Source organism: Corvus kubaryi, unplaced genomic scaffold (assembly GCF_017639235.1).
Source record: "Corvus kubaryi isolate FWS band 111438036 unplaced genomic scaffold, C.kubaryi_AGA036_p1.0 74, whole genome shotgun sequence".
NCBI lineage: Eukaryota > Metazoa > Chordata > Aves > Passeriformes > Corvidae > Corvus > Corvus kubaryi.
In genome coordinates this window covers 5791865-5934984 of record NW_024582061.1, presented here as the reverse complement: position 1 = coordinate 5934984, position 143120 = coordinate 5791865, and the positions used below count along the sequence as shown (strand labels likewise).

Here is a 143120-nt window from a genome sequence, read left to right as displayed (position 1 = left end):
CCCAGCGGACCCTTTCCTCTTCGTCCTCCCGCTGTGGCCATCCTCCTGGACCTTCCAGCGTCCCACCAGTGCTCCTGGGGCAGGTTGAAGCCCTTACAGCCTGCGGCACAGGCGGGCACGGCGTGCGAGCTGCTGCCCTCACTCGCCCCTTGGCCACTGCCCCCGACCGCGCTGCCCGCGCCGCACAAACCTCACGGAGATGCGGGGGACCCGAGAGAGGCTGCCCTCCACACCCCGCGGCCGAAACGCCGCCGCCCCTCCGGGAGGGAGCGCTGAGAGCTGCCCACAGAGCCCCGGCGACCGCACGGAGCCGGCCCGGCACTGCCGGGGTCCCGCTGCCGCCCCGGCAGCACGGCCGCCCCGAGCCGCGCCTCCCCCGTGCGGAAACACCCCTTTCCCCGAGCGGGACGCGGGGGCCGAGCCACCCAGCCCTGGCCCAGCCGAGCCCCGCATCTCCCCGCGGCCCCGGGCTCACCTCGGCCGAGAGCGCGGCTCCATCCCGCAGCCCCGGCGCCGCCCCCACCTCCGGACAGGACCGAGATGCCCCTCCCGGGGCCACCCCTCAAGTCGGGTCGGGTCGGGGAGACCCCTTGGGAGGGAATCGTCCCCTCCCCGAGCCCCGGCGGCGCCCCCCAGAACGGCCCCACCGCCGGCACTGCCGCTTTCGGCCGGGCGCTCTGGGGATTTTAATTCTCACTGTACCACTTGAAATTGCCCAAAGGATTTTTATCCCCCCCCATCTCGCTCTCTCCTTCCCGCTTCCAGAAGTTTGTGCTCTACCCCGCGGCCGGGTAACCCGAACCGTCCCAGTGCAGTTGTACCTCTCTGGTCTCGCTCGAGTGGCGATGCGCGACAGAAGTAACCCACCCTGCCCAGAGACATCCCGACCTCAGGGGCCGCTAAGCACGGACAGGAGGAGGAGCAGGGGAGGGCCGAAATTTCCCACACCTGTTGACGCCAAGAGAGATCATTTACAAAGCGGACGCGAGTCACTAAAGATGCGAAACTGAAAATTTCAGTTAAAAAAACCAAACCCAAACAATTAGAAGAGGAAGAAGAAGAAAAAAAATAGGCAGCCCGTACCTGAGCTGCTGACGTGTTGCAAAGCAAGTTTCCAACCTATCCTCAAGCAGGAGGAATTTTTTTGCTAAATGATTCCTGGCAATGATTGCTTAACAAGTTCTTAATGAGTATGAACAAAGAAAGGAAATTTGGGCTTTCAAGAAAAGCACCGTTGACTGCTGTGCTGTAGGGTAGAGTAAATTGCATTGGAAGATCACCAGAGATTTTGGGAAGCAGGTTAGGTGATAATCAAGAATGGTTTCGAGATAATCCTACCTGGAACAAGAGTTGAACACGAGTTCTTTAGAGATGCCTTCCAGCCCCATGTTTTGTTTGCCACGATATTTATGTGTTACTGATGTGTTACAAATGTTGTACCTGTGACAAACCTTTCCACCACAGAAAGACTGACACTGCTTTAAATAAAAAGCACGCTTTCCCTGCAATCAAATAATCTGAAATTGCCTCTCCCCACTAATAATGTGTTATTTCTTTTATCAGAACAGGTCTTAATCAACTTTTAAGTTAAAGGAGATTTCAAGATATTTTTATCTGTGCAGCTGATCAGAATTTAAATTAATGAGAGAGTTGCTGCTGCTGAAGGTGTCAATGCTCATTCTCCTTGGAGCATCCTGCTTGGATGCCATTCCTTGCCTGGTCCCTGGGTGAAAGCAGCCCTCGGATGCAGCGGGAGGCAGGAAGGGGTTTGTGAAGCCCATGGGAGCATTCAGGAGCCAGCAGCTGGACCGTGGGGGGCTCGTAGGGCAAGCGCAGTCCCTGCAGCACTGCCACATGCAGACACCCCGTGGGGCGGTGACAAAGTGGGGAAGGAGGGTCTGGAGCCCAGAGATCTCCCCAGAAGAGTGCCAGAGCCAGCATTTATGTATGGAGCTACTACAGCAGGGATGGTAAAATCTTAGTCTCTGGACATGGAGATGCATCCAGCTAGCAGAATTCGGATCACACGTGTGCCTCCGGGCTGTTTTACCATCAGTTCCTGAAGATTGAAGGGGGGCAGTACTCCAAGGTTGCCAGCCAGCCCCACTCACAGGTCAGGGCTGGGGTATACGGGGTCTCAGGGAGCCAAGTCGGCGTGTGGGAAGCAAATCATCTACCCCGAGTCTCAGTGGGGAGCATAACAAGGTGTAAATCACCCTCCAAAGCACCCGGCAGAGCAGCAGCATCATCACCTCTGAGCTCGTTTGACAGCTGCAAATCACCCGAATAAAAGAGTTTTCAAGGTTTTGCTCCGGTTTTGGTTTGATGAGCAGTTTCCTATGTCATGTGTCAGCCGGTGAGGCGACTCCGGTGCCACCTGGGAGGGGAGAGCCCCTGGGGAGGGGTTGCTGTGACAATACGGGTGGCTCGTCCTCGTCCCTGCTTCAAATAAGCCAGCGAGCTGCTGGCCGGAGCTGAGCCCTGCGGCTGGAAAGGGCTCAAACAGAGTTTATTCCTGTGAAAGCAGCGTAGCCACAGCACCGGTCTCCCAGCCCGGCACAAGTGAAGGGCTCAGGGAAGGCGGGAAGGGAGAAGGGCGCGGCGTGGCTGGCACCCAGCGATTAGATTGCACCGTCAGGAGCGAGGGCTGAGGCCACGGCAGGGGAGGGAGGAAGGTCACTAAGCCCTCGCAGGATCAGTCTCCCACATGTTTTACGTACCATTTCCTTTGGAGAACAGGTTCAGCCCAGATGTTCACGGAGCTGCAAGGCCCAGCGTGGTAAATGGGTGTAACCACGGGCACGATCTTGCCCTCGGGGCTGTTTGTTCCTGCCTGAGGGCAGTCTCCTGCAGGCACGGGAGGTCTGGTGCAGCACTGCTCCTGCCTTTCCATCCAGCAGCTCTTCATGGGGTCACATCAGGGAGCGGCTCCTCCTGGGGTGCTGCAGGTGGTGACTCTGGCTGGGCTGAAGGACACTCACATCTGCTCTCCTCCCTCCTGCTTTTCAGCTTCAGCTGTTGTCTTGCTGTCTCTTCTGACTTTGGTTTTAGCCAAACAGGAGTTTTCTCTCCCTTTGGAAAAGCAGATCAAACCCTCTTGTGATGCAGCCAGCATCCCTTGTCTGGTTTCTCCTGCCAGGAGCCAGACTGCAGACTGAGACCCTTAAAACACTTGCCTTTTTTGTGCTGTGGTATTCCCGATCAGCCACAATGGGATTGACCCAAGAGCATGTTCCCACTCCCAGATTTTCTTGATTAAGTTTCTGTGAGAGGAAAGAAGAAGAATAAAACCGGTGAGTGGCTTTGCTGGCAGACACTCACACTTTGGAATGAAGTTCCTGAGCCTCTACCAAGACCTTTTTTTTTAAAAAAAGATGAAGTTGGCAGAAACAGATAAATCCTTTTAGAGGCATTAGGACATTACAATATTTATTGATGAGCTTGCACCAACCCTCATTTATGCACTCTGATACATTTTTCCAGTTGAGTCAAGCGTGATAATAAACACCATGTCCAGCAAGTGGATTAATAATGGAGATGTGATGTGAGGGAAATTGGAACATTGAGAGAAATTGGAACAGCGTGGTACCTTCAGAGAGAAGGCAGGATGGCTGTTACATAATTTAAACCCAAAGTGAGGTGTTCTACCACAGATAAAAGGCCAGCAGCCCCCTGCTCTGCTACAATAATGGCCAAGCAGGTCTCTGCTTCACCTTTCCGCCCATTCCAAAAATCCCGAAGGGCAGCTCCCCTGTAACTGCAGCTGGCAGCAGGGAGACCCGGAAACATTTGAGTACATGGAAATCAAGTACTTGTTTGTCCTTTTCTGTAGGAGCCTGAGATTGCAAAAGCTTTCCCTGGCCAAAGCCCAAAGTTAAAGAGTATTGAATTAATCATCACCACCAATTTGGGTTGGATCATATTGTAAAGTCATGCTGATTGTATCAAAAAGTTTTAATTTCTATCACACTTAAATAGCTTGAACCATATTCAAAACTCAAATGCTGTTTCAAAAGGAGTATTTTTTGTGAGTTGGAGGGAAAATGTTGCTTAGAAAATGTCAAATTTGTAAAATATTTTTGTATTTTTAATTCACCTCACCACATTTCCTTTTAGTTTCAATACTCATCAAAAGTCACTCCTTCCTGCCAGAAACCCAGTTTGAAAGAAATGCCAGAAAGCCCCAAACCACTGGAAAGTCCCATACTAACTCCACCAGTCACAGCAATGATTTTCTAGGACAAATTTCATAGCTACTAATAAGGACCCAGACCTGTAACGCCGAGGTAAGTAAGAGTTGCCAGTTCCCATAAATCAAGTGGTTCTGATTTGGGTACCGAGATCAAGTTACAAATGCCCAGTGTTTGACTGCCCCCACCCCTGTGTTTACATTTATTTGTAAACATTTGTTTCTTGTCAGGCTCATGTCACCATTCACAGCCATAAAGCGGAGTTTTGCTGAAGGGAGGGAAGCAGCTGCAGCATTTCCCAGCTCTGATGCAGCTTGAGACAATAATGCTCTGTGTTTCACACTTGACCCACCGTGGGGTGTGGAGGTAAATAAGGCAGGGAGGACACCCTAAACCCAACTGACTACTGTGTTTCTACACAAATAAAGGTCATTGTAAGTCTTTTGTTCCTCCCTTGGTCCTTAAGGATATTTGCTGTATTACAGCACTTCATTAATCTTCAGATGGGAGTTACTCTTTACTCAGAGACTATTTGGAAGTAAAATATAGTTAAGACTATAAACATAGATACAAAAGTCCATTTTCAAGAATCCTGCCTGGCTCAATATTGATGCAGGGCTGGTCCTCCAAGGTGCTAATGCAAGAAAGAAAATTGTCTAGCTTGAGTGCTGGAGCTTTGGGGAGTTGGCCATTTTTATTTAAATGTTCCCTCTTGAAGGAGATGAACCATTTTGATACGAAACTTGTACCAGTTTGAAAGCAGCGTGTGGCTGTCTGAGATCTCTGAGCCACCAAAACTAACTTGTGAAACAGGCAAAAATCCTCAGCTAGAGGAATAGGCAATGGGCACATTGCATGCTCATCAGCCAGATCACAAAAATATCGTTTAACAGACATTCTTTTCCTACTTTGTGTGTTGCAAGGGGTTTCATGTTTGGGTGAATTCCAGCAGACCTGTTTGGTTTTCCTGTTGGTGACATCCCTCCTTAGTCCTACGTCGGTCCGCGCTGGTCTGGCTGGGCAGAGCTCCAGACACCTGAGCCAGAGGCCAGAGCCCAAGTCTCAAGGATTAGCAGATGCTTAAGCACTGACCTTGCCAGGTGCTAGAGGTGCTGTATGAGCCAAAAATCCCACAACACTTACGCAAAGCAGAAACTACTCATCCCCAGGGAAATTTATTCCGCTCTGGGATGGGACATGAGAGCAGGATCAACAAACCCACCAAAACACCAGGGAAAAACACGTCCACGGAAGATTTTCACTCCCCCTGAGACAACCAATGCCAGCACACAACACTTACCAAGTTTAGAGTGGATATTTAACTGGTGAAATAGAGTCCTTTTGTTCGCACACAGAACTGCCGATGTTTACTGAGGTTTTCCAGGTTTCCAGCAGGCTGTGGGTGGCTGAGTTAATTACGGAACATTTTCTGCAGCTCATCCTCTCCTTAAAGCTAATGGTCTTTCAACAGCCCCAACGTCCTTCCTGGGCACTGTGTCAGGTTTAATTTTGTTTGATTTCCATTTGAAAAGCAGAATTGGTAGCACAGGGGTAATATTTGTCGTTACCTCTAATCATTCATCCTTAGCCACCCCATGACTGATAAGGAAGGAGGAGCGGGCAGGAAAACCGGGGCGGTTTTCCGTAGTAGCCATGGAGTCGGTAAACACAGCAGGACTGTGGGGCTCTTAGTGCTGACTAGTGGGTAAGGTGTGTGTTCACCTGCTAGCTGGCCGGGCTGCCTTAAGCCCAGAGGAGGAGAAAAAATATCCTTGCCTACAGGAGCAGGTTAGGATTAGGGATTAATCACACCGCCGTGACGGGGAAGTGCAGGCAGGGAAGCGAGGCACTCTGCTTTCCCGGATTGAGAGCCTGGAGCAGGTGCAACCTTGGGGCTGGCAGAGGAGACTCGTGCTGAGGGGACTCGTGGCCGTGCCCTGCCCTGTGACACTGCAGTGACCACGCTTTCCCTGAAGCTGCTCAGGGCTCGCCCACCGCAGGCGGCTCTGCCGAGAGCTGCGGCAGTCGGGAGCCTTCATCAGCGCTGCACAGTTTTGCTTTCCCTGGCTCCAGAGTGAAAATAACAGCCAATCTGGAGTAGGTTAACCAAAATAAAATGAACCTAAAATTAAGTGAAACTAAAAGCAGCAGAGCTGTGCACAGTGGTAGTGGTGTTTTGGGGATGGTCAGTGGGAGAGGCCACTCTCGTGAGTGTGAAAAACGAGGTTCAGTCTCCTGTGAGAATTTAAAGGGTTTAATATAAAGACAATAAGAGACACATAAAATAAAGCAAAGAGGTAATGGCTGGGTGCCTTGGCGCTCTGCCAAGAGCATCCCTGATGCTCGAGGTGAGTCCTTTTTATACCATTTTTACTGTCTGTTCTCTATTCATATTAAAACTTTTCTAGGAATTGATCTGCATGGCCACTCCTTGGTTCCTCCTTTTTAGAGCATGCGTAGTCTTCTGCCTTGTGGTTTTATTTCTTTTGATTCTTGGGGTTGGGCCCGCTAGGTAAGAGTTGATGGTAGGGTGGATCTCTTAATTCTCCAGACAGTCAGGGCTGATTGCAGCTTTGGGCCTCTTCGTCTCTCCAGGCAGAGCGGTGATAGCGGCTCTTGGGCTCTCCTGGCCGCCCGTTCTCCGGGCGGAGCAGCCTTTGGGCCCTTTTGTTCCCTGGACAAAGTGTTGATTAGCAGCTTCTCGGGCCTCATCCTCTGCTCTCTTGGAGGTTATCTTACTTGCTCACACTTGCTAACATTCTTGCTAAAAAGAGAGAAAACTACATCCACACAGCAAAAAGCATTTCTAACATTATATAATATCTACCTTTATACTTGCGAGAAGCCAATATTATAATATATGTTTATAACATGAGTATTGTGAACAGGTGAAGTCCAAAGGATCTTTCCCAAGCTGTGGTTTCCATTTCCAAGGGAAGCACAGAAACTCATACCCTCCCCAGGTTTTCATCAAATGAGTCTAAGGAGGCAAATGCCAGAATGAGCAGGGGTCACAGCTCTGATTTTGTCTCTGATGCAACACCTGGCCCTGGGAGCAGCGACAGTGGGGACTTCCCTGCAGTGCATCAGCACTGACAGCCAAGAGCTACCCCCTGGAGCCATCTCTTGCTGAGGGCAGAGCTCCTGTGACAGGCTTTTTCCAGCCCTTGTGCCCTATGAGTAAAGGCACAGGACCTAAAAAAGGCAGCTCCAGCTCCTTCCAGAGTGGCTGGGCTGGGAATACTCCCGGTGTGGATAGCAGGCAGCTGCAGCGTGGCCAGCCTGGTCGCTCCTAGCGCATCCTCCCCTGCCCTCCCTGCACCCTAAACACTTCCAGGGCCGCTATTTTCCAACCAGAAATGCCGCAGGCACTGGGCAAAGCCTCTCCTGTGTTTTGCAGCTCTTCTGCTCTGTCTAGCTCCAGGGCCAGCACTGTGGCCAGGCACTGCTTGCTGTCCAGGGCTGGTGCTCCTGCCCAGGGTACAGACACCCCAATGCTCCCACAGCTGGAAATGGCCCTGCCAGCACCCCTGGGGTGGGAGAACCATCCCAAAACCACCGTGCTGCTGCTCCACAAGAGCACCAGGATAAACAATGGCACAGAGACCCGCAGGGAAGTGAGGCTTTGCCGAGGGCAGGGCGCAGGGTCCAGGAGCTGCCCCCAGCAGGTGCCCTCACACACAGGTTACCTGCTGCCAGCCCCTTCTGTTCACCCTGTGGGGAGCCGCAGACTACTGGGAAGCAGCTCCCAAAAAAGCAGGGAATTAAAGCAAACAGGATCTGACCTGGGGCAGCCTCTCAGCATGCCAGGCTGTGAACCATGACAGCTCCAAAGGGGCTTCCCAGTGCTCTCCCTGGAGTGGCTGCCAGCATGTCAGGAGCAGGAGCCAGTGCTCTCAGCTGTCACAGTCACTGAGCCCAGAGATGCCCTTACATGCTCCACTATTCTGTAACAATAACAGTGGAGACCCCTCCTGCCCTCCTGGGGCCTTGAGGATGCCTGCAACATCTTTGGTTCCCAGCTGTTAGCTTCCGAATTTTGGACACTAGGGATTTCTCTTAGGTGCCAATAGCTCAGCACCGGATGCAGGTTTGTGTCCTGGCTGGAGGTCTAGAGGTGTGATCTCAGCCCCCCAGAGGCATTTACTTGTTTCCCTCTAGTGGCTCACCTTCTGTTTCCCTCCCCCTCCCCAGTAAATCAATAGGATTACTGCAGTACAAAAGAATATGTGCTTGGATTTGCACATATTTGGATAATCTGGCCAGGGTTTGGCCTGTGTGCCCTGAGTTCCTGTGGTCAGCACAAAGCTGCTGCACACGTGCATGATGCACCTGGCTAATTCTGCTTGTTCTTTTCCACTCCAGAACCCAGCTCTCCTCACTGCTCCGACAGGGTTCTGTGGGGTAGCACCAGCCATAGGAGTTGGCTCAGGGAGTTGATTCGGTTGCTCCGTACCCCACTGATCCCTGCAAGAGCACCTCCTTAGCATCCCTGTGTGTCCAGAGGGTATCCCAGGTGCAGGGACAGGACATCTCCTTGCACACATCTTGGTCCTGCACAGGACGCTGCCCCTCAGCCCTTCCTGCAGCTCCCAGCTCTGCAGCTCCAGCTGTCACCTCTGTCCCACCCCGCAGGAATGTCACGGGGCTCCTGGGGAAGGCAGCCAGGAGTTCCATGGCACATTCCAGGTGATCCTGCCTGTCCTGCCACAGGAGGCAGATCACTTCATCTGCATGACTTAATGGCAGCTAATGATGGCATGGTCCACTGGCTGCCTGGTCAGGCTGCCCCTTCCAAGGGCCTTGGAAAAACACAGGGCTTTTGGAATGGCAGTGGTGACTTCAAATGCCTGCCTTGCAGAGCTCTTTGTGGAGAAGCAAGTGTGAGAAGTTTAAAAAACCCAGACACAACCCCAACATAATCAGGAACAGCAGCAAAGCTTTCAGTTTCTTAATCCTGAAATCCCTCCCCCACTGCTAAGAAAAAGCATTTTTTCCAAAGAAAAATGAAGGAAAGGCTGAGGGGCAAAAGGCAGAAAAGAAAAGTCACTGAGTCCTGTATGCCTGAGAGTTGTTTTGCAGGATGTGGATTTTGAGTGGTACTGGGTCTCAGCCTGGGAATCACAACAAAACGCAAGGAATTGGCTCTTCTGCATTGTCCTGAAAGCAGGAATTATTTTAAGGTCATTGCACAATGATGTGTGGGCTTGCAGATCCCATTTTCTTCCCTCTCCTAATGATGCCAGGGGATCACCTCACCCAGGAACATGAGACCATCTGGAAAATATCATCCAGTGCACTATTCCCTGTGCCAGAGGGATATTTATAGATAAAGTAAATCATGTTGTCACAATCCAAACAAATAAGGAGAGGCTGCAAGGCAGTGGAGTGTCTCTTGCCCCGCCTCTGTGCTTTGGCCCCAGGAGGGGCCACTGGGATCTTTAAAGTCCCTTCCAACCCAAACCATTCTGTGATTCCATGATCCTTCCAAATTAAGCCAGTTTTGGGGGCAGCACTCAAACCAGTCCCTCACAGGACCAGGCTCCTGCTAAGTCCCTTGCCCAAATATGCTCCAGAAAACCATATAAGGCTCACAAGGGTGTATATTTTTGACACAAAATAGGGTCATTTCAAAAAAGTTTCTCACAAGAAGTGAAACCCTTCCCCTCAGCTGAGCAGTTCAGGTTATTATTCACTGTTTGGATCTAACCCACTGAACAAAATACTGCCTTTGCCTTTGGAAAGGAACAATCCATTGAGCGAGTTCAGGCCAGCTCTCGTTACAGGCTTCCTAAATTTGTTCATGGAAAATTAAACATTCTCTTCAGATAGGGAGATATGTACATATCTGTGTCTCCAAAGCGGTTTCAGGCTCTCTATTTGTAAACTAATGGATACCATTCGCTTTGCAGCACTACCTAGAGTGGCTCCAGGGTGTGATGTTATTATGGTCATGGAAACTAAACGAAGAGCACGTGGCTGACCTTTCTCAGCTCAGGTCTGTCTTCCCAAAGGAAGTGTGTAGAATAGGGGTTGTGTGTAGAATACCCACCGTCTGGTTTATCCTCTGTTTCCTTCCCATTGGAGCTTTACCTCATCATTCCCGGGAGCATAGGAAATCCTGTTGCAACACAGCCTCTTCTTGTCCACTGGATCCATACTGGAATCCCAGAATAGAATATTCCCAGCTGGAAGGGACTCGCATGGATCATCAAGTCCAATGGAGGGAGGGCAGTATTGGGTTTGGGGTCCTTGGGATCTGGCACTTTGCAGATGACAGAGAAACAGTGATGAACCCCATGCTGGGGGACATAAAGCAGGTAGCAGAGAGGAGAGGTGGGAGAAATGTTCCCCGACAGTTTTGAAGTTTAACCAGGCAGCAGAGTTCTGTAATATGGATGTCCTCATGTTTGTGTTTTGGTTTGGGTTTTCCTGTCCTCTGTATTTTGTACTGCTCGTCCAGAGTATTTTCCAGTACCTTCAACTGAAGAATAACAAAACAGTCGTCATCATCTTCTAAAACCAGGCCTGCATCTCTTTCATATGCTTCGGACTGACTGTTCAGATGCAGCCCTTTGTGGACTGAAAGAAGGAGGATGTTGGAATTGAGAAGAAAGGATTTACTCCGTGGTGTTCAGTTGTCTACAGTTAGGAAGAGGAGAAGTGATTACAAGCAATTCCAGTGCCCAAAGCCCATCCATCTCCCTGGGATCCATGTTCTGTTCTGCTGACCTGTAGTTAGGTGTCAGATTTGAGCAGCTGGAGTCTTTGTTCTTTCTGGCAAAACACTGCACTTTCCATAGGAACATCCAGCACTTTGTATTTCTGCTGGGTGACGAAATGACAGAAGAGTCTTTCTGCAGGATCTTGTATGAAGTTCCACCTTCTCTTTTTCTGCAAATGAACTTGGTCCAGGCTCAATGTACAGCTGGATGCAGGAAGATGCAGGGGGGCAGGGAAGAGTTGTCACTGAGTGTGTCCAGTGCTTCTCCTGCTGTGCTCTTTCAAAAGAGAGCCTCCTTGGATCTTACTTCATTTTAGTCTTTAATTGCAGCTAATTTTTCTTTTAAAACAAACAAACAAACAAACAAACAAACTAAAAGCAGGCAAAACTGCATCTCCTTGTGGGGCATATTTAGAATGTATGTGTTATCAGAGTTATGGGTGTGTGTCAGTTTCTACAGAAGAAAAGATCCATCTTTTGCCTCCAGATCACACGGATTTACTTGAATGGTGCAGAGTAAATTTTCTTTTGGAATCTCTCTCTCTCAAAAAAAAAAAAAAAAAAAGAGAAATGCTGTCATGTGAAGCTGGGTTACTCAGGATGGCCATGATGTACAGGAATCACCAAGGTATGTTTCACAGGTGGAGAGGCCTGCATCTTTATCTTTCCTTCTTTCTTCCTCTCCTTGTTCCTTTGCCCTGCACCGTGACTGTATTTCTTTGTCCCTCTCACTGTCCTTTTGCCTGTACCTGTCTGGATCTGCTGCTCAGTCCCTCTCCCTCACTGCACTCTTCTCTTTATAACCCTCTGTCCTGCTGCCCGTCCCTCTCTTTCTCCATCCCTCTGCTGTGCCTTGCCCATCTTCCCCCCACACCCACCTGCCGTGGTCATTTCCTCTCTCTGTCCTTGTTTCCCTCTTTTGTGTCCCTCTGTCCTTCCTGTGTGATTACCACTCTGTCTTTATCTGTCCTTCTCCATGCCTCACCCGTGTTGCTTTTTATTCTCTGTTGCTCTGTCCTGCTCTCTGTTCCATCGTTTCTCACTGGATCCTTCTGTCCCGTTCCCTGTCCCTATTCCTTTTTAATCCCTCTCTGTCGTGCTGCCCCTCCCAGGTTGTTTCTTTTTATCTCCATCCTGCACCCCGTTCTTCCTTCTCTTCCTGTGTCCCCTCTGCTGCCACTCCCTCTTTCTGCCTCTCCTGGTCTTTCCCTGGTGCTCCCATCGCACCGCTGGATGGGTCCGTGAGCGCAGGTTGGGATCCCGGCGCTCCAGCCTCCCAGGGGCAGCAGCGGCGCCGTAGGGAAGGGATGAGACAGCCCCTGGCAGTGCCCCGAGCGCAGGAGCGGAGCGGAGCCCGAGCGGGACCCGCGGCACCATCCCGGGACACGCTGCCCCGTGCCGTGGGGCGGCCGCCAGCCTGTGACACCGGAACAGGACTTGAAGGTCCCTTCCAGCCCAGGCCATTCTATGATCTATGGAAACACTGCAATGTCTCCATGTGAATGGAGCGAAGTTCACAAATATAGGGATGTTTTGATAACATTTGAGTTTTGTTGACATTTCTGTTAACGGTTGTTAAATGTGGGGAGATACCAGGACAGATAGGAAAATGGAGTTTGTCCCCACAGTTATTTTTATTTATTTATTATTTATTTTTATGTACGTGCTTATCACGTTTCTGTAGATATGTGTGTTGTTATACCTATCTTTATGGGTGAGACACACAATCTTTATGAAGCTGCCAGGCTCTGGGGAGCTTTACTTCCTCAGAAAATGATAATTCAAATGCATATTGTGGTAGGCATTGGTGTAGTGTGGGGTGTTACTGAATATTGCCTAAACAGTGCTTAAAGTGAGATCCCTGCTCTTACACCTTGTTAAAAGAGGGCCTAATTCTAGGAAATAAAACTCTTTGTGTGTCCCACATGAGTTACAAATTTCTCCAGTGGTGTAGTGTTGTCCTTTGGTTTAATAGGAGTGAGTTTTCTTGTAGTACTGACTTAAATAAAACAACTGATTTAGCTCCACAGCCTTTCAGAGTTGTCATTTTTGATGTGGTGTCATTGTCTCAAAGCAAATTTCATAACAATTACAGTAGCTGTTTTTACAGTATTGAACACTTTTTTCTAGATTCCTGTCACAGTAACTTCTCTCCCCCTGTACCATCCCATGTGACATTTTAGGTGGGGGTTTTTTAAAAGAAAATACTTATGGCCATTTATGTCCACAGTGTTTCTGCCTTTTACTAACGTTTTCCAAGTAATTAAACCTTTATGTGGTATATACATAATTCTTTTTTTTTTCTATGCATAATTATCTGTTATCTGAAAATTGTTTTTCATGTTCAACCCTTCTTGCTCCTCATAATTATCATACGTCTTTCACCTTCAGCCCATAATCTTTTGGTGCTTTATTTTTATTTATTTTGATCTACTATTTTACTTGCCTTGTTTCTTTTCATATCAATACAATCTTGCTAAATCTGTCCAGAATCTCCTGTATTATTGTGCTTATGAAATTCTTCTGTGGGTAGTGATGGGACTCATTGTGTCAGTAAATCCTTATTCCTGTAGAAAGCATTTGGCACTGGCTACAAACGCAAAAGCTCAGCACCGCATCAAGAAGTGCTTTTCGTTGCCCAGCTCTCTGCCTTTCCCCACGTGTCAGTGATTGCAAAGAACACCAGTAGATGGGGCTGAAACGCTGCACGGTGGGAAGCGCTCCAGCACGCAGTGAAAATCGAGAGGTGGGAAATGTGGCTGGGACTGAGCCCCAGGTGAACTGCTGCTGTCTGGTGCATTTTTTAGAAGAGGGCGCAGTGCTGCAGGAGGAGCCGGGCGGCAGAGAAGAGGCAGCACAAGTTGTTGATCCGCAGCAGCTGGTGCCCGTGGGGGGTGTGTACCACATCGATGCTCTGCAGCTGCCACCTCAGGCCCAGGACGTCAGGGACTGGAGCATGGTGGAGGTGAGTGAGGAGGGGATCGGCCCCTCACGCCCTGGCAGCCCGAGGAGCTGCTCCTGAGGTTTGTCACCGCTGTCACCTGCACTGGACACGACGTCCTGAGCAGCAAAGGAGCGAGGCAAGGTTTGCAAATCGTCCCTTTTTCCTCTGGGAAAGGTGAAAGCAGAGTGGTAACAAAAATCCCTGCCGGTCCAGCTCCAGGCTCTTCAGGGTGGCTGAGGACTGCAGTCCCTGTGCTCTGGTGTCCTCTGCAGTGCTGACCTACCCCACAGCTGGCACTGCGGAGCTGGAAACCTTTAATGAGCAAAATTCCCAGCCACACTCAGCAAGCAGGACTGTGGGCAGGCCAGGAGGGATGAGCTCTTCATTCCCAGCCACCTGTGGCCTCTCCTTCCCTCTGACACTCTGCAGCCAGAGGGGAATTACACCTCTTTTGCCTCCCAGGTGCTCCTGGTTTTCTGAGGCTGTGGATCTGTGGAAAAATGGCTGTGCCCACTGTGTGGCACTGCCTTGAGGGTGCCTTCAGCAGCACAGGAAGGGTTCCAAGGCCCCGTGGTAGCTGCTCTTCTACTGCCTTCAAAGCTGTAGTTGGAAATGTGCAATATTAGCAAACCCGTTTAAATGGTGTACTAAAAAACTTTGCAGTGGCTGGATGAGCTCAAAGAAAAACACCTGTATTTTCTGATAAACCCCTTATCTGTCCTTTTCTCTCTCTTTCCAAAGTTGCTGGATGTTGGATTGGAGGTGTATCCATATTCCCCAGGAGAGGCTGAAGATGGCACACAGGCAGCAGTACAGATAACCCTCAGGCTCCCTGACAATGTGATTTATTTTGAAGCGCCCGTGGTAGCCCGATGGGATCCTGCAGGTATGAACTCAGGACATCAAATTTAAAATAAATTCAATAGTGGAATTTATGCCTGAGTTGGACTATTGTCACAATGCAGCTGTAAAGATAAGGGCCAGGTTGGAGCCCAGAAGTAAGTGGGAGACTTCAATGTTAATTGATTTGGGGATTTTTTATTTGTTTTTTATTATTATTTTTTGGTTTTATTTTACTTCTGCATTACTGCCAGAAGCCTTCCACATGCCTCTTTGTATTTTTGCATCCTTTTTGTCCAGGCCAGCAGTGGAGAACTGATGGCATCACCAACATAACCTATGAAGCACAGGAAAGGAGCATCACCCTTTGGGATGGGTGCCTTTTATACAGTAGCCCTTCTCCAGGATGCTCACCTGAACCTGCCCTATCAGGCCTGGGAATTGCAGCCTACTGGTGTGGATGAAGGGCTCTTCACAGTCACTGCAGTCTTTGCCACTATTCAGATACAAATTAAGGTACTGTAAATATTTTTTTTATCAGCCATTTGCAATTAAAACCCCCCATAATTATTACAGTGTCCCTGATTAGGAAGTTGGGATGCTTCCACAAGAGCAGTTTGAATCGCTGTCTTTTCCTTTCCAAGCACTGTACTGGTTATTTAATTTCAGTTATTTTCTATGAGACAGCATCTGTGCATTCGCTCTGAAAAGTTCCAGTCAGTGTTTTGCTGTTGGTGGTGCCTTGCTGCATTCAAGCCTGTTCCACCTGTTAGACTTGAAAATTGTTCCTCTCCCTTCCCAGTTTTAATAAGAGACATTAAAGCATTCCTAGCACCCTGCTACTAATGCTCCTTGTTTCTTCTAAAAGTTCAAGCTACACGTGACTATCCATCTGCTCACTGCTGTATAAATCAGTACACCAGTGTCATTTCTGAATTCCTACACAAAGCTGGCTCCTTCAGGATCTGTAAATGAAAGGTCAAAGCCCAGAGCAGCAGATGATGTAGGTGACAGCCAGCATAGCAAAGGTATTTGAAGCCTAAAGCAGAAAAGGGCTTCCATGACCGTAAGTTGCTTTCACTGCTTTGTACAACAGGATAATCAGTGTATGTTGTCTTCAGTAGTGGTGGAAGAGGAGGAGGTGCTTTCCCACATCACAGGACAATGGATGAGTCCTTTTGCCCTCAGAGAAGCTTTGAAAAGAGCTGGAGTGAACATTTTCCCAGCAGAGCACTCTCACAAGTATGTCCCTGTGCCCAAGAAGGTGAGTGCCAGAGAGTTTCCTGTTGGCTTTTCCCCGTTTTTCACTCAGGTCACCCTTTCCTGCACTGGGGCCCTGCTGTGCTGCCAGCTGAGCCAGGGGACTGAGTAAAGCATTGCTGTAACCCAGGGAAAGAGAGTGAGATCTACTTTGTCTAACTTGTCCTTCTGCTCTGCAGGCTGCCCTGGCAGAAGGGAAGGCCTATGAACAGATGGCTCTGCTTGCAGCTGCTTTTGCTTTTGCTCACAGCAAGTGGAATGGAGAAGCAGGGCCAGGGCAAGTCGTGTTCAAGGTTTGTGGAGTCAGACCAAACCTCCAGAGCAGACCAGCACTGACCCCTCCCCAGTTAGACAGAAACAATTAACTCAGCCATGTTGGCTTCAGCCCCTGCCTCAGTTCAGTGTCACAGACTGCACTTGAGACAGCTCTCAGGGGACACAAGTCTCAGCAACGGAGACACTTGCTAAGGTGGCAGGAAATGGAACTGGTAAGTCACCAAGGGAGGCTTTAGCCAGAGCTGGGATGACAGAGCTTCATGCTCTTCAGAGGCCCCTTGGGAGTCAGCAATCTGCTCTGCCAGCTTTTTAGAGAACAGCTGGAAATCTCTTCCTGCCTGTAGGGTTTCTTTTGCTCCCTACTGCAAAGGAGGGACTAAGCAGCCTCAGAGCTGATTTGTCTCCAGCTGTGAACTTAAACACACGGTTAAAACTTCTCCCAGCCAGCCAAACACTCCCAGGTGTGGCTGGAGATAGGTAACACCACGCTGCTGAAAGCTGGAGCAGCTTTCTCACTCTCAGGTTCAATGCATGTGCCACAAATATTACAATTTGTGCTCTGTCAATGGCACAGGCTTCACCTCACAGTGCATTGTCTCCTGCCCTAGGTAAGTGAGCATCTGAAAGCAGATTCTGCCAAAGACAACCACTGGTCTCTTTATATGTTTAATGGTGAGAAAGTACAAACCCTCGAGCTCACTGAAACCAGTGAAGCTTTTTCAGAAGAGCTGGAAGAAGAGTCTGAATTTCACTCCACACTCTACCATATGCTCAAGGATCTTGCCAGCAAGGAAGCCATGGATAAAGTGGAAAGAGCTGGCAGCCTGTTTATTGATTCTGTGTATCAGCTGCTCCTTGCTACCAGAGTTTTAGCATTCTCTTAGATACTGTATGCTTTCCTTTAAAACTTTATTATCAAAAGCTTTCAATAAAGTTACATTTCATCCTTTTCTATTCAAATCATTGAAACAGGTTCTAAAATGCAAACATTTTATCTTTGTTCAAGCAAAATAAATTCTTTATTCTCTTGTGGTTAGACCACCTAGACATGTTTATTGTTAGCTATGTTCAAAACTGCTGTTCTGTTGTAAACCTCAACAGAACTGAGGCCCTTTTAGCTACTTTTAAAGATGACTTTTGTCAGAATGGGGAAAAAAAATATATATTTTTTTCATTTCAAGTCATGCTTTAAAGAAAAAAAGTTCATTTCCCCCCCAAAAACTACCCCCAACCCAACAAAACGAATCGAAACGTGTAACCTTAAATAAATCTCAGCTTCAGCTCCTGTCCTGCAGCGGCGGCAGCGCAGCTCCAGCAGGGGAGCCGGGGTTATACCGGGGGAGGGCCGTTGTGTTGCAGTCCCGTGTAGGGCCACAGCAGCTGCTGCAGCGACGTCCAGGAGTCCCCGGTGCCTACGGGGGCTGCATCTGCCGGTCTCTGCAGGGACAGCCCCGTGAGGAAGCTCGTGAGAGCAGCCAGCAGGACCAGGATGGACACGGACACCCAGAGGGTTTTGTTCGCGTTGGAAAAGGAAGCCTTGAAGTGGGATGCCCACGCTGCCACCAAATTGTACCTGGGCAGGACAGGAAAGCACAGAACCCTTCAGTGTTTCTTCAAAATGTGCAGCTCTTCCCACCCCACCCCAAAAAGCCTTAAAACAAACGAGATCCCACAAACAAACATCCTCACAAGTGACAGGTTGTTACTGTTCTGGGAGCTGTGCAGGGGGAGCTTCGGTTCTGGCTTTAAGACATGGTCAAGGAAGCAAATCCTTGATAAGCTGACCCAGCTCAGCAGTCCACCCCCGCTCCCTGTACCTCACACTGCTTCTGAAGAGGATTCACAAAAGCTGCCTTCCAAGAGCAGCAAGAAATCTTGCTTGTAGAAAGCACTGAAAGTCCTGGCCTTTAGTTTGAACCCTCTTCCCCCATGCACCTACCAAACACGGCTTTAACTTGTGAAAAACACTTACACTGACTCCAAGGTCCATTTGGATGGGTATTTTCCTTTTTCAGAGACACTTTCCTTCCTGGTTGGTTGTTCCTGTACTTCAGCAGGCAATTCTGACTGCTCATTTCTGTGAACAACAATCAACAGTTCCAAAGCTTTGCCAAATTCACAACAGCTTGGCTTTAGAGCCCTGACCAGGTGGTGAATTAAAAGCTCCTTAAAAAACAAAGCAGCACATCTGGGAGGAGGCTGCTGCTGAACTTACTTGGTTTCAAAATGCTCCTCTTCATACTCTGCCCAGGAATAGGTGCTGAGGAACCTCTGCAGCGAAGGACGCTTCTCATTCTGCTTCACCCCTAGTCTGCCCCTGCCATATGTTAAAATAGTTTGTTTAAATTTCCTCAGCAGATAGAGAGCAGGAAATGAGAAATTTAGCAGCAGCCTACTCATTTGGTTGAGCTCAGACAAATAACTTTCAAATTTAATTGCTTGAAATTAGGAGTATTAAAAAAAAAAAAAAACCAAACAAAACTACAGATTCATCAATGGCACATACTTAGATTTCACATTCTAGTTCTAAAGCAAGAAAGTTGAGGGGATTTTTTTTTTTTAAAGCTCTCAATGCTCAATAAATAAAATAGGAGAGCTCATGAGCCTCATTTACCTATTATAGCACATAAAACTAATGTGAAAGGTGTAGCCTAAACATCATTATACCTCAAGATGCTCCATCAACTACTTAATACAGGCACAGTTAGAGTTGAAAAATATTTCCCCCTGTTCAAAGACAAGCCCAGGTGACTTTACCAACTGCTTGATCTCCTGCTGAATCTGTCAGTCCGTTCGTCTCCATCAGGCTCGTGGAACTGGGCCTGGAGGAGAAATTTGCCACATTTACTGCACTGCCATTCTGATGCTTCATCCCAGCTAGTTTTGGGGAGGTGAAGCACCTCAGCATCCCTCCAGCAGCCCCTACTTACCAGTGGCACCCCAATCCCTGCATTCCCAGCACTCCTGGGCACTGTTGCAATGCTAACTCTCCGCAGGGCTGACGAGGGCTATACAAATAAGAGGCATTACTGGCTCTTAGCAGGGCACAACTGGGTTACCCACTGACCACACAAAGTACCATCTGTTTTACACAAGCTATGTTAAAAAAAGAGATGTTGATGCTTAGCTTGAGATGACACACAAAGAATCCAATCTCAAGTGCAGATGAAATAATATTTTGAAAGCAGCATCTTTCCACACCAAGTGCTTTCTGCCCACCTGAGTGAAGCTGGCTGCACACAGCTTCCAGCAAAATACCAAAATTCAATGTCTCTAAATTCCCCTAATCTTGCTCACAGGAATTCCTACACTCAGTTTGAACTACTCCCATCTATTTTTCTCATATTTCTGTGCTAAGCCCTCCTTTAACCCCAAGAGAATCCCACATGAACAGTTTTTCTTAACCAGTGAGTGAGAGCTCGACCATTTCAGCTTCATCTTCTAAGGGGGACCACTTAGAAAGTTAGTGGGGTGACTGAAAAGTAAACCTTCATGTTTGATTACATCAGCCCATATTTGTGACAGAAAAGCACCACATCAAGCATGCAGCAGAGCACCAGCACATGACAAAGCAAAGAAAAACACACACACACTTTAAAAAATTTTGAAATTTCATATAAGGGCCATTACCTTAAAGTTAAAAGGACTTGGTAGTTTTTTATTCGTAGATTCATCTGCAAAGATATCAAACATCAGAGCATTACAGGAGGAGTTTGCTGCTTACAGGAGCGCAGTGAGTTTAATTTGCAGCTTAAGGTCTGACTTTCTGCAGTGTTTAAGCAAAGAGCACTTTCAGAAAGCAGAAATGAGACCTCAGTGAAAAGCTTCCTGACATTCATAGCATTCACACATTACCCATCCTCTGCAAGCATCTACTTCTGTCACTATCATCAAATGTATTCTATTATTGAGGCAATGTCCTGTTACAAGTCTTTCACAGTCAGGACTGTGATTCAAAAGGCTCCTGCAAGGATTTTACTGGTGTGCAAGACTTTCTTTTTGGTTTTTACAGGACACGTCCTCCTATTTTTCAGAAGAATTTAATACTTCTCTGGCAAAACCACAAGTGCACAGCATTGTCTGCAAACCTGGCTGCTTAGAGGGGGAAATAGACACCCCCTGCACTTGAGGGGTTTGTAATTCCCATTTTGAAAAGGGCAGGGTGCATCTGTAGAGAGCAGCCAAAGCTCAGCTACCTAGAAATAGCTACTGTGAATACTCCAGCACAAACAAGAACCCAAATTTACTGCTCACAAGGAATAAGATTATCACCAACACATGCCATGCACTTTTCTGAGAGCCAGAACATTCCTGTGTACTTGCAATGGTCCCCCCCACACACTCTCAGATCCCTGACAGTTTAGGTACAAGTTCAATTTCAGAGAGCTGCTTTTAATACTGTTAATAAATTACAATTTCCCCCCATTTTTAGAAGAGGGGATAAAACAACCATATAATCCCACCACCTAAGATGTGAAGGGATTATATAATTATTCTGTAGCTGTAAGGGGCTGGCTGGCAGGTGCTAGCAAGGAGAAAAAGAGGCTTTTCCTGATTACCTCTGTCTCCAAGGGAGCTGAAGGACCTCTCGTTCTGGAGCAGGACCTGCTTGAGCTCCTCGAGCTCCGCGTGTTCTTTGGCGTACATGCGCTTCAGGTTCTCCACGTGCTGGATCATCACCTCCACGGCCTTGCTCACCCGGCTCTCCTGAGGGAGCAGGGAAAGGAGCAGCTCTCAGGAACTGCCTCATGTTTGGAGATTTCCCCCTCAAGCATCTGCTCTCCTCTGGTATCACCATGGTACAAGAGCCTCTCACTTCTGTCCTCCCTTTCAAAGCTTCACTACAACCCACAACCCAATACACACACAGGTTTCTTTTCTCCAGGGATCACTCTTGTTGTAAAATAAATAAATTAGTCTTCAGTTTTCCAAGCCCTTACAACTCATCATCATCCTCATCTCCTCTGATCTACAGTCTCAGCTGCCACCATGCGTTTGCCGGTATTGCCAAGTCACATTTTCATGCTGCTCTGGGATATTATACACAACTACACCTAACATTTGAGCAGGGCTTTGTAATTTTCCATAGATTTAGCTGATTACTGCCCTTTCCATAAGGCACAGAACAACCTTTGCAGCATCAAGGCAATTGTTACCAACTGCTTGCTATTTTGTACATCCCACTTGCCAAATCTTTTGTTTTTTTTCAACCAGAACCTTATTTCTACTGTGGGTTTTTGCACAATTCTAGTGCAGCATAGCTGCTCTCAGTGCCTGGGATTCCTTATAATAACACAGAGTGAGAAGAGTACACAACCTACATCAGATTCCCAAATCCAATCCTGGAACCAGAAGCCCAGAAAGCAAGATGTGGCTATCCCTTTACATCTGGAAGATTTTAGTTTTGTACAAAGTACTTTTAGATGGAAAGTGTTACCTGATTAATAGCTCCCAACATCTCTGCTCTGCTGGCGACTCGGGCTGCATATTGGCTAAGGAACTGCAGGCTTTTCTGCAGCTTCTTAATGATCTCCTGTGCTTGGTTATCTTCTTCACACAAAGGAGCTAATGCCTAAGAGCACACAGTGGTAAGAAAACTGGTATGAGTTACTAACAGAGAATGAAGGGTTGAGCTGATGGCACTGAGGAGTTGTGTTCAGGCCCACATCAACATCCTCAATCAGTGTAACTGGGATAGAGAGCTCCAGTGGGCAGAGTCTGGAGCATTAAATCAGCTGAAGCAGGGGTCAAATGTTTGTGCAAGAGAAAAATTCCCTGCTGCCTGAGCGGGGTATGTATTTGGATCAAGGTTATCCCTCAATCTCTCATATTTCAACTGCATTGCTCCCGAACTTCATTCAGATTTGCTGGTCGTGTATCCCATGCACACACACCCCCTTTAAAGAGCTGTTTCAAGAGAGACACTCACATCTACTTATCCCATCCACCCTACCAGCCCTGACCAATACTGACCTCTAACATCTTCACAGCATTTGTGATCTCCTTTTTCAAATTTTCTTCAGCCAAGTCTCGGGACCTCTCTTCGAGCTTCACTCTCTTGTCCAAGGTAAACAAGTCACACTTAAAACCTAAAGACAGCCTCAGAAATTCAGCCTGTTGTGGGAGAGGAAAAGATTTGTGGGTAATCCAAATGATGCAGAAGTTTAAGTAGATTTGGACACTGACATGACATTTGGGACTATACCCTAGGAACAAAGTTTAGGGGAGATGCAGAAGAGTAAGTGAACATGACCCACTTCCTCAAAGAAGGTCTTCCCATCTGTAGTGATGGGGGGAATGTTCTGCAGCCAGAAGAGGTGACATCCTGGCAGCACACTGTGCCATCTGTGCCTTTTGACAAAACTGTCTTAAATCAGCACATTCTGCCTGGGAGGAGGTCACAGCTATGCTCCTTGAAGCTTGCAAACAAATGTCACAGTAGTGACAAGTCTTTGTTCAGTTTTACAGATTTCCACCTTTCTCCATCCCATCTCTTGCAAAAATTTTCATTAGGCTTGGAAAGAAAGATTTCACAAGTTAACCTACAGAAATACATCCAGTTTAATCTGGAACATTCTTTTACACAGGAGGAGATATTAATCAGGGTTTAGCTAAAAGATCTGTTGTCCGAGACACTTCAGGGTACAAGCAGCTTACCTCCACTTCCTTCTCATTCGGGGAGTCACTGTAGGAGAAGAAAAAGAACCATGGAGCAGACTGTGGCTTTAAATTCATACCTGCAGGTGATCGCTGAAAGTCAAAACACTTACGGCTCATTTTGCTTGGTTTTATCTCCTTTAATGCCACCTGCAGTGGGTGAACTCCCTGAGAAGAGACCAAAAAAAAGGTTTTCAGACCAATGTGAAAAAACAGCCTCCCCAAACCAATCTGTGAGAGTCTTTTAAGCTTCCACAGAAGCCCCTGTTCAAGATTTCCAGTGTTGAGCTCTTGCCACTGAAAACAACTCATGTGCCTCAGGTTCTGCTCATTGCGAGACACCACAGCACTGCCACTTGTACAAAACCCAAAAAGTCAGTTGTTCAGGGGACTTCAGCTGGCATCTTACTAGCACAGAAATGGTTAATTGCAGGTTTTGGCTTCAGGATGTTATGTAGGTAGGACTTACTACCTTCATTAGCTTTTAGTGAGCTCCAAAAGGAAAAGAGGAGGTGATTTGGAAAGTGGAGATGTCTAAGGAGAAACAAAATCCTGCCTTTCTATATCATCTATAGCACACAGAGATGCTTCTTTTACAAATCTCTGGGGAGAGCAGGAGTGCCAGAACTGTTTCAAATATCTCAAACTCCTCTGCAGCTAAGAATTTTCCTCCTGTCTAGAGGAACATAGAGCTGGTTAGATGAGTGTCTGCAGAAATCAGAGGAGCAGATTTTCGTGACACCACTGTCCTGCTCTTCATTTTCACCTCCAATTGCAGCTACGAAGCCTTAAAAGAAAAAAGCCCCGGTCATGTTTGGTGTGGGACAGGCAGCTCTCTGCATCTTCCTACATAGCTCTGAACTCAGCTGACCAAGGCTCATTACCCCAGTAATGTTAATTTGTTCAGCAAAACCTTCTTACCTTTCCTGCTGGGAACCACAGCTGGTGCTTCCTCACTCCGCTCTTTATTATTTTTCTTTCCCTGGTCCACCTCCTAAAGGCACATCAGAGCAGTTACAGCGAGAGAGCAGCCACACCATCCCTGGAAGGGCCTGTCCCCTCCTTTGTCAATGCTCAGCCAACCCAGTTTGGCTTTTCACTGTCACCAGGACTCTTACCAGGTCTTGCTTCAAAATATTTTGAAACACGGGCTTGTGTTCTTCCATCACCAGGCAGGATTCCTTCTTGATCTGACTTGGTCCTGTGGAGAAACATTCCCAAACCCAAATGTAACAATTAAAAAGACACACCAATCTTCCAACACTCACTGTTTTAGCCATGGGCCAACAGGGCTGAAAAACTGCACCAAATGCCAGGAAAGACCACCAAGAAAGAGAGGCAGCAGCAAAGAACACTACAAATACACATAGGAAGAAGTGTGATGATAACTATGATTGGAAAAAATCCGAGTAAGAAGTGTTATATGTCTACAGCTGAGAATATCATGTACTTCCTGTAGCTGAAGTTGCAAGAGTTGCAGTAATATTCCCTCGGATGAATAAATTTTATTATCTTGCTACCAGCATGGAGGTTTTTTTGTTGTTGTTATGTTTTCTGTTTAAAGAGGCAGCTTATAATTAATATTTATACCTTTAAGAAGATCTGGAATATTTTGTTTTCTCGTCTGTTTATGCAGTCACACACAGGTGTGAGACAAAGAAATGGCACAGGGAAAAACAAAAAAGAAAACAAAAGCCAACCAAAACTCCAGCTTCAGGTTTGAAGCCTGCAAGGGGAGATTTATCAGCTCTAATACTAGAAACACTTTCTTTTCAGATATGTGCAACAAGCAACTGGATTCTCAGACTGTAAAGCTCTTGGGGCTCTTTTTGATCTGTTCTGCATATCTGTTTTCTCTTTGCCAAATGCACCTGGACCACATATGAAAATTAACAGTAGAGGGAAATCAGTAGAAAGAAAATGCTTTTAAATGAAGGGACATAATTAGATTTCAGGAAGATAGTACTGAGGAAAGAAACAAAACCAAACAAGAAACTATAGTCTTATATTGAGGTAAAGATTAAAAAAAAATTACAAACAAGCATGCACAGCTATTCTGTGCTGCTTATTCAGATCAGCTTTACAAAACCAGCTTAAATACAGTGTGTACACACACTCCAATTTTGGCTTGGTTTTATGGTTTTTCAGTGGAAGAAAACCATCAGATCTGGTAAGAATCTGGTGGGTGTTAATGGCTCTCGCAAAAGACAGAACCATACACAAATGCCTCTCCCCTCATCTCTCCTCTTGAACCATCCCAGCTTCTTGTGCAACAGCCTTAAAAGAGAGGAAAGTGTTTAGTGGCACTGCTGAACTAAATAACTTTTTAAACCCATAAAAACATCTTTTTTTTCTCTTGTCAGAATTGTCTAGGATTTTGTACCCACTCAGGGTTTTGCCAGCTGAGCAAGCCCCAAGATCTCACCAAGTTCTTTCATGTTCCCTGTCTGCAGTGCTGTCTGTAAGGTGGGTAAAAAACTTTATTCCTACTCAGCTTCAGGGAGGCTTGAGAGCACTGGTGAGTGAAAATACTTTCAAAAATAGAAATTCTCAAGTTGTTGCTCTTACTCAGCTTCCTCACTTCAAAGATGTGCTGGAAGCAAACCATTTCCTCAGTGGGTGAGTGCCAGGCAGTGCAGCAGCCACTGTACCTGACACAGGAGCAGCTGGGTCCTTATCGCTGTTTGTCTCCGTTGCTGCAGAAGTTGGCACATCTTCCCCTCTCTCATGTAAACCCTTGGGTGATCTTTCCTCCATAACAAAGCAGCCTGCAACATCAGACAGCAGAAAACACGGTTTTTATTGCTCAGTAAACACACAGACTTGGGCACATCCAGGACTTTCAGTGCCCCAAGTTAAGGACTCACTCGGTGCCGGCGCTGTGCTTTCCACTGAGGATGCAAGAGCTTCTCGGGCTGACGTTAAGTGATCACTGCCAAAACAAAACCCTTTCAGATACTCATCCACGTGATACAGATCTTGATAAAGGCTTTTAAATCTTGCACAAGACCTGACCTGGATGGGATCAGAGTGGCTGGTAGTGTTGACTCCCCACAGTCAATCTTCACAAAGAGAGAGAGAGAAGAGTTAGTATCAGAGTGATAAGCGCCAGTATAAAACTTGTATGTCAAAAACTATACCAGCAGTGAAGAACTAGCTGGTAAGTGCAGAGATTCACCCACTAGTCTGAAGCCATCTCAGGAATGTCATACTCAGATGTGTTTGGTTCCTGACTCCATGGTTTGCTCCTAACAGACATTTTCAATGACCAACAAACGAGTTACTGCAGCACCACTGTTCCATCTTAACTCTGTGCGTTAGGAGAGATCCACTTGCAAAGTCTGGACCTCAAATCCTACAAGTGAGGTGCACAGAGCTCCACTTGGATGTAGGGATCAGATTCATTAGGTAAATAAAAGTGTTAATAGTCACATCAATGAGCAAGCAGATGGTTCAGAACACAGAAAACTTGTGTGCTGCGTTGTACGTCTTAGTGACTGCCTTTCAAGGGATCCAGTTTTAAAATATTACATATAACAATTACCCAGCCTCTTCAGAGGCCTCAGGCCTCCATGGTGTGCAAACAGCAGAGGAGCAAAGCAATTAGAAGCTGGCAGTTTTGCTCATGTTTCTTGAGCTACCACAGTGCGGTTTTGGACCTGAGTCTTATCACATCACAGACAAAACCAATATCCTCTTGAGGCTTTTAATGTCAAGGGAAGTGCTATATGTGCACTATCCCTCTTCCTCATTTCATCCTGGAAAGCTGCAGCTCACTCATTCAGTTGTTAGGTTGGTCTCTCTTTATGGGTAAAAATACAGGGGGGAACTGAGGTTTAAAGGGTTAAGCTGGTAATGACTTTTGCTGAATTACACCCACTGTTGAAGAGAAGTGCTGAATAGAAAACAAAACCATCCCAAACCCAATCATCTCTCCAAGAAGAGGAGGAACAAGGCTGGACAGCTCACTACACATCAAGCACCCAAGAGCGCTGTTGAAGTACGTGTGGAGAAACAACAGAAAAACCACATCAGCAAGTGATTGCCTGCATTCTGGTATCTTTCTTCCCCCCTCAAATACCCTCAGAGGACACAGGAAACCCAGCAAATGAGAGCAGGAGCTGTCCAAGGGCCCTGGTCATTCTTAAGAGTGACTAACTTCTCCCAGCATCAGTAAGTGCCTTTTCCCTCCTCCCTGCCCCATCAGAGCTGGGCTGCTCTTGCATAGCCCTGCCCCAGTCAGGTGGATGTTTCCTCTAATGCAAATTCAGGTTATTTTTATTATTATTATTTGAATTCTCTCATAAGATTGAGGAAGTGCAGCACTGCATTTGCCTTGTTAGGCCATTGGGTCTGCAGGAGTATTGGGGAGGGAGAATAACATCATGCTGGAAAGAAAAGAAATCTAAAGGGCTTTTAAAACTAACACACAGCACCCAAGTAAACAGAGAAGCCCTTGCATCATCTAGAACTCACTGAAATTATATATTTTGCTACATGATCTGTCCCTGCCCAGGTGGGCACGTGGTCAGTGGTTTCTGTTTGCAATGAAGGCAAACCCTGAATTCAGTTTTTGAAACCCCAAGCTGACTACCAGGATTGTACACTCCCATGGATTCCACTTAAAGGGAAAAAAATCCCCAACCCAATAAAAGAGAAACACCACATTCTAGATTTCTTAATAAAATAGAATTATACAATGGTTTGGGTTGGAAGGGACCTTAAAGATCAAAGTGCCAACCCCCTGCCAGGGGCAGGGACACCTTCCACTATCCCAGGTTGCTCCAAGTCCCATCCAACCTGGCCTTGGACACTGCCAGGGATGGGGCAGCCACAGCTTCTCTGGGCAACCTGTGCCAGGGCCTCAGCACCCTCACAGTAAAATCTGTTTGCCCAGGATTTTAGAGAATAGCACAGTCCTTTTATGAGGAAGAATGGCCAAAGAAGATCCTGTGGTCCATCCCTGATCACTTCCCCCACTTGCATCCCTCTGAGCAGCATAATAATCCAAGGTTTCTCTATCACAGCACACAAATTCTGGCCACGGTCTGGTACAACTCATCCGAAACAATTACTAACATTTGGAAGACCTCTCATCTGGCTCTCAGACTGGGGTATGGCTTCCACATTTATAAGTCAAAACAAGAACAAAGCCCCCAAGCTTCACTTGGGTCTTGCAAGTTCTCCTTTATTAAGTAGCCCCTAAACTTCTATGGTGACAATGATTTGACACAAATAATTTGAGTTACTTACATGCTGATCTGCTCAACTACATCTGCAACTGCAGTGAAATAAAGCTCCAAAGAAAACTAGAGGGACTTTTTCTACTGAGCAAGGATATACGAATTCTCCTGCATGCCAGTGTTTAGAACAAATACCGGACACAGTCCCTTTGCCTTTTCTCCGGGGCAAACTAACATTTTCATTTTCCCCCTTCAGAACGTTCGTGTGCAAAGCTTATACTAAAAAATGATAAGAATAGAAAATTACTTTTCTGAGCCCAGCTGGAATTATAAAAAGCTCCAGAGCAACAAAGCACAGGTGTTTCACACACCTTTGCACAGACGTGACTTTCCAGAAGGACCCGGTAAAGTAAGAACCCTTGAGATGATCCTCTTTGATCAGTAGTAGCAGCACAAGCTGGGAGTTCTTCACCTGCTCTACCCCAGTGTGCTGAAACCACAGAGAGTCCCCAGCACTCTTACTTTCTACCCTCACTGCATTTTCTGCTTTGATTTACCACTACAACCAGACCACTGCTGCACTCACAGGTACCACACACCAGCCAGGATCACCCTGAGGTTGGCTGCTCTTTAGTCCCAAAGGTTATTTCCAGGTTCACAGAAACCACTGACCAATATTCTTCCACCATCCCCACTAATACTGGAGTTTGTAAAGCCCATTAGAAGCCCTGTGTGGTGGAGCTGAGGTGTAGATTTCAATAGTGAGGATTGAGGCACAGCTTAGGTGTGCTGAGCTGCAGTTTCTCTTGCTGTTGCCACAAGAAAACTGAAGCTCAAGCAGTAGATGCAGGATTCAGGGCAGCAGTGAAGGCATAGCTGAGTACATCAGCTGAAGGAAAGCTCCCATACAGCAAAGATGGCATTTTTCAGCTGTTACATGGTGCCCGTGGGAGAAAGTGTAAAGAAAGGCAGTACTCCCAGCTAAAGCATTCTGTGGCTTCTTGCAGGTGGAGAAAAAGAGCGAAAACACTCAGTTCTTCCCTGGCAGAACCAACTGTCACTGCAGAACCAGCACTGTCTCCAGCCTTGAAACCACATTTAAAACACTCCACAGCTAAAAGCATGACCCAGTTGCACGTGAACATTGAGACATTTAGATTTATAACCAAGGTATTGCAGAAACATGCCTAAACAGAAGGGAACACCCCCCCACAGCACCCTGCTGACTGATGCCAGCTCCATCTACTGTGGAGCAGTGCTGATTTATAGCTGAGCCATCTGGACCTGGGTCTGAGCAAGGCATGAACTGCTTGAGCCTGTTCAAAACCACATCTCGGGCATCAGAGCCAGCACTCACCTCAGCAAGTGAAGAGTCCATCATTGTAATGGAAACAGGAAGGTCTGCATCAGTGTAGTCATCAGCAGAGCATATTTTCCACCTGGCAACACAGGCTTTATTTGCATATTGCCCAAACAACAGAGAGATAGAGTGCCCATTTTCCTTAAGCACATAACAACTGAAGTCACCACTCTCTGTGTAGTCAGTCAGCTGGTCTCTCAGGGAAAGACAAATTCATCACCAACATCAATCCCTCCTCCCCCGAGCAGCAAGAACCACCACCAGTCCTTTTCCCAACCTCCTCCACACTGCACAATTCTACAGAAAACCAGTGTCAAAAGCTTTGAGAGCTGCTGAGTAGTCTCTTGCTGCAGACTGCCTGCTTCTGCACCTTCAGGAACATCCTTATCTTTTAAAATATTCACTGCAATTCACTACAGCTTTCATAATCTCAGGCAGTTCAGTCTCTATTTTAAAGATCTAAGGAGGCAGCTTGATAGGCAAAGACCTCAGAATTCCTGCTCTAAGCTCTGCAAAAAAAAAAAAAGTGACTCCTCAAAGCCAATAGGATTTTGGCATCTAATGGGAATGTCAATTGTGAGTTAAACATGAAAAATAGACAAGAATACCTAAATCACATCTCAGTTCTCCAGCATGAAATAGAAACACCATCACTATATTTGGCTGGTTACAGCAGCTCCATTAAAGAGTTTTGGTATTTGTGAATAGAAGCAAAGTGTTGCCCTGGTTTACCATGAGCTGATCACCAGGTGTCCAGTATTCCCTCTAAGGGAGGCTCCTGCAGCTGAACTCAGCACATGGAATCTGCTAGACCTTGTGGACTCTTCCCCCCTTCACCCCAAAGAGGTTATTCTGCCACCTTACCTGCATTCTCCTGATGTCACATCTGAGGTGGACACTTGTCCTGCATCACACCTGTCCAAGATGCAGCTGCCAGAGCTCTGCCTGCAAGGCTGGTCCCAGCTGTGCCCAGGAGGGTTATTTGGGCAGGAGATCTCCAAGGTCAGAGCATCTGTTAAGAAGGACAAGCGTGAAGAGAGGTAGTCCTTGGCAAAGTTTGATTTAGTTACAAGTCAATTTTTCAGCTAAAATTTTAACTCTAAAATAATCAAGCAGACCAACCAAGCAAAGATTTATAATAAGGCAACTTCCATCTTGCTAAGAAGGGGTTTGGTTGTGTGGCTTCCACTTGTTTTGTAGATGGAGAGTTTGACAAACTGAAACAGCACTTTCAGAGTAGCAGACTGCTCTGATAAGGAGTACATACAGCTAAACAAGATCTACTTCCATTCCTATCACTATGGCCTGGAATTACACTTGAACATTTATAGTCTGTGTGAGAAGAGCCTTTGTGTGGTACCAGCTCACTGCTGGGAGAAATGCTTGTGTGTGAAACCCCAAGTGCAGCACCCTGCAGCCCTGCAGTGCACAGCTGTCAGTGGCTGCTTTCAATCCTTGCAAGGCTTGAGAACTGCAGGGAAGTTCAAACAACTCAGGAATGCAGGAGACAGTAGCAAATACAATCTGCTGTGAAAGGTGGGGCAGTTCAGCCTGGAGAAGAGAAGGCTGAATGGACACTGGCACAGGGTGCTCAGAGAAGCTGTGGCTGCCCCTGGATCCCTGGCAGTGTCCAAGGCCAGGTTGAATGGGACTCTGAGCAACCTGGGATAGTGGAAGGTGTCCCTGCCCATGGCAGGGGGATGGAATTAGCTGATCTTTAAGGTCCCTTCCAACCCAAACCATTCTGTCTATGATTTTATTCTCAGTAGCTCTCTTACTGTTCAGGTTGTTAAACCAGGACTGCCCTCAGCTCAGCAGCCAAGGAGCAGGACACCTCAAGGTGTGCCAGTCAGAGGGAATGGGAAGAACATAACCCATGCCCTCTAGATCCAGACTGACAAGCATCCTGTCAGGAATATACTTGGATGTATGATTTATACCAATAGTCTTAAGGTTTTGGGAACTGTCTGTCAGGTTGACAGACAGCCACCTTTTCAGGCCTTTCACTGCAAGCACTGTAATCATGGTTCAGATTCCTGGATTACACGCAGAAATAGGTTAAAGCCCACAACAGATTTTCCACACTCTACCAGCACATTCAGCACTATTTAGACTGTTCTGTCGACTCTTTCTATATTTCAGCTGAAAGACAGAAGTGTCCAACACTACCAAGTCTTACCTAGCAGAGGGGAGCTGTGCCAGTGTGAAACACGTGAGGGCAGTGCCCAGGGAAAGTCAGAGTACCAGGTGGGTCCTTCACTCCACGGTTGTTTGGCGCAATGGAGCTGCTAATTAAAAAAAAAAAAAAAAAAAAAAAAAAAAAAAAGAACTGCTGCTGTTCCACCACACTGAATACATTAATGCCACCAACACCCCCCACACACAGGCATCTGCATAAAGTAACACAAATACAAGTTCTTCTGCGTTTCTAGACAACAAAGCCACAGAAGATGTATCTGTAATGGGCAGAACAGCTACAGGAAGAGATAGGATACTTAAACTTTACACTTGCAACAAAAGTGTTGGTTCAAGCTAAGTCTGGAAATAAATACTACAAAACCAGGAAAGATGAGCACAACGGGAGAACCAAAGAAGCCACTGAAACCCTGTGAAGGGGGTAAAAAGAAAAAAAAAAAAAATCCAAAACACACTATTTCAGCCAAGCCAAGAGGTGTCATCTGAAGAAGGCATCTGGGAAAACTTCTGAAGCAACATGTGCATAGCTGTATTTGACCTAGCATTGCTTAAACAATGAAAAATAGAAAAGAAATTGGAAGAATTGCTATCTTCAGCCTCTGACCCTTCTCAAAAAGCAACTTGCCACACAGCTGTGTTGTGCTTCAGAGGCAATGGGAACCTGGCATTGCAATAGGGTTCGGAATATGCTTTTGTATGCATGTAAACACCTGCATGCACATACACACAGATATTGATCTCAAATTTATTTTTAGTGAATGTTTAACTCGGCAAAGTTTCTCACGAGGAAAGTTATTTATTTCCCTGAGGTGATGAAGAAAAAAAACCCCAAATTAACCCAGCATCCCATTTTAACAGGCTCAGCAGCGATCACAGGAAGAACACTTACCTTCCCTGTTACGTGTTCAGCTGATGTGGACAGCAGAGCGTAGTCAGATTCTAACTCTGCACAGCACTGTTGCAATAGAGAGAGAGTTTAAGGCAGGCAGGTAAGAGAAGGAAAAAAAAAAAAAACCAAAGATGAAAAAATGAGAAGGAGCACTGCCACCAAGCCTGAGCAAAATGCAACTTTATCTTTCAAACGGAACAACTTGCAGCTACCAGTTGCAAAACTGCAACTGCAAAACTCTGCAGTTGTTTCCCCTTGTGACTTTCAGCCTTTAATTCTGCAGACCCTAACTCACAAATATAAGTTTTATTCGCGTGCAGCTGGCCCAGTTTTGACTCTGCTCCTCTGATGCCCCTGTCACAGCCTAGGGAACATTTCGGGATCTTCTGTTTGCTGTTATAAATACCTTGCTGTTCTGTGTTGACTCCAGAGTTCTCAGATCCTAAGCTATAGCATTCCTTACTAGAGTCAGTTGGGAAAAAAGTCTTTCCACAATGTCTCCCCCTCCACCCCCTCCCAAAGTTGAAGCAAATAATTTTATTCAAAGCAAAGCACTCCGGAGTTATGTAATTTCCAACGTATTTCTCCGTAGAGGGCCACAAAGTTAATAACTCTTTCATTGTCTATTCCTGAGTACTGAAAAAAAATCTTACATTATGGGATTTTAAACATTTGTTTTCAAGCCAGCCTGCAGAAGTGAGGGCTGGTTGTGGGACAAAAATCCCACCAATGCATCAGGGAAGGTTTCCCTCAGCCGCTTTTGATACGGTCACCAAAGAATTGCTCACAGTGAAGACCAACACCACACCTGTAGAGTCCTGACAACATTTTTCCCAGAAGGCTGAATAAGGAAAATAATGTGCAGATTTGTACATGCAGCTTATGTACGTGTTAGAAAAGAAGATACCAGGTGCTGCCAAATTGTTTGCAGCTGGTCTCAGCTGGGTTGTCCTTCCACCAGAGCCCCTCCTGTGCAAGCCCATCTTTCCTGCTCCCAGCAAAGGGCACCATACCTGGCACAGCAATTCACAGAGCCGCCTCTGCAGCAGTTCCCATCTCAGTGCATTAGCAGTTACTATGAAGAGACATTTACAAGTCTAACAGGGTTCCTTACAACTTGATAACGATGTTACAGCATCTCTAACTACTCGTTATCAAAATTCATTGCAGTTTGCCTTAGTCTGGTTAAGCCTGCAACAGTTTTTCACAGGAAAGAGAAAACACTGGACTTCTTCCCCTGCAAATCACAGGCAATGCTTCCCCCCATCATTAGTGTTAGGATGCCACAGTTCCCTGTGGAAACAGATCCCTCACTTACGGCTTAGGGGAAGAGAAGTATTTGGCCTTTCAAGCTGACATCCTGTACAGGCATTTTAAAGCCCATGGGCTTTATATTTAGAAGCATTTTCCCCTCTTACCATGCAGGTGAGAGGAAGTAGAGGATTGGAGTGGGTAGGTGGGGAGGAGACCACAGCCCAGCCCTTCAGTCAGAAGAGGCACCAGACCTGTCTGGCTTTCTGCAGGAACCAATATAAAGCATTTTTATTCTTTCCTTCAGTGCTAGCCTTGTTTGTCAGCTCTGTTCTTCATAACACTTTGCAACTTTTCTACACTTCTCCCAGTTTATTTATCTACAGAAAGAGATTTCTGCAAATTAACTGGAGTCATTTAAAGCCAAGGTCTTAGCCATTTTCAGGGTTGTGGGGTTTTTTTGGGGGTCTCTTTGGGGTTTGATTTTTTTTTAGTCACAGTGAGTTTTTTTTAGTCACAGTGGCACCAGTCTCACATATCTGGGGTTCTCTCTCAATCTACTCAAGCTCACTTTACAGAAGAACTTAATCTATTCAGAGCTGGAAAATGACAAACTATTTCCACTGTCATGCCTCTTGCTAAGAGCAAACTGAAGCAGAGGGAAGCATGAAAGCAACCTGAGCACATACACATGAACAACACCAAAACACTGATCAGAGTGGGGCAAGCAGAGTCTGGGGCTGTTTCTTCCACATCAGTGCTAAGTCGTGCCTTACAGCTAAAGCAAAGGGTCCCAGGAAATTTTTCATGCAAGACAAACCGTGGTTTCACATGGAGTTGTTTGCTATGCACATATATATGTTGGGCATATATGGTAAGTGCATGCCTGAGGCCAAAACATTCAGAGGGTTTCAATCAGTCAAATCTCTTTTCTATAAGAAAGTGATCAGACTCCAGGGTTAGGAAAGAAAAAGCTGCGTGTTCTGGACTCAGACCACTGCATTTTTTAATTGCCCAGGCTCCTGAGGTGCTGATGTCAGGAAGTGAGTAAGAAAGAGGCAATATGAAGTTTCCATGGCTCTGGCAGAAGTTGCACGTGTACGAGGCAGTGACAGGATTGCTTTCCACTAAACAGAGCAGCCTAACACCACGCAGTCATTCAAAAACACAGAGCAAACACAAGCAGGACACAGAGTGTACAAGAATCAGGTCTATTTGGTTCAGGAAGCTTAAGAAAGAGGGATGGCTTTGTTAGGGATAAGGTGGGGAACAACACCTTTGGTAAAGGAGTACCTGTGCCACCCATGGAGTTACTGATCTTCCCTCCTAGGACTAGGGGTTTCATCGGGAGCTTCTGAAGCTTTGGTGGATCCCAACACCCACTCCCTTGGGATCCCACCTGCTTCTCAACTCAGATGGTGGCAGATCTCTTCAAGGAGAAGGAAAAGTAGAAAAAAAGGAAAAAAGCCCCAAAACAAAAAGCAAGACTCCACAGAACATTTTACTGGATGACCTACAGATCGATCCTGCTCTCCCTTGATGTAACTAAACCCTAAAGTACTTGCCCATGCAAAAAGTGAATGCTGGCACATTGCCAAGAGTTACTCACTTCTCTGGTCTTCCACCTTTTCTTGAAGGAACTGGCAAGTGCTTCCTAAAGCTGTATTCACATCCCTGAGCTTCTGCTGCTCAGAAATGGCTTCCTCCAACTTGCTCTTCAAGGATGCTGCTTCCTCACAGGCAGAGTGAAATGCTTCAACTTGATCCTCCGCCTAAGCACAAAACAATATTTAGGGAAAAAAGAAAGGAATTAAAAAAAAATAAAATAAAGCAGCCTGGCTAGCACAAGGAGCCTCTACAGTTCATGTAAATGAAACTAAACTGCATCTGTTCTTTCTCAGGAAGTGATAAAGCTCCCTCTGAACTTCTGCATTTTTACGCTGGGGTGGACTGTGTATGGAGGCTATTTTTGGGCTTTTTTTTCTCTTTTCTCTTTTTTTTTTTTTAAGCCACCACAAATATGCAATGCTGCCTCTTTCATCAGCAAACTGTTGTCACCACCCCCTCAAATTTTACTTCCTCTGCTGGTTCCACTTTTGCAGGGAGGCACACCATTCCGAATACGCGATTCCCTTCCCCAAGGGCAGCCGTGCGCTGGTCGTGGCCCTTTGCATCTCCTGGTGCCCCGCACAGAGGGAACTGGGCTGCCCCTTACATGCTTGCTGGCATCCTCCAGCTTCTTGGTGGCTTTTTGCAGCTTTAAACCCAGGGCTTCTGCCTGGCCAGCAGTTTCTTCTTGTAGCTGTTTGACAGTTTCCAACTCGTGTTGCCTGCAGGGGAGAGAGCACAAACCACAGCCCGTTAGTGACGTCTTGGAGCAGGCTGGCCCAGGAGGTGACACTCTGGTTACTGGGACACGCACCAAAAGTCAGCTGTTACACACTGCAGCTCCCCAGGATCCAGAACCAGGGAATCAGACATGGTTTTTCTACAGCAGGAAAGGGATGAAGGCTCTCTGTGATGTGTCTGGGTACCACAGAGGAATCACCAGAGAACTCACAAGGAGCAAGAGCTCAGTGGGGCAAGCTTTTGCAATGGACAAAAGAATGTGTTTTTCTCAGGGTTTGGGAGAAATAGTGGTTGGATACAGTCAGTCATCCTAGAAAAAGGTACCCTGGAGCTACTTCTGCTTCACTGGTTTGATTTCTTAGTGTTTTAGAGGGAACTTCACTTGACTGCAAGCAGATACCATCAGAACCGGTGCTGAAGAGGACAGCTTTCAGCGAAACCCTTCTTTCCCACTGCAGAAACCTTTGCCCATTTCCCCTCTAATTCACTTTCACTTTTTTTTTTTTGGTTGCTATCATCACAAGCAATTTTGACACAGAGACAGCTTTAAGAAACCAAGCCATCAGTATTTTATCAGCTCTTTTATGAGCGGAGGGAGAGCATGTGGGAGGTGGTTCAGTGGAAGGTAAGTCAGCAAAAGTCAGTGTGGTACAACTGCTCTGCATCAGCTCTTGGGGCTGCCAGGCCCTAGGGACATCCCAAATACAGGAATGGGGCTCTGAGCAACCTGGGATAGTGGAAGGTGTCCCTGCACATGGCAGGGGCTTGGAACTAGATGATCTTTAAGGTCCTTTCCAGCCCAGGCCATTTTATGATCCTGTTTCTAAGATCACAACTCATAGAAAGAGCCCTATGCCAATAAAGTCACATTTTCATATTTAATGGCAAGTCATTTAGGCTACACCCTTGGGGAATTGAGACATCATCTTCCCTGAGCCTAGCAACTGTATCCCAAAGCAAAAATACCTGCAGATATATTTTACAGCTCTCCTGCTTCACACAAACCCACCAGTTTTTTTTAATGGCTGCACCTGCTCAATAGGCAGTGCCCTCATGCTTTAACTTCTCAGTCTGTGGTCTCCCTGGTGTTTTCAAAGACACCTCCAAGACTGTACATCAGTTCAGACACAAACCTTAACTCCCACACAGTGTAGACGTTGTGCTAAAACCAGATCCACTCTCCAAAACAGAAGATCACTTCCTCTGTGTGAAAAATTCTTGAGAATTCAGCAGACTTTGCTCCACAAACCCCCCCAAAATAAAATACTAAACAGCTAAGCAACCAGTGAAAAACCCAAAAAAACCCCACAAAACAAAAAACCAAAACCAAGCAAAACCCAATCCCCACAAAAAACAAACAAACAAACAAACAAAAAAAAAGACACACATGGCTTTGAAGGGGTACCTAGCAGAGAGCTCTTTCCTTAGGTGAAGCTGTTCTGTCTTGGTTCTCCTCAGGTTGCCTGCCACTCGAATAAAATCCTTGTCCAACGAATCCTTGCATTTTTCCAAGAGCTGGAGTTTCTGGGTCCAAAGATGTCTTTTTTCTCCTAGCTCTTGCTTGAGAGCCTGTGGAATTTTGAAGTTGCCATGTGGTTAGAGGAGGAGCAGAGCCAGAGAATGAGCCAGAGCCTCAATTTACATGGTGAGGATTGAGTTCCCTGCTGCAGCAATTAATATCATCACCTACATCCCACACTGTCAGCAGTAAAGCTAAAGCTCCACCAGCAAGGTGCCCATACACAGCAACAAAACCTGTAGCTCATAAAAGGAAATTTTAATAATGGCCATCCTGCAGGAAGCCCTAAAATTGATAATTAAGGCTTCTATGGCCCTTTCCTCAAAGTACAACTAAGTCCACTGGTACCAAATTGAGTTCATATTACAACAAAATAAATTAAATAACCAAGAACCAATAAAATCATATTTCAGTTTGTCGTACATGCCTAGCAGATGATCTTTTCCAGGGATGATCCCCATAATACAGGCTTTTAGATTTACCTCTGGTTTGTAGGAAGAAAAAGAAGAAAAGGGTAAAAATTAAATATTAGGTAAAACTGAGCCCTCTATTTCTCTGAACAGTGACTTGGAGTATAAAGTACTGAGGAGAAGAATCCAGTACTCTCTCTCTGACCTTGCTCAACTGAACACATGAAAGAGTGTCCTCAGCTTTTAAAGAATGCTTAATGAGAGTCAAACAGAGGTCAGGAAAGAATGAAGTTTATATTCCTGGGATTTTGCAACAATTCTAAGGGGAAAACATCAATCTTACAAACACAGGCCACGTTATCTGCTTGCAAGTTGGAGTCAGATGTTCATGAGCTTCAAAAAAAAAAAAAAAAAAAGCACATCAAGTATCATGCTTTAAAAAAAAAAAACCAAAACAAAAAACCAAAAGCGGTTTTTGCTGATAGGTTTCCTAGGATGACATGGGATGTGACCATGTGCAACTGCCCACATCCTGAGGATCTGCTTCTCAGCCAAGGCAGGCAGCACTCACTAGTAGAAATACCATGATTTTGACACTTAAGTGGTATAGGCTTATCAGGGCACGTGTGCCAATCTTATCTGCCAGTAGATGGGTGAAAAATATTTTGCTGTCACTGTCTATATCTACTTAAATATGTGTATATATGCACAAAAACATAAGCACATTTCAAATTCACTTTAATGCCTAATATCCTTTAGACATACTTGGAAATACTAAACCCAACAAAACATGGCCACAATGTATTTCACAGGAAATGGTGGGCAAGGCTTCTAGTGACAACTTTTGTTGTCAAACATTAAATCTTGGACCATGTGCTTCCTCTAAGGCTGGAAGAAGCTACTTTGAATCTCTTTTTTATCGGATCCACTGTTGCTCAGCTCCGTGCACAAAATTTCACACATATCTGGCTTCTTCTGTCTAGTTGAAGATAATTTTCGACATGAAGTCACTTCTCATCCCCCACCAAATAAAAGGATGAGACCTTTTATTTTTAAAGGATTTTGTTCTTTCTTGATCCTCTGTTAGCTCAGTTTCCAAATGCATCACTCTTTAGCAGCCAGAATAGGATTCACTTGCCACAATCAACTCCAACCCCCACACTGAAAGTTTTTTAGCTTCACATGTTTAACAGGAATATGATCCCAACGTGAATGTAACTTCACAAGCATTTTTCAGCTCTGACAGCTTTGAAGGAGGAGGTTTCCAGTCAAGATCAAAAAGCTACAGCAATTCATGAGCCAGCAGTTTCCTTGAATCTACCCAAAGTCACATCTGGGTGAAGATACTGAGATGATTGCACCTTCTCTAAGAGGAAGGTTTCAGGATTTACCTAAAGAAAAATTATTAACAAACCTGGCTCCTGGACTGGATGGCTCCCAGTGATTGCTGCAGCCCTGCCCAGGAGACATTAAGAGGCCCAGCTACACCATTCTGCAGCACCAGAAGAAAAGAGAAGGGCAGTTTTCTGCCCAAAGAACCAACAACTGCAAGCAGCACATCCCCTGGTGGCACCTGCTGTCACCCAAGGGAGATGGATTGAGGGGTTTGACATCCATTAGGGAGCTGAAAAACAGCATTAAAGTACAGAGCTTGAGGTTGTTCGAGCATTCCTAACAACAGATCAGCAGGAAGAAACAGGTTAGAGAAAAAGCCACGTCCAATAAGATGGAAATTTCAGAAACTGTGCTGTTACAGGGGAGAGGAGGAAGGAACAAGAGTGTTTAGTTGTGTCCACAGGCACCTGCTACTACATGGGGAAGATATTTCTACCAGTACCTTGAGCAAAAGTCCTTACTTGCAAGCCTCACAAGAGGTATGAGGAACAGGAGAAGTGCATTATGCAAGATTAAATTGTAAAACAAGGTTTTGTTGAAAGTTTTCCTGTGGAATATACCCAGTAAAAGCAGAACTCTTCGCCTTTCACAACAAAATAAACCCTGCGAAGGTTTTGATCTGGAAATTTGGTTATAAAGCCTCATCACTCCTCTTGATGGTGAGACCATCCAGTGCCATCACCAAATTCAGAGCATGGGGGAAGTGGGTTCAAGGCACACAAACAGGCAGTGGGCAGAAAAGCTTCATTGTTCACAGGACACGGTGTTGCCACTGACCTCATTTTCCTCTGCTAATTGACCTGCTCCATCTGCCCTTTCCTTCAAGCAGTTTGAACAAAGGGAGCTCTTGCCCAAGACAAGCCAGCAAGAGCACAGCATGTAAGTGATCATCCTTTTCCTCAAAAAAACCCAGTCAAAAATATTTCTCTCCATTTCTGACCCACAGACTCTGATCTCCAGCAATTAGCATACGCATCATGCAGCAGCAAGATACCCACCTGGAGTTTTTGCACAGCCCCACCATTTCACTAAAGGCTTCAGAGAAAGTTACTCACCACAAGTTTTCTTTCCCAGGCTTCTTGCATGTCCTCATCAGGGTCTTTTACCCATTCTAATGAAGCCGTGACAAGCTCCTCTGCTTCAGAGGCTTCCTCTTGCTGAAAAACAAAATAAACCTCAAAACAACTCCCCCCAAACTCTGGCATTTGTAGTGCTCATCTAGAACAACTCTGCCCAGAATTACCCAGGATATAAGTTAGAGTAGGTGCCAAGTGATATTGTTAAACTATGCCCCCCTCTACTCTCAAACTATTCTTATTTTTGCAAAAGGAGTAAACAATCTGATTATCAATGCCTGGAAAATTCCCAGTTAAATTGCTGATCAAAACAACATCGTTATCCATGTAAGCTTTGCCACTGACCAGGTTTTGCATGATAGTCTTGAATTTTTCTCCTGCATATTCAGGCCCCTGAAGCAAAAGCAGCACTTCACGGTCCAGTGTTTCATCCAGGGATGTCCATTCAGTCCTGAGAATCTTTGAAGAGATGGAAGACCCAGCTAGTTTATTTTGACATCCCCTTATTAGAAACCAGCATCAGTGACATTTAGACTTTCCTAAAGTACCCCTGCTCTGTATTTACCAGAAGGTCAGTGCTACTGAAACTTCAGGCTTGGAAAAGCTTTGTCAAACTCATCACATCAATGGGGACTCAAAAAAACAACAACAACAAAAAAAAAACAACACAACAACAAAAAAAAAACAAAAAACCAACCAAAAAAAAGGCAAGCCAGCCAAGCTGCTGAGTGATCCAGTGTAAATATTCATGTCGGGGCAGGCAAGAGGAAGTCAGTAATTAGTTATCTTGATTCTGAAGAGGCTTTACCAAGTGATGAATAAGCAGAGCCCTTCCTTGCTTTACAGGTGACTCGGTGGAATCGTGTCTCACTGCAGCGTTTGAAGGGCAAACAGTGACTCACTGGAGCTCTGGGGAGCTGCGATTTGGGATAATACCTTAACTCTTCAAAGCTGCCTAGCCAAGCCTACCTCTCCTTCCCAAGCCTGAAGTTTTAGTCCATTTGTACATTTTTCTGGTTGTTGTTACAAATGTGAACTCTGCAAATGCACCTCGTACAAAAATAAGCAGCAATTGCTTAGCAGCATCTCTCTGCTGTCAGCTGTGCTGTACAGCTTGTATCTGAGGAGAAAACAGCACACAGAGAAGGATGAGACTCCATGGATTGTCTAAGGAAATGGGAACAGGATAGCTCAGTTTAAAATCAGAGCCAAAGGCATAATTGTAGCAGGATGCTCCACCTAAACTGGGGTAAAACGGCTTCAGCAATACCCTACCTGCAAAAATTATCAGTGGTGGATAGAGAAGGGGAATCACGCTGCTGTTGGCATTGGAGAATGCCAAGACCAGCCTGATCCCTCGATCCCAAAATGAAAAGTTCTGAGAACGTGAAGAACACTGTTTCCTGACAGAAACTGGCAGGAAGTGGCAAGGTAAAGCTCCTGACAAGGGAACCAACTGAGCTGGCACAGCTGGCCTGGAAAGGTCTGACAGTTGATCACTTTATACCATAAAAGCCCAGTCCCACTTTTTAAAGTCAGGGGCTTCTGACACACCCCTTCAATCAAGGTGTGTGTGGACATCCCTCCCCTCAAGTGGGGACACCCCTCAAAGTTACTCCTCAAAGCTGAACAGAAGATTTGCCCATGGTCATCAACATGGGTGAGTAACAACAAACTCTATTGAATAATTATTAAGCTAGCTTTGAAATTATTGATTTAATAGCTAGTGCACTGTACAAGTAGTTATAAGTAAATAATTCTGATTAAAGTCTTTTAGTCTAATCATTATCCTCTATTTATATAAATAACATATTTTATTCATTTAAATACATTTGGTTTACTGCCAGAGATGCTTATCAGAGTCCCTTAACAATACATTAGATGAAGACCCAACAACTTTATTAAGATGCTCACTCTAATGCTGAATTTCCTTTCTCACTACATTAGGCTTCAGAGAAAAAAGAAGTCTCCTCTTTCACAACTGAAAAAATCATTGTTCATGTCTGGTGTAGGCAGCACAAGAAGCAGACTGTCAGTTACTTTCTGCAGCATAAAAGCCTTTTTATATTGGAAAACTGATACCTTTTCCCATCAGTCTGTTCTTCTGCCAGCTAAACGCATGACCCAAGCTCCTCCAGATTTACTTTGAAGAGCAGAGGGGGGTTGGAACTGGATGATCTTTAAGGTTCTTTCCAAACCTGGCCATTCTAGGATACTATGAGCTAATTTTTTATATCTACAAGTGTTCTGTTTGCTCTTCTTTGGGCTTTCTCCAAGGTGCTTGGGACAATATTGCAACCTCCTCATTCTGTGCTTACATGCTAGGATTAACGGCTTCAGATTCCAGAGTTGTCTAATCATCTACAGGGAACGAGCTTTGTTATGCCTCTGCTGATGCAAGACAACTGCCAAGAGATTAATTTAAGGTTTAATTCATACCTCAGAAGACTGTGCAAGCTCCAGTTCACAGTGCAGTGATTTCATCCCTTCAGGAATATTGCTGTTAAATTTACACAACAACGGGAAACTCAACCCATTCCTGAAAGGGGCAGGAAAAAATTATGTGTCAGTCTTTTTTGGATTTCTGATGGGCCACCTTTCCTGGGATTTGGTCACAATACTCACGAGATCAGCTCTTGCTGCATGTGTTGGATGTTCTCCAGCAGTTTATTCTTTTCAGCCCGCAGTGTCTAAAACATCCGTGGGGTTTCGTCAGAGGCTGACTTTGCCACACAGGATCAGCACATGCCCTCCCTCACACAGCCCAAACCAAACCCATACCTCTATTATCGAGGAACACTCCACAATCGTTAACTTGAGTTCCTTGATATTCTGCTCCTTCTGCAGAGATTGTGGAGAAAAAAAAACAACAAAAAAAATTACATTTGATCCTCCGTTGCAGCAGTGAGAGGTATGATTTAGCTTGAGCAGCAATCTGATTATGACATAAAAATAGTTGTGAATTTAAAAGAATACAGTGAGTTACCATGCATATTAACTAATAAAAAGCACTCAGATGATCTTTTCTACCTAACTGCTGGAATTAAGGAGACAAACCCTCATTTCCAGGTGCTGTACTTTAATTTATTACTTACCTGGTTTCAGGTCCAACAAATTAGAGTTAGACAGAAGCACTCTAGTTTTAGCTTAAAACATGATCTATATTATATTCCAGCATGAGTTTTAATCCCAACTGACCCTGAGAACAAGTTGCAATGTTCCAAGTTTACTGTAATTGTTTTTCATTATTAGAGTGTAGCACTCCATAGATTAAACATGACCTAACAGAAGGGCTGAAAAAGAGTCAGCCCTCATGGTAGGAATGAGGAATTCGTAGAAGAAGAACTTTTCTTAGCAACTAGCAATGAGCTCCAGTCAGGTTATGCCATTCAAATAAAAGGCACTGCATAGACAGCAGAGAATTTATAAGAGAAAACAGGAATTTCGAGTAGGAGCTCTTGTCCTCTCACACCTTTATGAGTTCTTCCTACTCTCTCTTTAAAAATCATTGAGGTTTTTGAAAGAGATGAAGTGCACAGAAAGCTAAGCAGGAAAAGTGAGGTTTTAGAACCAGATTATCCTAATGCCAACAAGTAAAGCCAGTTTTCCACACCAGTTTCTTCAAAATTACACCAACCACACACGTTTATCCACACGTAATTTAGCAGTCTACTTTCAGAATTCCCATTTAGTCAATAGACTAAGAGAGTCTTGTTGAAATAAAATGATACTACAGAGCTCACAAAAGCTTTGAATCATTCAACTACAAGAAAGTGAAAGGTACTTTAAAAAAAAAAAAAAAAGAATTTAATAAATTTGTACCCTTAAGCTGCTTCTGGAAAAACAATCAACCAAACCAAAACTATTAAAACAGCTACAAAGTTATCAGCTGAATCACACTGGAGTTCAGTTCTCTTTGTTACTATTTGAATTCAGCTGCAGCCACTTTGCAGGGAGCCCAAGAGTCAAATATTTTATCAGGAGATTTATACCATGTTCTGCTAAGTAGAAACTCCACTAGCATAGAAGGCTCTTTGCATAATTCATGAATCCAGAGAAAGCCAACACGTTTGTATAGTCTTATATCTTTGTGTTCTTGTCTATAATGCAAGAAATGTTCAGTCCTCAGCAAAGCCTAGGCAATTACACCTCTGTAATAAAAGGACAGATTTCCTTTTCCAGTGGGCTCCAAGCCACCATTTCTAATTTGACACAAACAATTTCAGTAAAAGTCATGAAGGGAAAGACCTTCTGTAGGTCCCTGCTGAAGGAAGTAGACTTTAGAAATTTCTGGACATTTTGTCTGAAGTTTGCAAGTTTGTTTTAATAGGTTGTGATTTAAAAAAAAAAAAAAAAAAGAAAAAGCAAGTAAAATCCTGAAACCTTTAATTATGCTGACTCATAACCAGGTCCTAAAGTAGAGCTCGCCTACTTTGAAGCCATTTATAGGATCAGGTTCTGCAGTGTGAGAAGAGTAGAAATAAGAGTGCCACAGTGAATACTACTGCCTTGCCTTTTTACAAATCATCCCATCAGTGCAGACCAGGAACCTGGGCCAGTGGAAGCTGTCCCTGCCCATGGCAGGGGGTTGGAACAAGGTATCATTAAGGTCTCTTCCAATCCCAACTATTCTGTGATTGTGTGGTTTTCAGTCAGTAATGAAGTAAAAGCAACTAACCTGGATCAGGGTTGCCTCTTTATTCAACACAGTGCTCTCATAGATATGGGCTTGGATCTGAAGAACGAAAAGACCAAAAGTAAACCCAGCCATCAGTACAGACTATAATAAAAGTCGGTTCCTACTTGCTATTAGGAAGGGAAAAAGAGTATCAATGTTCCTTGCTTAGAAAAATCAAATTTTTCTTTGAGTACCTTGTGTGGTATTTGTTTCAAAGTACAAGTCTTGTACCCAAAGAATGAAAGCATTCTCAACTTTCAGACACCTTTGTTTCCTCTCATCTGTCCAGGCCAATATTTCCAGCAACATCTCCCAAAGCATGACCTTAATATACTTTCTTGAATAGTGAGGGAAAGGTATCTAAAAAAAGCTTAACTTGGAGGAAAGGACAAAACTTTGGACTGTTTCTATCAGCCCAGTTTTTAGCCTCCAGACAGCAATTTCCTTACTGAAAGCTGTCACACTATCCAAGCTATTACTTCATTGCAGTCCTTCAATGTAGAGAGGTTCATGGCTGTCTGCCTTCCAGCAGCAGGAACTCCCCCTTCACTAGACCCAAATGAACTGCAGGTTGACTTTTTATTCCTCCCAGCTTCAAAATGCTTACTTGAAGTTGTGCTGCATTTTTAGACAGCTCCAAAATCTTCTTTTGCAGCCCATCGGTGTCCATGCTGTTCCTAATAATCTAAACAAGACAGAGAGTGTTTAGGCACAGCTGAATGGATTGACAGCTTCTCCTTGAAGAAACCAGGAAAAACTGACATCTCCACCCCCAAGCTGCTGCCTACTCTCGAGCACTACCAGCATTTTTGCACATACATTGCATGTGTTTGCCCCACCAAAACTGCTTCTGCTCCTTTTCCCACCCAGAGCACTGGTAAAAGAGAAAACCCCTCAAAATGTGATTTATAACCACTACCAGACCTCAAAAGCTAAAGAAAATGCCCTGCAGCATTGTTTTCAGAAAGATGTGGTTTAATAGCTATTTGGACTAAGGAGCTTTGCAGAAAGATTGATCTTAAGGTGCTTCTTTTCATTACTATGTTGGATTTAACCTGTTTCTCCATTTCCCCCTGAATAGTCTGAAATACATTCGGTAAGCAAGCATTAAAATGTTTTATCACCTGATAAAAACTGGTTTATAAAATATTTGCTCTAATGAGTAAAAAAAAAAAAAAAAAAAAAAAGAGTAAGAATGAACAGGTTTCCTCTGAATAAAAAAAAACAAGCCTAGGGATACACTGCTAATGTAGCTGCATTCCCTAAAAACCTCCTGTACCTCCTTGGTCAGTGTCAATGGAGCCATCTGTGAGTGGAGACCCCACCCACTGCATTTTTTTTTTTCTACATATTTTAATGTTACAGCTCTATACAAGGTTTCTCCTTTGTATCTTAAGGGAGGAAAACAGAAGTGAATATGAAATGAAGTGCTGGATAGAGATTGTTTCAATATAGCTTTTGTGTATTTATAGCTGTGGGAACCAGAAATACATGGAATTTGCCTATAAATCTTGGAAAAAAGGTGGTGGTGGGAGAGAAGTAGCTTGTCCCTATGCTTCCCTAACCTCATATCCTTACTTATCCAGCAAGTGGAAAATCTGAAGCACAGCACAACCCCAAGATACAAAGTTTTATGACAAATCATCCTTTTAAAATGTTACATATTTTGATAACCTAATTAGCATGCCAGTTTTCAAAGTCTGACAAACATTTAATTTCTTAATGGCAAATTTTAGCTAGGCAAGAGCACATCAAATCATGACTTTATTTTACCTCTTCCTGGAGAGAAGTAACTTTGATGTTGAGAGACTGATTTTCTTTTTCCTGATCAAGTTTATGAGGAAAAAAAAAAAAAAAAGGAAAAGAAATAATAGAAAAAGAGAAAAACCAAATAGTTGGTTTTAGCATGTCAAATTCAAAAGGAATTCAAAAAGGAACAGAGCACAAACACATCCAGAGCTGTGGTGTTGAATCCCTTTGTTTCAGAGAGCACACAGTAGGGGGACAGCTGAGGCTGGTGCAGCTCATGAACCCTCACTGAAGGTACAGAGAAGGTCTTACTTCTGATTTTTAACAGCCTGAGCGGCCACAGCACTGTTACAGCAAGGTGTGAGGTGCTGTACCAGGCAAACCAAGAAGGAAGAGCACCTACAAGCTGTTTGTTCTGCCAGAGAATCTGCTCTCTCTTCTCTTCTGACAGGTTCAGGTTGTTTCTTGCTTCCTCTAGTTCTTCTTCCAGTGATTTGGCTTTCAACACAGAGTGTTGGATGCTGCACAGGGGGAAGCAAATTCAGAGAAACTTTAGCCAGTTAATGCTGGTTGTTTAGATAGGCTGGAAATAGAATATTTTTAGAAGCCACCAAGGACTTATTTTTTGGCACAGAGACTTAACAGAAGAGCAACAATCAAGTTTAAACCCATCATTTCTGCCCAGGAAGCAAAGGCTCATGGTTCTACTTCCTATTTGTCACCCCCTTCCACCCTTACAGTGAGGGATGAAACCCCAGGCAAACAAAGCCACGTTAAACATATTAAAATTTTAGCTTGTTAGAGTTAAATGTATCAGGTAACCTGGGCACAAACCCATCTTTACAACGCTTCACAGTTTGCAGTTGGAGAAACCATTTCAGTTCAGTTTTCCGGGATAAGCTCTGCACCATTTTCTTACCCTGATCTGATAAACCCCAAATCATGTGTATTAAAGTCACAATAGGCCCTTTTGCAAGCTAACTCTATCCTGCAGAGCATCCCAGAGCAGGTGGTCCCACAGAAGGGCACATGTCCCATGCCAGCTACCCTGCACAACTCTTGCCTTAATCTCCCCCAAAAATCCTGGGAGCAGTTTGGCAGTGGACCAAGCCATATCACAGTGTAATTAATTAGGCCAGATGAACACAATGAAAAATAGGCTTGTACTTGTGGCATTGATATGTCCCCAGGCTACAGAAACACTGAACAAGTGACACAACTCACCTCAGTCCTGCAAATGAGTAGCAAAACAGCTCTCAGACACTCATTTCCCCTCTGCTTGGCAACAAGAGTGTGGTCTAGGATTGGAAGCCTTCCAGTGCTTGGCTGTTCTCTTGGTAATATTAAGCCTTTTTTTTTTTTCCTTTTCTTTCCTTTTTTTTGGTTGCTACTTTGTTTGTTTTACCCTGAGATTTTTCCCTGTGTGTACCCACACCACCACATGCTGCAGAAACCTGGCTCTGAGATGAATGATTTTCTAAGAACCAGGAGGGACAGAGCAGAACAATCAGACAAGAGGGCTAAACCTTACAGATATTACATAAAGTCAAGAAAGCCACTGTGGTGAAGAACTGGTGAGGAGAAAAGCATGAAAGCAAGGCTGGAAGAACACAGCTCTGCCCATGGCAGGCCTGGTGCCATCAGGGTCCCCCACCTTTTTAATTGTTGATGTAGATGCTCATTATCTGCCAGGAGCTTGTTGTTGGTCTCATCCACAGCTTCCAGGGTGAGCTTCAGCTTGTTGTTCTCTTCCTGAAGCTTCTGGTTGTTGTACTGCAGGTCCGCAACACAGGCTATCAAGTCAGAGGTCTCCCTGTCCCAGTAAGAAAGCCAGGAAAGACTGAGAAAGGTGATTTGATCTACTGCAGACTTTTAAAACATCCTAATGCACAGATCAGAGGCCAGAGGAGAGCCCACAGAGGACTTGTGATGCTGCAGTGTCCAGTCATTTGCTCTGCACAGAGGTCGTGGAGCATCTTCAGGTCAGTTCTCCAGTTTTATGGACACCAAGAATAGTTTTGGTTTTAAGCACTTTTTCTGCTCCCTACAGCTGAAGTTTTCTGCCAGACAAGTGCCATAGCTGGATGTCTGTATCAAAATGCCTTAAACTAATCACCTCTTGGGCCACTAACTATGCTTCTGTATTCACTCTGCAATTTCTGGATCCTTTCTTTTCCCCAAGCCATCCCCCACTTATGCTTTCAAGCAAAACTTGAATGAGGATCACTCTTCTGAGATCCTGAGAAATTATAGGGAAGCATTACAGAGCAGATCTTGGATTTCTGACTATGCATGAATTGCAAATGAAACTTCTCCTCTTTGTTAAGTGCTTTGCTATTAACGGAGTCCAAGTCATAGACATAACTGCTACTACTATGATAAACCCAACAAGCTCCCTATCATAAGAAAAACAGCCCCAAACAAAACCAAGATCAGATTTTTCAGGGCATAATGTCTTATTGTAGACAACTAAGAATTTGGTGAAGGGAAGGAACCAGTTTAAACAGGGAAACACATGGCAAATCTCTGACCACAGGGAATTAAAAAGGCAAATTGACACAGAAGCACCCAGCTCTCAGTAGGAAAATTACTGGTGTGTTTTTAAGTCTCAGCAGAAGCTGTGAGGAAGAAGGTGACAGCATCAAGAGCTCCTGCAGACTGAGGTGAACATTAAACTCTGCCAGGATAGTGTTCCAAAACAGAGGTTCTAGGAACTTCTGTAAGTAATTCAATACTACATTCTGAGAAGGAATTACTTAAGTGGACTTACATGTCTCCTTTAGACACATCACCCCCAAAGGCCTCCAGGCTTCCTGATGTAACATTCATCCGGACATGTGTCTTTTTGGCTGAAAGAGGTGGGGGTTTTGGTTATAAAGCAAGAAAGTGGAGCTTTCCTGAACAGAAACAGAGGAAAACATCATGCACCTTCAGAGATGTTTCTAGGTACTTGAAATTCCAGGTCCTCCATGCTTGCTGATGATTCTTCAGTAGCACCTTCTTCCCTGAAAGAAGGGAGCATCAAGGGTCACAAAATCAGCAGGACACTGGGCTGCTTACCAGCTTTGTAACACAAAACTTCAGCCAAACCCAATATTGTGGACATGGTGCCCCAATAACACCTCCTTTCCAGAGTCAGGGGAAGTTTGTATCTCCTGTTTTCACAGATGCATTATGAGAGAAATTTATTAAAATGCTGTTACCATTTCCTCTTACGGTCTTCGATCCACTCTCCCATGATGGCCTGATATGTTTCCAGATCCATGGAGATATCTTTGTGCTCTGGGTCAAGCATGTTGCACAGCTCCTCAAGACCACTGTCCTCTGATCCCCGACTGGTTGTATGTCTCAAATAATCAACTATTTTGGACACTGCCACTTTTCCTAAAGCAGAAACAGGGGTCAGGCTCCAAAGCCAGGCAAGGCATTATAAAAAAACTGTAAAAGGCCACACTACTGAACTGCACTGCATCCAAGTGCCCTCAAGAGCTGCAGACAAGCAACTGATCCCTGCAATTGTAGTGTGTCCTGGAAAAAAACAGTTTAGAGATCTTGTTTGTTGTGTTGTAGGGTTTTTTTGGTGGTGGTGGTTTTTGGGTTTTTTGTAGTACAGGAATGTAAAAATCCAGTTTACTAATTTTGTGGATTTCAGTTCAAGAGAAACAAAAGTTGACACACAATACTAATCCTTTCTCTCAGGGCCAGGCTGGATGGGGCTCTGAGCAACCTGGGGTAGGGGAAGGTGTCCCTGCCCATGGCAGGGGCTTGGAACAAGATGATCTTTAAAGTCCCTTCCAACCCAAACCATTCCATGATTCTACCATGTTTGAGCTGGAACTGGGAGAAATTGTCTCGTGCTCTGAAGTGTCCCAAGTTTCTAACAGCATAAAGGCTGAAAGAAAGAAACAGTCATTTGCAGTGAGGGTAATTCCTAGAAACATGTTGCTCCTCTATTTCTCCTGCACTAAAACACTGCAAAGAAGAGCAGGGGAAGGGTCAGGCACCATGCAAAAGAGGCACAGACTCTTATACTTCTATTCTGCATCTGCCACAACAGAAGCACCTAAGCATGTCAGAGACTGGCATCTCTCAGGAATCATAACACGATCTGAACCTTGGAAATCTGTTGAGAGGAGACCAAAAGAGAGCACTGAAAAATCCCTGGCAAACCTGTGTGATGGATGTCACATGCACAGAAGATGGTGGTCAGCAGGTCCTCTTCGCAGATCAAGCTCACATCGTACATGTTGTCAGCTTTGTAGGCCAGTGTCTGCCTCCCTCCTGTGAAGAATAAATCTGTTATTGCCCATTTTTATTTGTTCATGATAACTTTCATTCCAGACGACTGAAACAACAAAACCAACTAAGCAGCTTCCCCTCTAATAAAAACAGAGCTTTTACTGCCAAATAACAACCAGAACTGGCCCTAACTTGAGCCTCTGAGCTGGAAATTACTTCATGCATCTACTTTTACATATGCATTTTTGGAAAAACTTTTTTATTCTTTCACCTGGAGTAAACATATGAAACAGGACATTTTAAGAGGCCAGGTATTTCTTCCCTCCCCCTCCAGATATATTGCAGAGAAATCATTATAGTTGAGTCAACTTGTTAAGAAAGCAGTCCCTAAAACAAACAAACAAAACACCCACAAAACCCCCAAACTAAGAGCAACACCCAAATTCATATATCTTCTAGGTTAGTCTATATTAATAGCCAAATCATAGTTTAAATTAATAGCCAAATAAAATTTGGTTATAAAAACAAAGCTACTACTAGTCTAAATCTTTTAAACTGTTAAAAATATCTCCATCTCTTAAACCAAAAGTTAATTACCAAATTAGAAAAAGGTTTTGCCTTATTAATTCCTTACTATTTACATTCACATCAATATTTTTTAGAGAAATCTTTGGAATTTCCTCAGCTCTTTTTGCAGTCTTATAAGGTTTGAGTGCTACTAAAATGTGTTGCTACCAGTTTAAGTGGTAAATAAATGTTGTCTATGTAGGCTGAGTGTTCAGATGTGTAGGATTTTGAATCAGGGGATGTTTTTCTTCAGCATTTTTACCGCTTTCGCTCGAAGGAAACATCTTCGGCACAGGAGGTTGGACCACAGCACTTTCTGGCTTTTTCTCAGATGTGAAGAAATATAAATTTGGACTTGATGTCAGATATTTCTGCTTGGACTGCACATTTTTAGGTTCAGCATTTGCTAGAGCACATGGTTTGTTCTGGGCATTGGCCTCCCTGGATCCAAAGCAGTATGGAGAAGAGCTCTCCATGGCATAGGGAGGCATCCACGGGCTGCTGGATCTCTCAGTGCTTTTAAGGATTGAGAAGGTGGTGTTTGCAGAGTAGGGGTCAGAGGTGGCCCCAAGACAAGGTGAGTTTGCAGAGAAAACACTGTCACTGTCAGGGCTGACCAAGGGTGAACAAGGACTCTCCCGATTTCTGCAGGTTCTCCCTTTCAGTATTTCTTCCAGGTTTTTTTTGGTATTGCTCTGTGGGCTGTCGAAGTTCCGGGACTGAAATTTTGGTATCTGCAAAGCTGGGTTGGAGACTTGGTCCATCATTTGGATGGATTTGATCTTCCTGCAGATGCTGTCGACTGGATTGCGGTGCCGTTTCTTAGCTCCGCATTTCAAAGACATCATCAATTCCCTTCTCTTGCCAAATATCTGGAAAGAATAGGCACAAGATACAAGAGTCAGGGCAATCAGCACACACATATTTATGCCAATTTTTCCATTCAGCAGCCACCTTGGAGCTTTTGCATCCAGTGGTTTGAAAACCCTTGTTCCACTTACCAGCTGTGACAGAAACCTTTAGGCAGGACATTTTGTTGTCCAGGGAACTAGAAGTTTATGTGCGTGTGGAAAAGTTAGAGAAGAAAGACATAAATACTTCCTGAAATATCACTGCTTATTCTTGAATGCCATAACCATGGCAGGGAGGTGAGTGGAATGAAAATAAACACTGAAGAACACCCTGCAAATTAGCAGAGGACATTTTAGATTAAAGCAAGTGCTTTAATTGTATTTGGGGAAGTGCGGAAGCAGGAAAAGGGAGGCCAACAAGAGTTTCAGCATTTCTGTGAGCCTACAAGAACAAAACCCCCAAAATCCAGTGTTTCTTTTGCTAATTAGCCACAGATGTCATGGTGCCACACTGGGAATTACACAAGAAACACATCCCACAGAGGAACCTCATCTTGTTTGTATTTTTATTATCTATTCTCCCAGGCAACATTCAAAAAAGACATTTCCTGCAAGATAAGCATGTCTCTGTGTGACTAAGGCATGGGAGGTTCATTTTGCCAGGATAAATCCACATTCCAAGTGAGGTTTCCGTGTCTACCCTGCACATTGCAACCACCTGAACCAATCAGCTGGGAGCTTTCAAGGGACAATGGGGACTCTGAGCTTCTCAACCCACCAAAGCAGCATCTGCTAAAACATCAGCACCAAGAATGTTCACTGGGGGAGGCCCTCAGCAGGCCTGGGACAGGCACCCACATCTTGGCTGAATCTTTGTCATTGGGAAGAAACAAGAGGTGAAACAATTCCAGTTGGAAGCAGCATTGAGATTATCAGGCTATATTATTAAATAATAATAACATACCAGATGAAGCTGGCTGAAGCTCCAAAGAATGAGATTTTAAGTGATTTTTTTAGGTGGAAAAATTAATTCCTTTTCCCAAAACCAGCATCAGGCTTCACTAGCACTTAACACTTGCATAATATTTTGAAGCAAGGAATAAAATCATATATAAGTATTTATTAATCTAGATTGAAATAAACATACATACCAAGTACTTTATTTAAACTGGTTTATTACAAGCTGCCTGCATGGCAGCAACTTAGTTTTATATAAGCAGAGGCAAGGGCTCCAAGTTTATTTTTCTGATATTTCTATAAGTAGCAATATTTATGTTAATGAAGACATCTCTAGCCACAGGAATACTTCAGGAAAACCACAATAAGGAAAAGCTCAGAACAATTTTACAGAAGAGACTACTTTTTAATTATGGCTGTCTTAAAAGATTTCATCCTCAAATAAATGGCAGGAAGTTGAAGCAATCTTCTGTATTAGGATGCATTATTACAGATGCATTATCTTTAAAGAGATAGACAAATTAGCTTTAAATTAAAATTTTTAAAACACTGCAATTAGATTTAAGACTGTTCTTAAAGTGCACAAGTACCTTCAAGCAGATACAACTAAAACTCTATTAAAGGGTATTTCACCAGTAAAAAAAATAACCAAACAACAAAAAAAACCAGCCCAAGATCTTATACTTACACTAGCATGTGGAAAAATAACTTCTCTTCCCTCTCTGAGGGAGCCAGCACAGCTATTTTAGCTGTTCCTCTGAGGAGCAGTAGCTGACTGAACTTCAGTGTTCAAATGAGCAGAGGGCTCATCTGCTGGAAAATCAGCTTTACAAGGTACAACTGCTGCCACTCAGCCCTCAGCTGAGAGGGTCCACCAGCTGCAACCAGGTTCTAATCTAGCATCAGGCTCCAGCTTTCTGGCCTTTTTACTTTCTTTTTTCCCTCACATCTCTCCTACAACTGTTAAATTAATTGCCTGGGAATTCAGTGCAACTTGAAGTCTCCCTGCTCTTCTACTTGTTTTTTAAAACAGCAAGGAACATTGTGATATAGGTTATTGTTGTGTCAAAACTTTGGTTCCTGGGATGTTTCTCACTTCTATTAGCAGTTCTTTTCTGCTTTTCACACCTACAGCAAAATTTCAGGCAGGAGCAGATCTCTCCTAATTTCTGACAGTTAGAACAGGGAATCCAGGAACTGTATGAATTTCATCACTCTCAGCACTTTTGAAAGGAAGGAAGTGTTGAAGTCTCTTGAGCTGATAGTGTATTAAATAGTCTCTGTGTTAACTGTCTGCTCTGCCCTTGGTTCTGTGAAAAAAAAAAAGAAAAGGAGTATCTTGTCATTAGGACCCTTAACTAATTCTTCTTTTTTTGTGTTATATTATCAAGACATGTGCAGTAGGTCCTGTCTATCCAAAGAGCTCTACGGCTCCCGCTGAAGTCCCTTGTAAAAGCCTATGCTTAGATGGCCACATCTCCTTTCCAGCCTGCAAACTGGAGAAAATTGGTTTTCAGCTGGTCTTTTCACCTGGTGTTTGCCCCAGACTTGTCCATTGCTGGAAAAAAAAAATGGTTGTACCATCCCATAGCTTACTGAACTTCAGAAGTAACACCTCTTTCTGAGATGTTTACACGTTCCAAAAGTTTGTGGATTTCCACTCTTTCCTGATGCTTTCAAACATCCCTCACCCCACATAATATATTTAAATTTTACTTATAATTATCCCCTTCACAAACACACTTGTGAGAAAAGCAGAGCCTGGACCTGGTTGCAGCACTGCTCACATATTAGTCCTCAACAAAGTCCCTGTTACCTCTCTTGTGTGAGGGGTTTACAAGATCTCTAACAGACTGGATTTTCTACACCTTGTTCTCTTCCTCAAGCAGGTTTTAGCACAGTTCTTCTCATACAGTCTAGAGAAAAGACAAAAAGCTTCTCCAGCAGATCTGCAGTGCTTGAAACACACCCACATTCAGACATTGAGGTGCTGAATGTGCAACAGAATAGTTCAATAAATTTGGGCCAGCGACTGATGGACTCTCTGATCATGCACCTGGTTTACACCAGAGGGTATCTCTTCCCTTCAGAGCTGCACCATGAAAATTCACCTTCCCAGAAAAGATAAAGACATCCCTACTTATTGCAGGGGGGTTGGACTAGATGACTTTTAAAGATGTACTATGGTTCTGTAAATTAGGACCTATTATGAAAATAAATAACACTGAAAAACATGTTTGTGTGGCATAAAATGTATTGATGGATCCCAGATAGGATTGTTTTGGTCAATAGGTTTTACAAGGCAAATATGGAACTTGTACTCAAATTTCCCCCTAGTCTGAGTGGGATATATGAGGTTAAAGTCCACAGTCAGCTTTGAAGGATCACAGAAACACAAAAAAACCATCCAAAAGGAAGATATTAGGAGGTCATACAGTTCATCACCATGTGTCTGGGCAGGATCAGTTGGGCAATGAGTCCTAAAAAGGGGTTGTCTAATCTGTTCTCAGAGTTTTTCAGTGATAACAAATCAACATCCTTCTAGGGCTATCTATATTTGACTTTGCTACTGGTAGGAAGCTTGCCTTACAATACAACTTACTGCAAATTAAATGCAAAATACTTCGTAATTTCCTACTTTGCAGGCTCTGCCATGACATTTTACAGCCTTTTAGGATGCTACAGTAGCACGTAGGAGCCAGAAGTACTCTGAGCTAGGTGCTGTTCAGGTGCCAGACAGAAGTGGGATGTACTTCCCAGAGTTACCAAACTAGCAGAAAAAAACCCAAACCAAAACAAACCCAAAGGAAATGAGAGTAAGCACAAAGGAAAGATCACAAGTCCCAGGAGATTTATACCTTGACGGCACCAGTGTTTGCTGACGCACCCACTGACCACCTACACTCACGACAGCTACACCTTTTACTCAGGAGCAAGCCACAGATCACTGGTGTCCCTGCCAGCAGTTAAAAATACACAGGCACAATGACTGTATCCTGTATTTTCAGGGAAATATTTGGGAAAGTTCACGGTCGTGGCGTGAGTCACTGAAGTAAATTCGACCCCACTGGTTAAAACTCCAGCACACGAGAATGTTTTTCTCTCACCTCAGCACTGAACTTCAATGCCAGAAATTGGCTTTTTATCACTTACAGTGCCAGGATATGCAGCCTGTGCCCTTTAGATCATCTCGAAGAATAGGAATAGGTTATTTTCTTTCTAATAAGGGGTCCTGCTGCTATAGCAAGCTTCCCTCTGCTTCCTTCACTCAGGGTATTGATTACATGCCAGAGCCACTTCCTCCTCCAGGTGAATCAGCTGAGAAATGGCAGCACTGGCAATGAGTGTTTCATGCACAGCTCATCCTCCTGAAGTGCCACAGTTTTTTAGTGTGTTATGATCCATAACCCAATTATAGGCTGCTTCATTTTTCAAGAGTAGGAGCTCACATGTGCCCATACACAACCACAGCTCTTTTGTGAATGCAAACACTCTCAGTACCTGCACTGCCTTCCCAAAACATTGCCTCCTGTCCCTGCTTGCAAATAAATTGTGTCCCATACGCCATCCTAGAAGTCTCTGGGAAGGGTGAGGTGACCACCTTCTCATAGGATCATGGCAAGAAAAAGCTTTGAAGGGAGAAGCCGAACCTTTTAAATTTTGGTCCTTGAAGTAGAATTGACAAACCTGGAGTTCTTTGTTCTGCACGCAGGCTTCTTACAGATTTCCAAGATGATGATCTTGAAATACACTTTTGTTTGAAAACCAAAGCAACTTGAAGTCACTGGTCATAGTAAAAATAAATGGACTTAGAGCCAAGAGTCACAAAGGAACAGACAATTTAAGGGAAAAATAAAAACCTTTTGAAATTAAAAAAATAACAAAGCCCCATGCCATTTTGGAAATACAATTTGAAATTGGGTTCATTTCACCTGACGTAAAAGGTCAAGGTCAACTGTCTCTTGATATAGTTTGCAACTAAATTCCTGACTTTTAGATACCTTGGTGCCACTAAGGCCTCTGATGGTACAGCAATAAAACCATTCAATTTAAGATGATGTTGTCAAGATCCTGCTTTTGTTCTGGACTGGTGGTCACCTGTCCCTCCAAGGCAGTTCAGATTTTGATCTGCTCAGTTCAGCTCCCTGCTGCCCTCCAGGCACCTTCAAAAAAGCCCCAATCTCCACAAGGTTCCAGTGGGACTCAGAATACACCCAGGTTTGGAAGAGAGACTGAGACTCCAGCACAACCAAGTCAGAGTAGTTCAGATTTTGCAAAATGGTCAAAAGACAAGAAAAACTGAAGCTGTTTTTCTACAGCGTGGTAACAACACAAATCTTTCTCCATGCCTCCCATTCTCCTCCTCTTCTCCCCAGTTGCAACAGGAGGGCTGAGCTGGTTGCCCCCCCTGTTTATTTTGTGTTATCTTGTCTCATTCCAGTGACAGGAAAAGCAGGGTTTATTTTCAATGCCAGACACATTCCGGTTTTCCTACCAGGAGGACAACCATCCTGAAGGGATTATACTTCACATTGCTCAATCCCAAAGGCAGAGGGTTAATTTTCACAGGCTCAGCTGAATATTTTGATTCCAGCCCTGTGGTCTGTGTGTAAAGGGGAGATCTAAAGTCACTCCAGAAGGGAATAGAGGAGTAGCTTTACCTTTTCCAAGCCTCTGCATGTTAAATGTCTCTGGGATGCAATGCACAGCCCCCTTCTAAGGCTAAGGGTTAAGCATCATCAAGAAATGTCTCTGATCTGTCAGAGCACAGGGAAAAGAGCAGGGAAAATGTAAACTTCACAGTGAAGTAGATGCAAGTAGAATCCCTTCTGCTGGCTAGGATGCATCAGGGCATGGCCTTTTAAAAAGGATAAAGCTCTAACAACAGCTCCCAGCCACCACAGGAGCTGCTTGAGACCAAAACCTGAACTGCCCTCTGATTTCTTGCCTCTACACCAGCATGAGCTGCAGCTGATGGCAGTTCTGTATACTCAGTGAGCAATTCTGCGCAGCATGAGCAGAGAAAAGAGCGATACCCCCCAAAAGCTGGACAGAAATTGCACCTTCACTTAATAATGTGCTTTGGAGCAGTGTCCACAGACACACAGTGCCAGGGAGGAGCTCACAGTGAGCAGCCTGTCTGCACATTCCTCCTTGGACTCCACATTCATGAGCCAGTGTCTGCCACATGCACGGCCTGACCTGGATGTTTGTCACACCACAGGCTGGCCCTGTTCGTGAAGCTGCTGCAGTAAACTTTCCATTGGTCAATCTTCTAATCAGCAAATTTCTACCTGCCTGTTTGCTTTGCTTCTCCTTCTGCTTCCATCAAGTTTACAAAGGAAAAAGTGCAGGAGGAGAGACGATAACCCTGGCTATAGAGCAAGCAAGGCCAGGCATCAAGTGTGATTAGCTCTTTGCCTGAAGACCAAACCCACTCTCCATGACTGCAGTGAGCCCAACAATCACCCAGAAGCAGCTCATGGAAATGACTTCTCTGATCCCTGCCTTTTCTTCTGTTCACTGCTTCACTGTTTGACCTATTCAAGCCCATGATCTGGACTTTTACTCCAGCTAATCCATGACACAGAAAAGTTTTTCTGACTATGAGGAGTTCAAGGTCTATTGGTTTGGGTTTTGTTTGTTTGTTGGTTTTTTGCTTGTTGCTGTTGTTAAGCTTTGTACTTTTACTTGTGTGTAAGAAACCTAGATGCAAGAAATCATTAGAGAATCACACCATAGACTACATCCTCTACATATATGCGAGGAATAACCTCAAGCTAGTGACACTGGGTAAGTCACTTTTTTCTTGATGCTGGCGAGTCATTTACCAGCTTTTCCAGCCCCTACAATGGATAGTAATCTGATATATGATAGATTATCCTGGGTAAACTCTCGCCATCCATATTAATACCCACCCTGGCTGTGATTATTGATCATCCAGCAGGAAGGTGATGCATTGCAAACACACAGGGCTGATGCTGATGTATTCAGGAGGTGTTCACCTGGTTAATGGGGTGCATCTCCAAGTGCATCCATCTTTCAATCATTTCAATCATGACTTCCTGCAAGACTGCAGGTTTCCCTCAGGAGTCATCAGACCTTCTGCTTTTTCATCTACAGGGCTGACAAGAGATCCCTTCAGATTCCTCCGCCCTGCCACGGAAGGGGAGGGCACCTCCACTCTGAAGATTTAAAAAGGGACCCCTGGACATGTAGGAGGGAGATCTTGTGACACATCATCCCGAGGAAAGAAGACTGAAGGTTTGTCACTGAGATAAGTATGAAGGTAAGTGAGAATTTTTTGGTGTGTAGGAAACATTCAGTTTGTAATTAATGTTTTTTGGGTTTTTTTCATGTGAGTGCAATGTTTAGGAACTGCAGGGAGGCTTAATAACTTTTCCTTAAAAATAACCTGAAAGAAATATACACACATATATATAATGTGTATTTAAAAAAACCACCAGTGGCACAACATGCTCTCAAGCCCAGGATGAAATAAACCACTGTGAAACATAAAGTTAGATGCTCTGCTGCCCATCACTGTTATCAATACGTGAATAACAACATGGTCTGTGTGAACAAGCAGAGATGCAACTTGTGCACAGAGGATTCATGCTCAATGCTTCCATTTGCATGTCCTGCATCAGTGAGCAAACTCAAAGAATTGAGAAAACCCATCTTCTGACTTGTGTTAATCATGGCTGATATTGATAGGATGCTAAATCTAAAACATTTTTTCCTTTTTTTCTTTTTTACCTGAGGAAGTAGAGATTTGGTCTCCTGGTTGGTTTGTTGGTTTGTTTGTTTGTTTGTTTGGAATGACAAACCCCCTACATTTGCTTGTTGTCTACAGTTTGGTAAAATCAAGGTAGATTTATACCATCCTTATCCTTGTACCTTATTCTCATTTCTGGAGGATTTGATATCCTTGCAAACAGGAACACAAAAGGTGCTTGCATGATGGCAGTTCTCACCAGGATGGAATGGATTTGAGAAAAAAGAATAAAGTTCTGTTTAACATTAATCCTCTGATCAGATCAGCGTGCACTGCAACACCCCTTGAGCAAGAGGAGGTTTGGCAGCAAGACAGGGACAAAGCAGCAGCTGGAAACACCCTCATAATTTAGATGTGAAGTTGGGAGGATGTGCAGATGTGAAAGGCTTTTCCTGCACCTTGTGGTTCTCTGTTGTGCACAGGGGCTGCATAAACTCACAGCGTCTGCCCTGGCCCTGTTCCTGGCTGCATCCTTCGTCACCTTCTCCTGGAGTGCTCCTCAGGTGAGCTCAGGCTGGAGCTCATGAAGCTCAGAGGTTGGTGCCATTAAGTATTTGCACTAATTAGCAACAGCATGGAATGTTGACATGTCTCTTTTCCCTCCTATTTTTTTGCATAAAGACTCACTTCCAAAGGAGAAACTGGACTCCTCAGGCCATGCTCTATTTGAAGGGTGCACGTAAGTCCCGAGCTCTTTCCATTTTGAGGAGATAATTTTCTCCACCCCTGGATTATTCCTTGGGGCCACACAAGCAGGAGATCCTGAGGATGCTGTGGAGGTAGAAGTTCTGAGGCTTGCAGGGAGGTTGTGTTAATTGCATGGTGCTAATTATGTCAAGGTCACACCTTTGGTCCCTGTACAGGTAATCCACTTCAAAGTTGGACTCAGTGGTCCTTGTGGGTCCTTCCCACTCAGAATATTCTCTGATTCTGTACTTAGTTATTTCTTCTTGTCTCTGAAATTGTGGCATTGTCAATATTTTTTTTTTAAAGAAATCAAATCAAAAAAGCACGCGTTGAAAGAAGAAAAGGAAAAGAAAGGGCTGAAAATGTATAGGGTTTGACACTTGATTGTAAAACCTATTGCAAAAGCAGTTTCCTTATCTGAAATAATCCTAAAGGGGGTTTAAGACATCCTGGATATAGTTATCATTCCTTATTCCCACTCAGGCTTTAGTGAAACATCTTCTCAAGCAACAGAACACACATTCCTGTTTCAAGCATCTTGCAGCAAAGTTGGTGTCAAGACCACAAGCGACCTCTTCTAAGGAGAACTTAGATGTCAGTGCCACAAAATTATGGTGTTACAGTTGTGTGAATGAAATTTTGAGTTTCTACTGTTAGTCCAGAGTTAAAGAAGAATTAAATATGAAAGATAAAATTTAGAGCCAAAGAGAGATTTTGTCCTTCGATCCAAATCATCAAATTTAACAGAAATACTAACATGAAAAATTGTATTCTGAATTGTTGACTTAAAATTAAAAGCTATCAGGGAGGGCAGGTATTAAGGGAGGAAGAAAAAAGTTCCCTGTAAATTAGAAAAAAAAAAGTCATAATCCTGAGAGAGTGCAAAAGGGAGACAATACAAATAATAGTAAAACAAAATAAATACAGGCTCCAAACAACTGTAAATATAGCTGAAAGTTCTAGCGACTTTAATACAATTATTTCTAGTCAAAGCAAAGATTTTGACTCTTTTTTGTTTGCTTGTTTGTTTTAAATTTTTCCGACTGAAAAATGCACTGTGTTACTTCCCTACTGAGCTTTTTATCATTCTTTTTATGCATAAGAAGCAATGGGATTTTATTGTGTTAGTTTGGGATTTTGGTGGGTTTTTTTCAATTTATTACAATTTAAATTTTTTACAATTTAAAAGGCAGTACTCTATAGTCCAGTAAAGAGACTGAAGGCTCTTGACCATATAGAAAATTGAAAACAGGGAATTTAGGGATTTTGAGGTTGGAATTAGAACAAATTTGGAGGCTGTTTTCACCCTTCTCCCACTGCTTTTGTAGAGGGACGTCGCTTCATCTCAGATGAGAGCCAGAGGAAGGACCTGTATGACAGAGTGCAGCTCGGTGAGTCCATGAGCACAGGGGTGTGGGACCCATCCACCTTCCCTCAGGTTATGGGAGAAATCCATGGAAATGGGAGGGGATTTGTTTTCCTGGAATCATAACCAAGGAAACAACGAACTCCCCTTTTTTTAGTCCCTTCATTCCAACCAGCACATGACAAAGACTGACTTTCCTCTCTGGTGCATCTGTGTGATTTCATTTACATAATTTCCAGACTGACCTGGCTGCTAAGTGGGATTTTCATCAGTGCTTTTGACTTTCTTTAAAAACAATCAAATCAAGCTATTAATTGTGCTGAAGTGACAAATAACAGAAGCAGATGACATCAATCCACACTAGGCAATGTTTCTGGAGGGATCAGAATGTTGTAAAAACAGTTAGGAACAAACAAAAACGGAAAATGTTCTTTTTACCTTCCAAAGGATTTTGAAATAACCTCCCTTTAAAAAAGATTGCTAATCTCTCTTTTGTTATTTATCAGGCTGGTTTTTAGCAGACACTGCTATAGAATGAAGGACACAACAGTATTTTCTTGTCTTTGGGTCCCTAGTTGTAGAAATAATAAAAAAGCAAAGAACAAAGTAAAGAAATGCCATCAGACACTAACAAACCATGCGCCTCTGATTTTTTCATTCTAGAAACACGCAGCCAAAACACAAATCCTTTATCTCTTTCTGAAGCTGCTGCACTGTTCCTTAGATCCTTACAGAAAGCACAAGAAGGTAAATGCACATTTTATCTTCCTCTAATCTTTTAAAAGTGGTTTTTCAGTATTTCATTTACTAACAATTTAGCAAATCAGTCTAAAAGGTCTGTTTTGAATGAAGATACTGTTCCACAGAGTGCATTGTATTGGAGTGGGCATTTACACAGATTAGAACATGAGCCACATAATGATAGCAGGTAAATATTTGTATATCATGCTTTTAATTTTCTTTTCAGACATTTTCCTGGTTTGGATTCAAGGGAATGGCTATTTTTAATTGAATTTTCAAAACCAAATCTTTACTCAGGTTCCTTTTTCTCTGTAATATTGTTTGCTTGTGAAATTTTTATTCCTCTGCTGGATTTGGTGCAAAAGTTTAAAAGAATCCATAAGAGTCCCAGGAGAGGAGCTGTTGGTTTCACATCACCAGGCTGAGACCCTAAACCTTTGCTCTCCATGTCCTCTGTCCTTAAATCTTTCACCTCTTCAGCTACCACAGACTTTTTTTTTTTTTTTTTTTTGGAAATGGAGCTGGGGCTCTGTGCTCAGTCCTCTCTTCCCTACCCTGGCAGAACTCCGAACAAAAAAAAATTCAGTGGCATTTTGGAGAGAGAGAGAAAGGCAGAATTAAAAACAAGCATAGTGCTTTGGATAAAATATATGAGCAGTTCTAAAGTTAAAGCAGTGAAAGTGTCATTTGTATGCCCACAAAATCCTCTGAAGGTGGATTTTTACAAATTTTAGTTGTATTTTCCTGCCTGCTGCTGCTGTGGGAGAAGAGATGGTGGACAGCAACTGAGAAGAAAGGGTGAAATATCTGAGAGCAATAAGCAGAACTGGAAGCTTGTTTGGAAAATACTGTGTGGAATAACATTTCCATCACTGTAGTAGGGAATAACCAGTCAAACCTGGGTAAGCCATGCACTTTCAGATCAGCTGATTTTAGACTGAGGGCAGTGTGCAAATGAAGAACAAATCCATTATTTTCTTCAGCATGAAATTTCTTTGCTGTGTGCTAACTTACCCCTGCGGACATGGTTTGTATCTTTGTTCTTCAGCAAACAGAAAAATTCCTACATTTAAAAATGAGAGAAGACATGATTGTTTTTAGAGGTGCTGCTTCTCTTAGCTGAGCAGTCACACTGCACTGAATCTGTGCCTGAGGCACATCTGAAAGCTGAAAACTTTGGCTGACTGAACTTTCCCTTATCTACAACTTAACTTCTCCCCATTGTGTGCTGTCTTACAGCGGAGGAAGAAAACAGTGATCACCCTGGCTACTTGGCAGACAATCTATCGAATTGGTGAAATTATTTAAAACGTCTTTAACATTTGTACAGCTGTGAGCCTGAAAGCATAACTTTTGTAAGTAGAGTGTTTCATCCATTCTCGCTGAAGTTCCCAAAGGGTGAGGTGTTTGCACATTGCAAAATTTTGAAGGCAAAGGGATTAAAAGGTATTAGTTCACATAAGGAAAGCATCTGTGAAGTTCCCTCTTTCTTTAGAGCATTTTCTATGTCCCATCCAAAATTTAAAATACGTGGTACCATCTAACCTGAAAAGATGATTAAAACTGTCTTTTTGGATGACCATTTCATTAAAAACAGTTTTTCAGTTATCATTGGGAAGCCTTTTACCACCTTCCACTCAGCTGAATATTGAAGCTTTTTAAAATGATAAAGATTCCTTCACCACTTCACTGGCGGCTCTGTGGGCTGCTGATGGTCAATAAATTCAGTGAGATGTAAAAACATTCCAACTATTTGTGACTGCAAAGCTGGTGACTTTTAAATTTTTTTTTTTTTTTTTTGGCAGATATCTGTCAGCACAAAGAACAGGCAGCAGCACTTACTGCCCCAGTTCATTCATGCAGAAATACTCTGCATAATCCTATTGAGCAAGCCCCACCACATAAAAACAGTTTGGGGACAGGTCTTACATTATCAGGGCCTCGTTAATGACTGCATTGTGATTGTATTTTTTTTTGTTGTTCTTTCTTTCTGAGTTGTAAAACTGGAATTATACATAAATTTGTTAATTACCATTCTGTGCGGATAAGGATGTATCTCACATTATTTATGTAGTTCTGTGGTCTTACTGGTAAGCCCTCTGTAGCTCTGAAGTAATTAAAGAGTAGCCACATGATTTCTGTGTCCAAGAAACTATGTTTTATTTTTTTAACCTTCTACCCTAGTCATGCTCTTCATCTTCTAATGTTAAGTTCCCCTGATCTTTCTCATAACACTGCTAATTAATTTTAACTCACACTATGATGTTGCATCTCCTCAACACAAAGAAACACAGCTGAAGGGACAGAGGAATTAACTTTTATCATGGGGTTAGAGGCACTTTTAATAATTATTTATAGTCTGTATCACTTCATGGAGGAACATAACTGGAGAAATCAAATGTCCTGCTTTGTTCATTTTTAAGCACTCATATATCTTCCAACAGCAGTGTTTGTTGTATGACAGAACACATTCAAGATGAACTTTACCTCAAGAACAGTGCTATCCACCAGAATCCTTTCATTAATTTAATTGCCCTTTGTTTAGAGCATATTTGGAATATCTCAGGTGCATCTAAAGTGATTTTCCAGCATGTTTTACAGGATCATCAGTCAGTGCTCAGACAAGAAGTAGCATAGAATCAGGGAACAGAGTCCTAGAGTGGCCTGGTTTGGAAGGGACCCTAAAGATCCTCCAGTTCCAAATGCCCTGACATGAGCAGGGGGACCTTCCACTAGAAAAGTGAAAAGTAGAAGGGATTTACATCCTTTGGTTTATCAGTGTCTTGAAATTTATATGCCTCTGCCTGTCCCAGTGATACAGAAACTGTACTCACCCTATTCCCAGCTGACTGATTTTTGTACGTGTTCCTGATTTAAGGGCTCAAGCTTAAACAATTCTTCACAAATATTGTGAAATGGAATAAACCTTCTGCCTCGCTGGTGAGCTGCTTGTGAAACCCCAGTATTTTCCATCTGGAAGACAATCCCTTATGTAACAGAGAGCTGCTACCAAGCTTGTCAGGTGTCAGTAACTGTTGGGAATGTGTGGCATTTAATTTAGGCAATCTGTCGCCGTGGCTGAATGAGAAGCCGTTCCCCCAGTGCTATAAATTCAACAGGCAGAAGTGTTCTGCTGTAGATAAATTGCCTTGTTACTAATGGTTAATCCTGGAATCAAGGCAGAACTAACATGAGCCCAAGGCATGGGGCAGAGGTCGCTTTGGCCACTGCAGGACCTGAATCTGAGAATTCAGACTAAACCTATCTCAAAAGCTGTGCACTCTTTAACACCAGGAGGGTGCTCAAAGCATGTGAGTGTGCTGAAACACACACAGCTTTCCTGCTCTACAACAGAGCTTTGAAATACAAGCCATAAAGATGGATTTATCGATTTATTTCTTTATGAAAACATTAGCTTTCAATCAATATGCCCTTTAAATGTTCTTTCTTCGGGACTCTCAGCCATTACATCCTTTGACTCTGCAAGGGAACTCTGATTGAGAGCACTTTGTGGAAGAAACACAAAATGCAATTGTTCTCCCCTTAGTAAACTGTGTGAAGGAAAATATTTGCAGTATCTCTGCCTTCATCACTTTTATATGAAAAATTACTCATTGTTTTAATTACCTCTTAAATGGCTAAAGAAATAGTGACTCCTTTTAATTCCAAGTAAGATTTTACCATAAAAGCCTGGACCTGATTTCTGAGAATAGTTGTTCTTTCAGGTATCCAAATCAGCTCAAGAATGAAAGTCCAATTTTAAAACTGATTTTAAGTGGCCAAATATACAAATAGGCACATTGTCACTTTTATTCCAAATGTCCTTTACTAAGAACCATGTCATCAAGCATTGGTTAAGTGCTTGAAAGGTAGGAGCCTAACCAAAGTTGGACATCTAGGCTTCCCCTGGGATTGACAGGAAAGGTAAATACCTCCAAAGCTCACATTGTCCTACCTGCTGAAGGACAGGCTGAATAAATTCCTGGAAATGTCTTTTCTTGAACAGCATGAGAAATTTTTGATGCACAAACTTGCAAAACAAAAGACTGATCTCCTTCCTAACGTCTTCATGTCAAGATGTGCTTCTGAAGAGCCTGTTCAGGCACTCTGCATCTCTAGGAGCTGAAATACTTCTAAAAGCTTTCTGTAAGGCAAATGAAATGTTTAGTTCTTGTTGTGAGGATCAGTTATTCCCCAAGAACTTTGACGTCTCAGGTGCTTTTCAAAAGCGTGTCTGGAATTTTTTTAGCTTTATTTATTAGGATTACATCTCTTCTAGAAGAAGTGAAATAGAGCATGGACTGATAGAAATTACTGATCTTTGAATGCTGTCACATTGCTCTGTGGCATTTTGTCTGCAGAGGAAGGTGCTACTCAAGGAAATTTTGTCATTCACTTTAGCCAAGTTACATTAATTTCCTCCCAAACCAGTTTGTTAGCAGACTTAGAATCTACAACAAGATGAAAATAAAAGAGACATACCAGAGGAATCAGAAAATAAACGGTCTGCTGTTTATTGTGGGTCTAAATGACCTCAGAAAGATGACTTCATTTGTCTCTCAAATTCAAATGGCCACTCCATAAGACTTTATATTGTTCCACAGGAAGCATGTTTTACCACTGGATCAAGACACTTCTGTGTGCTGTAAAAAAATGTTTTAAATTATGTATGCTTACAATAAACAGCATCAGGAAAAAGAAAGACCATTTTCTTTTCAGTGCATCTTTTTAAACTCTTCCAACATTTCTCCAGAGTAACACTTTTTTCCTCTAATTTTTTGAGCTCTGGTTTAAAGTTCATGTTAATTTAGGAGGGGAAAAGGGGAAATATAAATGGAGCAGGAATTCCTTTGGGATACCCAAAATGTAGCTATTCATGTAAACTATGATTAATACAGATGATTCCATAGACAAAGGTATGATCTGCAGTTTGTATAAGCTCCTGAGGGGATTGTCTCATTCTCTAGTTTTATTGAGCTTGAAAAATCTCTTCTACCTCAAAGGGACACAGAAAAATTGTCATTTTAACTACTTTCAAGGTGAAATAATATTAGGCTTTCCAGCAGTGCAGCTCAAGTAACATTTGAGGTTCCTCTAATTATACCACACTGTCCTTAACACAAAGCTTGCCAAGCCTACAGGAGAAACTGTTGAGTGGAGGGGGAGACCACAGCAGGGTGAGAGCAACGAGTTCAGTTCCTGTATTCTCCGTGCTGCTTCTTTTTCCCTTGTGGCAAGGCTCCAAGGGTAAAGGGGGACTTGATGTTCTGCCTATCCCTTTCAGCTTCCTCATCCTCATCGTATCTCTCATCTTCATCTTCATCCTCAGCTTCACTGTGGTGAGGGCTGGAATGCTGGGAGGCAGAAGGCGATGGTGGCACTGATGAAGGCCTGGGGAACCTGAAACCTTCCGTCTGGCAGAGAGAGAAGCAAGTTGAATGAATTAATTGAGTTCCTTGGTTGGTTTTATACAGCAATTCAAGGCTATCATCACTTCACAGGAAGTCAGTGGTGGGATGTAAGCTAGACCTGCCCTGCACTCTAAAATTAAGCTTCCTTCAACCCAGGTCCCCTCAGTCCTCCTCTGCCAGTAAGTACACACTTGTATGACAGAGAACTTTACCCTGTGCCATAAACACCATCCTGCCCTTCCCAGCATTGCTTTTTGCAAAGCATGACTATCTTTACTGAGCCTTAAAACAATCAGCACAACACAAAATCCTTCTGTACTTTGTAGTCAGAATATGCCTACTGAAATTCAGGCTTCAATCTGAACATTCAAAACAATTGTCTAGTTATAATGTCAGCATCTGCAAAACCCAGCAAGGGGTTTTCGTATGAACCTCCTGTCTCCTTCTTATTAAAAAAAATTAGTTGCTCTTTGGAGATTTGGTTTCAAGTCACTTTGTTCTGACAGTGGGTCTGAGCAGCCTCTCTTCTCAAATTGGTGCTAATTTGGACTAGGCAAGAACTGTTTGAAGGTGTACCTTTAAAGCGACCCCTTGCAGCTGCAGCCAATGTACCATGTCTAGATGAAGGCAATACCTTGCCTTGCTTTCCCTAGAACATCCTTTCCCAGCTGCCCCTCTATCTGGTTGATGCAGAACATCTCCATGGCATTTAGCAGAAGCAAAAATTAGAAGCTGCCACTCTTCCCAGAGGAATTCAAGGGCTAGTTCCTCAGCTGGTCCAAACTGGCATAGTCAGCTCAGTCTAAATCATCTGAAGAGCTGCTCCTCTGTCACACCTGGTATCCTTTGTGTTTGAATCTGACCCCAGTAGGTTGTGGTTTAACCCCAGCCAGCAACTCAGTCCCACACGGCCTCAGCTTGCTCCCTCCTGGAGCAGTTGAGGAGAGAATCAAAGGGGGGAAAGTGAGAAAGCTCATGGGTTACATTAAGACAGTTTAGTAAGGAGAGCAAAAGCTGTGCACACAAGCAAAGCAAAACAAGGAATTCATTCCCCACTTTCCATGGGCAGGCAGGGGTTCAGCCAACCCCAGGACTGCAGGGCCCCATCACAGGTAACAGTGACTTGAAAAGACAAACACCAGCATTACAAACATCCCCCTTTTCTCCTTTTCCCCCCAGCTTTGTATACTGAACATTCCATAAAGTCTGGAATGTCCCTTTGGTCAGTTGGGGTCAGCAGTCCCAGCCGTGTCCCCTCCCAACTCCCTGTGCACCTCCAGCCCCTCACTGGTGGGGCGGGAGAGGAGCAGAAAAGGCTTTGGCTCTTTGCAAGCCCTCCTCAGCAAGAACTAAACCATCCTTGTGTTATCAGCACTGCTTTCAGCACAAATCCAAAACACAGCCCAGCTACTGTGAGGAAAATTGACTCTGTCCCAGCCCAAACCAGCACACTTCTGACTGGAGACTGGGTCTATAACTTGTTAAGCTTTTAACTGGGAGTTCCTACTCCCTTTAGCTAAACCCAAACTTGCTAACTCTCTTCTCCCTCACACTCTTTCTTTCTCTCTCTTTGTAAAGCAGTTAAAATGAAGATGAACTCATCTCCAAAAGCAGACTTTACCTTTGGTGGAGCACTTGGTTCCATCTCAAATTTATCTGGGAATGCTCTGCTGAGGGCCAAGTGTCTGGCATGCATGTAATACTGCAACAAAACAGAGAAGCCATTACAAATCATAGAAATCTTGGGCAGATTAAAGCAAAGGGGGAAAAGAAACATAAAATGAGCATCTTCTAAAAGATGGTGCTGAAAAAGGTCTACACATGTTTTCAGATAAGCAGAATCCAGCTGATATCACTGCTTGTAATGAACACAGGGCTGTGAAGTGATGAGCCATTCATGACAGATTCACATCAAAGAAGTCTGGAACAGAAGCTGAATAAGGTGCCTGTAAGACGTATTAAGATGGAAACTAGGACTTGTCTTGGTCAGTGTAATTCCTACTGAGTGACAAGTATGCTTTATCCCTCAGGAAAGACCTGGGTTTTTTTAAGCAGGAAAATTTACATTTACAATTTCCAAGTGTGCATATGTATTACACATAAGCTTTAGACTTATCCAAAGTCACTTTGGACTGCACAGAAGCATGTGTAACAGTGACAGAGAAGTAACATTTATGAGTTTACTGATGCCTGGTATTTAAGAATTTGACAAAAATATTGATAGATCCACTATATCCCTGAGTTTTCAGCACATGCACAGAAAAAATAGCTTGTTACATCCAGGTCTTATACTGTGTTGGGAACCACATAAATACTAAGGTTCTCACACAGGTATCAGAGCAGGACAAGGTCCAAAATAGTTACAAAGCTCATATATGTGCATCCACATCTTTAACCCTGTGGACTTGAGAACACTGCTTTGCTACAGTCTTCTTAGTAGGTGGTGCTGCCATGCTTTCTGTGTCAAATTAAAAGCACTATTTGCATTTAAGGCACAGAGGCAGTTTAGGAATGTTGAGGAGCCACTGGGCCCAGCGACATTTCATGAAGGACAGGCAGGATTTTTGAAAGTGTCCAGACGACTTTGGAGCACATCCTCCTTAGTGTAGGTGCTGCCAGCAACACCAGATTTTTACATTGTGTTTAGCATCAGAAAAAGCTCGGTGTGACTGGATTCTGCTCTAACCTATTCAGTCTCTCCTTGCCACTAGAGCATGGAAGATTACACTGAAACGTAAAAGCTCTGCCTTTAGCTCCTTTGAGAGGGGAATTTCAGCACAGGGCCGTGTCCTTGCATTGCAGCACTGTGCTGAAGGCTGCTGCCTAGGCCCATGAGCCTGGAATTTGTAATGCTTCTATCCCACACACCCTGCCCAGGTATCTCCAGTCCAGGAGGTCCGAGAGCCGCTCGGTGCGGTTCCTCTGGATGATCCTCTGGCGCCGGTTCTGCTGGCAGAAGCCGTACAGGAACTGGGTCAGCTGGTTGCACGACTCGTCTGGCGAGCGGAACCTCCTGTCCACGATGTAGATCCCTGAGGGACACAAGAAAGGGTGAGGTGAGTGGGACTGCAGATGGGATCTGACCTCTTGCACTTCCAATCCACCTTCTGTCACGTAGCCTTACAAATACTACATGCAGTATATCCTTTTTAATGTTAAAAGGCAGCTACAACTGGAACATTCGTTACCATTCTGATGGAATGGAGAGATGCAGAGCAATATGCATTTTTTTTTAACTTTAATTTTCTTTACTTTTTAGGCTGAAATTCAGCAAATTCTTCAAAACTCAGAGGCTTTGTTGTTGCTGTGTAAGTATGTCCAAAAGGGTTCGAGTTTCTGGATGAAGACGCATCATTTTTATCTCCCAAAATTTTTAAAATACTGACCTCTTAAAGAAATCATAACCTAGTGCTTTCCTAGCTTCACAAGTGTGGATGGCCAGAATCAGGCTGTAGGAGAGAGGCTCTGTTTTCTGTAGAAACACAAGTGTTTCCATAGAGACAGCTAACTCACATGCATCACTTGACAGACAATTCTGGGAGAGAGAGGGCAGAGGTAACCTTTGACTCTACGTAGTTTGTTGAGATTAATCCTTTATTTTTGCCACCTTCCTTACACCAGGGTGTTGGGAAAAAGAGGGTACCAGACCTTGCAGCTCTCTTAATGGACATGACAGATGTAAAACTACCTTAATGAAGTGCCTGGTGCCAGCACAGTAATTTATGTCAACTCACATCTATGTTTTGGCAGAGAAGAGCAAGTGACCTGTGCTCTGTGTCTCTGAGGGTCTCAAAGATATGTCCACCCAGGCAGGTGTATCTATATATTGTACCTGGCTCTGCCCCTTGCTCCTAGGTCAGGCAAAGCTGGCACCAATGTGGGGTTGTCACTGCCTGACTGTGAAAACAAGCCAAGATGCTTGGAAAGAGGCCCTATTTTGGGAATATATTCAATACTCATGGAATCACAGAATTATAGAATGGTTCGGGTTGGAAGGGACCTTTAAGATCATCCAGTTCCAAGCCTCTGCCATGAGCAGGGACACCTGTCCCAGGTTGCTCAGAGCCCTGTCTAGCCTGGCCTTGGACACTTCCAGGGATGGGGCATCCAGTTAGCCCTGGCTAAGTAAGGAGGAAAGGACAGGGAGGGCCGTGCCTTGCTCTGTCCCTCGGGGAGGCTGTGGCTTTGGTGACAACAGCACCAGTTGGAAAACAAGGACAATCAGGCCAAAATGAAGCATCTGCTGAGGCAGAGGATGACTCAAGAGGCAGAATTGTCCTGACATACCAGGCATTGGCTTCCTTCCTCCTCACCACACTCCAGTCATGAACCATTTGTAAATCTTCCCAAGCAGATCATTATTTGAAGTAGATTCCTTGTATTTCCACAGCTCTCTTTTTTTTTTAGTGTACATGATAATTTACTGTTTGTTTGGTGAGGGACATGTTTCACTGGTCTCAAAGTCCCAGACTAGCCCAAGAGAAGCAGACTTTCCCTGCTTCCTTGGAAGGCTCAGAGTGTTATAGTGCAGAGGCACTAAAAGGATGTGCTGGGAGACTCTAGATGGGTATGAGCACTGATGGGTTTTGGAAGGATACAGCAGACAAGAAATTAAAGGGAGGCAAAAGATAAATAACCTGGAAAAGGTTTGGATAAATATGACAGCTGAAATTACTTGTCCAACTTAACAAGACATTCAGAGCCCTGAATATATTCCCCCAATGAATTCCCTTGTCCTAGAGAAACACCAAATTGAGGAGTAACAGCATGGTTGCTGTGCTTTTTGCTTTCCTAACTCAGAGGTGATATTTGGATATGCTGTTAAAGTTTTTACCATAGGCTGCTGGGTCAGCAACATGTTCCTGCATGAAACAGCCAAATCCAGAGAGGTTTGTGGTTACACTGGGAATGCCCATCACAGTACACTCAGCTGCAGAAAGAAACAGGCAAAAAGGATTTCAGGGCAATATACCTGCAATGGTTTCACTTGAGAAAGAAAAAGAAAAAGAAACAGGCAGACAGAAGGTCCCATAACACTAGAGCTGCACTAAAAATATCAGTGAAAACTATGATAATGTTTTGTTGTGGATTCTGAGAGAAAAAAAAACATAAAAAGAAATTTTAAACACAAAATTCACACTGTGTTTGCAAACATATCTTTGAGTTTCAGAGCAGACAAACTGAAAAGTTTCTGGGACTGCAGTTTTGAAACAGAAAACCCCAATATATGGTCAGGGCTATTTGGATTTTAAATTGGAGCCTGATGTACACCTATGTTAATTAGTTGTTCACAACTCTTTGCAAAGCTGAATCTCTTAGGAGCAGGAGCGTATCAAACTTTGGATTTTGATATTCATGGTTTGCAAACAGGTCTCTATAGCAAGAAAAAAAGAAAAAAGCCCACCCCAAAACAACAAACCCCATCATTAATTCAGGACTGCATTCACAGTGGATATGGAGCTAATTTTATAAAATCAGAAAATGTATGCATTTTTTGTAGTTTTTTTCTGTCACAGTCATGAGTAAGGATAACTGCTTATCCTCCTTAAAGAGGTTTTGCCAAGGAGCCTAAGCCTAACCTAAACCAGCATGCAGACTCTAGTCTTAGAAATGTGCAAAGCCATCTACATAGCCTTCATTCATGGGACAATAAAACTGGTGTCTACAAACTAATTATAAATCTACCTTTAAAAAGCACACTTTGTTTCTGGGAGACTGAAATGGGTAGAGACAGAGTATTTGAAGGCAGAATCTATATGCTCTCTGCATATTTAGAAATTTCCAGTTAATTCAATGGGATTCACTACCAACACATGTATTTCTGCTAAATAACTTAGCTATGGTAGTACATAATTCTCTCAAACTTGTTATCTTGAATTAAATCCACTGAACTATGTCAGCTGGTAGCATCAGATTTCTTGCCCTGCTTTTTTTAATATGCACATTCCTGCACACCTTCTTTTAAAATCCTTGAACCAAGTCAAGAATTAAGTTTTAAAAATTAGTTTTTGTTCTAAAGCCATAGAAAATCAAAAGATTACACGTTAGTATGGGAAAGAGTCCAGTGCAGGGACAATTTTGCCAGCAGTAAGACCTTTGCATGGCAGAGTAAACAGGGCCTAAAGAGTTTTTTTAGCACTCCAGAAGGAACTGGATGCACCAACAGAATGGGTGTTCATCTTTCCACACTAGTTAAGGGTACAGAATTCCTACCTGGAGTGTAGCCCCAGGGCTCATAGTAAGATGGGAATACACCAAGGTGGCAGCCTCTAACAAACTCCTCATAGTCCAAGGGCAGCAAGGGGCTTGTTGAAGAAAGAAACTCTGGATGTAAGATCACCTGGATATTCAAAACTTATGTTAGAGGTGAAAGAAAACCATCATTGATACATTTTAATTATGAATAAGCTTAGGCAACTTATTCACCCTGGTCTTTTTCTAAGTATCTGGACAACACCTCCTTTGACCATCCATCTGTTATCCAACCCACTTCCCACACTGAAGTGCATCCTGCCTCTGTGAATTGTTTTCCTGGAAATAGAACTGATAATGAACCCGTTTTGTTTCTGGACAGGTATTCAGCTTTACCCTTCTTCATCAAGGAGGCCCATGTGCACTGAGAATTAGGTCTAAGGCTGTGGAATTTAGCAAGATTTGGTCTGGTGTACAAAGGTACAGAGGATTTACAGGGACTGGAGTGACAGGACAAGGGGGAATGGCTTCACACTGACAGAGAGTGGATTTAGATGGGATATGAGGAAGAAATGGTTCCCTGTGAGGGTGGGGAGGCCCTGGCACAGGTTGCCCAGAGAAGCTGTGGCTGCCCCATCCCTGGCAGTGTCCAAGGCCAGGCTGGATGGGGCTCTGAGCAAGCTGGGATAGTGGAAGGTGTCCTTGCCCATGGAATGAGATGATCTCTAAGGTCCCTTCCAACTCAAGCCATTCTATGATTTTATTGGGATGTCTCAGTAGGAGGAGGCCTCAGGCAGACACAGCACTTCTGAGCTTCACAGCATTCCCTGAAATAATAAAGGAATGTTCACCGTACTCAACAGACCTCCCAAGAACAGAGGGAATATTGAAACCAGACACATTACAGCCCTGTCACCACAAATCTGTGCCTAGGCCAACTAATCTTGCTGAAAGACAGCTCTCAGGACTGAAGTTAATTTATCTGCACGACTCTGCAGGGCTTGGGGTCACTGCCTCATATCCACTGCTTAGTTGAGAAGTGCCTTGTACGTGGTGCCCAGTCAGCTTCAGGAGGAAGAAATGTGAGGGAATGGTTTAAACTGCTCTGGGTTTATTTCCCTGCATGAACATACCACAGCCATTATTCCATGCCCAGGATATGCTTTTATCCCTTCTTAATAAGATTGTCATGCTACTCACTTGAGTAAATAAGTGAATGTACTCAACCAGTAAATGTAAACTCATTTTGCAAGCTTAGTTGATCCCAGTGATTCCACTGGCATTGCTGAGGGTATTTTTCACAAGCCAGCTGTGTCTGCCTGGATATGTCATACCTCTGTCAAAATTACTTTCAATTTGAAGTTTACTGATTTTCTTTAATGATATTCAGCCCATTAAGTATTAAGCCTGTTCATGTAGGAGGCAATTTTTCAGTGGCAATAATAGTTCTTTATAAACTTGACATCTGCTGAGAAGCAGGAGATGTTTGCTGTGTTATACCCTATCTGCTCTCTAATACCTTTAAGCAGTTAATTCTGAGGCATTTTTTACTACTTTTGTACACAGTGCATCCTTCCCCCCTACTTTTGTCACATCTATTGTATTATTACCATGTTATGATCCCAGAATTCATTGGAGTTAATGTTCATATGTTAAGCCAGGAAGAAGTAACTAAGAAGTGTAAGAAAAGATTTGCTGAGGTATAGCCATGGATTTAAAAAGAAACTGAGGATAAGTGACATGCCATTGCTAGAGATACCTTGGATCTGTCTTTAAAGAAAAGGGTTGGAAGAGGAAGAATCTGCAACTTTATGTTCTACTTTGACTAGATAGATGTTGAGATAGTCATAGTTAGAATGTCAGAGATTGCCAGAAAAAACCCCAACTTTGGCAGACCTGTGAAAGCAGGAGCTGATAATGTCTGTGGTTTGACAAGGTAAACATGGAAATAAAGAAAGGATTTATTTGCATAAATTTAGTTTCAACAGGTGATGCAAACAGGAGCATGACATGAACAGGAATTCTTTCTGCTCAGAAAGAGCTCTGGTTACCTTCTACAGCAAGTGCTGACTATCAGGGTGCTGCTCTTAACAGATGAATCAATACTCCAGAAATATCTGTGCTCAAACCTTGGACCTCCAGTTTTAAGCAAGTGAATCTATGACAGAATTTTACATCTGGGTGCAAATGACCCATGGCACTTTTTTGATTTCAGGAGTAGCAGCTCCTCATTCAGTGCAGGAGGCAGAAATGAAAACAATTCCCTAACATCAGATTTCTTGCTTGAAATTAACTTGGCTAAACAGCACCTGAGGATCTTTGTGCAGTGACAAGTTGTTATTCCTGGAAAGGGAAGGAGGAAGAGAGAAGTAGTACTCTAGGAGTATACCACCTATCAGGGATTTATTTCATGCCCCACACTAATGATCCAGAATGTTTAAAGAAATCCCACTTTGTGTCTGAAATGAGAAGGCCACAACGCACCTTCACACGGTCTGTGCGGTTGTTGAACAGGCCAATGCGCCGGATGGTGTTGAGGATTGGGTCATTGCTGTCATCAATCATGTTGTGGGTGGTCACTGGAGGCAGAGAGTGTCTCTGAACATAGAAAAGGCAATCCATAAGTCAGGCAAACTCTTGGCAAACAGTCCTGTTGCCATTTCCTAAGGCTATTGGAAGACAGTGGCAGATTTTGTCATTGATGTGAATAGGTTTAGCTTACCTCAAAATAAATGAATTTGTACTAACTTTTAGAAGGGCCCACCATTTAATTTTGAAGACTTTTAGTCAATGTTGTATCTTCTTAGAATTTGATTTTACATATTTAATAAAATTGGAAGAATCCAGGCTTCAGGAACAACTCCAAGTTCACACTTAGTGCAGAACAAAAGAATTAGGAATGCATGTAACTGAAGGAATATCCATGGACTCCCTAAAACATTAGTTTGGGTCATACTCATTAAAAACAATCAGAGCTGATTTTAAATGTTATTGGTGAGAAGTATACTTACTGAAAACTTCTTCCCAAAGCACACATATCGCTGTATGTCATACACAATCCTTTTAGGTCATCACTTTTATTATTTAGATTAGATGTTCATATAAATAACACATTTTCTGACCTGAGTTGAAAAGATGGCTCTTTTCATAATGGTTACGTCATCTCGGTCAAGAATCTTGTTCAAGTCTGGGATTTCTCCTCTGCAAAGGAAACACACAATCTATTTTACCAAATGACTCATTATCCTTTTCGTAAAGAAAATGAAGAAATAGCCAACAAGGTGTGAAGTTTGCTGATAGCAGCATGAACCTTCCCTTTGTTTTCATGGCCCTTCTACATTCCCTATATTGTGCTCTCCCATATACTTGCTGACCTGCCAATTAGCTTCCAAAAAAAAAGCTAAAGAATTGGTTTCTTCTGGTTTTTGGGCACAGCTTGTTTTTACTGTGCTTTGGGTCATGCACTTCCAACTGTCTTTTGAAATGATATGACTGAATCATTAACACATATTACTTGGTTTCTGGTGCTTTTTTAAGCTGAAGTAGCTCATTCTTGACAGTGGCTAAGCCTTTGTGTTACTTAGACATCCCTTGTGTCTCTTATGACTCTTTCCACTACAGGCTGCTAGTACCTTTAATTTTTTTCTCTGTGATTTGCCCATTAAACAAGTATCTTGTTTATAGTCCCATATCTTCCTCCCATGCCCTTCTGTGGATGTCAAAATTCCTTACACAAAGAGCAGAAGCACAGAAACAGCACAGGTAAAGCCACCTGAACATGTGGCTCTGCAAGGCAGAGCAAAGCAACCTCTTCACTCACTTCAGCAGGGCATTGTAGAGTTTCCTTCCAAACTTTTCTTTCACAGATTGTGCAGTGTCCCTAGGAAGATAAATAAATATACGTATAAAACAGGAGAATACAGGACAAAGACAGTATAGAAGAGATTCCTGCTGTTGGAAATTAAACTGATATATTGGTGGAACCAAGGATGCAGAGGCAGACAGAGGTCAGCATCACATCAGCTAGGAGCTGTGCTGATGGATTCCAGAGGAGCTGAGGATTTGACCTGCATCTACAGATGAGTGCACTGGGAAAGTCAGGGGCAAGCTTCACTAGGGATTCCTTCTAACCCTCTGCTCTGACCAGTAAGCCACATATCAGCTGTGAAAAAGTGAGCATATGTATGACCCTAGGTACTAAAACATGATCATTAATAATGGACAGAGAGACCTCCAGCTTCACTTGACCTAAAAGAGAGATGCACGATATAAGAATTAAACAAATAAGGATTGTCAAGGCAAGCTTCCCCCTTCACTTTCTGCCCTATTTCCCAACCCAAAAACTTTTGGAAACAATTGTTAGACTAAAATTTTAATTTGTTTGCAAAACAAAAAACTTCCTGAAAAGCTCAGACCAAGTTTTAAGCTATCAATGAGGCATGTGTCAGACAAATGTTATACTTCAGCTAAGGAAGAACTCCAGTGAACCACTGTTCTACATGCAAGGAGTCATTTTTATTATTCTGCCCCTGGCTGAAAGCTCTGTTGTCAAAACAGCAAATGCACTCCAAAGTTGAGTAAATCCACTGTGAGTAAAGCTTCACTTCATGGAACTTTTCCTGCCTTTCTGATTTCCAATTATACTTTGGGCTAAGGCAAAACTTCTGAAGTGAAATCCTAAACTTTACCAAGCTGGGAATCCACACACCTGGTTTTAGGTACTCCCTCCCAACTCACACAGACACAAAAGTGGATGAATGAATTTTGGGTGAGTTGTAAACCATCTAAATGTCAAACCACACTGACCCAAACCCCAGAAGGATAGTTCCCACATGACTGTATTTTCATAGACTGCCATGCACAATATCTATAATTTAACCCAGATGGGATAGACTGCTTTTTCAGAAGCAGAGGAAAAGAAGGATTTTACATCCTGAGTCAGCCATCACCTATTAATTTGTAAGTGCTACATTCCTTTATAACTGCCAACCTCTTCTTGTCTTTAATTTCTGTGGCATCCTGAAAATCACCTGATATTATTATGTAATGCTACTAGCAGGTGGGTTTATCCTGGAGTTCAGATTATGACCATGATAATGCTGCATGCAGTGATGCAGAGAGTCTTTTGCTTTTCACAGAGAAGAGCAGCTGGAAGCAGCATTTTTTGCGTGATTTCACATTTTTAGTTTTAAGTTTACTGTTATTATTGTGCCTGCATTACTAAGCACCTGTCTTAGGTGACAATGTGAGATGTAACCAGAAGCATGTATTCTATCACCATCTGTTAGGACCAGGTGGGGCAGGGCTCTTTATCTCTTCCAGGACACATCCCTGATAACTCCCTCTGGGGGGCTATCTTTCTGCTAATGGGCCATCCAGCCTCACTGTGTGACTCATAAATTACATCATCCCATTGTGGGAGGCTCCACCCAGGGGGAGGAACCAAGCATCCCTACCTGGATATAATCTGAGGTTTGGAACACCACAGGCAGCCCTTTCCTGCTGGATTCCCAGAGGACAAGAGCTACATAACCACCCCTGGACCTTCAGAGGAAGACCAGACCCTTCTACAGGACCACCACTTCAGCAGAACATCTGTCATCCCAAGAGAACTGCAGCCACCCCTCAATCAGACTGCAGCCACCACTCTGCCCAGCGGGCTGTCAGGTCGTATCCTGACTCTGGCAGTGTTTTTGTACTACTGCACTTATTTTTAATTTTCCTATTAAATTGTAGTTCTGATCTCGAGTCTCTCACTGGTTTGCTTTCAAACTAGTACAGTTCCAGAGAAATAATCATGCACTAGAGACACAACCTGGAAAAGCCTTTGCATATTTCATGTAATCTAAACCTTCCTTACATCCATATATTGTTTATTTCATTTGTACCTGTAGTATTCTATTCAAAGATGACATCCCTTATATCAAACACAAAGCAGAGGTCAAAAGCATTTCAGAGAATTATTCCTGTGACTCATCACACTTCCAGAATGGGACAGGATAAAACATCATTTGGACTGAACCATACTGTCCACTGGCAGTGAAGGCAGCTCAGACACATTATTTTTAGGAAGCCAGAGATGGACAATTAATTCCAGTCTCGACTGGAATTATTTGTGGTTAATTAATTAAAAATTAATAAATTAAGCTGTTGTGGTACCGGCTTCCAGAGTGGCAGCCAGGCAGAATGTTTCCCGTAAATCCCAAGAAGGTGCTAAATTATCCAGAGATAATTCAGACAGCAGAGAGATTTCTCATATCTACCTTCTTTTCCAGACTTGGCAAAAGCTACATGATTTTAGTGACCCTTATTAAATTATTTCTGTCACTGGTTTTGTAGAAGTTTAATATCCATTAGTCAAGGACTTCAATATCCATTAGTCAATTACTTCAGCTTGATTACTGATGCCCAGAAAACTGAGTCAGAGATCGTCTGCTGGAGGCATTAATGAGATGACACAAAAAATTTTATCTTTCTCTTACACCAGTGCCTTTCATCTACAGATCTCTAAATGGGTTAGACTTCTATCCTTTCACAAATATAGAACTGGCATCACAGAGAGGTCAAACACAGTGAGAGATGGGCATAAAAGCAGCAGCTAGGTCCTGTGGGGTTTCGTCCCTCAGTTTTAACACCAGTTTCCTTACTTCTGCGCAGAGTTTAACCACTGTAGCCACCTGATAAAGTGCACACTTCCATTTCCCTGCTTAGAGAATTAATCTGTAAATATATTGTGTGGACTGGCATTTTTCACTTTTTAAAACAAAATTCCTCCTTGATAACCCACCACTGATTTTCTCCATGAATTTGAAGTTTCAGTTTTGCCGCGTCACTTAGTTCAGAACCCCCTCACAATAGACTTCTTCTCCTATACAGGATCACACAGGAGTTAAAGTGATGGTTAATTCTGCTCCTGCTTTGCTTTTTTGTTTGGAACATTGCAAAGCAGCAGGGGCTGTGACAATCTTCCCTTTACAGCTGTAAGTTTCACTGCTTGGTTATGGCCACTGCTTGTTGCAGTCCGTAGAGAAAATTACAGACGATTGTTATCAACTGCTGTTCTGCTGGACCACAGAGAGCAATTTCCATATTTCTAAATAAAAGAGGATGTGCAATTAATTTCTTTTTCCCACAGAGTAGCTCACTGTGATAAATGAGCAGTTTGTCTTTATTTTGTGGGAGCTCTATGGCACATCCAGAAACAGCCAGAAGACATCCAGAACAGTGGATTTTCAAGAACATTTGACTTTGTTACTGCAAAACAAGAACTGCTTGCTAATAGAATGGCAAGGCAAGTTAACTAAAAATAACTTTGGACAAAAAAAACCCCAAAAAACTAAAAGGAGAAATATTTGACCTTATTTATCTTTCCCATCTCTTTCATCCCTGAAATGCATTCTAGCTACCCACAATCCTCAGTTTTAGCAGAGCAAAAAGAAGGAGCATTATTCCCCAGCTAAGACTTTTGCAAGTATCCACAACAGATTGTACCAGGGTGGGAATGGCAATTACCAGAGCTGCTTCCGGACTGCTTGTCCCTTCAGGGTTTCCACATTGAAATTGTTGGTCTTTGCTGGCATGATGAAGAACACAACAACTGTAACATCAGTCTTGTGAACCTACGTGACAAGAAACGGAGAGGAATTAAAAAAAAAAAAAATCTCACACAGTGTATCACAGCCAACTTTAAGAATTAGTCACAGGAAACACCAAATACACTTTAGTTTTCCAGGCAGGCTCTGATCTAGTAGCTCTTGCTACAAATGAAGTTTTGTCAAATCAGAGATCAAGACAAAGATGTCCCCCAGTTTCAGACTGGGCAATCAGATCTTCCTGAGCTCTCATGGTTTAGAGAACATGGCTTTGGATGTGCACTTAAACTGCAAAAAAATTCAAATCCTACACGCTTTCTCACCCGACACAAACTGCACTGGCAGGAGTGAGTGATTGGTTTACTAGCTGAGGTATGCCTAGGCATGAGATGAGGGATTCCCTACAGCAGCAGGTGTATGGGCAGGAAAAGAGTAACCATTTTCTACCTGAACCCCTGGCTAAGAACTGCCAGACAACAAAAAGCCACAAGTAACTTCTTGTTCCTCTCTCCCATCCAGCTGCTTCAAAGGCAGAAAGCACTTGCTGTAAATTCTGACCCTTTATTTCCAGATGGTTTCACTTGCTAGTTTCTCCTGTGCACGAACAAGGTTCAAAATACCAGGTCCATTCCTTGCTGCACAGATGAGGTTTTACTCCTGTCAGCAACTGTTTAAAGAACAGCTAAGGGTGAACTCTGTTCAGAGCTGTAAAAATTCAATCACTTTGAATTGCCTCCATTTCAAATTTTAGACACATGAACATGCTGTTGGTGTGCCTTCTCTCAGACTGAAATAGAGGGAAATGTACATTATAAAATAACCTATGGGAGTCATCTATCATGTTAATATTAATTAATGTTCTTCCCTTCCCTCTCTTCAAAGCAGGTTCCAAGTCCATCATGCCATGATCCCAGTGCTCATTAACAATTTCTCCCAACATTCCTATTTTATTTCCAAAATTTTTGTGAGGTTTTCAAGCAGCAAAGGAAAAAATCTCTATAAAATGAAATAATTCCATGCAACAATGTATATTTTTTAGGTTCAGGCCCACCACTGGGACTTGTTTAGAAAGCACCATCATTTCCAGATTTTTAAGTAGTACAGGTAGTCTGCTATTCCCAATGGAGTTACTTCTTGAAATAATTACAGAATAAGTGTTTGAACAGCTAATCAGATGCTGGCATCCACATTGGAAGAATAATGCAATAAATCCAGGCTGCTCAGCTTATGGGAGAAGCAACAGTACACTGTTCTACAGAGCTTGGGAAAACTAGCCCCAGTTGCCTTTAATTTCCACCAGCTTTGCTTGCCATGGATGTCATCAGCAAGAATTTCTTCAGAGAAAGGTTGATCAGGGAGTGGAAGGGGCTGCCCACGGAGGTGGTGGAGTCACTGTCCCTGGAAGTGTTCAATAAACAGCTGGACACGGCTCTTAGTGCCATGGTCTAATCCACAAGGTGGTGTTTGGACAAAGGTTGGACTCAGTGACCTTGGAGGTCTTTTCCGACCTTAAGGGTTTTGTGATTCTATGATTTAAATCATTAACTGCAACAAGAGATTGCTGCAATATTGCTCAGCCAATTCTTTCCCTCTTATCACACAAGACCTTCCATGTTATCAGCATTCACAGATAACAGCCATGTAAACGCCACTAACACTGCCCAGCACTGCCAAACAACTGACTTCTGTTGTGGAAGAAATACTTCAGTTCTGTGAATGAAGGGATTAAGAATTTCCAGAAAACCCAGAGGCTCTAACGGTGTATTAATAGAAGGTGGTGGTAGAACAAGTGTACTCAGGGCTTTGAACATTAGTGATTCTTTTATCCCTGCTGGCAGTGCAGTACCAAAATTTTTATCCAGATTTTCCATATCATTCAGCTGATAAGAGTACAAAAGACAGAGTCTGGGATGACAGCTAATTGACCCTTGCCAGATGACTGAAAACCAATTAGCGTTTTTTCTGGGTTTTATTTTCAATATACCAGTCTTTGGGACACGTCTGGAGACATTTTCAATGCCCTCACTGTAGGTGGTAAGGGCTCTGCTCTGTGATATAACAAGGCCTTGCTCTTATCTGCGTTGAAGTACTGCATAAAGGCATTTAGAAACATTGCACTCATTTTGTAGCTGAGGAAAGGGGACCATGGAGAACTGCATGGCTTCCCACTGCTTTACACCAGGCCACTGACACTGTGAATCTTAATACAAGATTCCCATCCAATGGGGCAGAAGTACTCAGAGATTTAAAAGATCATGACCAAGTCCTAATGAATTAAGCAATTTGCTTAAAAGGATGTTTTCAAAATGCAGCATTAAAGGCTTACTTTTATTTCCATTATTATATGTAAGCCATCAGGGCAAACTCTAGAATACTATTTTCACTACTTCTCTCTAAAAACCAGGGAGGTAACCATGGATTAACTTCTTGAACTATTTTTAAATTGTCTGAAATCATGATATATTCTGATGGTTCAGGGAGAGAGCTCTATGAAAACTGTGAATATCCCATAATTACTTTCCTATAAACCAGAGTATTGAAAGGGAATTTTTGCAGGTGACTTCCACAGTATGGTAAATTTGAGCATAAGCTCTATGCTTTCAACAGCTGTGTAAGCTTTCTTACCCTCAGCAAAAAGTTTAATCTTGATAAGGCTTCTAGAAACATATCAGCTCCTTTGTTGGAAAACTCATATCTCCCAGCAATGAAGAAAAACAAGGTTTTGTCAAGATTGAAGTCGAGGTGGCTGAAAGCAAGAAAACAGACAAGAACAAAGTATGTCTCAAGATATAATCAAACAAAACACACAACAGCTTTCTGCTCTGGAGGAACTTACTATCTCAAGAGGAAAATGAAAGTGAGGCTTTTCTGCCATGCTTTAAATTGACTATCTTAATCTGACAAACTGCATCTTGGGTAAATAACAAACAGATCAAGATCTGTTATCTGATATCATAATCTGTTAAGCAGAGTTAGATCTGGTGTCTAAAATTCCCTTAGCTTCTGACTGAGAAATCCCAGACAGATATTTGAATAAGCTGGTTTCAACATTTCCACTCCTCTATGAAGTACTTGTTAGTCCTCCTGCTTTGGTTCTTGCTTTAAATAGTGTTGGACAAACGTTGCTAATTTTTGAAAAGTAAAAGCATACCCATAGAAATGACCTCGAATGAACTCTTGGATCCTAGCCTTGTACATGGAATGCAAATTCTGAAACTCATGCATTGCTGAAAATTTCTTAATGTTCAAGCCATTTGGTGTGACAACATCTGGAAAAGCAGAGAAAAGGCAGAGGTAGACATCTTCAGAGTCAGAGAAATTAGTCTTTAAGGAAAGAACCAATGTGTCTCTCAGCTTTATGTGAACAGGTTACGTCTTCACGTTACTCATGGGGAGGGAACAGCACTGCCTCCACAAAGCTCTTGCACGTGGTTCTCCACTGTCTGCAGCATCAGAGCAGCTTTCACCTGTCCTCAACACTGGGTAGACCCTGCCCTTTTGTCCTGTCAAGACTCCAGTAATGTCTCCATTGAGCCATATGTTTGTTGTGCAATTTGTCCTTTACCTCTTGATCCTTGGTATCACTGTTGCCTGCTCTATCACTATAGACTGAGAGCCCTGGAAGCAGAAACTGTGCCTTTGTTTAGTGCATGGCACAAGAGATATCCATTCTATCAAAACTTCTGAGGATTTATCAAAAAAGGGAGCATATTAGAAACCTTTTTAAAACATCCTATTTCCAGTAATCTGTTGCATTTCTCCTAAAAACAGCCACAGAACAGTACACTTCACATTTTTACTGCTGCTCTCCTCCAAGATTCTATAGGATCTTATGATTAAAATTTGTTCATTTCCAGCATTTTGAAGGTAGAGTTATAGGATAAACACAAAGGACAGACACTGAAATTCAGTCACTCTTAGCCTTTCTGGTAGGTCACAGCAGCTTTTCAAAGGCTTGCCCTAAATCCAGTCCAGGTAGATGGAAAGAATGCCATTTTCTGTCCTTTGAGCTGGGTTATGAATGGAAATGAAAGGGAAGGCCAGTTCCTCAGCAGATGTATTTCATGGCATCACAACTGACTGAAACAGACCTATACTCATTTATGATGCCAGAGATTCTTCAAATACAAACCATCTCCAAAGAAACAAGAAGCACTAATTGTTAGGGGATGCAGTGAGGCAGATTCCATCCTTGTTCTCCTGAAAAGCGTCATAACCCATGAACTGGAGTTACTTTAAAGGTCCTGTGCAGCATTCAAAGGTCCTTCCGTAAGATATGATTCCCTACAACATGTGGTTCCTGCAAACCAAACAGCTCCTCCTGTGATCTCAGTGCTCGCGGTTAATCCTCCCATACACCAGGGTTACTCCTGGGAGTACAGCCTCTTGCTTGGCACTGATACAGGTCCTGGACATCCCTGCTATCGTGGTCCTTCAGCCACAGGTGCCTGACATTCACTGTCCCCATCCATTCCCCCATCAGCAGAGGTTTGCCTGCCTAGCATTAACATTCTGACAACATAAAACTGTCTCCTATTTCTGGGCAGACTTATAGGGACTTCTTTAAAACACCTCTGGCTCCTCTGGTTGATTCCATATCCAGGTGATCTTAAAATAAGTACAATCAGTTCTCTATATGCTGTCCAGTCTACTTGCCTGACATTATGCAAATGTCACGGCCGTTTTTAATTACTTTCTTGAAAATTACAGTCTGCTTCAGCAATATATGTGTTTTCCTGCCATGTAAGTGATCTCTGATTAAACCTTCACCTGTAAAATATCCTGAAACACTCTAGGTTAAACAGCAATAGATAAAAATATAACCTTTAGTGGTAACCATGAAATAGCAAAAGTCTTGATGGATCTGTTTCTGGAATACAACATTTGAGATTAAAGACCAGGAAATCTTTACTTGTTAGGTACTTAAGATTTGGGTTTCAATGACAAAACAGTCTCGGTGGACCTGCTTTTACTTTCTCCTGCCCAGCACTTAAAACTTCTCTGAACAAAGACCTCTGGAGAGAGGCAACAGAGCAGAAACATCCTTCATTGTCTTAACAACCTTCTCCTTTCTGTGGCCTGCTTCTTGTTCTGCATGGAAGAACTGGCTCGTGCAGGACATGAGACTGCAACCATTTCAAAGTCTTCCCAAAAAAGGAAGAATCCCTGCCTGGGTACTTGTGGCTGGCTTCCTTCCACTCTCACACTTATTTATCCAGGAGTTTTAGACACCTTCACACAGCAGCAGCAGCTTGTGTATAACCTATTCCCATGTCCTTTTGTTGAATCCTTTCATGAGGATTGGGGCTCAATCCATCTCTTGTTTAAGGCTTTGAGATGCATGACAGACGTGGTGGCCCATAGAACCCAGTTCACTGTTTCTGCTCAACCTACAGGATTATTTTGAACATGTGTGAGGGATGAAGTGATGAAACAGAGCTTGGTCCCTATGTTAACTGTTTTGGGTTTATTTTATTGTTGTTGTTTAGTGAATTAATGACATTTTTGTTTGAAAAATTGTCCCAAGTAGGTCAAATCAGAATGTTTTTACTTCTGTATTAATACAAAAGAAACTTCCATTGATTTAAGTAATATTAGCACAGTATGAAGTTTTCTGTTGATAGATTACTAACATTCAGAGTTGACTCATACTTTTTCAGAGTTTCCTTCTATGATTTGGATCAAATATATACAGGCAGGAAGCCTAGATCTAGAATTCAAACGATACCTGAGTCTCTTGGAATTTTGATTCAAAGTCTTCTCTACTGCTAATGAGAAATATGTTTCATACCTGAGTGAAAGCATTAGAAATCCCATAACATCAGTTTTCAAATCACAAGAATATAACTTATGATCACTGACAGAATCTTGCTGGATACATCAAAGATACTCAAGCTTTTGACAAATATGGTTTGATAAATTGTTGATCACGTAACAACTGCAGCAAGTGGGATCAGCATAATGCAAGCAGTCATTCTGCCAGGTTTAGAGTGGCAAATTGGCCTTTGTCCTGCTGCACAAGTTCTTTATGTAATCAGGTTTACTAAATTTTAAAGGGACTTTTCCAAGTGATGAGATTTATAATTTAAATCATAATCCAAGTTTGATGTTAAAGAGGAGTAGCAGAGACAGCTCAACAAAGCATATTTCTGAGTTATTTTTAGCTAACAATTTGGTTACAAAGTTTATGTCTCAATAAATGTAAATAAAAGTTAATTGTGCCAATTCTGCATCCCCCCTTTTAAACGTTTATTTTTAAAGTGGATGAAGAAATGTACACATGCTTTCAGTATTCATGTTCCTTTGCAGAATTCAAGCTCAATGACCTACTGAAGGATTGCTGGACTTTCCAAACAATCAATGTCTGTGCAGATTTCACAGCATCAGAGAGAATAAATAGTGTGAGAATAGGCTCCTCCACAGTTTATTTGTGTTCTTGGATTCAGAGAAACTATTGAAGTACTTCTTCCCATCAGAACATACTTTCCACTTACAGTTGTCTCTTAGGATTTGGGGTGGCAATTCCTACTGAATTTCTTTCTAGCTGTGTCAACATGAAGCATGACACGTGTCAGTAATTTTTTAACCCAAACATTAAGTATATTTACTTGGTTTCTTCAAAGTTGCAAGAATAATCACAAAAAGCTCAGGCCTGTGAATCTCTGCGCATGGAATTCTCTTCAGCTCCAACTGATGTTTTATCTCTGAGCAGTCTGGAGATTTTCTTCCCCAAATTAAACTGGATTCAGACTCATTTCAATCTCCTAAAATCCCAAAACAGAGACTATGATTTTCAAGGGTAGCTGTTGTGGGGAGAAGCCTCATGCCGACATAAAACAGCTTCAAAAGTCTTATTTTCAGAGTGCTCCACACTTTGTAAAAATCAAGACCTTTCAGAGATATCCCAGTTTAAATGACTGAACTTAAGTGACTTTTAAGACGTGGCTTTCATGCTGAAAATAAAATGAAAAAAATAATCTAAGTTCACCATCCTATTGACAGCTAGTCAGCAACAAGGCAAAGGATTCAATGAACAGCTCTTTTGTTCTGGTTCAGGAACCACAATGTGGCTTGAAGCATTGAAGTTAACCAGGATAAAAATAAAGAACTATAATTAGCACTGCAAACCAGCTAAAAGCTCTACAAAAAATAAGCAAAAAAAAAAAAACCATAAACAAACCCAAACAAACAAACAAAAATTAATTTGAGCACTGTTATATTTAAAATAACCAAGATATGAACACACCTGCTAAATAGTCTCCAAAACTGTTGTGCCGTTTTCCCCTCATGCTGCTTACCTGCAGATGGAGTATTGGGGTTTGTCCCTATAAAGCACTGAGATGATTTAAAAGAGAACTTTAATGACACATCAAACCGGGATCATGACCTTACTCAAAATCCATGCATGGAACAGGACAAGGTTTCTAAGTTTCAAATTTTATGAGACTAATATCAAGGGGAAAAACAGACAAATTATTGGGGGCACAACTATTTTTCAAACTCTACTTCTAGGCCTAATAGAAAATATTTTATCTATATGAAGCTTATCATGGTTCAGTTCTAAAAGCATGGAAACCCTGCCACAGACAAAATTCCTGAAGTTGAGGAGTCCTGGCAAAAAAAGCCCAACATCCATGGAAAATTGGTTAATCCCTGTAACATAGCCAGACACACCTGTGCATGTGTCCTTTCTCCTCATGTTTGCATACCTGCCTCTGTTATGTTCATTCAGTCTAAAGAAATTCAGGCATTTGGAGGAAATACAGTAAAAAAATTTTTCAGGTCTTACCAGGGCTTTTTTTAAGCATATGTTCTGCTTCTGTAGCTGTGATCTGGGACACTGTGGTGAACACGTGGGCACAATGCACAGATGCCCGTTCCATACAGTACCGATGGTAAATCTGCCTCTCTCCAGCCTCCTTGTCAATGTCAAACTGTTATATAACAAAACAAACAAAGAACATGCCTGTGTGATGTGACCATCAGACTGTCTCCCTCAGGGAAGGTTGCTCCTGCTAGGCTCGGTTTCCCCAGGGAATGAGAACCATGTGAACATGCTGCTGTTTAGTCATTCTGGTTTTTGAACTATTTTATCAACTTCAAAGAGCTTGAAAGAGTGAGAGAGCTCTCAGTTCCTGCTTTTTTCCTGAAAAAATGGCAGTTCTGCCATGGAAGGAAACCTAAATTAATGATCCCATGAAAGGTAAGGGTCTGTGGAATTTGGCCTGCTGGCTGGCAATATATCATGTTGCAGCTTCCCTGGGCTTGTTGGAAAACTTGGGAGAGCAGGGAGGTTGCTGGTAGCTGAAGGGGAGAGAAGAAAAAAAAAAATGGGGATGAGGACAGAACCTGGGGACTGGGTAGAATGGTAGAAATCACAGGCAAGAGAGAAATGTGGTGTGGTGGAAAGGCAGGATGTAAAGACTCAGTAACAAATTCCAAGGGAACAAAGAAAATAGAAAATGAGATATTTTCTGACACTCAGAGATGTTCTTCCTCCAAATCCAACTGTTATTTGCTGCTTCTTATATTTCAATTTGAACTCCCTTGATTTTTAGAGGCAGATGTAAGTTAAACTGCTAGATAAGACACTCCAAACACCAAAGTATTTCTAAATCACCTTTAAACCTTGCAGCTACCCTTTTTTAAACTGAGCTTATGTTATCCTGGTGCAAAGAAAATGCACAATTCCCTTGAGCCCACGCTTAAAGGTTCAAATGTTCACTAACAGTGTCCAGTGCAAAATCGTTACAACGTAGTCTAAAAAAGGTGTCAATGCTTTCAACTAAATCACAATCCTCTTAGTCTTCCATGATGTTTCACCTCTGGAAACAGAAATCTTGACCCTCTAAGGTCAACAGCATGGGCACCCAATGGACTGTGTGAGTTTCACGGAGGGTGACAACGACTCTCAATGAGCTCTGTCGTGATCGCTGCCTAATGCTGGCTGCACAGCCTGATTTTGATTGCATTTGACTGTGTAACTTCATGGACTGTAATAGATTTAACCCTTATCACAGGCAGGGCAGACAGCACTTTCTATAGTTAGGATCGTGTGACCCCTGCCATGGCCGGTTGTTTTTAGCAACTTGGACAGAAATAAAGCTATTTAGACCATGACCTGTCCTGCCAAGTAGATGCTTAATGTTGGTACAGAACATACTGTAAGAAATTTGACCCAGTGTGAACCATTTCAAATTGAAGCAAAAAACTTCTTGTTTTCACTTAGATAGGTGCAGACACAGATGTAGATATAGATATCTTATAACTGCTTTGCTAACAAAGTTAGTTGCTTTTATCTGCTCTAATTCTGCAGCAGTGCTCCACTACTTGTGGGAAAGTGGATTCCACTGTATTAGCTGAAAGTGCCACTCTACTCACCCTTGTGTGACCAAAAAAAAAAGGACTCTAGTAAAATCTCAGCTGAAAACTTCCAAAGAAACTAGACGCTTTATTTTGGTATTGACGATCCTCTATATCAAGAGCTTTTTCACGTTTGCCAAATACACTCTACCACATTACGTGCTAAATACCATGATACCATTTCTCAGTTGTATCATCATGTATCGTATTTTCCACATTCCCCGTAAGAATCTTAGAGCTTGAAATACAAAAGATTATATTTCCTCTGGAACATATATCTCATTTGCCACAGAAGCCGAGTGGCAGAAAGAGCACGGAGAAGAGAAAAATAGAGGGGAATTCATCTGACTCCTTATAGTGCCACACGTCTCAGCATCGTGCTTGGTTTACACTAAACTGATTCACAAGCAGCTCTTAACTGCATTTTTGATTGCGCAAACACACTGTGCAAAAATATACAAAATGGGGTGGTTCTTTAGCATGCTGAACAAACACATGAATGGGATGGGCACCACCGCACAGTCACAACTATGCAAATCTTTTCAAACACATTTGGCTTTCTATTAAAAATAATTTTTAAATTGCTAGCAAACAAATAGCTGGTCAGACTTCAAAGGGTTTTCTTTCTCTTTTCCCTTTCTCAGCAAGAATGGGTTTTAATTACAAAATGTGATTAAAACCTGACATATTCACTAACTGTAGATAAACACTCCCTGTAACCTTACTGGGAGAAAAGTTAAAAAAAAGATTAAGTGCTATGACTTATTTCTAGTTAACTTTTATTTCTGTGATTGCATGAAAGGACTTTACATATTTAACACATATCAATGTGTATTTCTTCATTGCTTTTCATTTTTCCATCTTTTGGAAAAGGGAAGTATTTTATCTTGCATATGCTTGTGTGACTTTTGGCATGTTTTTGCAAAGGTACACAATTCCACATCTACTAGGAAGTACAAACAGAGGTCATGGGGTTCTCACATTTCATTTGCTCTCACTCTCCAGCAGCTTCCAGCACCGATCAGTAAAGCAAGACCTTGACTTTTGACCTCACTTATAATGTGGAGTAAGAACTGTGCGCTTCTGAGCAGGCTAGACAAGCGACTTCAGAAAAGAGCCTTAGCCAAGTTGAAGGGCAGGTTAAATGAAAATTAATTGATGAGACAGTGCAGGCGACAAATTTAACCCACCCAGTCCTGTACAAAGACAGCTGAGCCTGCTGTGACAATCTTAGCTCCAGAACTAGAGGCACTGGGGGGCATGGGGCAATATGCTGAAACCAGCAGGACAGCCGGGCAGCTCCTCACGCCCAGCCTAATGTTCCTCTCAGCATTCAGCCCTGCTCTCTGTCCAGCCCAGCTCAGGCTCCCGTGAACTCTGTTCCATATCCTTCATGTTCAGCGAGAGCAAAGCGAGATACCCGTGAAGTGCGTCACACCCGCTTTTGTTTGTTTGCTGTTATCAGCAAATGGGAACACTAGCACAGCCACAGATGACAGCTGCATCAAGAGAAAACAGATTGAAGTCAGATGAACTGTTTACAGAACCCTTTAGGGTGGAAAAGGTTCTTAAGATCCTTAAGTCCAACCATTTCTTCCCTCAGTGATATTTAAAGACTAACAACTTCAAAATCCACCTCCCTGTAAATTTATTGGAGGATCCCCTCCTTCCCTGACTGGTAGAAACCAAGCCGATTATTAGAATTTACAAGATGGCATGGATTAGAAGGGGAAATGACTCATTTATAAGTCCACTCTAATTTCAAAGCAAAACAGGAAGATGTTCCACAGGTATAATGTTTTGGAATAAAATTTGCATTTTCTGCAGTGCAATTCTGAGGGAAAATTTCAGCTTGTTTCTGTCCTTTATGTGGATCCATGTAATGAGCACAACATCTCATTCATGTCTTAAAATTCAACACGTTAGGGGGCACAGCAGGTAATCACTGAGCCTCCCAGCATGACATTCTGTTTAAGACAGCTACGGTGAACTAGGAGTGAAAAAAGAAGAGAATATTGAGCAGTTATGGAATACTGGCATTATGTTTCTTCTGGAAACAGTTGCTGAAGTACTAAATCCAAATCAGCCATTCCTACTTCAAAATTTTAAAGACAAATAGCAAAGTGTTTCCAAACCACAAAAATCATTTGAGAGTGGAAAAGGAGGAAGGACTATATTAGCTATGTAAATACTTTTCTGAAAGACAGATAAATTATTTGTTACAGTCTGCATAGAATCTCTAGATACTGATATTAGGCTATGCCTTCCTAAAGAAAAAAAAGTATGATGAAAACCAACAGAAGTTGAACCAATACAAATTCAAACTGGAATTAAAATGCGCAATTTTCCTAAATAAAACTGTGACACCTTTGCAGAAATAATACATACTACCCTCAGCATTTAAACCTTACCTCGAGAATGGATAATATCTCTGTAAATATTTCATAATTCAAATGAAAGGTACAGGTTTGATGCATGAGGATTTTAAACACAGAATGAAATAATCTCTCTTGGTCTTTTAAAACAGTGGTACACTCAAGTTCAAAGTGATTCTGCAGGACCAAGGAACAGAGACTGGTTTGAAGTTCAGATTCCTTACCTACTAAAAGGTAGAATGGAAACATTTTTGCTTCCAGCATAATCTCACTGGCTGCCAATGTCTGAATTAGGTAACAACTACTCTTTTAAAATCCAGCTTACATCAAATTTACCTCCAGTTGACTGTTACCTTGTGCAAAGAGAACATCCATTCTGGTATAGCTCTGCCAGGCCAAAAGAGAATGAAATTTACGCTTCCTGGCTTAAATCAGATTTCCATCAGCTGCTCTGCTGACAAAGAGGATTAGCTTTGTGTAACAGTGAGCTCAGTGACAAACTGGACAGTACAGCACTAAGTGGAGTGAGATATTGTCAGCAAAAAAGCTCTTGGCTATTAATTTTCATTGGAATTTTTAGTACTTTTCCATTTAGACTTCTTGGAACAGGATTTTCTACCACTTTGCAAAGTGGATTCAGCTGCACCTGCGTGAGCTGAATGAAAATGTTCCAAGTTCTAAACAGAAGTTTTACACATTGGCAGGGCAACCTAAGGAAAAAGGCAATGAAGAATATGACTAGCCTTTTTTTCCTTCTCCTTGGAACACTTCTCCCATTAAACTCAAAGTGGTTTTTTAGTAAGAAGCATCAGAGGCTAAAGCATACAAACCTCTCCATTATGCCAGGCCAGTGGTCCCAAAAATCATTTCAGATGATGGCCTCTCAGATGAAATTCCAGGTTAAATAATTTCCCAAAATGAGCTGCCTATTCACCTAGGAACTTGTCTGGATCAGTCAATTTATGGAAAGTGCTGGTCTATTTAAAACTCTAGAGGGATGAAAGGATACCAAAACATCCCCAAACCAACTAAACAAAGAAACAAACAAAAAACTGAATCGGTCCCTTTAAACAATGGGAAAAACAATAAAAAAGTAACATTCTCGATTTTCAGCTGAGAAGTCAATTCCTCCTGAAGAGAGAAAGGCTCCACAGACTCAGAGATCTTTTTCACAGAAATTCCTAACTTTTACCTAGGAGTTAGCTAGGAATAACTGGTTCAGTTTATCATGGCAACAAAAAAGCCTTACACTCACCAGTGTAAAAACGACACTGGACATTGGGACAATAGGAAAAATGCCCTGCTGGTTGGACTAATTAGACATACAAAAGTTCTTAAACTTCTTTTGGGAATTAAACTCATAACAAACCCTGCTTGTTATTGAAATTAGGAAGTGTTGAGTTTGGAAGAGTTCAAGCCAGTAATCCACAGGTTTGGTTAGCAGTCCCCAGCCCAGTCATCTACCCAGAGTTCTTCAAATGTTTAAAAGCAGATAAAAATAAAGACACTGCCAGTTACTGTACAAGTCACCCTCCGTTTTGCGCTTTTGGTTTTCCCTCCCTTCCTTTCCCAGAGACGAGAGTGAATTAAATGTGAATCTAGGAACTAAAATATGCACTAAATAGTAACACAACAGTGTTACTTCTGGCGGTCACTGTGTTTCTGGGCACCTGCTAAGGGTTTAACACCCAGGTTCTCACTGGAGCAGAGGCAGGTAAATTCCAGCCAGTCCAGATGAACTGGGTTAAAACTGTAAGAACAGAATTGTATAAGCTCAAACAGTAACCACAGAACCATTAAGGTTGGAAAAGACCTCCACGATCACCGAGTCCAACCTTTGACCACTCACCACCTTGTCAATTAAAGCACAGCCCTGAGTGCCATGTCCAGTCGTTAAGCTGTAATGCTGCCTAAGAACCAGGATCCCATCTCTGACTGAGGCAAAGAGCAGATGGCTCAGAAGAGGTCAGGACTCGCACAACATTACAGTCTTACATCCATAATGCACCCTCCCATCATCCAACCATCCACAGCTCTCCTCTACTACGCTGACTGGGCTTGCAGCCTCCCAGAAAATGTCCTCTTACAGATTACAGGCTGACATGTGCCCTGAGCTCATGAAAGAAGGAGTTTTGGTAGCCTACAGTTCACAACTCTACTGATCTTGCATCTTCTGGCCCTGCTTATCTACCGGGATGATTTGACACTGCAGTGGGAGAGTCCTGCACTGTGTGGGTGGTGTAGAGCTGCCTACCAGGCGTCCTAACTCAGCATTTTGTGGACTGTGTTGGGGACTAGAAACAGAGACATGAGGTTTCCTCTTTTCTCTGTATGAGCTGTACATGCCAGATTGTGTCTAGGCACAATAAAGCCACGCACTTCCATTCTGTGCTGCAACCATTTTGCTGTGACGTCTGGCACAACACATCCTGCAGCTGCATCTTTCTCCCCATCTCAGCTGCTGCCTGGTGGGAACTGTGTTCTAACTGTGAAACACTGGCCAAACGTAATTATACTTCAAAAGAAAACATTTATGCAATAGCACTGAAACAGGAAACCCAGCTATTTTACTTTGGGGTGGAAGGGGATGATGTGCTCTAACAAAATATTGTTTCCTCCAAAGATTAAACATTAGGAAGCCCTAAAGAATCTTCTTCACTGACATATTGCTTGTTTGACCTAAATAATTTGCTGCTAGAAGGCAGCAACAAGAACAGGTCTGAAGATTTAGCTCTCTCTTATTTAATTATGGTACTCTAGATCAACCTCTTGTGTCTCAACTGACTTTTGGGCCAAGATGACCTTTTCACAGCCAAAGGAGCCCTCACTAAGATAGTTAACTTTTCCAGGAAGAGTTTTAGCACCCTATAGGAATGTTAAACAATGGTATAACAGCTTGATATCATTTCCTCTATTGGTAGATTTAAATATCAGCCCACAGAGGGTATAAAGCATGATGGCCGAGAAATCCACAGTTTTCTTCCCTTAAATATTATTTACAGCAATTGAGAATAATATTTTAAATTTATACTTATGTTTCATTCCACATATTCTTGGAATAAAATCTGAACAGACATTTCTGTATTTGTGACATAGCTGATGGTTGCCTATGGGACTTCTGAGGCTTTGCAGGATGGACAGTGCCTTCTTGCATAAAGGTGCCCATGCCATGTGTGAACAGAAAAAATTATTTTAATACTGTGGCTAGTTTATAAATATATTAAAAATCTGTAGGTTCACTCAGATGTGAGATCATTAGTTTTTCTTTTGAGTACACAGAGAGGGGCGAGACCCCCAAAAGTTATCATGAAGAGAAAAAAACAATAGCTTTGAGAAAAACAGACTCTATTCTGGACTGCTTGCAGCTCACTGAATTAACCAAAATCAAACCAAACCATTCTATATTATGCATATATACACATGAAGAGACCATGAGGGAGCAGGAATGTCTGGACTCCTACACAACAGGACTGTGGTATTCATGCTGCCTCATTAATGCACCCAACAGCCATAACTAATTTAGGAGACTAGGCGAGATGATTTACAAGGGCTTGGAGTGACAGGAAAAGGGGCAATGGCTTCACACTGACAGAGACCAGGTTTAGATTGGATATGAGGAAGAAATTGTTCCCTGTGAGGGTGGGGAGGCCCTGGCACAGGCTGCCCAGAGAAGCTGTGGCTGCCCCATCCCTGGCAGTGTCCAAGGCCAGGTTGGATGGGGCTCTGAGCAAGCTGGGATAGTGGAAGGTGTCCCTGCCTATGGCAGGGGTTGGAAAGAGATGATGTTTACCACCCAACCCAGACCATTCCATGTTTCTGTGATCTCTGTTTCTGAGTCAGGCCAGTAGCACACAAATGCTTAGGCCTTGTCTTTGGAAGACACAGTTCCCCAGCGTGGCAAGTTTCAAATACCCAGCTGAAAATTACCAACTAAGTAATTTTCTTCACAGATTTCAGCCAAGGAAGTGTCTGAACAATGAATAAGGTGATTCTTTTAACTACCTCTAGCTTCACTAAGTGCTGGAATGCAAAAACCTCTTCAATTAAAGTTTGCCTGCGAGCATATGAGAAATCCCAGATGATGCAAAGTACCCCTGATGAGGGCAGTGCTAAAGACATTTGAGTCCTTGCAACATTGTTTGTGTCACACTTTGAGTGGAAAGAGAACAGTGAAAACCAAACCACTAGACAGTTTACACAGATTCCAAGAAACAAATGTGGGTCTTTTGAACTCAGAAAATACTTCCTACATTTGCCAGTTACAAATTAGGCCCAACCTGAAATGCTTGAATTAGAAGGACTTTTTATGGTTTGTTAAAATTAAGAAGCGGGCTGGGGGAAAAAACCGAAAGCAACCATCATCCACTGCAATTCCAGGGAATTTTTATCAAGAGAAGGGTTATTGGTTATTTTTTCTACTGTGTTACATTAAGAAAGAGTGCTGTGAGGGTCAGATGTTGGCTAGAGCTGAATAGGTTTTACTAGTTTTCCACTGAGCTTTCAGACCTGCCAGATGACACAGAGGCATTCATGCCTGGACACCTCATGGTCTTACAAGTACCATTTCTCATGCTCTAGAATCAACATCCAGCTGTGGGTCAGTCATAAGTGATCACACAAAAGAGAAAATACAATAAATGGTATAACACAGTAAACAGAAAGGGAGCCAGGAGATGATTTGCTGAAAAAGAAAAACCAGGGAAGAATAAGGACAATGTCTCCTACCTGGTCCAGATTGTTGTAGAAGTCAATACTGGCTGCACAGAGGTATCTCCCAAGCAGAGTTGCATGTGTAGTAAAAATTGTGGCGATGGGAAGTTTCTGCGATCGAGACAGGATTAAACCCACTCCTGCCTGCCACTCGTGGAAGTGGGCAATTATACTGGGCTTGTCATCAAATTGACAGGAAAGCTGAAAATAGAAAGAAATATATGAAACATGCATTATCCTATCAACCATCCCAGCTCCAGAAACCCCTTTTTTTTTTTTTGTGAAGCCTTCTGTATGCTTGCTCTCCTTCTTGTGACAAAACAGTACAATTTTAAGTGGTCATTGCCTTGATTCCCGTCAGGCCTAATCCTTAGCCCAGGAAAAACCTGTGCCTTTCCAGTGTCTCAGAAGAGACTCCTTTCTAGAGTGTCAGAGGGTTCTGACAAGCACAGTCACTCAGACTCCACATTGGGCAGCTCCACTGCCCTTCTTCTGGAAAAAGATAATTAAATGACCACTTAACATTTAAGTTTTAAATACAAATTTGATCTACATCAAGATCAACTTCCTTAAAATCATAGTTTTCTGTCTGGAGAATAGGAACCACATGTCAAAGCAGTTTTGGTCTGCAAAGCTCTAGATTTAAAAACTGTACCTCTTTTAAAAACCAGGCTGTTAATGATCCAAAAATCACAGCATCATTGGCTTCTCGGTCATGAAAAGGGATTCCTATGCTGCTGACTTCCCAAAATTCACCTTTCCACTTGTCCAGGTTCCAAGCTGCTGATCCTATATCAAACAGTAAGACATATGGGCTGCCCTCTATCAGCCATCTTCCAAAAAAGGCCTATGGAAAAGAGGCAAGGATATAGAAAGAAAATGTTAAAGCGAATGTAAAGGCCAGTTAGCACAATGATTTTCATCCATCACATCTGAAGTATTCCACACAAAGAACATGTGTGTTCACAGTCCTACACACCCAGGACTTGTGGTTTTCCTTGCAAAATACATGGAGTAATACTGGAACAAAGGAAACTGCAGTCTTTAGGAACATTTTATTTTTAAGACTCTCATTTTAGATTTTCATTGCAATATTAACTTTTTTCCCATGGGGGGTGGGGGGGAGGGAAGGTTAGGAAGACTGCACTTGCTTGAATAATGAGGTCTTCTGTTCTAATTGAACTATGCCACTTTTATTCTTATTTCAAAATTATTGTTTTCTTTCGTTCATATTTGTCTCCAGTCTTTTGCCATTTATGCTAGATTACTAGGGAGAGGTTTTGTAGGACTGATGCTTGGCACCTGTACATACTATGACATTTCTTCCTTCTTCTCAAGCAGCACAGAGGGGAAGGATTTCTACTTCCAGTTGGAAGAGTGGAAGGATCAATCAGAAGGTACCTCAATACCTAAAATCACATCAGGCTAAAAATGCAGCTTTCCTCCTTTATCTGCATTGCTGTAGCTAAACATTTCTAAGAGTATTTACAACTTCACTGCCCTCACCTGCCCTCCCAACCCAGCTGGGCCCACACTACAGTCTGCAAAGTCGAATTATTTCACATTAAATCCACCATCAAAACGGCTGGGACCTCAGGGATTGAACCCAGCCCTGACGCGCCAATGAGCTGAAGAGAGGTCAGGTCTTGAAAACAAATGAGATAAAAACTCTTGGCCTATTTTCACAGAAAGCACAAGGCGTAAAAAAAGACAGGTTTGTTCCTTTTCACTCCTCATGTATTTATTTCAGACTGTCCAGATTTGCTATTCAGGAAAATGAGGTTAAAAAGCAGGGAACCCAGACTTCATCTAAATATGTGGTCAGGTTGTGGCAAGGAACATACCCGACCTGAGAAGTTTGGAAGCATTCCTAGGCCCCCCAGTTTAAAACCATCCATTGTGATGCATAAGCAAAATCCAGACATAAATGTTAATAGGATAAGTGCAGCTCCTGGAAACTAGAGCGTCATTATTGGAGATCAAAGCTATATTTGACGTCCCTGGGACAGATTTGCTGCTGTATATGAATACTCCAGCAGCACAATGCACATGTTGGGCTGGCAGAGGTGGCTGATTAAATGGGATTTCTTGCTGGAATAACATAAAGCATTGCAATCAATCTGCCCCACAAGACTTCAGCTGTTTTCCAGACAAAGGAGTGTTGCACAGCTTGCAGAGGCAACATGGGAAACTTGATCAATCACCTATGAAAATCTGATGAAAATAAGAAATGGCAGATTGGACCTTTCAGTTTGAGCCTGAACAATACAAGCATCATGTCAGTGTCCCCAGCAGACACTTTCCTAGCTGTGGCACATACTCATCCAACAAAAACCATCTGCATAACAGGGCACTAGATCCTAAGAACAGGATCTAAGAACTGCTCTTACAAAGGAGACAACACAGTGCCAGTGCCACAGGTGGTGGCAGCCCAAGAACTTTAGGAATCTCTACACTGAAGTGTGTCAGTCCCCCCAGCAACAGGAAGTATGCTTCCTTGCTTCTGCCTCTCAGTGCTCTCCACCTCTGTTCAGCACACATTATGAGCAGACAATTTTTCCTCCTGCAAACTGGCATCTCTGAGGGGCTCAACACTGAGCCAGAGTGCAGGTGAGTTCTACATCTCTGATGAGGGCTTCAAGAAAGGAGGTCAAATTTAGCACGAGTTACCCTCCACCCATTTTCAGTCAAAGCTGCTTGCAGCTTAATAACTGCCCATCAACACAACAGGTTCCATTTCTTTTAGCAGATAATCTTTATAGGAAGAAGTTTATTCCTATTTTATTGTTGGAGAAACTGAGTCTCAGAAAGGCTATGAGATCACACAGAAAACACTGGTTAAAATCATGTTGGAAAGGGAGATGAATCCACTCCCTGTGTTGTAGTTTAACCTCTCTTCCCAGGGAACTGACAGCTGGTTGCACTGAGCTGAGGAAGTGGATTCTTTGTCAGGTGGGTGCTTTTCTCAAGTTCCTTTCTGGCTTTCAGCTCAATATTATGATACATAAGAAAAACTGAGAGCTACTGGAATGCTCTTCTCACTCCCATGCAAGAATGTGAAATGTAAGGGCTCAGTCAAAGTAAGGTCATATTATATCTACTAAAATCTCACCGTGCTTAGAGACCAGATAAATAACTCATTAATCCAATTAAGCAGCCTTGCAGATAAATGACTGTTAAAACCCATAATTGGATGAACTGGTTCTTCCTCAAAAATAACCTTTAATGAATTGACTCTGCTGTTCTAACAGTGGATTCCGAGCCTTTCCCATTGTGACATTGACCAGGACTGCTGTGTCAAGTGGAACGACAAGAGCATTAACCCAAACTTTAATCTCCTCAGAGTCAGATTTGTTGCCCTGGGAAGCAGCAGCACATCTGATTTACCTGACACCCTTGGCTTTTCATGGTGTCCATCGCCTTCTTAATTGCAGGGTTTGGAGGCTCACAGAATTCCACCTGAGTCTTCACATTCTGCTCAAAATAGGGGCCAATCAGGAAATAGTTTTCGCCCCATTCATCTGCTGTAGTTTTGGCTTTTGTCTGGATCACAGTGTAAATGCCTCCCACTGCAAAAGAAGATCACAAAGAACAGAAAGTAAAAAGGGCCACAAGCCACAAATCTCTGTACTAAGCTCCACCCCACCTGTGGATCAGATACACTGCTGGTTAAATCCCTTCACATACAGAGATTTTAAGTGAAATGCAGACTCAATCAAATAAACAGAAGTTCAGTCTCTTAAATGGTGTCAAAGCTTCACTGTTCAGTTGAGGGATTAAAACCCTGGGCCTCATACTTCCACTCTCCCATGTCTGACCTTGATTCTGCTGCATCCCAAGCACAGACTTCTGCTTTTGTTTTATTGCTGCAGTTACAATTTTCAAACATATTTTTCATCATGTGGTAAGAACTGAGCTTGTTTGACACAAATCACTAAGAGAAGTTGAGGAACTGATGGATTTCATTGACTACTGACTATAAAAATGGGTTTAAACCAATATCCCCAAAGCATAAGGAGACTTGTTCCATCATCAGTCTTGAAGAGCTGTTAAAGTTGGAATGACTGTAGCCTACACTGACAGTATAAATGTCTGTAGCACCTTTCACCAAAATATTGTCTGCTTTAAAAACAAATGCAGCATTCAAATAATGCATAAAGAGAATACAGCACATCCCCTGCCAAGTCAGTACAGATCTATCTAGTCTTGCACATGGTGTGCAAGAGTCCCTTAGCTGCTCTTCCTCACAGTTTTCCACAGCCAGCCCCGGAATTCACACATTGGCAGGGCAAACCTCCCTTTGCCACAGTCCCCAGGGTGCCAGCCAGTGGACATTGCACCACCACCAACTCAGAAGAACAACAGTGCCTGCTGGAATCCAGCAAGGGGGAGGGATGGCAAGGGAAAAGAAAACCCAAAGGCAAGCAGCTGCTGCACACCAGAGAGAGTGAGCGTAGCTCCAGCGTGGTGGGGGAGAGGAAGCCCAACAGGTACAAAGAGCAAAAGAAACACTAGGGAAGGGATTGGTGTTCATTTCTTCCTCCACTGAATGTTGAAGCTTTGGAAATCCTTGGCAGCACTCCAGGCAAGGAGGCAGTGCTACATCTTCCTGCAGTGACATCAAAATTACCTATGGAGTCAGCACTGAGAGCTGCCAGGGTCTGAGAGCTGGCACTCCAGGCTCACCCTTTTAAAGCTGTTGGGATATCCAGAGCGGCCAATGCACCACATCCAATTGAATTAAAAACACTGAGAAGTTACCTAATTCTCCTTAAAAAATCTGCCACCACTAGGTACAATATGGCAGCTGAAGTTGCTCAGCACTTTGGGAGATTAGTTCCCAGATTAATTAAACTGTATCCCCTGACAACTACAGAAAGCCTTCTGCAAAGCCTGGTGTCTTGCAGCCCTGAGGAGCTGAATGGAGCTACAGTTTTAATTATGCTCCTAGAAAATAAATTGTTCACTTAGATTCTTTTTCTCTACAAATATCCCATTTGTTTTGAATGCTGGAAGGATCCCTAGTCTTAATATTTTCATGTCTCAGGATTCTAGGTATTTACAAAGAAAAAAAAAAATGCAGTTCCAATCTACCAGCTTGCTAAGTAGAATTAGTACAATAAATTATAAGCCTGAATAATTCAAGACCTAAGAAGACAAGAATCTTACAGATGTCTGTTCCTAAATCAAGCTCTAGGTTCAAGAGTTTCACATCATGTAGACATGGAACTGCAGAAGGAAACCTATGCATAAGACTATTATTCTCCCCTTCAGCAGGACAAGGAATTCATTTACAGTCATCGTATTCTTTCATGGCTGCTTTGGACAGGGATTTAGAGAAATCTTAGATAAATAACACTGTATTTTCCCTCCAAGTTCCTCTGCTCACAAGCTGAGAGAGTCTATTTGAATAGCTTGGATTCAGATAAACATAAAATTTTAATTACATGAAACAACTCAGGACATTCAACCTATAAAGCAATAGTTACGATGATACATCTGTTTTTATGGGGTGGTAAATTCATCATAGGAGCATAAGGGGCTTCAATCCAACATGGATAAATATGAGGCTTGGTAGAAATCTTAGTCATGAAACTGGCTGGTTTGAATTGGCAGGGATACAGAGCTCAGAATGAGGAAGATTTTAGTGCAAAGCAGCCTGGTGATCCAGGGAAAAGCGAAAATATGACTTGCAAGATGAAAGACACTAAATAACATGATAAAGTATATGCCTAGAGTGAAGCAAAGCTCCTTCCCCCATCACAGGAGCATGGATCAACCTCTTCCATACTGCAAGGGGTTCAACACTGGGATTGGCAACGTAGCTGAGTTTCCACAGCCACGGATTTGAAGAGGAAGCTACAGCTCACAGGCTGGGTAGAGCCTGGACCTTTGTTTTGCACAGCCAACAGCTGAGTATTTCTTTCCACAGGGTTATCCTTAGGACCCCTGTGTGCCCTATAGGGCCAAAGATGTATGGAAGGCCTCTTATGGGGGAAAGAATGGAGAGTGTGCTGTGCTCTGCTGGCGTAATCTGCTGCACAGCAAGGTAAAAAAACAAATCAGGGCACTGATTTGCCTGAAATGCAATGATAAAATCCAAAGAGTACATTTTACAGGCTGTAAAAACTCCTTAGAAGCTAACTGTGATAAAAGCAGTCTTACCTGGCCCCCAAACTGGCTTTTGTCTTCCCTGTTACTGTGGCAATATGACTCACAAAACATGTCTGTGCATAAGCTTTAATTGACAGCGGAGGGAAACTGCAAGTGAAACTATGTATGTGGGAAGTGTTGGGTATAACTTAAAAAAGACATCTTGAGAAGAACAGAGCAATGTCTAGAATAATGTATTGACTTTGGAAATTATACTTCTCCATAGCAAGCTCAAGGAACACATTATACATCTTTAAGAGATAGCTTCTATATGCTCAGTTGCTTTGAATTCCCTGGAAATATCTGTGCCAGTAAGCAAAACATTACATATCCTACTGAGTAACAGAGTAGGGGTTTACATATTCACCTCACAGAATTCTCAAATTGCTTCAACAGTTTGGTAAACCCTCTTTTTCTTCTCTAATACAATGTTTTAAGGCCATACTAGAAACAGAAAACCTTTCCAAACAAGAGGGATGTACCAAAATGTTGCAAGTTTCTCTATGCTGCCTCTGAAGTTCTGTACTTTGAAACAGGCTTAAAACAAACAAGAAATGACAAAATGAGAAAGAGAGAATCAGCAGAGATCAGAACAAGAGAATTGGTTTGGAGCCTCACAAACATGGGGAATTAGCAGTAAAATGTTGATACAGGGATAGTGTTCTGATCTTCAACAAAATGCTTTATTCAAATATATTAAGTTTTAGTCATTTTAAAACATCCTTGAAAGAAAAATATTTCCATTATTTCTTTTTAAAACGTGATTTTAACCTTTCCACCAATAAATGAAATCAAGTTTAGAAGGAAATAAACAACAAATTTTTTCCCCATTTATTCCCTTTCCATTCTTCCTCTTTTTTTTTTTTTTTTAAGGGAAAAATTAAACTGGCACAGAAAGGGGAACTAAGATGTTTGGGAAAGAAGGATTTTTTTAATTTAAGACATGTTTGACCTCTTTTTAGTGACCTCTCCAAAAAATAGAAGATGAAACCAAAATACTTTCTCAGAAAATATTCCATAGAATTATTTAAAAAGTCTGAACGTTTTTATCTACGTTACCACTACTATGAATTTGTCTAAAGGAGTTCTCTGCATCACTCCAGCATTTTCTTCTTTCCTTGTTTCAAGTCCTGCTGCATTATTTCTTTTGTGTATTTAAAATCCAAGCAGCAATTAGAGCTTGTCCTCCCACCCACCTCACACTGCAGAAGGACAGAGGGAAGGAGCAGCAGAAACCAAAAATGAGGGAGAGAAATAGGAAGTGAACTACGGAAGTGAGACAGAGGTAAGTGGAGATTGTCACTGTTCAGAGTCCTTTCCCACACACCTTTGCTACACAGAGAGAGGATCAGGATGACTCCAGGGCTCTGCAGCTTCTCTGTTATGTCCTGAGCAGGCCACTCTGAAGGCACTAAAGCTTCCCAGAGAACCATGACAGCCACAGGATCCATGGGAGCAGTGTGAGCCCAGGCTCAGGATTCAAACTGACTTCACTGCCACAACCACTCATTACAACAACTGTTTCACCCTTCTCCTCAGAATGTGTCTCTGATCTGCACAGGTGTGATGAAAGTTGGGATTGAACTTATTTTTTCCTAACTTTTGATTGGAATCTTATTGATTGATTGATTGCCCGTTGAGGTACCATTAATAAAATCAGGCAGTAAAACATGGCAGGTGAAAAACAACCAGCATCTTCAGCTGGCAGATATTTTTCATGTGGTTTTTGGGCTGTGTTTGTGGCCAGGACTCCTCAGAAGATAGATCTCCACATTCTTTGAAATTCTGACATTCCAAACATATTCTGAAATAATACTGAACCGCTGAAATTTATGACAGATGTCCACAATTGAGAAGCTATTTCTGTGTGCATCATGCCCAGTGCACAGGATTTCATTTGGAATTGATTTGACATTGATATTCCACCCCACTCTATAAATGCACAGAGCTCTGAGGCTGTGCTTATGCCAAGTTTATGCCAGCACATCCCCACTCCCCAAAGGGTGTTACTTCAGCTGTGTCACTAATTACAGCAATCACCTTCCCCCAAGGAACTTTCATCATGGGAAGATGTTGAACACAGAGGAGGTAAAATGATGGTCCCACTGACCTCAGTGGATTCAGGACTGAATTTCCAAAAATCCAGTTTTTCACCAGAGGAACTGTACTGAGATCTCTGCTCCAGGGAGAGCTGAACCAAGTTTTGTTTTTAGCACAGTCTTCATTCCAATGGGGATGGAAAAAAAATATTTGAGATTCATCTACCAGTGACTCTTGAGCTAAGCTGTTCACAGCTGAATGATGATACAAGCTGGCTGTTTGCCCAGCATTTTTAAGCATTCTTCTATTTTCTCTCTAAAAGCTGTGAGTGGTACAGCAGGGGATACTAATCTAAATATCACTGGAATTATTTTCAAGACATCTTTCCAGAGAAAAGAGCAGATCTTGAACATTCTCAACCCTTCTCACTAATGTGTCAGAAAACCCACCAGAGAGAAACCCAACCCAGGCGCTAAATCTTCATAGCTTGGTAGCCACTTTTTTGTACTCCTGTACTTAAAGCTTTTATTGATCTTCATGCTGTGGAGGAAAGAAAGCAGTTCCTTTTTTTCCACAGATACATGACCAGACCTGGCTTTACTGGAGCATGATGGCCAGGAGAGAAAGGAAGAGGTAAAAATGCTGATCTCCCCCACTATTACCATCAGGTTTGTGGCACTGCAGTGCACTGGGAGCCTTCACTGCTTACATTTTCCCCCTTCTGCCACAGAAACTGTAGATCCACCTCACACAGGGTTATGCCCACCAGTGAAAAGGCAACTAAAGTGAGGGAAATCTCACAAAACAAACTACACATTTCTCATTTCTTTGGCAGAGGACTTTCAATGCCAAAGGATTTCAATATTGTGTTTGGTTTAGGTGGCAAGTTCCCTCTCATGTGACTTGAGGGAAGGGTAAGGCAGAGTGACACTGGCAGATGAGCCTTTTTTATTTCCCATTCTCTCCTACAGCTACCTTATCTTTGCTTGCTGCAGACAGAGAACAGGAAGAAGAGCAGTAACTGAGAGGCCAATGTTTTCCATGTCAGAAGTTGTAACTTAGCACAGGCTGCAGCCAGGACAGAAAATCCAAAAAGGAAACATGGAGAAGTAGAAAGCTCTGCCTTATTAGAGCATGTGTTAAATGATCTATATTTAAAACAAAAAGAGAGACAACTTCCCTGTTCCAGCTGTTGACAAAGAAGAGATGAGACTCTGGAAATAATGGATACTTGTAGATCTCTGAGCCCTCAGTTCATACAACCATCTTGTTCTTGCCACAGCTGCACCTCATGCCTCAGTACCAACCAGCACCATCAGGGAAATCCCAGGGAATGCTTGCTCCCCGTGAGCAGCCTGGCACGTGAAGACCCTCTCCCACTACAGAATCACATATTCTCCAATTTGTAGGACCTCCTCACCATCCTCTGGCTCTGAAGAGGTTCAGCTCAGCACCTGCAGAGGTCATTGGTTACAGGGGTGGATATCCACCTGTGAGCTCTGCTATCACCTTCCTCACAGGAAAGAAGACAATTCAGCCTGATTGTCAGTGCCACAAGAGAAATGGAGGAACTACTAAGAAGCAGCACTGGCCAAGGAGGAAATGTACCCAAGCACCTGGTGATGCACACAAAATTAACACAAAGGCTGGGGCTCGCTCCTGTGGGCAGCAGCAGCTTTACACCACCTCGGCAGTGCAGACCAACTTCAGGCTGAGCTACTCTGACATTTGCATTGCCAGAAAGGAAGAAAGAGACCGTCATATTAAATGCTCAAAATTAGCTTGTCAGGCAATAAATCCAGCTAATGCTTATCTTGCCTTCTATGTTAGAAACATATACAGCAGCACAAACACTAAAACATGCAGCAGAACTAAATCTCTGTGTGGCCAGCTTACTTCATCAAATAAACAACTCCTCCTGCTAAAGGAGGTAGGAAATATACAGTACAAGGTATTATTTCCTAAGCCTATATATCTTCTGTGATGACTCTCCCTGTATTTTGCTGGCTACTCTCTCTCACCGTGCCCTAACATTTTCCCAGAACTGTTTACAAAAGTTAGGTCACCAGGGAACAGTTCTCACCACGTGACTTAGACATCCAATTGCCTGGAAGATACAGAAAAAAAACTCCCAAACCCTCAGTATCAAGAATTTACCAGAAAAATAGGCTGAAACAGGCTTATAAAAGGGGTTTTGCAAAGATGCTTCTAGTCGAGGTTGGTTAATGGAAACTTTGCACAAGGTCAGGTTCTAATGAAAATTGTTTTCCATGCCATGTTCTTTCAGCCCTGTTTGAATATATGGGCTTGGAAAGTGGCGTAAGTAAAGGCACCTGATTTTTAAACATACTGAATAAAATTGACTTAATATTAATTCTCTCATAAAATGTGTGAATAGTAAATTTTAGCTGTGTCGGTTGATTTGGCTCCAGTGAAGTCAACCAGAGCTCTAGGGAAGATTAAATGATTCACTCAATTTTGTACCTGCACAGGTAGAATCTAATGGGTTACCTTTTCTTAAATGTCTTGTGTGATATCTACAACCACTGGGTCCAGATGACTCAGAAAACACATGTACTGTGGAGTTCAGAGAATTTAGTGAGAACTCCTGAATTTCCTAGATTTCTGCTGCCATCTGCTTGCCAGAGCCTTACTTATCATGCACACTGCAAAAGTGAATGCTGCATGCTCCAAGTTCTGGCTTTAGCAAATTAACTCTAAAAGCTTCACTGAAGCTACTGAAAAATAAGCCCCCAGGGATTCAAAGTGCCAAAGCTACTCTGTCCCACTTCTGGGTATTGATAGGGCTCACCACCCGAAAAAGAGCAATGTAAACCAGCAGAAATTGTCACAGAACAGGAATTCCAGTTTCCCCATGGTGATAAACTCCAGCACTGCCTGTTCCTCTCATACACATTTCCCCTTCAAAGTTAAATTCCTAACAGACTACAGATCCCCTCTCCTGATTAATCTCTGTGTATCTGCCAGGACAATAACACACATGAAGTCAATCATTTACTCATACTAACACTAACTCGCTCTTGTGTTGAAAATGGACCCTTGCAGAACTACACCTACCTGAAAGGGGATTATTTGATGGGTGAATTAGAAATGGAGGAAGGATTTTTGCCCAGCAAGCAGTGTGCCCATTGCCTGACCAGCTGCAACCAATGAACAAATGAAGCCCCTGTCTGGCACCACTTGTGTTTGCAAAGACCAGCCCAAAGGAGCTTCAGCTGGCACACAAAGGCTGCTGGTCATTGACTCCTGGGTTTTGTTCAGTGGCTGTAACACAGCTCTATTTATTTGTACCTCTTCCAAGCCTGCCCTCCTCTCCACACTGCTCTAGAAGGCTGAGGGGGGACTGCTAAACTGCTCTGTATCTGATCTCTGTTGTACAGCTCATTTCCATGCATCACATTCCCAAGTGAATTTGCATGGAAGGCAGAACATAAATATGTACAAAGAAATATAAATCAATCAATAAATAAATATGTATCTGCACACTCAGACTTATCACTTAGATGTTCAAACCCCCTCTCCCTGGTGGTGGAACACAAAAAGACACAGCAGCATCCTGGCTCTGCCCATCCCACACAAGTCCAGGTAGGTGCAGCCCACACTCAGCATGCACGATTACACACTTACACTTCTTCCAATCCAGCAGCTCTGCAGCCCTCTCCAATCTCCCTGTTAATGCCTTTCTTCTCCAACTCTTCATCCTTCCCTCCACTCCTGAGAAAACAGCAATACTAACCCCCAAGTGTGGTACAAACCTTTGTTGGTAACTTCCCAAGAAATTTCAAAGAGTAACAAATCCTCCACGGGCAGGTCTTCATCCTCCCACTGAGGAAGCCCGTTCAGAGATGTCATGGACAGGGATCTTGCCAGTGGCATTTTCTTCAGCCCTTGAGTGCTCACCACACAGGCCACAGCAGTCAGCAAAGGTCCAGGTCCTGTGGCAGTGCTCTGCAGTTCTGGTTAGAGCAGTCTGCCCGTGTGCTGGGATCCCAGGAGAAAATTATTCAGATAGCTGGGAGCTAATGGGTTTAAACTGTCTGACCACCAGCATTAAATTGGCTCAGTGAAATCCTCAGGGCTTGAGAAGCAGCTGCTGGGAGAGGTAAGAATTTAAGACTGACCTGAGAAAGGTCTTGACTGTTTTGGGGCCAGAGCTCTTTCTTTTTCTTCTCTCAGAGGGAGGTAAAAAAATGGGTTTGAGCTCCTGAGTCAGAGCATTCAGTATCCAGCAGCACCTCAGGGACAGTTGTAAATTCAGCACCACCCTGAACAAACTCCACCAGGGAGGACACTTGGAGTTCACCACCTGATTTGAGTCCAGCCCCTGAGTCCTCCCCTCGAGACACACCCTCCCCTTGCACGAGTGGAGCTTCCCTACCTGCTGGCCATCCACAAAGGGGTTAGAATACACTCATTGGACACGATGTCTCTTGGGTTCCTTGCCAGGTTAAACGCTGTGTCCTCTTCTTCTTCAGTTCAGCAGTCTGTAAGCCCCAGTTTACCTCATCTCCTGCCTCCACAATTATCTCCAGCTCTGTTCCCAGGACTCCGCACCAGCTGTTGGCTGCTTTAGCAGCTCTGCAGCCCTGCCAGCTTTTACAGAGCTAAAAAGGCTTTACCCCTGTCTTGGCATGCACTCTGCCCCTCCTTGCAGTCCTGTCCCTGATTTTCCACCTGCTGTCCTTTGTTCTATGCCTCAGCTCTTCCCTGGCCTCTGGGCCCATGTCCTCCACCCAGGGAGCTTAGTGAGTACTAAGTCAGGGCACAGCATGCCCCTGTCTTCTCCAGCACAGAGCTGGGATGCTGCAAGCAGCGAACACACATCTGCAGAGATGCTGATCCCTAACTCACAGCCTGAGATCCCCAAAGCTTCCCAGAGCAGCTGCTTGCTGTCTAGATGCTTATGTTACACATCTGGTTGAGAAGCCAGTGAGTCTGGAATAGCTGTGCAAGCTGAATCCCATGCTGAGCTTAGAGCACAACCTGCCCAAACCCCCCCAGTTCAGCAGGGAGCAAATCTCCAGGTGAGATCCAGGATGTCTCTGGCACTGTGGAGAATTACACTGCACCAGAAGGCATAGAGGGAAAGGCTCTGAGCTCACCTAAGGTAAAACAAGGCCAAGACAATTGGTTCAGGAGACAGGCAGCCTATCTGCATAGGAGTCTCTTAGACATAATACATAATGCATGGCACATCTGAGCCTCCCTTAATGACTAACTATTCCCCAAAAAGACTTGCTCTTCCACTTCCACTGCCTGTGTCCTCTCTGCATGCATGGCAGTCAGACCCATCCCTGAGCTGGTGGATACAGCTCACTGAAAAAACCTAAGGGTACAGAAAACTTGTTTGCAGAGTTGAGAACTTGATCTGTCTCAGAAAAGAGCCTGGTAAGAGGCCAGGGAAAGATTCAAGGGTTTATGGGCTGAGTGTCATTTTGTCTCAATGGTTTGAGTTGCCCTATTTACCAGTTCATGAAAAAAAAAGGCCTGGCGAAAATCATTATTTTTGGAGCAGCTGTGGCTTTTACTACCTGGAGTAGGTAGGAAACCAGATCATCCCAAAGCTAAAAAATCATGTTATTTAAAAGAAAAACCAGTAATATATTAGGGCTCACTTCATTTCTGAACATCAAATCTGCCCAAGTCACACTTTCATACTTTTCCTGGGACATTCACGCTGAGGGTGAGGCTTAAAGCTGCCAGGTGCACAAAGGCCATCTCAGGTGAGGAGTGGAGAACAGAGAACAAAGCAGCTGACAAGTCCATCCTCACCCCACAGGTTTTCCTCACCCTGTGCAAATGATTACACGGCAAAACTTCTCATTTTAAAGGAGACAGGGGGTGCAGTGAGCCCCCAACACCCCTCACTGACCACACCGAGTGTGATCACCTTCACTGTGAGTAATACCAGGAGCTGCAGCACTCCAGAGGGAATCCTGACAGATTTGTGGTTGTGTGGGCCCCATTCCCCACTGCTGGCTGGGTACCACTGTGCTCTGCAGGTCTTCAAACAGCTCTCAAGGTGCTTAAATCAAAACTGTTCACATCAGTTACCTCTCCAGGGACCACAGAATCACAGAATGGTTTGGGTTGGAAGAGACCTTAAAGATCATCAATTTCCATCACCCTTGCCATGGGCAGGGACACCTTCCACTATCCCAGCTTGCTCAGAGCCCCATCCAACCTGGCCTTGGACACTGCCAGGGATGGGGCAGCCACAGCTGCTCTGGGCAACCTGTGCCAGGGCCTTTCATCTTGAAGCCACCACCCCTTGTCCTGTCACTCCAGGCCATTGTAAAAAGTCCCTTTCCAGCTCTCTTGTAGCATCCCTTCAGACTGTAATGAAGTCACCCCAGAGCCTCCTCCAGGCTGAACATCCCCAGTTCTCTCAGCCTTTCATCATAGGAGAAGCGTTCCATCCCTCTAAAGAAAACCTCTAGGTGATGCCAGATAACCAGTGGCACTGGTTCACTGACATACCACTGTCCCTAAGCATTCAAAAGCCTGAAAAACATGTAAATAATTTTACAACAATGAAGTTGTAACAGCAAAATTTTCAAGCTCCTTACACAGTCTGTGGTTTTCAGGCTCTTGAGTGTCATGTTTTTCCAGCTTCTGTTTGTAATAAGATGAAAATTCTTCTACTTTTTGAATTTGACAAAAGGTTATATAATTCCCTAAACCTTGGCAAATGAGTTAGAAAGAATGGTCAGATACCATGAGATAATTTCACAGGCACTGTCAATGCCATCCTTGGGTGAACCTGGGAGTAACTCACCTTTGGCAGCTTGGAGATAATGGAGGTTTAACTGATAAAAAATGCTCAACGGCACAGTGAACACCAGCACTCCTTTGTATCCTGAGCACAGCTCATTTTATCCAATCTGCATGTCTTAAAGAAGGTTGGGTTTTGGTTTTTTTTCACACAATGCCATCCCAAAGTCCTGCTTTTCTATTATTAGCAAGAAAAAAAAATGTGAATTTTCCAGAAAGGGCAAGCTCCAACAGATAGTCCAGAAACTTTCATCCCTGCAAATGTTCTTAACTGCTAGAGGGCAAAGGGCCCTATTCGTTATATTTATGGCCTGCAAGGATTAACTGTGGGATATATGGGGTGCAGCTGGAGTTACCTGGGTTTAGGGCCATAAAGGAGGTTGTGTGTGTTGCTGTGCACATATAGTAAGACAAAATAAAAGCTCTTCAGAAGAAAAGCTATATTCTGACATGAAGAAGGGCATTAATTTAGCTGTCCTCCATGTGAAGTGCAGTAAGGTGCAAGTGCTGAAAGGGATGCTCTCCTGACACTAGAACAATGTGTCATTTTTGTCACAGAGGCAGGGAAAGGTTGTGACTATGATTATGCAGTTCACTCCTTTTTCACCAAACAGAGACCAGCTGCTGAAGTGGGGAGATGGAAACATACCAGAAAGGCTAGTTTTTAAAATATAACACTGATTAAAATATTTCCCAGAAATCTGGAAACCAGTGAGACTGGTTTTGAGTCCAGCCTAGCTTCTCATATAGTTCTTATCACAAACGATACAAATGCCCTTTGGTAATGCATTATTCATTGTGTTGCAATTCTGCCAGACACCAGTTGTTACCGAACCAAATTCTTTTTCAGCCCACAGAAGTGAAATAATCTTGTTTGCAAGAATACTGGGCCAAAAGAAGACTAAGTTCGCAAGGTCTTTGAACAGAAATGTACAAAGTGTGTATTGTTTTTCCCAAATTTCCTAGAGTTCTCTGCAGAGAGCAATTCAGGGACAATGCTGTGCATTCTGCCTACCTAAATCTCATTTGCAACTGTTACCTCTAGGATGTTGTCTTGTCTGCACACTTTGATCCAATTCCTATTTGGGGAGAGCAAAGTTTTCTGCAAAAAACTCAGTACATCACTCCAAGAAGTGAGTTGTGGATGTTGTCTTCACACCACAGTCCTTCCAGCAGAACCACTCCAGACAACCTTTTTTCTTGGAATATCAACCTCAGTCTCCCTGGCTGCAAGTGAGAAGGTGCCTGTAAAGAAAGAAGCACTCCACATGTGTGGAAGTTTATGAGGAAAGACCTATCTAGGACTGGCTTGCTCTGAACAGAACTGTGCTTCCAAGGTTTGCCTAAATTAACTGTGGGAAAACAATCAGGCATGGATGTTAAAAATGCTTGTAGCTATTGAGCCAAATTTGAGAGGAGGACAGGACAGAGGTTTGTAGGGTTTGTAGCAGTCAGTGATGCACACACACTGTACTTGTGATACAGAGCAGTAGGTGGCACTGACGGTATTCGCATGAGTTCTCCAGTGTCGCTGTCGTTCTGTCATTGCAGAGTTTAGGGAAGATCAGGGAGGGGCCCAGACGTGCTCTAGGGCCAGCCCTCCTTGCCTGCCTGCCAGCAAGCTCACCTCATTCCAGCTGTGAAGTGACGGCCGTCACTCCTGCCCTGTGCAAGGTCAACAAATGCTCCAAAGCTCCCACGAGTGGAGAATTTTCCTTCCAGTTAGAGGACAGCCATGTTCAGTAATCCTGTGAAATGGCCAGGAGGGAGAAGGGGCTACAAAACATTTGAGGAGACACAATGGATTTTTCTCAGTGACACCTGGTATGTTTTGTCCCAAATTAGGAATTTGGGAGTGCATGGACTCCAGGAGACACCAAACAAAAGACATTCCCATCAGCTGGTCTGAGAGGCTTACATTCCCAGCTCTGCAGAATGTTTCAGCCTCTGCTGTTTCATCCAGAAGTGACAATAAGAATTAGACATCCTGCGAGTACCAGCTTGCCATGGGCAAGTTTAAGGTTAGTCTTTTTGGAGTTGGCTTTGGAAAATCATGCCAGAGTAGCTTGGCCACTAAGAGAGATCTGCAACTTGGATAAGCATCAGAATGCCACCATCCTATTTAAAGTTTAAAATAAATGCTGTGATTAGCAGGGATCCTTCTGAGGGACAGGACTGCTCAAAAAAAGCTGTGCTACAATTCATGTATGCCATGATTCCCATGTGAGCAGAGATTTGGGAATGTTCCCTTTTGACCCCAGGCACCTGGAGTGATCTCCTGACAAAGGAAGGACATACAGCTCACATGCTCTGAGAGGGAGCAGTGTCCCTTTCTGTATCTCCAGAGAGGAACTAGGCTTCAGAGACTGAAAAAATCCCACTAATTCTACTGGCAAATAAATGTACAGCCACATGGCACATGCAAAAAACTTAGGAGAGGCACCAGGATTTCCTATATGATGCCTGATATGGCTCTAACTTGAAAAAGTAAAATGTAAGACTAATCCAGTGTTTTGCCTCTTTTCTACTGTTCAGTGCCATGCCCTTGCCTATAATTCAGACTCATGTACAAAGACACAAACACTTTCATAGACATACACACACATATTTGCTTTGGTAGTTTGTTTTCTGAGCTCAGCACAGTGTTTGTGTCATATTTAGCATGGGAATTTGTCAGTATGTTGGTGTAACTTGTGGTATTTTCTCCTTAACTAAACGTTGCAATCACGGAGAGATCGAAGCCTCACTTGCTTAATATCATAAAATCGCAGAATGGAACAGAGCTTAAAGATCATCCAGGTTCCACCCCCTGCCATGGCAGGGACACCTTCCACTATCCCAGCTTGCTCAGAGCCCCGTCCAACCTGGCCTTGGACACTGCCAGGGATGGGGCAGCCACAGCTTCTCTGGGCAACCTGTGCCAGGGCCTCCCCACCCTCACAGGGAACAATTTCTTCCTCATATCCAATCTAACCCTGCTCTCTGACATTGTGAAACCATTCCATTCCCCCTTATCCTGCCACTATTTGCTCTTGTAACTATGCTCTCCGGAAGTTTCTGGTTTTGTCCTGAGTCCTTTGCTTACAATAGGTTTTTTTCCTTTCTGTTACAGCAAAGTCAACTCTTTTCAGATTTGCTTTTTGTTGTGATTTTGGGGGTTTGGTTTTTTTTTTGTTTTTGTTTTTGTTTTTGTTTTTGTTTTTTTTTTTTTTTGTTGGGTTGAGGTTTTTTTCCCTGTTAAAAGACACAGGCTAGGTGTGACTTCTTAGTATCTTTCTTATCTGGTATGACCTTGGAAGAATTGTTGCCAGGGCTGGCAGCAAGTGGCCACTACATGATTTTACCTCTCTGGTTGCAAAGGTTTCCATGCTTTGAAAGACTATGCTGCAGACAGAGGTGCAGTGCTGAAAGAGGCATTTCCATTCATTCAGCTATGGAAATATAGTGAGGATTTTATAAAAAATAGATTATGCCATGATAACCCTTCAGATTAACATACTGAAATGTAACCCCATTCAACAAAGCACTTAAGCATAAATCCTACTCTGTGGAATAGAGGCACTTGAGCTAAGGTCAGTGTGCTCTTAACTTCTATTCTGCCTCTTTGAGAGCCCCTCTACTGACCTGAATGCCCTTGAAGCATATAAAAAAAAGATATTTCTGCTTATTCTTCTGTCTTTTATCTTTAACAAACCAAATCAACCAAACAAAACCCTACAGTGTGCCGAATCAAACCAGTACAAAAGTAATTTTTAAATTATTTCCTTCTGCACAGCAATTTGCTATGGGAAAAACAAACTCAGTAAAATGAACTGAAGTTCAACACATACTTTTCTAGACTGATCTTCAGTCAGAGTATCAGAGACTCCTCTACTGTCATATGTGGGTAGGAAAATGAGTTTGATATGGTTCTTAGACATGCCTGATTCCCAGTAATACTGGGAGAGTATTGCAGTATCTACTACTGGTGGAGACTGCTGAGTGAACAGAGACTTTGGAAATCATTGTATTTCTGTCTTATTGCCCAAAATACAGAACTAGCATCACAGAGAAAACAATATCTCAAGCAAAATGGTTTTTTTGCTTCCCTTTGTATATTCATTTAGCGTATCTCACAGAGCAAGAATTATCAAAATTCCCTTCCAGAAATCAGTATTGCTAGGAATCCACCTTTGTGCTATTTTGACAAATTTTCTGGATTTTTAACCTCAGGTATTAAATATGTAAACACACCTAAATAACGTTAGAGAGCTATTAAAGAGAAGACCATAGAGAAGAAAGTATTTACTCAGAAATCTTACTTTGCATAGCCACTGCCTGGTCCTTGTTGCTTATGGTTGCAGGTAAATTATTCATTTCAGATACTGAGCAAATCCAGCCCTCCCAAGCCCGACCTCTCCAACAGACTATTCTAAAGTTAATTATTTCCACAACTCCCTTGCTGGCACAGAATAACAACTCACACAGCAGTGGTATCTCAGGAGCAGTTTATAAAAATGTAGTACACCACAGGGACTGGTGTGGATTTTAGGAACGCCCTGCCTAATGTAGTCTGAAAGGCTTTGGAAGTTTTGTCTTGCATAAGGCTGGATACACACACATGCATTAGGGGAGAAGTGTTTATAGAAGAAAGAAATGCCCAAAATTAGGCATTGCCCTGGAGGCCACAGGAGCACAATATAAGGACCTGGCTCCTAAATATTTCTGGGCTACTGGTCACACTGACATCAGGGAGTTCAGCATCTACATTCCACTGAGAGTTTGTGGCTTAATTGTTCTGACTTACACCTGTAAATCAAGGGAAATAGCATTTCTCTGCAGCACAAGGCTAACACGAAGTGTGTAAACACAAAGATAACAGGAACTCTGTGAGCAACTGAAGTCACCTACTTACCATAAACCACAGTTCTAATTCAGCTGGTATGAAAGTCACATAAGCACTAAAAGTCTTCAAAATACATTTATAAAACATTTTCATCCTCTGCAGCTGTTTTCTTTTTAACACTGTCTCACTGTTCAAACCTGCCTTCAATTCCCTGCCCCAATTTTATCCTTTGACTAATACAAAAGTACATGGTTTAACACTAAAAGTCAGTAAAATCCCTTGTGCCTCTGTTGTCTGTCAACATCTACATTTGCAGGGTAGTCACACCAAATTTCTATTCTGTAGCTAGTATTTGTGCACCTGCAAAGGCAAGCGGGTCCAGAGCCTTATGGCAATTAAAATACCATTACTGATCTTACCCTGTGTGAGTGAGCAGAGCAAGCTGTCCTCAGTGTTCTGAAGCATTTCTTCTTGCTGGCTGCACTATTCTGTCCAACAGCACCACAATGTTCTCTGTTGGACCAACAAGTGACCAAGGCACCTCTTGACACATCAGAATGTGGCTAAAAACCTCTATTGCCTTTCTTGGGATAAAACAAGAAAAAGGTTCATGTATCAACGGCCTGGACAAACAAAGCATACAGAAGATAAACATGAGCCTATTATATTTGGATAAAACCACACAGATGTCCTACAGCAATACTGTTATTTAGGAATTTATATGGTTGATATAAGACTATACTGTGGATAGACTCTAAGTAACAGGAGGTGACAGGCTGGTATTGTATAATCACACAGGGAAGCTATTCTACAGCCATGCAACTGCAATGAAGATACAAGATTGTGTGGTAAGACTCCTAACAAAAAATACTCACAATATAATTGATGTACTTGCATAGGGCTTACAAACATCAGTGGATGCAAGTAATAGCTGAAGAGCCTATTTCTGAAATCTTAAAATCCACTAACCTAGGATACTCATTCCTATTTAACCATTTGGAACTAATCCCCCATAACACCCAGGAGGCCTATTCACTGCTGCTTAATTTTTTTAGAGTTTTCTTTCATGATGTCATATCCCCAAAAGTAGAAGTTGAGAAGGGAAAAAAGGTAGTAGTACAATGAGGTTGCTGATGTGCTGAGAAAAGTTCTCATCGTGCAAACCAATGTTTTTTTCATTCCTTCAGTTCCCTCCTTCACCTGTATCCACATAGTCTTTTAACAGAACAGATTTTGTCATTAGCTCTCTGGTTGCTTAATGTCTAGGCACTAAGTATCTTGTATTAAGTCACTAACTTAATGTGATCACTAACAAAAAAACCCCTCCCCCTGTGGATCTGGAGGGGATTGAAGTTATCTGACAGACAGCAGGTGACAGAATCCTCCCAGCTCAAGAACCAGGACCATGTACACTCAAAATGTACCTTTGGGTCTCAGTTTGCCAACCACAGAACAGGATCTGACCCTACATTTTAATGGGTGAGGATGCAATCAGTGAGAAGTCATTTACTGTGACCTTCAAAAATCAATCATCACCACCAGAAGGGGAAAGGGCCCACTCCCTGTTCTCTGAGACAGCTGCTGCCTCTTCATGCACATCACTCAATCCTGCAAGATAAGGTCCCACACACAACACAACTTTGAATTACTTCATTAACTGAGGACAGTGTAAGAACAAAGCCAGGAAGGAACTGTGCAAGGTTCCTGTACTTAATGTGCTCAGGTGAATTTTCCTAATGGGTATGTCCTGAAAAGAGCAGCAGCTTGTGCCATTTACCGTGTAACAGCCCATCAGGAACAGTTCTTAGCAGGAACTTTAATCCATCCAGGTGTGGAAAGCCTTCCAGTAGGATCTCCACACCAAGCTAGGAAAGCAGAGAATATAATTTTCTCCCTCCTACTGGCAAAGAAGTCTGGAATTTAAGCCTGTAACTAAGAATAAAACATGTCCCAAGGTCTCCCTGGGATACCCTTTGTAAATAATGCTGCCAGCAGCATCCCATGCATATTTCAGTAACTACATAAGCCTTACTGAATCACAGAAGTTATCCTGCAATATAACATTTCTACGATCTTCCCTTTAAAAAGGAACTACAAAAATTAAGCTACCTGCCTGTGAAAGTGTTTTAGTCCAACATCCAAAGCATTTTAATGAAGATAGAAAAGAGCTTTAAATTGCTCCAGCATAGTCTCAGACCTTTTGTTATGAAACAAAACTTACAGGCCCCACAAGACAGATGGATTTGATACTCTGTCCCCTGGACATTTAGGTTGAGCAGTTCATTTTATGGTATTTACTCCGTAACAGTAAGCGATTAAGAAATAAACTGTTCCCCCTCCAAGTATATAAAGATTTTAACAATCATGAAATTTAGAGATTTAAGACCCAACTTGGCTTGTTTAATAAACAAGACTGTAACTACAACATTTCAGCCCAAGTCCAGAAAAAGTCTTGAATTTTGGATAACTAAATAGAAAATAATTTTGTTTTTCCAAACATTATAAAAAACTAGACACCATTAACAAGCAAAGAATTTAATCCAGAAGAGAGAAGGATCTATGGGACTCCTTCTAGGCCAGTAGCATACAAAACCTTATTGCTGGCATATTTCTGGCTGGTTGCACAGAGTCAAATGCCCATTCCATTTCCTCTACCCATCAGTAAAAAATAGGAAGTTCTCTATCAGAAACAGTTCTGGGAATGAACTACACTTAGTCAGCACTTGGACTGAGAAAATCCTTGCAGCAAGGTGGTGTTAGTGAAATCACACCAGTTCATTATCACTACTTTGTTTCTAGCCTTTTAAAAGGACACATCAAGTCTATACTCCCATGCAGTCTGTGGCAAACATTAAAGGAGAATGCCAGTGTAAGGTAAGTAATTGACATACTGAAAATGAGTCACTAGGACAACCAGAGATGCCTGAAAATTGCTTTATTTGTTCGTACGGTTTGTGCGTTACAGCCAGCGTCAGTTTAGCTACCATGGACGAAAGTCTGGAAGAGCATTTAATGTTAACCATTGAGATGTGTAGTGAGTAGAGCCCACATCTGAACACAACATGCTGTTTTCCTATTGCTGGAACCTAACATTCATGAGTTACAGATCCTTAATATCCTTCTGGATGTTCCACAGTGTGTCTGCGCTCTTCTTCAGCTGGGTCACCTCATCGTCCTTCAGCTTTTGGTTGATGACACTCGTCAGGCCAGAGGCACTTAGGACAGCAGGAAGGCTCAAGAAGACATCATTCTCAATGCCATACATGCCCTGCCACAAACAAAAGAGATCAGACACAGGCCCCTCACCACGGATCTGGGATTGGTTTGTATTGCAGGGAACCTCCTGAGAGCAGAGCTCAAAATCCATCATTTTACAACCTGGAGAAAAATTTCAGCCATGATGTATTTGAGAAAATAAACGGTATAGAGCTGTTTTGGACCGAATGCCTGGCAACACCAAACAGCTGGTGGCAGAAACCCCACCTTCAAACCTCTCACTTTTAGTTCTATACAGCAAGGAGCTGAAAAGATTCAGGACAGGTCAAAAGAGGGAGCGGTTCCCCCTGCTCAGAGCCCTTGCTGCAGCAGGGGTTGTGGAGCCAGTACAGACCAGATGCAGCCAGTTACACCAGCTATAAAAGGACACAGCTCTCCTCCCTAGCACCTTTGCCAGGCAGTGGTTCCTGGAATCACAGATGTGCTTCCAACAAGTCTTCCACTTTTACACTGAAACTTCCTTTCAAGGAATCTGCATGCCACACATGGCAAAGCTTCACACAAGGGTAGTACCGCATAGAGAACTTTATTTTCAGCTCCATACTTGTGAGAGGAACAGGCTAAAGAGGTCAGCCTAGAAAAACCAACAGTAGCGAGCTCCTTTTTGAAATTCAAAGGAGCATTTTACAAAGCTTCCTTCATTTAGCACGTTGCTGATTGAGACTATTTAGCTTGTCCACAACAATAAAATGAGCCAGAGTGTCCAATTAGCCCCCACTACTTACCTTTACCAGAGTGGAGACTGAATGAACCCGGCACAGGTTCTTCAGTATGGTCTCACAGAGGTCAGCCACACTAAGGCCAATAGCCCAGTTTGTGTATCCCTTTAGTTTGATCACCTCGTAGGCACTAAGGAAACATTGAAATACAACTGCATTAAGATGTCTTCACGCAAGACACTGCAAATTACAAGTCTTAAAACCAGTGAATCCTACCCATTTAAAAATTTTCAAACTCCTGCAAAACACTGTAAGTTTTGGAATTAAAATGCCCAAATTACGTGTTTCAACATTAGAAGATAAAGCATAAAGTCTACATTATCCCATATGCATAATAAAGAATCCTGTTGTTCTCGCAGGATTAGCTGAAAACAAAATTAGCTCCCATCTAGGAAGAGATCCTAGTGTTAAGTAGAAAACCACACCTATACCTGACAAGCTCTCTGTTTCAGTCAGGGACACAATGGAAAAGGCAAACATTTAGTCAAAGCACCACTACATCCTGAGGTTTTTAGCCAACATCTGCACACACTTTATCCCATTGAGTGCACACTCATTTCACAAAAGACTTAGCAACATGTAGTCAGCTGTACACAAACTCTCCTGCATCCATGAACAGAATTTTCCCCAAACCCAACACTGTGCTCACAGAAACATCCTACCGTTTCCTGCTCTTGTGCCCTCTGAACAAAGTTACCCACTGAAGCAGCTCCATGTGGGAAAACAAGCACACACAGCTCTAGGTGCTCCAGCATCTGAGTGGGTTTGTTATGCAATAGCTTGTCTCACTGCAGGATAACATCTTACCAGCTGAAATCCTGCATTTCTGTTTTTAAACCAGCAGTCCCACTCACTCAAGCAACCCTCTACCTAAGAGGGCATAAAAGCTGCACCAGAGTAGAGGCAGAGTGCAGACAAGCTGTTGTCAGCATGGCATCCACCCACATTATCCCTCAGGTCATCATACCTTGCAACCACTTGCTTGTGGACCTCCTTCCAGTTCTCAGGATCTTTGTCAGTTCCCATGGCAGGGTTCAGCTCCTGGAGGGAAACCCCTGCCACATTAACTCCACTCCAAACAGCCACTGCAACAGAGGCAGGACATCAGTGTCAGGAGCAGTTGACAACTCCCCCTCCACTTTTCCTAGCTAAAGTAATTGGAAACCAAGTAGGAGCAGCCAGAACCACAACAATGGCTGAGGCAGGTTTTAAGTCTTTATTTAGCTACAGTTAAATCTGAGAACTCTGGGAGTGAAATATGAGACCATTTTAGTACTGGCATTTTAACAGGTCAGTTTTAACATGTGACAGCAGAACTTTCAGACTGTGGAAGTTTCTGAAGTCAGAAACATCAAATTCTAGTAAAAAGGCACATCTTAGCTACCCAGCCTTTTAAAACAGATTTTACTCAAAACTGCAGCAAGGAGGTAGTTGCAGTTTCACTAATCAGTATTAGGGCTAGCCTTCAAGAAGTCTATTCTTATTTACATGAATAAGAGGGTAGCAATATGCAAACTTAGAATATCAAGACAGGGATTTGCACCTCTCCCTGCATCCTGGAAGCTTAGTGGCAGGAACAGTCTCTGTTCTTGGGAAGTAAGTAGGAATTCTGAGTTACTTTAAAGCAAAAGCAGCTGTGACAATGACACAGGATAAACTCTGCATGTGCTCAGCCAAACTCTGCTTTCATTGGTGTAGGGCTGGCTACAACAACTGCTGCTGTTCATCAGACACTGTACTTCGATCAAATGCAATGGGACATTGAAGAGGTGGCTCCCTTAGAAATACACAGCATGAAAATATAAAGCAGTACCAATCTACATAAACGTTCTGCTGCATCATTTCAGACTTGAAATACAGGAACTGAATTAAGACAGATAAACTTCTTTGATTTCACGTTTTAAAACTATCTTTGCTTTCAACAGCAAGGAGAGAAGTCATGGAATAAGGTAAGGGATAATTTTGTAAGCCTGAATCTGGACTGCTAGAGCAACAAGCTCTGCTATTGACCTAGCAAGTGTGGATACTGCTTTCAGAGGAAAACTGTGCTACAGGCTATGGAATGGTACTCCTGAGGATAAAGAGAAGGAGCAAGCTGTAGCCTTCAGGACACAACTTCACTCACAAAATTGGCCTTTTCAGTTCAGGCTTTAATCATACAGCCACACTCACATTTGTTAAATATGTGTAGGTAGATTCCCTAGACTTCTCTCAACTCTAATATTCATAAAAATACAGCAAAGTACCAGTTACTTGAGCTCAGCTGCAGCTGTTCCTTCAGAATCCTGTAACACACCTCAGGCCTCAACATCTGATATATTGCTCATTCCCAAGGAGAACAGAACTACTCCTTACCACTGGAATCACCATGCTCTCCCAAGATCCAGCCATGGCAGCTGCTTGGATGGATCCCAAGTCTCTCAGACATCAGATAACGGAATCTGGCCGTGTCCAGATTGCAGCCACTTCCAATCACACGGTTTTTTGGCAGCCCACTCAGCTTCCATGTGACATAGGTTAATATATCCACTGAAAGGAAAAGCATGCATGGCAAATGAAACTCCACTCACATCAAGAATGCTCCAACAATTACCTTACTGAGTGTAGCAGGGCAATCAGGAGGACACAGTTGGGCTCACCGGTCAATGAATTTTGGATCTGACTATTTGGGGCATTAAAATAGAGGCACTACTTGAAATTTTGATCAGTAGCTTGATGGGTCCTAAGAAAATTCAAAGGTGGTCTTTAGATTCCTACCAGCTAAAATTGGACACACTTATTTTTTGTCACAGTTAAAGCCCTAGGGCATGCAGAACTGGGACTGATCTCACATGGCTAAAACATTCCAGCAATTTCCTGAAGAAATGTTCTCTTCCAGTTCACCATCACAATAGGTAAAACAATTCAGAATCAAAAGTCTGAGATCTACATACTCTTTATAGTTGGTAATTCCTTCAGTTTAATTTCCTGATTTGTGCACCAAGCAGTTTCTGCATTTATCACCTCTGCAGCATGAAAAGCCAGATGAGCAATGTGCTTTAGCTGCATGTGTTTCTAAAAATACAGTTTTAGGAAAAAAAAAACCAAAGCTAGGTAGGGCAGACAGAAGTATGTGAGCAGAAAACTTCTAATCCACAGCTCAAAGCAACAATCATAACCAGGCTGCAGGAATTAATTATGACTCCAGCTCTGAGGAGCCAGGCAGCTCTCAGGAGGGAACACATTTGTGTACACAGATCTGAAATGCATCATTTGCTCTGCTCAGATACCAAAGCACCGTTCAAACCTCACAAGTGGCATGTTCCCAACAGCTTCAGCTGGGGCAGGGAAGGACATCAAGGTTACACCCCTGAAGTCCCTTCTCATGGGCTCACAGTGACCTTCAATATATAAAACTTGTGGACAAAACTCCACACACTAAGAAAACAAAGGATTATAAAAATAATTCTGAAAAAGCAACATGCAATTCGCCTCCTGAAGCTGCTCTGCTGGAGAGAAGTCTACAGGTTGAATTCATCCTTGCTGGAACAAGAACAGCCTGATCTTTGTCTCAGTTTGATTTTTAGATAAATGTTTAAAACTGCTGCAAGTTACTGTATTTGCTCAGAACACTGGCTAATTGTACACCAGCTAATTACTCAACTCCAAGCAGAGCAGCAAGCTTCACATGCATTGGTTCCACTCTGCCAGGTTATCTTTAAAAGCAGTGTAACTTCACCACAGCTCTTCAGTACTGGCTTCACTCAGATGTTGAATTAAGCAAAGACAGCCCTACAGGGACACCCTACAAAGCACATCAGAACATTTACAGTCACCTTTGGACATCCAAACATCCAAGCTGTCTCAGTGCAATGAGATACTTGCAAATGAACACACAAATATGCATAATTAACTCTTTTTCTGTTTTAACTGAACTGTGAAGTACAGCCAGCCCTTGTTTCACCATAAGCTTCAGCACATAAATTCTTTTTCCTGAAAATACAGCCACGACTATAGGGCAAGTTCTTCATGTTGAAAAACAGCCCTATCCTATCCAGGCACAAAAGCTATCTATTAGAGATAAAAAATTTGAACTTCCTACTGCTTAAGCCAAAGGATGGAAAGAACTTAAGTATTTATCACAAAGCATTCTTTTAAAATATGGACACCTTGACAAGTTCTGAATAAAGAGAGCATCAGAAAGTACAGAGTATTTTGTCTGTATTCTCAGATGTCCACAAAAAGCTATTAAGTTTCAACAATTTGTATTTGAAGAGATTTTCTGAGAACTAGCTAGAGTTTTGCCTTGTCAAAGCAAATTTCTAAGTATTTAGCAAAAGACTGCCTTACCTGGGTTGGAAACCACCAGGATGGTGCAGTTGGGGCTGTACTTGACGACCTGAGGAATGATGAATTTGAAGACATTCACATTCCTCTGCACCAGGTTGAGCCGACTCTCCCCCTCCTGCTGACGGACTCCTGCAGTCACCACCACGATCTTGGAGTTGGCAGTGACAGCATAGTCTAAGCAGAGCACAGGGGAACAGATACAGAGAGGGTTTAAAATAATTCCACTAATTCCGGTAGCACTGTGTTAACACAGGAGTTACAGGGAGCTTCTGCACTGTGCATTGCATTCAAACCCAAAACCACAAGACATCAGTTTGAAAGCCAGCACCATCTTGTAACACTGACCTGATATATCAGTATGTGGGTGTTGAGAGTACATTTAACCTTTCTGACCCTTATTTCCACCGTGAAAATAATACTATTTCTTCTACACACAGTTTCACTAAAATCAGTTTTACTAAACAAGCCCCAAATTGTAAAGAGATGTAAGAGAGAGTCTGGCTTAAGAGCCACTCCCACTATGGTGTTCATCTGAACTCTCACCCCAACTGACACACTTCACATTTTCAATACCAAATCCTAAGAGTTCTTTAGGATTGCACAACTAATTCTCCTCTATTAAGCAAAGTCACAGAATATCAGTGTTAAAGAAATGGAGGTGAACCTTTGTCTGCCACGATCTTGTGAGTGTGAAGGAACAAGCTCCCGTGCTGCAGGTCCATCATTTCTCCTTTTAGTTTGTCCTCCATAACATCAACCAGAGCAAGCTCATCACAAAGACCCTGAAAACAACAACATTTGGAGTCAACAAAGCAGATCAAATGCATTTTAAAGTCAACCCAGAGCTCAGCCATATAGCATTTTAAAGTAACACGTTTCACCCATCTGAAAAGCATCTCTTCTCCCAATAAATCAGTGGGACAACACTACCTCGGTGTTCTGATGTATCTCACAAAGTCAGAGGCTACTACAGCACAGGTTCATGAAACTCACTGACTTTCCAAAAAAAGTATCATTTGTGGGGAGTTTGCATGCACAGCCAACCCTCTGCTAGGAAAGCTCTTCTTAATTTAGTTATTACCCTTGGAAAAAAGTTCCATCTTTCAGAGTTGTAAGGAACCCTCCAAATCTATCCAGCAAATTAAGCCTGTTTTAAATATTTAAATATCTAAAGGAAGACACCACATAATCATCAAATAAGTATTCTCTTTCAACATACCATCAATCAATTCATTTCACAAAAATATACAATGGGAACAGACTTCCTCAATACTAAAACGGAGAGAAAACAGATTCTTTAGCTATTTTTCTGTACAGGAGCTACTGTGTGGTATTTATGTTGCAGAACAGATTTAGCCACGTATTTGTTTTCCAGAATAGGTTGGGAGATAATGCCATACAGCCTCAGAACAGGAAAACACTGAAATATGGGGGTGGAGGAGAAAGGCTTTCTGCTCTAATGCAAACATTTACTGCCTTTTGACAGAAACGTTTACTACCCTGGTAAATTCCATTGTCCTTAAAGGCTTATCATGCAAAAAACTACACTGAAATTAAGACTACTACTTCTCTTTATTTTCCTAGATACCTACACCCCATTTGAAGGCAGGTAAGCCATTTTTAGCAACTAAAATAGTTCAAACGTGAAAGAATACACAGTTTTTCCTGTGGAAAATGTATTTAACAGCAGGCATATTCCAAGTTTTTATTTCATACTTTAAAATAATGTTAGTTAATTGCTTTTCTACATTGATTCCTTTAGCAGCTGATTTTATTAACTGATGAAGGAAAAGCATAGGAATCTGTATTTGTACTTTTTCTGTTTTCAAAATAGCCTGCAGGTTAAAATTATTCTCAGTTGTTTAAACACTATGAGAAAGAATCCTTAAGTGAAGTCACTGGTGTTAAACTAAGAAGTTAGTGCAACCAGAATCTGAAATAAATGTGTGCACATGTACAATTATGGATAGATTTATACACACACAGGCAGACCACACGGGACTTGCAGTCTAGAATTTGCAACCAATATTCCCCATACTCTACAGGATTCAGGAGCCAATTCTCACTAGAACACAAAAGCACCTGGAATACCTCTCCAGTGACTCGTTTCAAGAATTTGCATCACCTGCCTAGAGGAGATTTCATCTCTTTATTACCATACACAGGAGTGAAGCTTCACACAAACTCAGCTTAAAATATTTTCGTTGAGAGCAGCTGATTTGTGACTGTGGCGATGTTTCCATTTCTAAATCAGTATGGCAACATCAGTGATTTGCCTCTAACTGAGCAGGAGCTAAAAATAACCAACATGGAAGTTTTAGAGTCATGCAAATTTATGTATTTAATACCACACCAGTAAACTGACATCAGTATTACAGCCAAGCATCTTGCACAAGTCAAACCCACAGCATATTGGTCAGCAGTGGCTGAACATGAGCCAGCCCAGCTGGCCAAAAAGGCCAAAGGTGTTCTTCTGGCTGTATCAGGAATGGTGTTGATGCCTTTTCCTGGTCTTAAAATCAAGAGTCATATACTGTTAGAAGGGGAAAAGGGATTTTACCTTGGTATTTATTTTAAGGATCCTTAGGTGCACACGTCCAGGTCATATGCATCGAAATGCACTCCCCTGAATATGCCCCAAAAGACCCAGTATAACATTATAGGTTTTACTAATTAGCATATCTATCAAAGATTCCCCAATGAGAGGCTCGAGTGAGCCCCCCCCCCCCAAGGAGCCTTCCCCTGGATGGTTCTATCTTAGTTTACAGAATGTGTTCTGGAGAGGACCTTGGGGTCTGGGGCACACTGATCCCTAGATACAAAGCTTCTAAAATGTTTAGTCTCTTAGCTTGACAAACAAGCCCAAGAATGTAGGCAAAAAGCACTAAGAATACAGAAGTTGTAAAAAGGTATAACAGGGGTATAAAGAAAAAGGCAAAAAATCTTCATGGCACCAGTGTGGCCAGCAAGACCAGAGCACTGATCATCACCACGGGCTTAGCACTGGTGAGGCCTCACCTCAAATTCTGTGTTCCCTCACTACAAAGATATTGAGGGGCTGGAGCCCTCTCTGTTGTGTCCAGGGAAGGAGATGGAGAAGGGGCTGAAGCATCACAAGTGGCTGAGGGAGCTGCAAGGGCTCAGCCTGGAGAAAAGGAGGCTCAGGGGGAAACTTCTGGCTCTCCACAGGAGGGTGTAGCCAGGTGGGATTGGGCTCTGCTCCCAGGGAACAAGGGACAGGACACAGGCTGTGCCAGAGGAGGTTTAGATTGGATAGGACAAAAAAATTCTTCACTGGAAGGGTGGTCAGGCATTGAAACAGACTGCCCAAGGAAGTTGTTGGGTCACAATCCCTGGAAGTGTTTATAAGACTTTTAGATGTGGCACTTGGGAACATGGTGGACTTGGCAGTGCTGGGTTAATGGTTGGTCTCAATGATCATAAGAGATCTTTTGCAGCCTAAAAGAGTCTATGACTCTTAATTCAGTTACAAGAACCAGATGGCTGCATTATAGAAATGTTTTATACTGCAGCTTACAGCTGTGAGAAAGAACAAAAGCCTGGCCGAAACAAATTCCATGTCATCATTCATGCTTGAAGAATTTAAAACCAGTTTTTACTCTCGGTTTGGTGCATACTATTCACTAACAGTGAAACTTTGTGCTTAGATATCTGACAACAGAGTTTGATCCTGCTTAGAGCAGTGCATTAAACACAGATGAATGCTGAATTGTAGATTCAATTTGTGGTAACGTCACCTGGCTCCCTCACAGGTTACAGCACTTCAAAACCAATTGATTTTAGACCATGTGCTTAAAAATTATAAATATAAAAAACCACAATGAACTATCACTGCTTTTCCAATAAATTTCTTCTTTATATATGTTGTTTTAAAAACTAGTTGCACTTTCACATCAGTTTCACACTTAGTTTCACTGTGGCCTGTTCTTATTGTCAGGTTTTCCTTGCTGCCAGGGCTCATGAATATCAGCAATTAAAAGCCCTTACTTTCTTTTTTTATAATTAAGCATGCATTAAAACATGCATCTTCAGGGTAATACCTTGAAGGATCATCTACAAACAAAATACAGCTGGTTTAGTAGTACAAACACGATTTTTCGTTCGACTGTGAGCTACCTGATTTAAGATCTGCCCCGTGCAAGGGAGCAGAGCATATCTGTTGATGCCTTCTTTAAAAAAAAAAAAAGTCTGCAATTTCCATCTGTCTTTCCAAATTTAACTAATTCACAATATTCTCTAAAAACAGAGTGCAAACTACAAGATATCCTCATTGATTAAAAGCCTTTACTTTGCTCAAAGACTGCACCATGAGATTTGACAAAAATATCCCACAGAGCAGTAACAGGAAAAGTCATAATAACCTCTAAGTCCAGCCCTCTGTTTTTAGTTTTTTAAAAACCAGCTAACACCCCTCTAGAAAAAATAAAGTCATACAAACAAGCAAAAAGGGCTTAAGAGAAATCAAGAAGATACTGAAGGGGATACTAGTATTTTCAGCTATTAGGGCACGCATTCTTTAAAAGAATAAAATGCAAACGCTCCTGATTCCTATCCTATATTTCATCTAGATTTTTGCTCTGTCCCCATTCTTTGCCCAGCAGAGCTCCTCAGCAAGCAAACTCCAGCTTTGTGGTGGAAGAATAAAAAAATTAAGATGAGAATGAAAGGTTTGGCAGGGGCTTCAGAGCCATTCCTCCCTACATTTCCCCAGCAGCCTGGAAAATAACTCTGCCTAATGAGACATTTACTGCTAAGCACAGGCAGAAAGGTGAGAGAACAAGGAGAGGCTGAATGTGGAGGTCAGGCTTGTAGGTGACTGCTAACGGTTCACTCCTGTACCAACCTCTCAAATTTCCCACCCTTTGCTAAGACGAACAGGCAGCACAGAGCATGACAGCAGCAGGGGCTTGGAGAGCACGAGGTCCTTGAGCCGTACCTTCCCAAGGATGCTGATAGCAGCTGCCATCCCAACCTGGCCAACCCCCACAACCGTGATCTTGTTGTTGGGGACCTTGGCTCCCTCCGCGATGGGGCTGATCAGCTTGTCCTTGAGAGTAGCCATGGTGTTCTGCGAGGAGAGATGGAAAGACGTGGATCAGAGCGGGCCAGAGGGAGCTGAAGGCATGTTGTGAATGGAGGGGTCACCTGCCGCAGCCGGGTTTACATAAGGCATCTCCGGGCACGCCGCCCTTGCTCGCAGGGCTCCTTCCCAGCCACGAGTCACCACACACCACCCCCACGCACCCTCCGCGGCCACGAGGCTTTGGGTCCCTGCCCTCCCCGTGCCCAGCCAGGGCCTGAACGGGGGCGATTTCGGCAGCACACTTCGATACCGGCGTTCCCAGAGCCGCCCGCCGGAGGGTGAAATTCCACCAGCGCTGCCGGGCTCTGGGCATTCACCTCTCGGTACACCGGGGCTCCGGGACACGACTCCACGAGCCAACGGGAGCGGGCTGGGATTTCCCCGGCTCCTTTCCACGAGCCGCGCCAGGCTGCAGGGCAGCCAGGGCCCGGGGCGGCACTGGGGGGCCGGAGCACGGCCGGCGACCAGCCCGGAGCCACCGTCCGGCTCCGGCCACCCCAAACCCTCGGGTTCCACAGCCTGGCTCCGGCCACCCCACACCCCAACGTTCGGGGTCCACAGCCCGGCTCCGGCCACCCCAAACCCTCGGGAGCCACAGCCCGGCTCCGGCCACCCCAACCCCCAACGTTCGGGTTCCACAGCCCGGCTCCGGCCACCCCACACCCCAACGTTCGGGGTCCACAGCCCGGCTCCGGCCACCCCAAACCCTCGGGTTCCACAGCCCGGCTCCGGCCACCCCAACCCCCAACGTTCGGGGTCCACAGCCCGGCTCCGGCCGCCCCAAACCTCAACCCAAACCTCCGGGAACCCCAGCTCGACTCTGGCCATTCCAAACCCGAACCCTCGGGAGCCAGGCCCAGCTCCGGCCCCCCAGGCATCACCCGTCCTCTACGCAGGGATGCTCGGCCCGCGGGAAGGGGAAAACCCCGGCGGGACCAAGCCGCCCGAGGGAGAAGGGACAGGCCGGCTGGGCGGCCCTCCAGCACCCCCCGTCCCGTACGGGTCTCCCCGTACGCACCGGGCAGCAGGAGCGGCGAGGAGAGCGCGGTGTGCGGGGCTCGGGCAATGAACACTCCGCAGCGGAAGGGGCGGGCCGGGCGGCGGGGTCGGGGGGAGGCGGCGGGGTCGGGGGGAGGCGGCGGCCGCGCTCAATCGCCGCCAAGGACGGAGTCTCAAGGATGTCGCCGCTCCGCCCCGGCTCTGCAGTGGCGCAGGGCCCGTTACCGGCGCTGTGTCCGCGCGGGGCGCGCCGCCCGGAGCGGTTGCGCTGCCCGGGCCGGGGGTGGCCGGGCGACACTGGACACTGGTCACTGGTGGCTTCGGCAGCATCACCACCGCTCACTTCCACAGGAGACAGCGGGGCTCTTGGTGCCTAAGCGCCACAGAGCCACAGGCTCGGCCAGAATCGCAGTAAGCGAGGTTAAAATACGGCAAAAATAAAGCATTTTACCTGATCTTCCAGGGAGAGGTTGCTCAAGTTGGGGGTATCTCCTTAGTCAGAGGTATCTGATTTTTGCCCTCTCTGATTTCTGCCCTGGGGCTGACTCCGGTTGGATTTTTGGTGGTTGGACGAATCCCGCCTGGAACCACAGAGGGATGCCTTGGCAGGAATAAGGGATGTAACATGAGGCAGGGCAACAAGGAACGTAACCTGAGCAGAGCCACTACCACCGCGCCTCCTCCCTCTCCCTTGGCTTCGGCCAGACCCACATCACACTATTTCGCGATGTCCCAGTAGGGCATCCCTTAAAAATGGTAATAAGCGTGAATGTAGTTTCATGCCGTGTTGGAGTTATAAGCACATCTGGCACTGTAAGTAGCAAAAAGAGTCAGACGATATTTTCCTTTTCCTCAGTCCCACGGAACACACAGACTGAAAATCTGGGTGTACAAGCGGCCACTGCTGCTGAGCACAGAAGGAAGTGATTTCTTGGAATTCCTCCAGGACCAAGGCAAGCAAAATACGGAATAATAGCAAACAGTGTTTTCATCTAGTGCTGGAACATTACATCTTTCTAGCTGTAAAGGAAGAAAGTAGAAGCAAAACACTGAATGGTATGCAATTAGTTCCACTGGGGGGAAAATCCAGAAAGCTTTAGGTTCCTCATCACACATGATTAAGTCTCTCTCACAAGAGGGAAAACAGAATAGTGGGTTCCAGAGTCCTCCCAAGTAAGTCACTGGGTTAAGTGTGACTAGGCAGAGAGCCTAGCTCTGCTTGCCTATGACTACCTTTTTTTTTTCTTTCTTTTTTTAATTCTGTTGTTGTGGCTAGTTTAAAGTTTTATTGATTTTTTTTCTTTTTGCCAGGTATTTTGCCTGGTTTAGTAATAACTGGATTCATTCCCTGTGGCTCACCAAGTAGCCAAACAAAGGATGGTGTGAGCATGAGAGGTGGTGAGCAAAGGATGAAACCTGCTTTTCTGGGCAGCAGATCGGTACAGACCCATGCTGGCTTTAAATCACTGTCTAACTGCAGCCTACTTCGCTTCTTTACATTGTTTGATGTTGCAAAGAGTCCCCTGGAGGGAAAGAAATTAGTTAAGCCATCCACATGACACTTGAGGTAGCAGCTTGCTGTAAGAAAATCAATTCAAGACTTTGAAATTACAGTTGCAATGGGAGCTGGAGGTAAATAATTACACAATGAAATGTAAGGGTAAGAAAATCTATAGTCACAACGGGAACATGCACAGCTGAAATTTAAGGAAATAGGGAGGAAGGGAGATGAAAAGGTTCTGGAGAGATTAGGGAAGGACCAGAGCAAGGTTTTTTAATTCCTGGACCATAACCAAAGGTCCTTGTCCTGCCAGTGCCTGTTGTGAGGAACGTTCACCACTGCATTGTGTCTTCTTTGGACAGGATCCTTCTCTCTTCTTATGAGCTTTTATCACAGTAGCATTTGGAATTAGAGATGGAAATGCCACGTTCATATTTGCAAGGTAATAAAGCTTTAAAAGGCAGGCTGGACTATTTACCACAGTTTACAACAGCTCTTCTGGGCCCTCATTTAGATCAGGCTTCATTTTGCATGCAGTGCTAAAAGAACAGGGTATTTAGTCCCCTCCCTGAAGTCCTTTCAATCTAAATAGACAAGGCAGGAGCAAGAGGTGGGTGGAAGAAAGAAGCTTATTCCCTCTTCCTGCTCTTAATTATTTACGTACTTGTTCCAGACGATGGAGGATTGAGGCACAGAGAGGTGAAAAGATCTCCCCAAGGTCACACGGGAAGTCTCCTGGTGACAGGTCACAATTTCAAAGTTCAGCTCCAGTTTGGCAACTCTGGCATTTTTGATGCAGTGTGGTTTTCCAGAAAAACAAACCCTAATATTAAACAGTGTAAATAAATTTGCCTGCTAACCTTTATACAATTATGACGTATCTTTTGTGTATATATTTTAATCACTTTCAGCTTTTGGGTTGTATACAAAGTGTGTCATTAGATAAGTCTGAGACACTTCACTACTTGCATCTGTCCCATCAACTTCTCAAAACACATAAAAGTAGATAGACTTTCCCTGCTGTTTCTTTTTCCAAAACTACCCTTAAACCTGATTAAAAAGAAAGATCTCAGTTGAAAAACTCTATTCATGGGACTGTTTCACACAGCAAGATGCTGATGGTCTGATGGCCATGGTCTGATGATGGCTGTAGCCCTAAGTCATGAAGCATTTAACCTAGGAAGGGAAGGAACCCATTACACCACAGGATGGGATGTAGGGCTGGTGGCAGGAGAACATAATGTAAAGATTCTCTCTCACTGTGTTAGACTTGGTAGATCAGGTCCTTGCCCTGCAAGATGGTCTTGTTCTAAGCATTATTTCACATGGATGCAATGGAGGGAAAAGAATTAGATGTTCAGCTTTGCAAAATACAGAGACCTGAATTAATCTGCTGGAAGTCATTAAGTGCTGTCACATGCAATGCTGGCAGATGCTGAATTAAAATTCTGGTCCACCTATGTTAATTCTGTGCTTCTTCACCTGGATTTGCCATTTGGAGGGAAAATACATCACACAATAAAGAAAAATGGTCTTGGAGTGGCAGCTTTGCAAGCTTCTTTCTCCCTGGTTTTGTTTGAAGGAATGGTTCCTTATTTTTGGCAGCGAGCCAACTTTCTGCTTAATTTTTGTTTAAAGATTAGACAGTGTTAAACAGATAACACATTCATAATAGTTAAGTGCTTTATAATGTAGTTAATAAAAAAAGCCCAAACAAACACATCATGAGCTTGGGGGCTATAGTGCAAAAGGAGTGAAATGTGATGATGATATTTAATGATATCTTTGATGCCAGAGGAAACAAATGGTGATAAGTTTTACAATTAGGTAAGTAATTGCACCCAGTTTGTAAGAACTAAACTGCATTGATTTAATGAGCTCTGGCTCATTAAAAAGTTCACGAGAAACAACAGCTGCTAAACAAAGTGACAAGACAGAAATGGGGCAAACAGTGCATATGCAAGTAAAACTATATGAAATTGAAATTACAGACAGTGATTTTTTTAATCAATAGGTGAATTTCCATACCATAAGGATGTGTGTTTTTTCTCTGAACTGTTCAGAAAACTTAGTAGTCCTAAGATTTTTATGTATGGATTTTGTGGTTTAATTTGTATGTCTGAAGGACTGAATGTGGCTTTGTCAGCTTAACACCTCTCCAGACACAGATGCAAGGCCATGTTCATGCTGGAGAGTTTTTTACATTCGTGCAATCACCCCCTGTAGTCACACACAGAGTGTAGCACATCTGGTGTGTAGCACCTCAACTGATCTTTGTACAGAGATTTTTGTAGTACTCCTGTACAGCACTGTTGTAATAGCAGTGAGTTAGTAGGTAAGAATTGCCTCCTGTAATACAGTAATACATTGTATTACAGTAGGTTTTGCAGTAGTGCTTCACATAGAAACACATCTTTTGCATTTAATGACTTCTGTAGTTCCACAACTGCAGGACTTAACACCTCTTTAGGAATTGAATCCAGGTTTCCTCGTATGTGTGTTGTACTTGGAGAAGGATCTATGCTATTTGATCCCCCGTGTCTGGATATTGCTTACAGTGAATTTTGCTAAAGAACAGATTCACCTCTCCCACTCCCACCTAGACTTTTGTTTACATGATCCCACAATTTACCTTGTTAAAAGTAATTCTGGAGACAAACTGAATACATTTCTGCCTGTTTTACAGAAACCTCTGTCTGTGGTTTACATAAATTTCTCCAGAGCTGTCACAGGCTTCCAGCTACTGCCTTTGAAGCAGATTGCTGATGTGAAGGGTCAAGGCTGACTGACTGCCCTCCTGTTTGGGAAGCATCCAGTGATATCTGAAGAACCTTTGCCATATTGCACTCTGGACCCTTAGCATTGCCATTCCCAGAGCACAAGCTCTGTGGAAAAAGTTGTGGACACAGCTGAGCTTCCAGAAAGCATTATTTAACATTTCCCAGTACTGAGGGAGGTTTGCCTCCATCGCTGCATCTGAGTCCTGTGTCTAGGAAGGACAAGCTTTGCACTGTACACAGAGGGGACTCATAGTGGCAGGGACTTGTTGATGGAATTTGGCAGAATTCCATCAATCAGGTGGTCTGGGGGAGCATCCTACCCTTGACAGTGTTGGATTCCTGGGGAGGGGGAAGAGAACTGTTGGCAAACGCAGTGTGTCAGTTTACATTCAAATGCTGGGGACACAGCTTGTTTCACCTGACCCTGTCAATCTGTTCGTCTGGTTAGAGGGCCTTGCAGGGGGGAAAATCATTGCTGGAAGTGGGGACAGATAGATGCAAGTTCCCCATGGAGTGATGAGAGTAACATTTTCCAGCAGTGGTCCTAGAGGGTGATGCACAAAAGGTGAGGGAATATATCTGTGGACACATTTTGAATCTTCTCCTTCAAACTATAAAACATAGCTGGGTTATTCAACCAATCAAGCTGCCACTTTATTTGTAATGCTGTAGGCAAAGCAAAGCGAGCCGTGAACTTTAGGATGACTGCACCAAATATCTTTGATTTTAGATTTTATCTTTGATTTATCCAGATCGTGGGATCTAACAGCTGCCCATGTAAAATTTCTCTCATGAACAGAGCAGCCAAGGGTGGTGTTTCCAAGCAGAGCTAAGTCCAAAGCTGAGCTCTGTGAGATCAGGCAAGCCTCAAAGGGCTGCCCTCCACCCCTGCTTATCCCTTGAACCCACAAGCTTCTCTAATCTCTTCCTGAGCCATTTCAGCTCATTAAATCAGCAGAAAACTGTAACTTTTATTTCCTTGAAGCAGCTTTTTGTCCAGACACAGCTCAGGAAGGCCTGGGATGAAGAAGCACAGGAAGAGTCCCTTCCCTGTGTCATGCCTGGAAAACACTAAATCAGTTCTCTGCCTCTCCTGTAACTTGAGTCTAAGTTAAGCTTGTGCTCTGAGCTGCCTTCCAGAGAAGCTTACATTTCCACAGAGTGCAGAAGGAGCTGGGGGTGTGAATTGGCTTCACTCAGCTCAATTTAGCATCCATGAATGCCTCTTCCTGTGCCTGATGTTGTAATTCCAGCATTTCTTATTAATAGTAACCCATGCACGTAAACTGTTGTAAATTGTCTTGAATCAGCCCCAGCAGCAGTATCAGCTACACTGACTAGATAAGCACCACAATTTTTTTCCTTGACATGTGCCAGCGATTTACTGTGTGTATTTAGCTTGTACTCCCAAAATCGCCGGGTCATTGTAAACTTGCAAGCTAATTCTGAGACATTCAAGAAGTCACAGGCTTCCTGCAGTTTGTTGATTTGCTTTTTAGCACGTTAAGGAAAGTAGGTAGAAATGTACCCTGCATGGATTTTAGTTTTATTGATCAGTACTTGGACTAGGAATTCAAATTAATACATTTAAAAGGGTGCAAGTTAGATGGCAGGGGCTTCCAGCTTCCAAAAGTGTAATTAGAAGTGGTTTATTTTAAAAGTTTAAAAATAGTGAAGCATTCTGCATGAAAACTACCCTGTAAGCAGATAAAAACTGGATTTTGTGTGATCATGAATTGTCTTACCCTTTTATAACTTCATTGTGACTGCTCTGCCTGGCTGGGCTGGATCTATGCCTGAAAGCATAAGCCCTTACCCGAGCTATTTTGAAAAGTTCACAGAACTGAAGACAAACAGTTAATGAACCTTATGGGATAGGTATCAACACCCCCCATTTTTTTCCAAGTCATTCCAGTAGTTACAGATTGGTGCTCTTCTCACTGCTGCCTTCAGTGATCGTCACACTCATGTATTTCTTCATCAGTGAGTAGATTCAAAGCCCTTTAAAATGATGTGATTTCCTAAACTTATTGTTTACTTTTCCTGATGCACCCTGTAGTCACTCACTTCTGCAAACCTATTCTTCATTGAAATTATTGAATGTGTGATGCTGCTTAATGCATTTCAGATTATATTGTGCCTGCCTATGTTATGTGATGTTCAGTAGCACTGCAGCTGCTGGAACTGCTTGGGGATGTGGAGCTCACCTTTCAAATCAAATAAACCCACAAAAGTAATTACATTCCACTCTCTCTCCATCATTGTTCCATCGTTGTACAAAACATAATTAAATTGTCTTGCACTATGATTGGAAGTACACTTAGAGGACATCTACAGCCCCACGTCCTTCATGGAATGAAGGAACTTGACATCTGTCCCTGTTTGTACAAGGTAATTTCAATAACCTTTAATAAAATAAACAAGTTTTTGCTGACCTGACTTCCAGAGAGCAACTGAATGACCTGCACAAGCATGGATGATTTATCCTCAAGTGCTCATTCCTGTTCTCTTTGCACTCTCTCTCCCCCTCTAATTCTGCCCATGCTAAAACCCCACCAGTGCTGGAAAAGATTTGTCAGTGCAGTTAGACTTCGGAAAGCGTTCCAGCCAGGGAGGCTCCCCTGGTAGAGCAAGCTCCTATTTCTGGGACAGTTTATGTCACCTCTGCATAGAAAACCTGCTGAGTCAGCCCAGCCACCTTGGATATCTAACATGTGTCTAAGAGAACTGTTCCACTATGGCATCATTACATTGCTCCATATAGTAAGTGCTACTGGTACAGTGTGGTATTCTGACAAAACTCAAATTGATTTTAGCTGTAGCAGCACCACTTCTAAGAACCAGCCAGGGCTCTGCTTCATTTTTGCTGTAGTAAATGAGAAAAAAATACAGTTGTGACTTCTGGGCAACCTCTCAGTTGCCTTTTAATGTAGCATTTGTGACCTGTAATATTATCTAAATGCCCATTATAAGATGTTGGCTATTAAAGGAATGCAGAAAAAATATGTAGAAAGAGCCTACTCCTCTTCTACATGTTTTTGCCAGGAAAAATGCCTGTGGACACTGGCCTTGGGCAACCTTTGCTCCTATGGATGGCTCCTTGGCAAAGGAAAGCACTTCATTGAAAGATCTGCCAGGCATGATGAGGCTGTGATTCTGAAACCTGATACGACAGAAGCCATCCTGGACTTGCTCAGCAGTGAAGTGTTGATCTAGGAATTTAACGGGAGAAAACACAGCACCTCACAGACATTAATGGCAGAATATCAGCACCTGACATGTGATCCTGGGGGCAGTATGACTAATCCTAAAATACAGGCTGAGAGGATGAAGTGCCTGCAGGGCTGCTCGCCTCCCAGTAGGATTTTAGAGGGTTCTGGTCAACTGGCTTAGAAAACTTTTCAATGGGGAACTCTGAAAAGGAAAGATGGATATACACTTTGATGATGGGGTTTTTCTCACCTACCTTTAGATAAACTAAGCATACATTTATAGTTGTCTAGTCATCTTAAGTGAAAGAAAAAAGACAAGTTACTTTGACTCATCTGTCCTAATCCAGATGTCTGCCATGGGGTAAAAATGTGTTGATTCTTAAAAGTGCATTTTCTTTCACTCTGAAACTGGGCTGAATCTTAGAGGGGAAAAAAAAAACCCGATTGATTTTCAGTCTGATTCAGTCTGGAAAGTGAGTAGGAACATGGGGGGGGGAAGGAGGTGGTGTCACTGTTTTGGGAATAGTCCTTCTTAGCTGAGCATAAGGCAGCCACAAAGCTGCACCTTCAGAGCAAGGGGAAGGTCATTCCTTCCAGCTGAGCACCAGGGGCAGCAGGGCATGTGCTCCTCTTGAACCCCTGCCAGCTGCAAAAGAGAATTACTGCAGCCAAAGCAACTGCCAAGGTCAAGTGGCTGCTGTGTATTTATAGCAACACTGAGTGCCCAGGCTAACAAAGGAAAGGGAGCAGGTCTAGGAGTGCCACCTCCAGCTCAGGTTCCCTCTGCTGCCTGCCTGGTCTGCAGCTATGATGAATTCTGTCACGATCTCTTTAGCAGATGTGAAAAATTGAATCAGATCAGGTTACCATATGAATGAGACTCAGTGGATCCTTGCAAAGACTGCTCTGGAACACTTGGGTTGACCAGTCCTCAGGGATCTGATGGCACTTCAGGATGCAAAATGACACACTGACCACAGAAATAGGAAAAGAGAAATTCTAGGTGCTTCTGCCTGTTCAGGGCCTCAGACAGTGGTACTTGGAGTTTTATTTAGACCAGGGTGCTTCTCACTGGTGAAATGTCTTATAGTATGAGATTTGGTGTTGCAAAAGGTTGCAGGTAACAGCAACATCCCTTAAAAAAGTAAATGTGTAGTACGTGAGCCGCTGAGGCTGTTCAATTATGTAACTAATTATGTCTTTGTCTCTGATGTTTACATGGTGCTGCCCTCACTGGCTCTAGGATACCTATTCCAGGTATCTGGGTCAGGAAATAAAGTGTGCTTTACTACTGAGTTTCATATAAGCCCTTCTTTGCTGCCACTCCCCCTCAGAGCATGCAGAGCCTCCTGTTTATTCTTATTCCTTTCCAGCTGGTCTGAAGATTGAAAACCACAGTGGAGATGGCCCAGCTTGAACTTATCTATGGCTTCCTTCAGGTGGAAAATGAAGATCAGAACCATACAGTTGGATGGCTTTCTTGGAATCTGTTTTTATTGAGAACTTTCATCCTCATATTTATGCTCTGGTAGGGTAAATTCCTCAGCTGGCCAGCTCAGAGTGTGACAGGGTAATGTTTATTCTCCCAACTGGTATTTTTTAGTCTTTGCTCTACTTGTAGCTTCAGTCTAAAAGCCAGTGGAAACTCAAACTGGAACAGGAAGTGTCACTGCTTTTGATGAAGGTTTAAAGTTTTTTAGGGGGAGTGCCTTTGAGAAATTGGGGAGCCATTTTATGCTGTGGGATCACATGATCAGTTTCCAGACACAATCATGGCACAAGCAATCTTACACCATGGTGTCTCACATGTTGCCTCCATCTCCATTCTGCCTATCTTTGCCTCCTCCTAACTTATGCTTTGCCCTGTTCTCAGTGAAATCTAACTTGTCCTGAATTCTGTGTCAGCGTAAAATCTGTGTGTTGTGTATACCTGGCTCCAAAGAATTTGTAATGATCACAACTCAGCTGATGATTTCTGTCATCCAGTTACTCTTTTGACCATGAAGCATATTTTTATTTCACTCAGTGTCAGTAATGTATATGAAGGGCCTGGCATCTTTAATGATTCCTACAGACTCTCCAGACTTAAGTTCCCTTTGCTCCAGCCTTCAAGGTCATCACTTCTCTGCCTGAAAAAACCTTAGGAAACCTTACCTAAGCCCTGACTGCTCTTTCTTTTCTCTCATGCTCCAACTATTTTTCTTATCTTAAAGTGTATTTTTTTATCTTTAATTGTGTCTTTCCACTAGGTGCAGAAGAACATAAACCCAGGATGTTTTATAGACTCTGGGGTCCAAAAGCACAAACTTAAGTTGGAGCTTGAGGTTTCTTACAATGGGAATAGAGCATTTTACAGCAGGCATGTAAACCAACAGCAAATAAATGGCTCCAGATAGGCTTGGCCATCTGTGAGACAGCAGGACCAAGGAGCAATATAAAAGGGGCTGTAAAGGTTGTGTCAAGGCCCAGAGGTTTATCATTTATGTGTAATTGGATTTGCTGCCAAATGAGGAAGAAAGTGAGACTGTTACCATGAGGCAAAACCTCAGGACCTCTGCAGTATTTAATGCATAATAAGCATTGTGAGTGACAGCCTCTGTTATTATTTATTT

The 143120-nt window shown here is 43.2% G+C and overlaps 5 protein-coding genes and 1 long non-coding RNA gene across 8 annotated transcripts; 3 read left to right on the top strand and 3 right to left on the bottom strand.

Moving 5' to 3' along the window:
• Positions 1-13303: 13303 nt before the first annotated feature.
• On the top strand, positions 13304-17272 carry LOC121675443 (dynein intermediate chain CFAP94, axonemal-like). The gene is given in 7 exon segments (XM_042050930.1): positions 13304-13879; positions 14600-14744; positions 14999-15063; positions 15065-15214; positions 15795-15962; positions 16138-16251; positions 16843-17272. Coding segments are annotated over 7 exon segments (1194 nt in total). The 5' UTR covers positions 13304-13603; the 3' UTR covers positions 17119-17272.
• A 144-nt stretch (positions 17273-17416) lies between these two features.
• Positions 17417-40891, bottom strand: IRAG2 (inositol 1,4,5-triphosphate receptor associated 2). Its single transcript, XM_042050931.1, has 26 exons — positions 40865-40891; positions 40499-40600; positions 37525-37688; positions 35986-36100; positions 35380-35542; positions 33533-33594; positions 32520-32585; positions 31614-31722; positions 30299-30446; positions 29432-29513; positions 25907-25953; positions 25759-25823; positions 25543-25659; positions 24010-24092; positions 23813-23885; positions 23005-23059; positions 22892-22919; positions 22208-22348; positions 21672-21806; positions 20794-20941; positions 19865-19908; positions 19165-19242; positions 18992-19056; positions 18450-18551; positions 18207-18311; positions 17417-17807 (listed from the first exon to the last, which is right to left on the bottom strand). The coding sequence occupies exons 1-26, from the start codon at positions 40874-40876 to the stop codon at positions 17564-17566; spliced, it is 2553 nt and encodes an 850-aa protein (XP_041906865.1). The 5' UTR covers positions 40877-40891; the 3' UTR covers positions 17417-17563.
• An 18815-nt stretch (positions 40892-59706) lies between these two features.
• Positions 59707-65267, top strand: SPX (spexin hormone). 2 transcript variants are annotated; one of them, XR_006020084.1, is made up of 7 exons: positions 59707-59849; positions 60761-60841; positions 60960-61017; positions 62354-62416; positions 63055-63138; positions 64372-64487; positions 64938-65267. XR_006020084.1 is itself a non-coding variant. In XM_042051032.1 (6 exons), exons 1-6 carry the CDS (start codon positions 59844-59846, stop codon positions 64428-64430), a joined length of 351 nt encoding a protein of 116 aa, XP_041906966.1. In that variant the 5' UTR covers positions 59707-59843; the 3' UTR covers positions 64431-65267. The 2 variants fall into 2 exon arrangements, 1 of the variants encoding a protein (XP_041906966.1); XM_042051032.1 differs by having other exon boundaries at positions 64372-65267.
• Positions 65268-67622: 2355 nt separating this feature from the next.
• GYS2 (glycogen synthase 2) lies at positions 67623-111256 on the bottom strand. Its single transcript, XM_042051030.1, has 16 exons — positions 110745-111256; positions 102163-102344; positions 99431-99622; positions 98791-98976; positions 90117-90261; positions 85479-85596; positions 84953-85073; positions 82248-82354; positions 78556-78615; positions 77858-77936; positions 77220-77333; positions 74757-74883; positions 73378-73473; positions 71412-71575; positions 70165-70245; positions 67623-68546 (listed from the first exon to the last, which is right to left on the bottom strand). The coding sequence occupies exons 1-16, from the start codon at positions 110863-110865 to the stop codon at positions 68325-68327; spliced, it is 2115 nt and encodes a 704-aa protein (XP_041906964.1). The 5' UTR covers positions 110866-111256; the 3' UTR covers positions 67623-68324.
• Positions 111257-121508: 10252 nt separating this feature from the next.
• On the bottom strand, positions 121509-133654 carry LDHB (lactate dehydrogenase B). 2 transcript variants are annotated; one of them, XM_042050796.1, is made up of 8 exons: positions 133467-133654; positions 131870-132001; positions 127577-127694; positions 126913-127086; positions 124939-125112; positions 123551-123668; positions 122590-122713; positions 121509-121856 (listed from the first exon to the last, which is right to left on the bottom strand). In XM_042050796.1, the coding sequence occupies exons 2-8, from the start codon at positions 131993-131995 to the stop codon at positions 121689-121691; spliced, it is 1002 nt and encodes a 333-aa protein (XP_041906730.1). In that variant the 5' UTR covers positions 131996-132001; positions 133467-133654; the 3' UTR covers positions 121509-121688. The 2 variants fall into 2 exon arrangements, with proteins under 2 accessions (XP_041906730.1, XP_041906731.1); XM_042050797.1 differs by lacking the exon at positions 133467-133654 and adding an exon at positions 133035-133116.
• Positions 133158-135386, top strand: LOC121675383. The gene is made up of 2 exons (XR_006020067.1): positions 133158-133426; positions 133872-135386. It is a non-coding gene; the product is annotated as an uncharacterized LOC121675383 (long non-coding RNA).
• The last annotated feature ends 7734 nt before the right edge of the window (positions 135387-143120 follow it).

Bases quoted from the DNA above. Each gene is read 5' to 3' on its own strand.
- IRAG2 (XM_042050931.1), bottom strand. The intron at 19,909-20,793 runs GTAATCAGGAAA...ATATCTTTGCAG, and splicing joins CAGCTCCCTTGGAGACAGAG to ATGAATCTACGAATAAAAAA. The intron at 18,312-18,449 runs GTAAGTTCAGCA...TGTTGTTCACAG, and splicing joins GAGGAGCATTTTGAAACCAA to AAATGAGCAGTCAGAATTGC.
- SPX (XM_042051032.1), top strand. The intron at 60,842-60,959 runs GTGAGCTCAGGC...TTTTGCATAAAG, and splicing joins TCTCCTGGAGTGCTCCTCAG to ACTCACTTCCAAAGGAGAAA. The intron at 63,139-64,371 runs GTAAATGCACAT...GCTGTCTTACAG, and splicing joins CTTACAGAAAGCACAAGAAG to CGGAGGAAGAAAACAGTGAT.
- GYS2 (XM_042051030.1), bottom strand. From the start codon at position 110,865: ATGCCACTGGCAAGATCCCTGTCCATGACATCTCTGAACGGGCTTCCT. The intron at 102,345-110,744 runs GTTTGTACCACA...CTTCTTTTGCAG, and splicing joins TTGGGAAGTTACCAACAAAG to TGGGAGGCATTTACACTGTG. The intron at 77,937-78,555 runs GTGAGTGAAGAG...TTTCCTTTGCAG, and splicing joins CTCTACAATGCCCTGCTGAA to AGGAGAAATCCCAGACTTGA.
- LDHB (XM_042050796.1), bottom strand. From the start codon at position 131,995: ATGGCTACTCTCAAGGACAAGCTGATCAGCCCCATCGCGGAGGGAGCC. The intron at 125,113-126,912 runs GTAAGGCAGTCT...TTTTCCTTTCAG, and splicing joins CCTGGTGGTTTCCAACCCAG to TGGATATATTAACCTATGTC. The intron at 122,714-123,550 runs GTATGATGACCT...ATGTTTCCTTAG, and splicing joins CACAAGCAAGTGGTTGCAAG to TGCCTACGAGGTGATCAAAC.